General features: G+C 43.5%; 7 protein-coding genes across 12 annotated transcripts in view; all 7 read left to right on the top strand.

The window, feature by feature from the left end:
* Positions 1-1,947, top strand: part of CSF3R (colony stimulating factor 3 receptor) — a 36,276-nt gene extending 34,329 nt beyond the window's left edge. The window contains exon 16 of the mRNA XM_067460642.1: positions 1-1,947. This exon is cut by the window's left edge and continues 1,671 nt beyond it. The gene's annotated coding sequence lies outside the window, so the exon portion shown is untranslated.
* Positions 1,948-5,902: 3,955 nt separating this feature from the next.
* MRPS15 (mitochondrial ribosomal protein S15) lies at positions 5,903-16,812 on the top strand. The gene is made up of 8 exons (XM_060784041.2): positions 5,903-6,065; positions 8,911-8,973; positions 10,919-10,994; positions 11,345-11,393; positions 12,323-12,407; positions 13,202-13,260; positions 14,725-14,916; positions 16,615-16,812. The coding sequence occupies exons 1-8, from the start codon at positions 5,987-5,989 to the stop codon at positions 16,726-16,728; spliced, it is 717 nt and encodes a 238-aa protein (XP_060640024.2). The 5' UTR covers positions 5,903-5,986; the 3' UTR covers positions 16,729-16,812.
* A 1,735-nt stretch (positions 16,813-18,547) lies between these two features.
* On the top strand, positions 18,548-25,473 carry LOC132780378 (cornifelin homolog A-like). The gene is made up of 4 exons (XM_060784047.2): positions 18,548-19,208; positions 21,949-22,085; positions 22,733-22,853; positions 24,628-25,473. The coding sequence occupies exons 1-3, from the start codon at positions 19,097-19,099 to the stop codon at positions 22,826-22,828; spliced, it is 345 nt and encodes a 114-aa protein (XP_060640030.2). The 5' UTR covers positions 18,548-19,096; the 3' UTR covers positions 22,829-22,853; positions 24,628-25,473.
* Positions 25,474-30,301: 4,828 nt separating this feature from the next.
* OSCP1 (organic solute carrier partner 1) lies at positions 30,302-46,475 on the top strand. Of its 4 annotated transcripts, none has more exons than XM_060784042.2 (11): positions 30,302-30,561; positions 33,339-33,368; positions 36,530-36,684; positions 38,475-38,642; positions 39,075-39,155; positions 39,315-39,418; positions 40,733-40,861; positions 40,948-41,017; positions 43,380-43,519; positions 43,846-43,909; positions 45,865-46,475. In XM_060784042.2, exons 1-11 carry the CDS (start codon positions 30,450-30,452, stop codon positions 45,985-45,987), a joined length of 1,176 nt encoding a protein of 391 aa, XP_060640025.1. In that variant the 5' UTR covers positions 30,302-30,449; the 3' UTR covers positions 45,988-46,475. The 4 variants fall into 4 exon arrangements, with proteins under 4 accessions (XP_060640025.1, XP_060640027.1, XP_060640029.1 ...); XM_060784045.2 differs by lacking the exon at positions 30,302-30,561 and adding an exon at positions 33,008-33,085; XM_060784044.2 differs by lacking the exon at positions 33,339-33,368 and having other exon boundaries at positions 30,303-30,561.
* Positions 46,476-51,864: 5,389 nt separating this feature from the next.
* Positions 51,865-57,010, top strand: LSM10 (LSM10, U7 small nuclear RNA associated). Of its 3 annotated transcripts, none has more exons than XM_060784050.2 (3): positions 51,865-51,951; positions 53,122-53,243; positions 55,894-57,010. In XM_060784050.2, the coding sequence occupies exon 3, from the start codon at positions 55,904-55,906 to the stop codon at positions 56,273-56,275; it is 372 nt and encodes a 123-aa protein (XP_060640033.2). In that variant the 5' UTR covers positions 51,865-51,951; positions 53,122-53,243; positions 55,894-55,903; the 3' UTR covers positions 56,276-57,010. The 3 variants fall into 3 exon arrangements, with proteins under 3 accessions (XP_060640033.2, XP_060640031.2, XP_060640032.2); XM_060784048.2 differs by having other exon boundaries at positions 53,078-53,243; XM_060784049.2 differs by lacking the exon at positions 53,122-53,243.
* A 6,641-nt stretch (positions 57,011-63,651) lies between these two features.
* On the top strand, positions 63,652-104,737 carry STK40 (serine/threonine kinase 40). Its single transcript, XM_060784052.2, has 11 exons — positions 63,652-63,764; positions 77,686-77,805; positions 79,723-79,808; positions 82,964-83,107; positions 86,798-87,025; positions 89,226-89,278; positions 93,425-93,540; positions 94,828-94,972; positions 96,898-97,017; positions 99,536-99,620; positions 102,066-104,737. The coding sequence occupies exons 1-11, from the start codon at positions 63,761-63,763 to the stop codon at positions 102,288-102,290; spliced, it is 1,326 nt and encodes a 441-aa protein (XP_060640035.1). The 5' UTR covers positions 63,652-63,760; the 3' UTR covers positions 102,291-104,737.
* A 15,314-nt stretch (positions 104,738-120,051) lies between these two features.
* EVA1B (eva-1 homolog B) lies at positions 120,052-139,197 on the top strand. Its single transcript, XM_060784053.2, has 3 exons — positions 120,052-120,293; positions 134,569-134,658; positions 137,542-139,197. Exons 2-3 carry the CDS (start codon positions 134,592-134,594, stop codon positions 137,973-137,975), a joined length of 501 nt encoding a protein of 166 aa, XP_060640036.2. The 5' UTR covers positions 120,052-120,293; positions 134,569-134,591; the 3' UTR covers positions 137,976-139,197.
* Positions 139,198-142,738: the final 3,541 nt, after the last annotated feature.

Raw genomic sequence — 142,738 nt, 5'->3', positions numbered from 1 at the left:
CTCCTTTTCTCTCAAATCTGAATCATTTCTGCTGCTTACAATGGCCAGAAAACGGGTGCATCCACATTGTAGGATGAATGCCGTTTGACCCATTTGCACTGCCATGGCTCAATGCAGTTGAATCCTGGGAGATGTTGTTTGGTGAGGCACCAGAGCTCTTGGCCAGATAAGATCTTTCAAAACTATAACTCCCAGGGTTCTATTGAAGAGAGTGAAATTTTATAAGTGAATTTTATAAGATTTTATAAGAATGAAATTTTAGAAAAGTTCAAAAAGAAAGATTGAGACGGAAGGGAATTTGAGGAGTTGAAAAGAAAGCTGAAACTCTTTGCTAGTCAAAATAGCAGCACAACAGGGTTTTAGATACACAATTGAGAAGAGATCAAAGTGGGGAAAAGGATCAAGAGGAGGAGGGCGTGATGATCTGCAAGGATCACTGAACTTTGTGCATGTTCAAAAAGTTCTGATTATAAAAGGGCCAAGCTGCATCTCAACCTTGTGGAACTTCTTTGCTGGTCACTCTCAGTTTGGCTCTGATCAGAAATAAAGCAGTAGTCTAGATATTAATTTGGGGGGGGGGGGGAGGTATTAGGAACTCACCAAGCTCTAACACTATAGAATTGAGACATGGCAGTTAAATGGAAGTTAAAGGGGCCTCCAGTGGCAAAATGGGTTAGACCTTTGTGCTGGCAGGACTGCTGACTAAAAGGTTGGTGGTTCGAATCCGGTGAGCAGGGTGAGCTCCCATCTGTCAGCTCCAGCTTCTCATCTGGGGACATGAGAAAAGTCTCCCACAGGGTGGTAAAACATCCGGGTGTTCCCTGGGCAATGTCCTTGAAGATGGCCAATTTTCTCACACCAGGAGCAACTTGCAGGTTCTCAAGTCGCTCCTGACTCGAAAAACAAAAAAGTTAAAGTGGGGCCAAACTGCATTTTTTCTACAGTGCAGATGCAGCCCTGGTGGTATGTGATACCAGAGCGGGAACTCATAATGAATAGGGTTTAATGTGATGGAATCCTAGGAGTTGTGCTTTCTCAAGGTCTTTCATCTTCCCTACTCAAGAGCACTGGTGCCTTACCAAACTACAACTCCTAGGATGCCAAAGCATTGAGCCATGGCAATTAAAGTGTCAAAGTGTATTAATGCATTTGTGTCAACTTGCCCTTCCCAGTTGGCTCCAGCAAAAGCAAACTGCTACCGCTTGTTCAGGTTTTTGGGGTGTTTTGTGCGCTAAGATCTGCCGGGGAGGCCGTGCTCTCGGTCCCATTGCCTTCGCAGGCAAAACTGGTGGGGACAAGAGACAAGGCCTTCTCAATGGTGGCCCCTCAGCTGTGGAACTCCCTCCCTAACGATGTTAGTTCAGACCCCTCCCTCCTGGTGTTCAGGAAAAAAGTTAAGGCCTGGCTTTAGAACCAGGCATTTGGCAAATTGCATAAATCACAGTGCAATATAGAACCGACATAAATGAAAACAGCATGAATGCCAACTACCAGTCTAGGTGCTATGTTTTAATAGTTTTTAATTGCATTCATATTTTTTATTTTAATGTTTAATGTAGTTTTATATTTTGTGTTGCAATGCTGCATTGCCAAAAACCGTATAGCACTCTTGAGTCCCCTTTGGGGTGAGATAGAGCGGAATACAAATATCTTAAATAAATAATTTTCCACCCTCGTTAATAGCTTTTGCCATCCTAGCCATTCAGATCCCAGTGTTTAGCTTTGAAATGTCGGAGAGGATGGCAATGATGAGAAAATTGTAAATTGTCTTTATATTCCTATGGGAGGGGGAGTTTGATGTTCCATTGGACAAAGGGCAGCAAACACGTACAAAGAGAAATTGAGAACCGAGAAAGAGAAAATGAGTTTCCCTTCCTTTTCATTAATGCTGGAACCAAGGAAGGAGTGTTTAGAGTGAAAACCAAGTTTTTCCCAAAGTATTTTATCTTCACTCCCAATTACTGGTGGACAAGTGTCATGATCATTCATGTCATGCAACTATCAGCTCCCCAATACTAACATAGAGCACATGGGCAATGGCCTAAAGAAAAGACAGGATGTTGCTAGGACACATGAACTAGCCATAAAAGTCAATAGCCTTGAGGTGTGAGAAGGTGGGCTCTGTATGTGGGAAAGGGCAAGCACCAGGCACTAGAGATTTTGGGTGATTAATAACATTATAGTTAAGGCCCGATACAGATGGGCAGTAGCACTAGACTCTTGTATTCCGAACAATAAAGATGTATAGTATCTTCAGCCCCTGTGGATCTTGGCATATTCTTTCAAGAGAAGACTAAACCCATAGCATCACAGTTGGAGCAAAGAACCGTTACAATGAGACACAATGGCTGCCCCCTCTTCACTCTGTGACAACAGTGTGGCAGTTGGAGTAGGGATGTTATTATTATTATTATTATTATTATTATTATTATTATTACTACTACTACTATTACTATTAACACAACAAAATGAGTCCACAGCAGACAAAATCACTCTGCTGGCTGTTGTATTGGATCACATGTCGGACACTTATCGGAGAATAATGCATGCAGATCCCAGTAAGGTGGCCTTCTGCAGCTGGCAGATGGTGATTTTGTCAGCGCCGATTATGTTTAAGTGCAGGCCAAGGTCTTTAGGCACTGCACCCAGTGTGCCGATCACCACTGGGACCACCTTTACTGGCTTGTGCCAGAGTTTTTACAGTTCAATCTTTAAATCCTCATATTGTGTCAGCTTTTCCAGTTCTTTCTTTTCAGTCTTGCTGTCACCTGGGATTGCAACATCAACGATCCATACTTTGTTTTTTAACAGGAGTATTGTGCTCCAAAACTCTGTCTTTCTGAATTCAGAAGTCCCAGAGTAGCTTGACACGTTCATTCTCTGTAACTTTTTCTGGCTTGTGATCCCACCAGTTCTTTGTTGCGGGCAGATGGTATTTGTGGCACAATTTCCAATGAATCATCTGAGCAACGGTGTTATGCCTCTGCTTGTAGTCTGTCTGCGCGATCTTCTTGAGTAGTTGAGGATGTGACCTATTGTTTCATCTGCTTCCTTGCAGAATCTACATTTGGGATCTGTCGTTGACTTTTCAATTCTGGGTTTAATTTCATTGGTCTGAATGGCTTGTTCTTGGACTGCCAGAATCAGGCCCTCCATCTCCTTTTACAGAGTTCCATTTGTGAACCACAGCCATGTTTTTTCTTTGTCAATTTGGCTCTCAATTTTTCCCAGGAACTGTCCATGGAGGGCCTTCTTTCACCAGTTTTCTCTTCTGCTCTGGATTGTGTTTTTACAGTATTCATTGTCTTTTGCACTTTGAGCAGTTTACTACTATTGACTTCCATCAATGTTGGTTCTTGACTGCCTTTCACATAATCTGCCAGTGCATATTTCTCTTTTTCTACTGTTTGTTTCACTTGCAGAAGTCCTCTGCCTCCTGATTTTCTGGGCAGGTAAAGTCTGTCGACATCACTACGCGGGTATAACACGTAGTGGATTGTCATCAGTTTTCTTGTTTTTCTGTCCAGATCATCCAGCTCTGCTTGTATCCAGTTCATAATTCCAGCAGTGTATCGAATGATGGGGATGGTGTCAGGTGTTGATAGCCTTGGTTGCATTTCTGCCATTTAGTTTGCTCTTCAAAACCTTTCTGACTATTTGGGTATATTCTTTGCTGACCACATTTTTCACATGCCCATGCTTGACATTGTCTAGGCTTTATAGGCTTCAGGCTGATTGCATTTTATGGTTATTTTATGGATGTGGTTATTATGTATTTTTTATTATTATTTGAAACACAACAAGATGAGTACACAGCAGACACTCTGCTGGCTGTTGAACTGGATCACACGTTGGACAATTCCCAAGTGTCTAGGACTGTGTGATGTATCAGCGAATAATGCGTGCAGATCCCAGTAAGGTGGCCTTCTGCAACTGGCAGATGGTGATCTTGCCAGCACCGATTGTGTTTAAGTGCAGGCCAAGGTCTTTAGGCACTGCACCCAGTGTGCCGATCACCACTGGGACCACCTTTACTGTTTTTGTGCCAGAGTCTTTGCAGTTCGATTTTTAAATCCTCATATCGTTTCAGCTTTTCCAGTTGTTTCTCTGCAATCCTGCTGCCACCTGGGATTGCAACACCGATGATCCATATTATTATTATTATTATTATTATTATTATTATTTACATTGTAGAACAAATGCAAAACAAGTGTGATTGAGTTCAGTGTCCATTTCCTAGGATTTCAATTCAGAAACGTTAAAAAAAAATACAGCACACACAAAAATTAAAAACACATGCCTAAAAATAAACAGAGTGGTGGCATATTAAGTAAGTTTAGTGTCTATTTCCTAGGATTTCAAAGTAAGATGAATTCATAAACGTTCAAAAATATTAAAATATAACACACACACAAATTAACAATAAACAGAGTGATGGCATATTAAATAGTATTTAATTTAGTATTTAATAGCTATATAAACGCATGTGCAACAGGATAACAAAGCGGGGTTGATGCGGGGAATGCCGTGGATGTAGCGTACCTGGATTTCAGTAAGGCCTTCGACAAGGTCCCCCATGACCTTCTGGCAAGGAAACTAGTCCAATGTGGGCTAGGCAAAACTACGGTGAGGTGGATCTATAATTGGTTAAGTGGACGAACACAGAGAGTGCTCACTAATGCTTCCTCTTCATCTTGGAAAGAAGTGACGAGCGGAGTGCCGCAGGGTTCCGTCCTGGGCCCGGTCCTGTTCAACATCTTTATTAATGACTTAGATGAAGGGTTAGAAGGCAGGATCATCAAGTTTGCAGACGACACCAAATTGGGAGGGATAGCCAATACTCCAGAGGACAGGAGCAGGATTCAAAACGATCTTGACAGATTAGAGAGATGGGCCAAAACTAACAAAATGAAGTTCAACAAATGCAAGATACTCCACTTTGGCAGGAAAAACGAAATGCAAAGATACAGAATGGGGGACAATGCCTGGCTCGAGAGCAGTACGTCTGAAAAAGATCTTGGAGTCCTCGTGGACAACAAGTTAAACATGAGCCAACAATGTGATGTGGCAGCAAAAAAAGCCAATGGGATCAATAGGAGCATAGTGTCTAGATCTAGGGAAGTAATGCTACCCCTCTATTCCGCTTTGGTTAGACACCTGGAATATTGTGTCCAATTCTGGGCACCACAATTCAAGAGAGATATTGACAAGCTGGAATGTGTCCAGAGGAGGACGACTAAAATGATGAAGGGTCTGGAGAACAAGCCCTATGAGGAGCGGCTTAAGGAGCTGGGCATGTTTAGCCTGAAGAAGAGAAGGCTGAGAGGAGATATGATAGCCATGTATAAATATGGTGGAGGAAGCCACTGGGAGGAGGGAGCAAGCTTGTTTTCTGCTTCCTTGGAGACCAGGACGCGGAACAATGGCTTCAAACTACAAGAAAGGAGATTCCATCTGAACATGAGGAAAAATTTCCTGACTGTGAGAGCCGTTCAGCAGTGGAACTCTCTGCCCCGGAGTGTGGTGGAGGCTCCTTCTTTGGAAGTTTTTAAACAGAGGCTGGATGGCCATCTGCCAGGGGTGATTTAAATGCAATATTCCTGCTTCTTGGCAGAGGGTTGGACTGGATGGCCCATGAGGTCTCTTCCAACTCTTTGATTCTATGATTCTATGATTCTATGAAAGTTTATGGGGAAAACTCTGCTTCCTGGAGGGTTCTGAGAGTTTTGATTCCCTCCCCGAGACCACGCCCCCAGAGGTGCACAAGCCAATCAGTGGCTTCCCGAGGAGCGTGCGCACCCCCCGACGCGCTCATCCAAAGGAAAGGCAAACTAGAGGTCGCGCGCGCTGTCAATCATTCCAAGAAGGGCGGAGCCATGCCTCCTTTTGGCCGCTCCTACTGCTTACGGCATGACGTTGTCCTTTTGACGTTCCAATATGGCGGCTCCCAGGTTCTGAAGAGGAAAGCAGAGAAGCCGGAACCAAGATGTGGCTGCGAGGCGCCCGGGCCTTGATGGGGGCCGCTCTGAGAGGCCCCTGCGCCCCAAATGGGACACTATCTCAGAGTAAGGAAGGGGGAATGCGGTAGGAGACTGGGATTTGTAGTTTAAGGAGGTCTTTAACCTTCTTGGAGAAAGGGGATTGGGCCTTGGAAGAAACTACAACTGTTAGGATCCCACAGCAGTTCAAATGGGGGCAGGCTGCATCCCTTCCACCCAAAGGCTGTATCCACACTGCATTTATTTTTATTTTATTTCTCGTGTCAGGGCAGCCACTGCGGTGGCACAGTGGGTTAAACCCCTGTGTCGACAGGACTGAAGACCGACAGGTCGCAGGTTCAAATCTGGGGAGAGGCGGATGAGCTCCCTCTATCAGCTCCAGCTCCTCATGTGGGGACATGAGAGAAGCCTCCCACAAGGATGATAAAAACATCAAAAAATCATCCGGGCGTCCCCTGGGCAACGTCCTTGCAGACGGCCAATTCTCTCACAACAGGACGCTCCTGACACAACAAAAAAAAGCCAGTCAATTATATTACATTTCTAACAGAAACAAAGCAAACAAACAGAGAAAATACAAAATGTGTGAGTTTGGTAGTTGATTAAATGTCCTTTGACCAGTATCTGGCCACTTGGAGCGCCTCTGGTGTTGCTGCACGAAGGTCCTCCATTGTGCATGTGGCTGGGCTCAGGTTGCATTGCAGCAGGTGGTCAGTGGTTTGCTCCTCTCCGCACTCGCATGTCGAGGATTCCACTTTGTAGCCCCATTTCTGAAGGTTGGCTCTGCATCTCGTGGTGCCAGAGCGCAGTCTGTTCAGCGCCTTCCAAGTCGCCCAGTCTTCTGTGTGCCCAGAGTCTCATTTGGTATCAGCCATTGGTTGGTGTTCTGGGTTTGAGCCTGCCACTTTTGGTCTCTCGCTTGCTGAGGCGTTCCAGCGAGTGTCTCTGTAGATCTTAGAAAACTATGTCTGGATTTAAGTCATTGACGTGCTGGCTGATACCCATGCAACCAGCATGTTCACACTGCAGAAGTAATACTACTACTACTACTACTAATAATAATAATAATAATAATAATACATTTTATTTATACCCCGCCAAAATCTCCCCAGAGGAGACTCAGGGTGGCTTACATGAGGCCAAGCCCGGTAATACAATTACAGCATAATAAGTACAGAACAGCAAAAATAACATCACAATAAAATAAATAAAACATAAGAATACAATAAGCAGTGCTATCCCAACAGGTGTCGTTTTCATTAAATCCTACTTTTGAGTCTTCATTAAAGTGTTCTTTAGCCTGAATGTAGTGGAACCAGCCTATTTCCTCATCTATTTTCTTTAATTCTTCCATGGATCTTAGATGCCATTTATTATTATCTTTTATTAAGATATGTTTATAGGAAAGCCATCTCTCCCTGGGAATTTCCCTCTTGTGGAATGCCTCCGTCGGAGAGATCCACATGGGTGTTCTATTGTAGATATAATTCTTAAATTTGTTCCATACTTTTAGTAGTGTCTCGTAACGGTAGAGGGGACTCGGGGTAGCTTACATGAGGCCAAGCCCAGTAATACAATTACAGCATAATAAGTACAGAACAGCAAAAATAACATCACAATAAAAGAAATAAAACATAAGAATACAATAAGCAGTGCAAAATACAAAGTGAAAAATCAAACACAGTGGGCGGGCCAAATGTACGACATAAAATGATAAAATTCTGGAAGAGATAACAATGAAAAAGATGGATATGTAAGGGAGGAGCTCATAGGGGACGGAACAGTGGAGTCAGGCCTTAAGAAAGGTGAGGGATTAGGGGAAATGCAATATAAGGACAACATTGTGAGAGAAACAACAGGAAAGAAATATATGGTCAATCTCCAAAGGCACATCGGAAAAGCCATGTTTTTAGGTCCTTCTTGAAGGCTGCCAGGGCAGGGGCTTGCCTAATCTCACCAGGTAATGAGTTCCACAGCTGGGTGGCCACAGCAGGGAAGGCTCTCTCCCTCGTTCCCACAAGTCGAGTCTGTGATGGAGGAAGGGGCGAAAAGAGGGCCTCCCCCGAGGATCGAAGAGATTGTGTGGGTTTATGGAAGGAGATGCGGTCACTAAGGTAGGCGCGTCCCAAATCGTTTAGGTCATTATAGGTTAAAACTTGCATCTTGAATTGGGACCGCAAAATGAACGGCAGCCAATGGAGCTCCTTAAACAGGGCGATTGATCGCTCCCTGTAATTCCCTGTAATTCTAAAAAGTAGACCAGTTTGATCCCACTTTAAACAGCCTTTCAGTGGAATCCTGGAGTTTGTTGTTTCATGAGATATTTACACTTCTGTCAGAAAGCTATGGAGCCACAGTGAACTACAAATCCCAGAATTCCATCAGGAGTCGTGGCTGAGGAGAGATCGGAAAGACCCATGAACACATGGTTATTTACTTCATTTTTTACCCCACCTTTCTCACCCCAGGCAGTTTACAGCTCCAGCAAGAATTCAATGCCAGTAGAAATCAACAATAAACAATAAAAACATATCCCACAGTTAAAACACATTGTTAGTATTACATGCATTTATTATATCTGGCTATTATCTGGATTGAGATACAAACCATGAACTTCCAAACTTAGCCGTGTCAAGTCTCTTTGAAGAGAGAAAAAGTCAGGCTATAAATGACAACAACAGCAACATACACTTCATGGTTTCAGAAATGTTTCTCCCAGAATTTCCAAAGCAAGGGGAAGGTGCCTTTTTTTTTTGGACTGCCTCTCCCAGAATCCCCTTCCCTTCAGGTATTTTGCACCTGAAACCCTGAAGCTCTCTTAAAACACACTGAAAGTATCAAAGCAGACATTGGGCTGAAAACATCCCAGTGTTTCTCTGCACATTTTAAATGTCAGGCTTTTTTTTTCCAGGCAAGACTCCTCTCCTCCAAGTGGCCAGGGCTTACCCTCGTCCCGTCCGGAGGAAGAAGCCAGGTGAGTGGGTCGAGCCATTCTCTCCTAGCCCTTTACTGTGTCTCTCAGTTTGTCAGGTGAAAAAGGCCATCAGAAATGAGAGTGTTTTCTTGAAGAATCTCTTACAATTGCTCTCCAAAATTGATATGGGAGAATAATTGAAGAGTAGAATATCTAGTCATCTACCCAAAAGACAGCATCACAGTTTCACCAAGTTTGATTTAAATGTTTCTATATTCTAGGTTTTACATTGTGTTGTATTGGTTTTATTGTCAGCTACTTTGAGTCTCTTTTTTAAGAGAGAATGTGGGATGCAAATAAATAATAATACTATGTAACATGATTTCTGTTTCTGCGTTTATAAATGTCATTTCCTAATTGGTTCTATCATAAAAACATGGAAAAGGTTAATTAAACTGCAAACTTAGTTTTGCAAGACATCCTGCTATAGCACATCCTGCTATATTTTTTCAGTGAATCTTTCATAGAGTCTCAAACTATCCAACAGAATTTGTGGCAGCAACAAAAACAAAGTTTCTGGAGTAGAATAGACATTTTCATAGAATAGTAGAGTTGGAAGAGACCCCATGGACCATCTAGTCCAACCCCCTGCTATGCAGGAAAAACACAAAGTCTCCCTGACAGATGGCCATCCAGCCTCTGTTTAAAAGTTTCCAAGGAAGGAGCTTCCACCAAACTCTGAGGCAGAGAGTTCCAAATTGAACAGCTTGTATGGTCAGGAAGTTCTTCCTAATGTTCAGGTGGAATCTCCTTTCCTGTAATTTGAACCCATTTTTCCGAGTCCTGGTTTCAAGAACAGCAGAAAACAAACCTGTTCCCTCTTCCTTATGACACCCTTTCATATTTTTATACATGGCTATTATGTCTCCTCTCAACCTACTCTTCTGCAGGCTAAACATACCCAACTCTCTAAGAAGCTTCTCATAGGGCATTGTCTCCAGACCTTTGATCATTTTAGTTGCCCTCCTCTGGACACCTTCCAGCTTGTCAATATGTATTTTGAACTGTGGACCCCAGAATTGGATACAGTATTTCATGTGAAGAGGCCTGATTAAAGCAGAATAGAGAGGCACCATGACTTCCCTCGATCTAGACACTATACTCCTTTTGATACAGCTTTTTTAGTTGCTGAATCACACTGTTGTCTCATGTTCAACCTGTTGTCCACAAAGACTCCAAGATTACTTTCACATGGACTGTTGCTGAGCCATTATGTATCTTTGCATGTAATTATTCTGCAAATAATGAAATGTAGTATGTTACATTTGTCCTTATTGAAATTCATGTTGTTAGTTTAGACCCAGCTCTCTAATTTGAAAGTAGAACAACTAGACAATCAAACAGAAATAACACTTTCAAACTAGGAACAAACCTCCTAGGATCCCACAGCAGTGGGGCCAAGCCGCATCCCTTCCACCCAAAGGCTATGTCCACACTGCAGAAGCGGAACAGTTTGATCCCACTTTAAATAGCCATTGGATCCTTTCAGTTAAATCCTGGGATTTCTCATGTTGTGAGATATTTACACTTCTCTGTCAGAAAGCTAAGGACAGAGCTTAGTCACTTTGAGTGTTGTTTTAAGAGAGGAAAACAGGATTTAAATAAACATAATCATCATCATCATAATAGCCACTCATCCCAAGTCTGGATCTAACTGAGACGTGAAAATAAAGGCGGTTTCTAAGGCAATGCATGTTCTTTTCGCCAGGGAAATAACTTAAATTTCTCATGTCATTAAATCTTTCTTATCTGGAATCTTTTACTGTCTCCTTGCAATATAATTCCTTATACTCAGAGACAGGCAGAGAATTATGTTTTGCAATGACTCCAGCACCAGTTTGTGGCTTTCTCAAAATAACTATCTGGCCACCGCTGGAAACAGCGTGTCAGAAGATTTGGCACAATAACTGTCCTTTCAACAATCTCTTTGATTTTTTGTTTGCAGAAATCACCAGCCATTTGAATGACTTGCCTCCTACAATGTTGCAGTGGAAATATGCTAATGTCCCAGTTGTGAACCAGTAAGTGTTTCCAACAAAGGGGGTCGCCAGCTGTGCATTTAGAGAGCAAAGCTGGTCATGGCCTGTATACCACTTTGCCAGATTCTGAAATAGGAAGGAAAGAAGCCATCCTCCTGTTCCACAAGATACAGTTAAAGTTTTGTTTTATTGCCTGGCATCTTCAAACTGCAGTGAACCCATTTTAAAAAATCCATGTTTTCTATCTTCAATATAAATATGGGAGCAAATCATATTCTCAGGACTAAATTTAATTCCTTTAATTGTAACCTCTCTCAAGACTGGTCTTTAAAACCTAAGCTCATCAAGAGATAAATGAGCAATTCAAGGATCTGTCCTATGCTTTTTTACAGGGTTGATGACGTTGTGAGAAGGCTACTGTCTTTGGAAATGGCAAGCCAGGTCAGTTCTTTCTTAGCCTAGCAACTGGTCTTCATACAGGATCATTCCTTTTCCTGTCCTTTTGTACTTCATTTCTTAGGCCTTGCCTTAAAAAGCCATAAAGAATACAATTTCTGCCTTTGCTGTAGGCAGGCAGAAAAGTTGTCAACTCATGGTTTTGTTCAAGAAGGGGCCCATACAACCAACAAGCACTTGGCAGCCTTTTGTGGCTCTTTTATGGCCTGTGGCCAGGCTTTTCCCAAGCTCTGCAAAAGGGCCTAGAGCAGTGGTTCCCAACCTTTGGTCCTCCAGTTGTTTTGTACTTCACCTCCCAGGAACCTCAGCCAGCTTACCATCTGATAGGTATTGTAGGAGCTGAAGTCCAAAACACCTGGAAGACCAAAGATTGGGAACCACTGCCCTAGAGCAACCATTCTATTTCTTTTTTTAAGAGGACTAAAAGTGGCTTCAAGTTATATTTTCTGGCCACCCTTGCAGGTGAAAACGGTATGTTATGTGGCAAGAAACAAACCTTGCATCCCTAATTCACTTTACTCCTAACTGCCACCTCCACCTCTCTTTTTCATCCTCTTGCCACCTCCAGTGACAACCCTTGTAGTATGACACATTTGCCCCCCATTTGTATCCACTCTAGAAATTGCAGGTGTCACATAATGTAGCACCCCAGATAACTGTTGATATCACAAAGCCATAAGTTATAACAAACCATTTTTAAAGGATTTAAATCGGTGTTTCTCAACCTGTGGGTTCCCAGTTGTTTTGGCCTCCAATTCCCAGAAATCCCATCCAGTTTACCAGCTGTTAGGATTTCTAGGGGTTGAAGGCCAAAACATCTGGGGACCCAGAGGTTGAGAACCACTGGTTTAAATTAAATATGTAAATTACAGAAGTATACTTGCATTAATTCTGCCTTTTCCTTGGGCACACAGAAAGAAAAAGTGAAAATAAAGAAAGAGCAGCTGGCAGACAAAGTCCGGAAAGCTCCAAATGACAATGGCTCTTTCGAGGTTCAAAGTAAGTGTTTTTTGGAGGTCAAGGGAAACTGAAAGGTTATGAAATGGAAGATTTAAACTTTTAGCTGGTTTTAAAACTGTCTTGTCAAAGAGTTCCTTTAGTGCATTTCAAATATTTTCATGCTTGAAATTATTTTGTTGTTGTTGTTGGGTTTTTTTCGTGTCATTAAAGTTGTATAAATGCACTAAATGCATTAAAAAGTGGCATTTCTGCATTAAAATGCACAGAGAATGCCGTGAGATCATTCAAACACATATATTAAAAGGTGTGGGGTGCATATTCTACACTGCAGGATTTCATTGCACCTTTTTTTCGTGTCAGGAGCGACTTGAGAAACTGCAAGTCACTTCTGATGTGAGAGAATTGGCTGTCTTCAAGGATGTTGCCCAAAGGACGCCTGGATGTTTTGATGTTTTACCATTCCTGTGGGAGGCTTCTCTCATGTCCCCGCATGGGGAGAGGGAGCTCATCCGCGCTCTCCCCAGATTCAAACCTCTGACCTGTTGGTCTTCAGTCCTGCCGGCACAAGGGTTTAACCCAGTGCACCATTGGGATCTCTGTTGTTAAGTCAACCACTGACTTGTGGTGACCCTCTGAGTGGGAGACCTCCATTGTGGCTTCTTGATTGAGTCAGGTTAAATTGCCTTTTTTTAAAGATAGAATCTTGAGATCCCATAATGCAGAATAGGATATGTTCTATTAATTAAATACAAATTATTGAAACTGGGATGGGAAAATATCCAAGTTTCATCTTGTGGAAATAGCCTTCTCATAGTGGTTTTCTTTTGTTTCAGTTGCATATTTGACAGCCAAGATCCGCACACAACAAGAACATCTGCAGATGCACCCAAAGGTAACTTTCTCTGGAACAGGTTACATGTCTCGCATCCTATTGCAGAAAGTACTATAAAACCGATTCCAAAATCAGCAAAATCTTGTGATGCAAAGATGCAAAGAAGCACATGGATGAGCAGGTTGCTAGTATTTCATGCTGAACTAGCTGGGGAGTAAGGTTCAAGACGGAAATGACATTTTGCACAATATTGGTTGGCATGGAAGTTGCTTCATTTTTGAACTCACTTTGGGTCTTGTGATTTGCTGCAACAGGGTATGTTTCACATCCTCACATAAAATGATGAAAGCATTTCCTTCCCACCTTTGTTTTTATTAACTTAGACTTTGTAAGGAACTTTATGGATGGAAATACAGAGTTGATTGCACTGTAATTTTGTAATAAGTGAATCCAATTAATTTTAGTCATTAGATCAGGGGTCCCCAAACTTAGGCCCGTGGGCCAGATGCGGCCCTCCAAGGTCATTTATCTGGCCCCTGCCCTTAACTTTAGACTTAGGTTTTCCCTAAGTCTGAAATTATTTGAAGGCACACAACAACAATCCTAATTAACTTGACTATTTCGTCATCCAAAAGTAGGCCCACACTTCCCATTGGAAGATGGGTAAGTTTATGTTGGTGAAAATTGTTCTTCATTTTAAATATTGTTTTCTCTTTCATTGATTTTTTTTTTTTTTGCATTATAGATAAGATATGTGCAGTGTCTATAGGAATTTTTAACGTTAATTTTTAACTAAAAAAATTTAGTTATTTTTTTTCCAAACTATAGTTCAGCCCCCCAACAGTCTGAGGAACCGTGAACTGGCCCCTCACTTTAAAAGTTTGAAAACTCCTTCATTAGATTTATAACCAGAATCAGTGAAGGGCCTTTAAAAGTGGGTCGCAATGCAGGGGGAAAGTGAACCAAATGAAGGCGCGAATCCCTTCAAGACCCTCAGGACCAAAGACCAAACCAAGCAATGAATATGACATAAGTGCAATTGACAATGGGAATGGCTTCCGATTATGATTCTGGATTTTGCAATTTGAATGCTGTATTAAAATGTTTTAATTCTATATTTTAATTATAAATGTCTGTTTATGTTCTATGTTTATTATGATTTTAAGGTTTAATTTATAGTTTTATAGTTGTATTAGTTATTATGATTTGGTTTCGTAGATATGTTGGCATTGAATCTTGCCATTTCTTGTCATACACTGCTTTGAGTCACCTCGGGATAAGAAAAGCAGTATATACATGCAGTAAATAAATAAATAAAAAGTTTCCACAAACTTCAAATTTCACATTTCTCAAATATACCCAAAGTGGACAAAGTAAAAAACCAAAACCATGAATATGGTAGTGCAGCCTGTATGGAAGAGGGAAGCCAAAAGAGGAAAACTGTGCATGCGTACACCTCATGTAGTTTCCCACCTCTCGCACTGCATTTTTGTACAGTCGGTAGAGCTATGCCTTTCCCTCCAGGACAAGTTTAACCGTCGTCACATGCTGATGGCCATTGACCGGCGGAGGAAGCTTCTGAAGTACCTGCGCCGCAGCCGCTACGACGCCTTTGAGAAGACCTGCCAGCAGCTGGGCATTGAGTACGTGGCTCCTCCGCCTTTCTGCCGTCGGGTCACAAGGCGCTGGCTGGCCAAAAAGGCCCTGTGCCTCAAGGTGAGATGGTTGAGGCTCAGTATTCCCAAAACCCCTAGTATCTCTATTCCAATCAGACACTAGTAACGAGGAGATTTAAATCAATAGCTTTAATTTGCAAAGCAAAGCCACCAGGTGACAGGAAAGAGAAATGTGCTACACAGCTGAAATGTGTAGTGTTGCTTTATAGTCAGAACTTTCTGAGCTTACTTCTTAGGTGATCCCTCGTTGTCCGAGTAGGATAGCCTTCCAAGATAGGTGTACTGGTGGGTCTGTAGGTGACCGTGGAGCCCTATTCTTGCTCTGCATCTTCTCCAGCAGTGAGGGCATTGGTTTCCAAGTGGAAGGTGGTCTCGGATGGGGTTGGCTTGACGCGCCTTCCTCTTGGCACGTTTATCCCTTTCGCCCTCCATTCGTGCCTCTTCAAATTCTACAGCACTGCTGGTCACAGCTGACTTCTGGCTGGAGTGCTCAAGGGCCAGGGCTTCCCAGTTCTCGGTGTCTATGCCACAGTTTTTAAGGTTGGCTTTGAGCCCATCTTTAAATTTCTTTTCCTGTCCACCAACATTCCGTTTCTATTCTTGAGTTCAGAGTAGAGCAACTGCTTTGGGAGACGTGGTCGGGCATCCGGACAATGTGGCCGGTCCAGCGGAGTTAATGGCGGAGGACCATTGCTTCAGTGCTGGTGGTCTTTGCTTCTTCCAGCACACTGACATTTGCCTGCTTGTCTTCCCAAGAGATTCGCAGGATTTTTCGGAGGCAACGCTAATGGAATCTTTCCACTAGTTGCATGTGACATGTGTAGACTGTCCACGTCTCACAGGCATATAGCAGGGTTGGGAGGACAATAGCTTTATGAACAAGCACCTTGGTATCCCTACGGATGTCTCGATCCTCAAACCTCTGCTTCGTTTGGAAAAAAGCTGCACTCGCAGAGCTCAGGCATTGTTGTATTTCAGTGTCAATGTTGACTTTTGTGGAGAGGAGGCTGCCAAAGTAGTGGAAATTATCAACATTTTCTAATGTTACACCGTTAAGCTGTATTTCTGAGTATGCGCAAAGCTCAGTTGTTTTGTTCTCTCTTACCAGCTCTTGTGCCTGCTTGCATTCCTTCTCAGTAGCTTACATCCTCCTCCTTTCTCTCCCCTACCTGCTGAGCTCTCTGTTTTCCCTTCAAGGCCCTGTCTTTTTCTTTTCAGGTCATAAAGTCCTCTTGAAACCTTTCATCTACTTTTATATAACTCTCCTCTTTTATATAAACAACCCCTGAGATGTGGGTGAAACGTCAGGAGAGAGGGAGTCTAGAACAGGGCCATTCGGCCCAGAAAATTCACGGCAACCCAACTCTTCTCTTGTTGTGTTGACTAGCAGACTGGCAGAGTGAACTTTCTTTTTCAAGTCCTCCAATTCCTCCTCCCTCCTGTCTCAGTCTTTCCTTTTCCAACTTTCTTAAAACCTCATTCTTATATAATCTAGACAGGTGATGCTTAAGATGCAGTTCAGATAGAAGGAAGAACCTTGGTTAGGACAGGAAATGTTTATGCTGGAGACTACCAAGTGAATCTCAGAATATATTGGGGTCACATTCCTGGACTTATAAACCGATGCAAATGAAGGGAACCAGCTCCATAGGGAATCATTGGAGACCAGGCGAATAGTCTTGCTTAAATGTTGATGGATCCTTAATTGTCTTCTCTATTTTTCCTCTCGATCTTTTAGGTCTTCCAAGAGACACAGAAGCTAAAAGCTGAGGGGAAGCTGAAACCGAGAATCCCATGGAGACCCAGGTCAAGGAAAAAGAAGAAGAAGCAGAACAAAGGAACCCTAGTATAAGATGAAAGCATTCCTGTATCAGAGGGGCTCATATTGAGCAACCTGGAAGGGAACATGCCAATAAATTGTTTAATATACATGCCATCACTTTGCCATTTCTGTACGTGTGTTGTCTTCCTGCCTTAGATACATTTCACAAACTATTTCACGAGCCCCCCCCCCCCCCCCATGGTGCAGTGGGTTAAACTCTTGTGCCGGCAGGATTGAAGACCAACAGGTTGGAGGTTTGAACCCAGGGAGAGTGTGGATGAGCTCCCTCTGTCAGCTCCAGCTCTCGAGGGGACACGAGAGAAGTCTCCCACAAGGATGGTAAAATATCAAAACATCCAGGTGTCCCCTGGGCAACATCCTTGCAGATGGCCAGTTCTCTCACACCAGAAGCAATTTACAGTTTCTCAAGTTTCTCCTGACACACACACACACACACAAAATCGGGGGGGGGGGGGAGCCATGATCAGTGGAACTAGGGTTCAGCTCTTGTAATGTCTTCCAAACAGAGAGCTTGGAAGTGAGGAAGTGTCTCTCATTCCATGTTTGAATTGTTTTGTTGTTCATTCGTTCAGTCATTTCTAACTGTTCGTGACTTCATGGACCTGTCCACGCCAGAGCTCCCTGTTGATCATCACCACCCCCAGCTCCTTCAAGGTCAATCCAGTCACTTCACTTGCATTGTTAGTTAGCTCAAATATCATGTATACCTGTATTATCCAAGACTACCTGGGGTTGGTGGGAAAGTGGCCTCGCAACCAGTTTTCCCAAAAAAAGGAAGGTAGGATATTGGTCCATAGTTGTTTACGTCCGGAGAGGGTTTTAAAAAAATAAATAAAAAGGCACTCCCATCACTTAATGAACACTGAAAACTTCCCTCCCTCAGTGATAGACTAATAATAGCTACAGTTAACATTGTAGTTAATACTGTAACTTCTTGCAAAACATCAGTTGGTTGATCCTGCAACACTTGAGGTCACTAAGGCCAAGCTCATGTCACATGAGTGCTTCCTGTTTTAAGTAGGGCAAGGATGGCAGACTTTGGGCAGGAGAGGATAATGTTTGGACCACTTCCCATGGTATCATCCATTCCCTAGTTGACTCACTAGGTAGAGTTATCTCAACTGCTCCTTGGTCTTCCCTGGTAAGAAATGGGGAGCCTGGGGTGTCCATCAGATGCCCCAGTTAAAGTGTTCTGCCTCCCCCTTGGAAAGAATGTAAAGCAAGATGGTCATTTCGTAAGTGACTTGCTTTCCCAGATGGAGGGAAGGTAGTGAGCAAAAGAGAACCCTCACCTGTTATCCCCAGTCACTGATCAGTGATGACAGGAAGGTTTCCTTTACCTTCAAGCCTCTGAGGCAAGGAGTTTGACCAGGAGCATCCCTGGCCTAGTGACCCACAGTATAGTTTCCCCAGCTCTGTGCTTTGAAGACCTTCTGGAGAAGCTCAGGCTCCATTTTCTGGTCTGGGAGAGAAAAGAGCCGGATGAGTGCGGAAAAACCCTGGCTTCAGTACAATTATAAAACTAGGATTCTGCTTTAATTGCTATAGGAAACAATTTAATATGTCTCTGTTTGGGATTCAGCTTGAGATCCCATAGCTTTCATTTTGATGATGATGAAGATGATGATGATACAATTTATTTGTACCCGCCTCTACTAACAACAAACCCAGAAACATATCAACATAAAATACATACAATAAAATGCATATATCAAATACTTACTTCCTTACTTATTTAGGCAATCCCTCATTGTCCGAGTAGGATTGTCTTCCAAGATCGGTGTACTGATGGTAGGTGACTGTGGAGCCATATTCTTGATCTGCATCTTCTCCGGCAGTGAGGGCATTGGTTTCCAGGTGGAAGGCGGTCTCAGTCGGAGTTGGCTTGATGCGCCTTCCTCTTGGCACGTTTCTCTTTTTTGCCCTCCATTCGTGCCTCTTCAAATTCTACAGCACTGCTGGTCACAGCTGACCTCCAGCTGGAGCACTCAAGGGCCAGGGCTTCCCAGTTCTCAGTGTCTATGCCAGAGATTTTAAGGTTGGCTTTGAGCCCATCTTTATATCAAATAGCGGCATTATAAAATACATACACTAGAAGGTATCAGAGCTCTGGGGAAGAAAATTCCCAGCATCCCCAATCTCCAAATACTGGGATTCCACAGACTGTTGCCATGGCATTTAAACTTGAATCATAGCACTATAACTGGTTCAAAAGTTCCCCAGCACCCGCTCCAATGCCCACTTCCCGCATTGCTCAAACCCTGTGGCGTCATCCATCGGATACCACAAAGAACTGAAGCGTCAAGTTCACAGAGCCTCCAGAGTCCTCTTTGCAAAGGCATTGCAACTGCTACTCAGGCCTGCCTTCCCTGAGACCATGTCGAAACCTGTGGTCTGCCAGCCGCTGAGCACCATCTCCCCTGTGACCCAGTCCTCCGAAGGCAGCTGGACCTACGGGAGATATGACTGCTGTTCAGACTGCCCCTTGTGTAAGTAGACTTACCCCATGGGGAGCAAATGTACAAGTGGAAGACTAGCACCATTAAAAGCCTATTGTGGTTTATTGCTACTGGTCCTAATAACCTGCTATGAGCCCTATTTGAGAGAAGAACAGGCTAGAAATCAAATTGATCCTATCCAAAAGGTGTACTGATGTACTGACTGATGTACTGATGTATTGATGCTGATGTCTAATGATTTGTGATACTGTTGCTTTTAAATGCCTAATGATTTTATATTGTGTATACCAAAACTGTTGTAAACTGCTCTGAGTCGCCTAAGGGCTGAGAAGTTAGGTAAAGGTAGTCCCCTGACCTTAAGTCCAGTCATGTCTGACTCTGGGGTGTGGTGCTCATCTCCATTTCTAAGCCGAAGAGCCAGCGTTGTACGTAGACACCTCCAAGGTCATGTGGCCGGCATGACTGCATGGAGCGCCATTACCTTCCCGCCGGAGCGGTACCTATTGATCTACTCACATTTGCATGTTTTCGAACTGCTAGGTTGGCAGAAGCTGGGGCTGACAGCGGAAGCTCACACCGCTCCCCGGAATCGAACCTGCGACCTTTCGATCAACAAGCTCAGCAGCTCAGTGCTTTAACCCACTGCGCCACCGGGGGCTGAGAAAAGCGGTATACAAATAAAGTAAATAAATAAAAAATAAAAGGTGGCATTTTGTTCATTAGTCCCAACTCATTTTAATCTGCATTTTAACTCTGTATCTTTGACCATGGTATCCTTCTGGGTCATCTTGTTGGGATGGGATTGGAAGGCATTATCTTACAGCGACTCTGATCCTTCCTGGATGGCTGTACCCAGAAGGTGGTGCTGGGGGACTCCTATTTGAACCCCTGGCCATTGACCTGTGGCATTCCTTAGGGTTCCATTTTATCCCCCATGCTGTTTAACATATACATAAAACCGCTAGGATAGGTCATCAAGAGTTTTGGAGTACGGTGCCACCTGTATGTGGATGAAACCCAGCTCTACTATTCCTTTCCACCTAATGCCAAGGAAGCTGTCCTGGCCCTAAACCAGTGCCTGTCATCAGTAATGGACTAGATGAGAGCAAACAAGTTGAAACTTAATCCAGACAAGACAGAGGTACTCCTGGTCATTTGGAAGGCAGACCAGGGAACACAGGGATCCAGCCTGTGCTGGATGGGGTCACACTCCCCCTGAAGACACAGGTCCACAGTTTGGGGGTTCTCCTGGACTTGGCATTGAACCTGGAGGCCCTTGTATCGGTGGTGGCCAAGAAGGCCTTTGCACGATTAAAACTTGTGCACCAACTGTGCCCATTCCCTGAGAAGCCAGATCTGGCCAGGGGGATACATGCCTTAGTTACATCCTGTCTGGATTACTATAACATACTGCACATGGGGCTGCCTCTGAAGAGTGCTCAGAAACTTCATCTAGTCCAAAAAGCTGCAGGTTGCTCACTGGGGCTGCCTACAGGGAGTGGACACCCCCCTGTTGCAGCAGCTCCACTGGCTGCCAGTTTGTTACTGGGCACAATTCAAAGAGCTGGTTTTAAAGCTCTAGACCAGTAGTATTCAACCTGTGGGTCCCCAGATGTGTAATAATAATAATAATAATAATAATAATAATACTTTATTTGTACCCCGCCACCCTCTCCCCAAAGGGACTCTGGCAGTCTTCAACTCCCAGAAATCCTAACAGCTGATAAACTGGCTGGGATTTCTAGGAATGTAGGCCAAAACACCTGGAGACCTACAGGTTGAGAACCACTGCTCTAGACAGTTCAGGTCCAGACTATTTGGCCATCCGCATCCCCTTGTACGATCCTGCCCTGGAACTGAGATCTTCACGAGATGCCCTGCTTTCGGTCCCACCTCCTTCTCAAGCTCAATTGCTGGAAATGGGAGAGCAGGCCTTCCTTCTCAGTGGCTGCCCCTCGATTGGAACTCTTTGCCCAGGGAAGCTAGAATGACTCCCTCTCTGCTGTCCTTCAGGCGGCAGTTAAAACCTTTTTATTCAGGTAGGTTTTTAAGATAGTCAGGGGCTACAGTGATTTTTTATGCTTTTAATAATAATTAATATTGTTTTAATATTTGTATATTGTAAGTTATATTAACAATGCTTTTATTTGTGAGCCGCTTTGTAGCTCTGTATGGAGAGAAAAAGTAGGATGTAAATAAACATAATAATAAACATAATAATAATAATAATAATAATAATATCTTGTATTTTAATAGTGTTTTATTTCTGTTTTAATGATGTTGTACCCCATCTCTAGCCACAAGGAGAGGTAGAATCCTAGAGCTGGAAGATACCCCATGGGCCATCTAGTCCAATCCCCTGCCATGCAGGAAAAGCACAAAGTACCCCTGACAGATGGCCATCCAGCCTCTCTTTGAAAGCCTTCAAGAAGCTTCCACCACACGCTAAGGCAGAGAGTTCCACTGCCGAACAGCTCTTACAGTCAGGAAGTTCTTCTTAAAGTTCAGGTGGAATTTCTTTTCCTGTCATTTGAACCAATTGCTCAATTGAATCCTAGTCTCCAGAGCAGCAGAAAACAAGCCTCCTCCTTCTTCCTTATGACACCCTTTCACATATTTAAACATGGTATCATCAGAACGTGGTTAATACATTATTATTATTATTATTATTATTATTATTATTAGTCTACATACCTGCTCTCATCAGGACTAAAAGAGAATCTGACCTAACATCCATGTATGGCTCTGTGTATACATTTCCCCCTTGCAGGCTGTGTGGGGTGCTGCTGCCCATTCATCCTGAGCTGTTACGTGTCACACAAATATGGTGAGCACTTGTGCCTTGGGCTGGTGCCCGGGGGCATGACGGCGCTGAGGACCCAAATGCGGCACTCCTACGGCATTCCAGTAAGAAGATCCTGCTTCATTGGTTTCAGTGGGGTGGGGAGGTATCTAAACTTTTCGCTCATCTATGGGATCGCAACTTGCAGCTAGGATTGGGATGGAAAGAAACATTGCCAGGATGTGAACCGATTTCTAATAACCTCATTAAACTTCCGGGGGGGGGGGGGGCTTTAATAACTTATTGCACATAAAATAATACATAATCGCATAAAATCATGATGATGCTGCTGCTGCTGCTGATGATGATTTTGTTTGATAGATATGAACATGGTTTGGACTTTTAGGGGGACATAGTGATGATGATGATGATGATGATGATGATGATGATGATGATGATCGGCACACTGGGTGCAGTGCCTAAAGACCTTGGCCTGCACTTATACACAATCGGCGCTGACAAAGTTACCATTTGTCAGCTGCAAAAGGCCACCTTACTGGGATCTCCACACATTATTCGCCGATACAGCACATAGTCCTAGACACTTGGGAAGTGTCTGACCAAACACAGGACTAAATCCAGTTTGCTGTCCCTTATCATATTTCTAAATAGCACATTCTTATAAAGTTTTATGGGACTTGATATGTCTGCCAGTGCCACATGGATTCAGCTGAAAGGTCTCATTCCTTTCTGGTCTGCTTTGGCCCTTTAGGGCACGGTTTGCCGGGATGCCCTCTCCATGTGTCTCTGTGGATGGTGTGAGTTGTGCCGCATGGCAAGGGAAGTACACACTCGTTCCCGATCTTAGGAAAGCCGAGCAACAAGTTACAGAGGTGAGTCTTGAATGAAACCGTTCAGGCTGCATTTCTTACAAAATGCCCTTTTGAGAATGCAAGGGTCTCAGTGAGCATAACATTCAACCAGATACTATAAACATGTTATGTAATTTTCCATGTTTGCAATTGTCCATTATAGACCATCTTAATTCTCAGAGGAGGCTGAAGGAAGCATTTTGGGATTGCAACTAAAAGGACAATGACAGAAATTATGTACACTCTGTGACAAAATGAAAATCATGTGTAGTTCACATTTGACCAGTCCACACACTGTCTTGCCAGAGAAAATATATGCCATGCAGATGATCAATCTGAGGATGCTTGCCATAGATGCAGGCAAAACGTCAGGAGAGAATGCCTCTATAACATGGCCATATAGCCCGAAAAAACCTACAACAACCCAAAAAGTGTACTCTTTAAAACGCAGAGCAACATATATACAATTATGTGAACAATTGCATTGACTTACACAATGTCCTTTTTGTAGAAATTCAAAATGGTCCTTTCTGTGTCCATGAGAGAGGCCTTCTTTCAGCAGTGAAGAAGCAAATCAATCTCTCTCTCTGCAATCTCCTAGCTAGTTTACCTATCTGAATGTATTCTCCCCTATGAACCATCAAGGCTGTTAAGATCTTCTGAAGGGGCCCTGCTCTCAGTCCCACCACATCGCAATTGCATCTGGTGGGGATGAGAGACAGGGCCTTTTCTGTGGTGGCCCCCCGGCTATGGAACTCTCTCCTGATTGAGATCAGATCTGCCCCCTCCCTCCTCACCTTCAGGAAGCTAGTGAAATCCTGGCTATGGAACGAGGCATTCCCACAAAGATGGCGGAGACTGGCAATTGACTAAAGTTATCGACCACATATGTGGACTGAGTGGGACATGATTTTATCTTGACGAACTGGCTTTCATGTATTTTAGTCTATATGTATTTTAATTTATTGTTGATGTACGATGTTTTAGATTGTATTGTTAGCACTGAATCCCACTCATCTGTGAACTACCAGATTGTCAGCCTGAGGGCAGAACAACATTTTGTAAGTCGCCCTCAGTACCTTTGCGGCTGAAGAGCAGAGTAAAAAAAAAAAAAAACTAAATAATAATAAATAAGGAAGTGGAGAAGGGAGTGGTACCAAAGGTTTCATGTTTGTTGTATCTAAATCCTCCTTATTCTCATGAGTTCGAGGATGGCTTTTGTGGTTTTCCTTTGACTTACATTATCCTCACAACAACCTATAGAGGGGGCCAGGCTGTGAGGATTTGTAAAAAGGCACCATGATGTAATGGATTGACTGGAAAGACATGTGGTGGCAGCTGATTGGCTGAGCATGCCAGGAGCCAGAATTCTGATTGGCTACTGTCTCTAGCTTGCTGCTGGGAGGAACCGTTTTAACTGCTATTTTCATCTCCGAGAGTGAAGAGAGTGCTGACTGGAAATAGCCAGGAAGGAAATGGCTGCCAACTCTCTGAAGCCTGATCATTTCTAAGGCATGAAGCATATTTTTAAAGACTGTTTAAAAGGACTGTTTATTCCCTCTGTTCTCTGTAAGAAATCAGAGATACTGCCTGTGTATATTGGTGCTCTGTTTGTCCTTTTGAACTGAAGTAGTGTTACTGTTACTCATTACAAAAATCTGAGTGACACATTATTAGTATATTTTGGTTCAGAAACCATGGTAAAGCTTCTGTTTATTTACATTTACAACCTCCAACAAGGCAGACCAGTGTAAAAGGTATGAAATTAACAGATGTAATTCTATGTTTCCTGCAGGTGCCTTGGGACTTTGGAGCTGATTGCGGACCAAGAGAGCGATGCACACAGAAAGAAAAGAAGGGCGCAAGGCACTATGTAACATTTTTTTTAAAAAAAACCTGTTTGAAAGTGTTATTTCCTGTTTCATTTTGTGGCACTTACTTTGGAAGAATTTGTTGTGACTGCCACAAACTAGATTGAATTAGTTGAAACTCGGGTATGCCTGCCCCATCTGGCATAAATCTGCCCACGTGAAGCAGGTTAATGTAGCACTAAATGAGACATGTAGAATAATCACAGGATGTCTTAAACCTACATCTGTTGATAGAGTCTATAAGCTAGCTGGCATTGCCCCTCCTGATGTGTGACGGGAAGTTGCTGCCAACTATGAGAGAAATAAGGTTGAACACTGTGAAAGCCACCCACTGTATGGCTATCAGCCTCCTCCCAGTAGACTCAAATCAAGGAAAAGTTTCATGAGAACCAACACTCCTCTTAATGTTCCCCCAGCAACAGCAAGAATATCCCTTTGGGCAGCAAAATCAGGAAATCCGACTAAATGGCCCCCCATGAGGGTCTCCCTCCAGGGGGAAACCAAGAATGGGCAACTTGGAAGTCCCTGAACAGACTCAGAAGTGGAGTGGGCAGATCAAAAGACAACCTGGCAAAATGGTACTACCAAATTCTCCACTTTGTGTGTCTGCAGAGAAGAACAAACAATTCAGCAACTGTATGCTTGTCCACTATGCCCTGCCTCATGCACAGAGGAAGAATTTCTTTAAGCTACAGATAATGCAGTTGCTGTTGCCTGTTTTTTGTCTAAAACTATCACCTTGTGATCCCTTTATTTTATCAGTTTTAGATAAACTATTTTATGCAATGCTTTTGATATGAAATAAATAAGTTTAGCATAATGCCAAGTTTTTGACTTACTTTGTGAGCTTTTATACATTATAACCATATTCTCAATTTGCTTCTGACACAATAAATAAATAAATACCCAGGACTGTGATTTTACAAAAACTATCCTAGACCCTCCTAGAAAACCATTCAACTTTATGCGGCATTTTCCTATGTTGGATCGTGCCATAGGCTGTTGCATTATTATTATTACTACTACTACTAGCTTGGGTAGCCAGCGGTGCCCAGGTTATAAGAAAAATACATTGTTTGTTTTGGGGTGTAGATAATATCATTTAGTTAATTAGTAACACTATTTATTAGGAAAAAGCCAGAATGTGATTTCATTTTTTTTATTAATGCTCCCATTAGAAAATACATAACGATGTGGGTGAACTACAATTCCCAGAATCATGGGTCAGTCCTCCCCAAACCAGGCCTGTATGCACAGTTGGCCATGTTGGGTCTGTGCGCCAAGTTTGGCCCAGATCTGTCATCAACTGGACTCAGTGCTCTCTGGATATGGGTGAACTACAACTCCCAGATTCCCATGGTAATCACGCCCAAACCCAGCTAGTATTTACAGTTGGCCATGTTGAGTCTGTGTGCCAAGTGTAGTCCAGCTCTGTCGTCAGCTGGGTTGAGTGCTCTCAGGGTGCAAATAAGCTACATCTCCCAAGATCAAGGTCATTTCCAAACCCCTGCTGTATGTTCACTTGGTCATGGGGCTTCTCTGTGCCAAGTTTGGTCCAGGTCCATTGTCAGACCCCTCCAGTATGTTCAGTTGCTGATCAATTCCTCTGTGTTTGCTGTGTTCCATTGGAAAGGGTAGGAAAGAATTAAGTGAGAGGCAGTGGGTTCATGCAAATTTCACACAAGTAACCCTGGGATGCCTGCCTATGGTGGAAGGAATATGTCAAATCTAGGATGAAAATGTCCCCGAATGAAAGCATTCCAGACCTATACACATTTTTCAGTTTTATTATGTGTATAGAAGATTATGCGTATAGATGATGATGGTGGTGATGATGATGATGATTATTATTATTATTATTTGAAACACAACAAGATGAGTCCACAGCAAACAAGACCACTTTGCTGGCTGTTGTATTGGATCACACGTCTGACACTTCCCAAAGTGTCTAGGACTGTGTGATGTACTGGAGAATATTGCATGCAAATCCCAGTAAGGTAGCCTTCTGCAGCTGGCAGATGGTAATTTTGTCAGCACCAATTGTATTTAAGTGCAGGCCAAGGTCTTTAGGCACTGCACCCAGTGTGCTGATCACCGCTGAGACCACATTTACTTGTGCCAGAGTCTTTGCAGTTCGATCTTTAAAGCCTCATATCGTGTCAGCTATTATCATTATTATCATTATTATTATTAGAAACACAACAAGATTTGTATGCAGCAAGGTCACTGGCAAACAGAGGGAGAAAAGATGGAGGCCGTGACAGACTTTGTATTTCTAGGCGCAAAGATTACTGCAGACGAGACTGCAGCCAGGAAATCAGGAGATGCTTACTTCTTGTGAGGAGAGCAATGACCAATCTTGATAAAATAGTGAAGAGTAGAGAAATCACACTGGCAATGAAGATCCGCATAGTCAAAGCAATGGTATTCCCCATAGTCACCTATGGATGTGAGACCTGGACCATAGGGAAGATAGATGCTTTTGAACTGTGGTGCTGGAGGAAAGTGCTGAGAGTGCCTTGGACTGCGAGAAGATCCAACCAGTCCATCCTCCAGGAAATAAGCCCGACTGCTCATTGGAGGGAAGGATAGTAGAGGCCAAGATGAAGTACTTTGGCCACATCATGAGATGACAGGAAAGCTTAGAGACGGCAATTATGCTGGGGAAAATTAAAGAAAAAAGGAAGAGGGGCCAACCAAGGGCAAGATGGATGGATGGGATCCCTGAAGGGACTGGCTTGACCTTGAAGGAGCTGGGGGTCGTGACAGGGAGCTCTGGCATGGGCTGGTTCATGAGGTCACGAAGAGTCGGAAGTGGCTGAAACAACAAAATATTGAATGTGGAAGATTTTCTCAAGTATCCCATCTGCAAAGAGCCAAAGTGCCTTTTTGCATAAATCAATTTGAGACTGAATTTACACTGCCATTACCAATACATTGGTGGCACATAAAGTATTAAATGTCAATACAATCCACTTGGGAGGAACATGAGCCACCTATAACACTAAGTAACATGCTTTTTGTCCCTGGGTTATACATGTCATTTCCTAATTGGCTTGACCTTGAAGGAGCTGGGGGTCATGACAGCCGACAGGGAGCTCTGGCGTTGGATGGTCCATGAGGTCATGAAGAATCGGAAGTGACTAAACAAATGAACATTTAGGTGATCCCTCGTTGGACGAGTAGGATAGTCTTCCATGATCAGTATTCTTGTGGATCTGTAGGTGACTGTGGAGCTCTATTCTTGACCTGCATCTTCTCCCACAGTGAGGGCATTGATTTCCAGGTGGAAGGCGGTCTCAGTTGGGGTTGGCTTGACGCACCTTCCTCCTGGCACGTTTCTCTCTTTCACCCTCCATTCGTGCCTCTTCCAATTCTGCAGCACTGCTGGTCACAGCTGGAGCGCTCAAGGGCCAGGGCTTCCCAGTTCTCAGTGTCTATGCCAGAGATTTTAAGGTTGGCTTTGAGCCCATCTTTAAATCTCTTTTCCTGCCCACTAACATTCCGTTTTCCGTTCTTGAGTTCAGAGTAGAGCAACTGCTTTGGGAGACGGTGGTCGGGCATCCGGACAACGTGGCCGGTCCAGCGGAGTTGATGGCGGAGGACCATCGCTTCAATGCTGGTGTCTTTGCTTCTTCCAGTACGCTGACGTTTATCCGCTTGTCTTCCCAAGAGATTTGCAGGATTTTCAGGAGGCAGCGCAACAACAAGGTCACTGTGATGTCTCGGCCTGTTTATTTCCTTGTTGCCTGTTGGACTGTTCCATTTTGCCAAGTTTTAGAGTAGGAGCTTAGGCTCCCCCTATAGGCTGAGCTCTTTGGTTCAGCCCATTCTGCCTCAGAGCCTGGTGAAAGACTTTGGCTCTATTCCTTTTTATCATAGTTTATAGATAGTTGCCAGAAAAGTGTCTGGTCTGGCTTGCAGTCCGTACAGGCCATCCTTATCACATATTTGCCTATAGATAGATAGTTCATAGACAGTACATATATTTGCCAAAGCTTATAGATAGATAGTTATAGATAGATAGTTCATAGATAATATATATTTGCCTTAGAGTATTTGTAATAAAGAATTAGATAATATTTGCCATAGAATAGATAATATCTGCCTTAGAGTTTATAGTAGATGTTATAAAGAATAGATAATATTTACCTCATAGAATAGTTATAGTCATACATTCCCCATAGTTTATAGTTATATTTACCTCATAGAAATTATAGTAGTTTGTTACCTCAGAGTTTATATTTCACTGTTCTAACACCATCATAATCAAACTGTACTTTTATACCTTGATTGTTCAGTAAACAATTGTTGAATTTAATCTTGTTTTTAGAGTTTTATTTTTGGGGGCATTAAAGTAATTAGGGCATACCGATGGTCACTGGAAAAATAGCCAGACACATTTAGTTTTCTCCTTAATCTTCCCAGTGTGCCATCATAGTCACTCTGCTGGCTGTTGTATTGGATCACACGTTGGACACTTCCCAAAGTATCTAGGACTGTGTGATGTATCAGCGAATAATGTGTGCAGATCCAAGTAGGGTGGCCTTTTGCAGCTGGCACACGATAATTTTGTCAGCATGGATTGTTGTTAAGTGCAGGCCAAGGTCTTTAGGCACTGCACCCAGTGTACCAATTTTATTTATTTATTTATTTAATCTACTTATACCCCGCCCTTCTCACCCCGGGGGGGGGGGGGGGGACGGACTCAGGGCGGCTTACAGGGAAGGCACAATTAGATGCCCAAATCACACAACAAACAATACAAAATATAACAGTTCAACAATTAAAATAAAACATCAATACCTAATAAAATCATAAAACTATCTCATGTCAGAGTCTATATATCAGAGTCCATATATCCATTCCATTCCATTGTCCTTGTCTATCGACAGGTCCTTTAGTTAGTTGTCAGCATGGCCAAAAGCTTGGTCCCACATCCAGGTCTTTAGTTTTTTCCTAAACGCTAGAAGGGAAGTCGTCGATCTGATCTCCCCGGGGAGTGAGTTCCACAGGTGGGGGGCCACCACTGAGAAGGCCCTGCTCCTCGTCCCCGCCAGCCTCACTTGTGCCACTGGCGGGGTTGAGAGCAGGGCCTCCCCAGAAGATCTTAAACTTCGAGGTGGGACGTAGAGGGAGATGCGTTCGGACAAATACACTGGGCCGGAACCGTATAGGGTTTTGTAGGTCAAAACCAGCACTTTGAATTGTGCTCGGAATTGGATCGGCAGCCAGTGGAGCTGACGCAACAGGGGGGGGGGTGCTCCCTGTACGCCGCTCCGGTGAGCAATCTGGCTGCTTCTCGCTGGACTAGTTGAAGTTTCCGAGCAGTCTTCAAAGGCAACCCCACGTAGAGTGCGTTGCAGTAATCCAACCGGGACGTGACAAGAGCGTGGACCACCGTGGTCAATCACCACTGGGACCACCTTGACCGGTTTGTGCCACAGTATTATTATTATTATTATTATTATTATTATTATTGTGGGTGGGGGATATTTATTTATCGTGTCAGAAGCGAATTTGTGGGCGGGAAATGAGATATGACTATAAGCCCCGCCCTCGACGTTGACGACACCGGGCTTGAAAGAGGCAACAAGCTTCTTCCCCGTTGGTGCCTCCGTTGCCGTGGCAACGGGGCCTGCGCGTCCAGGCGTTGCCGTCTCCCTTCGCAGCAAGAGGCACCTTAGCGGCGGCGGCGGCGGCGGCCGGGCTCTGCTCTCCTTCCACCGGAGCTGAAGCCGGCGCCATGTCTCTGCGGACGCTGCCGCTGCTGGTGCTCAACCTGGGCGGGGAGATGCTTTACATCGTGGACCAGCGGCTCCGGGCCCAGAGCATCCCAGGAGACAAGGCCCGCCAAGGTCAGCCGAAGAAGGTCTCACCCCCCCCCCCCCCCACCCACCCCCTCAATCTCGACTTAGAAACCCCCAGAGTCGGACACAACTAGACTCAATGTCAGGGGAATCTACCTTTACTTATTTGAATATAACCAATTGGTTTCTTCTCCCGAAATCAAGCTCATTCAGTCACTTATTATTATTATTATTATTATTTCTTTTATTACTTAAAAATAGCAATTTGCTCTCTTCTCAAATCAAGCTAACCCATGCATTCCTTATTATTATTATTATTATTATTATTATTATTTAAATATAACTATTTGTTCTCTTCTCCCAAAACCAAGCTCAGTCACTTATTATTATTATTATTATTACTTAAAAATAGCCATTTGCTCTCTTTTCCTCAAATCAAGCTCATTCACGCACTCCTAATTATTATTTAAATACAACCATTTGCTCTCTTTTCCCAAAATCAAGCTTATTCACTCACTGTTATTACTTAAATAAAAGAAATAATAACAATTTGCTCATTTCTCCCCAAATCAAGTGCATTCACGCACTTCTAATTATTATTATTATTATTATTATTATTATTATTATTTCATACATAATAAGATTAGTGTGCAGCAAACAAGGTCATTATGCTGGCTGTTGTATTGGATCACACATCGGTCACTTCCCAAGTGTCTTGGGCTGTGTGATGTATCAGCAAATAATCTGACTAGGATGACCTTTTGCAGCCGACAGGTGGTAATTTATTATTATTGTTATTATTATTATTTAAATATAACCATTTGCTCTCTTTTCCCAAAATCAAGCTTATTCACTCACTGTTATTACTTAAATAAAAGAAATAATAACAATTTGCTCTTTTCTCCCCAAATCAAGTGCATTCACGCACTTCTAATTATTATTATTATTATTATTATTATTTCATACATAATAAGATTAGTGTGCAGCAAACAAGGTCATTATGCTGGCTGTTGTATTGGATCACACATCGGTCACTTCCCAAGTGTCTTGGGCTGTGTGATGTATCAGCAAATAATCTGACTAGGATGACCTTTTGCAGCCGACAGGTGGTAATTTATTATTATTGTTATTATTATTATTTAAATATAACCATTTGCTCTCTTTTCCCAAAATCAAGCTTATTCACTCACTGTTATTACTTAAATAAAAGAAATAATAACAATTTGCTCTTTTCTCCCCAAATCAAGTGCATTCACGCACTTCTAATTATTATTATTATTATTATTATTTCATACATAATAAGATTAGTGTGCAGCAAACAAGGTCATTATGCTGGCTGTTGTATTGGATCACACATCGGTCACTTCCCAAGTGTCTTGGGCTGTGTGATGTATCAGCAAATAATCTGACTAGGATGACCTTTTGCAGCCGACAGGTGGTAATTTATTATTATTGTTATTATTATTATTTAAATATAACCATTTGCTCTCTTTTCCCAAAATCAAGCTTATTCACTCACTGTTATTACTTAAATAAAAGAAATAATAACAATTTGCTCTTTTCTCCCCAAATCAAGTGCATTCACGCACTTCTAATTATTATTATTATTATTATTATTTCATACATAATAAGATTAGTGTGCAGCAAACAAGGTCATTATGCTGGCTGTTGTATTGGATCACACATCGGTCACTTCCCAAGTGTCTTGGGCTGTGTGATGTATCAGCAAATAATCCGACTAGGGTGGCCTTTTGCAGCTGACAGGTGGTAATATATTATTATTATTATTATTATTATTATTTAAATATAACCATTTGCTTCTCCCAAAACCAAGCTCAGTCACTTATTATTATTATTATATTTCTTTTATTACTTAAAAATAACCATTTGCTCTCTTCTCCCAAAATCAAGCTCATTCACACACTTCTATTTATTTATTTATTTACTTACTTACTTAAAATAATCATTTGCTCTCTTCTCCCCAAATCAAGCTCATACACACACTTATTATTATTATTATTACGATTACTATTACTTTTTTCTTACTTAAAAATAAGACAACCTGGCAAAATGGAACTACCTAAAATAATCCTCCACCTTGTGCGACTGTGGAGCAGAAAAAACAACTCCACACCTGTATGCTTGTGCACAATGCCCTGCCTCATGTGCAATGAAGAATTGTTTAAAGCTACAGACAATGCAGTCACTGTTGCCCGGTTTTGGTCAAAAATGGTTTAGCCACTTGTGCTAGTTCTATTTTTATCAGTTTTATACTTATGTATGCAAAGCTTTTGACATGAAATAAAATAAATTACTTTAACATAACCATATGCTCTCTTCTCCCCAAAATGAAGCTCATCCACATCCTTGTGACTTTCGTTTTGATTAATACTTGTATTACTTCATGATAATGATTTGCCCTCTTTGCAATACACTGAGATAGTGTTTGGGGGGGGGGGGGGAGTGGATTCTTTCCTTCAGGTGCATCCATACTATGGTATTAATGAACTTTAACTTGGATGACGTAATTCTATGGGAGCCTGTGAGTTGGGACACCAGTAGTCTTTGGCAGGTAAGGCATTATGAAACTGCATATCCCAGGATTCTGTAGCATTGAGTCAAGGAGAGTCAAGCTGCATTTATTCTCCAGTGTAGATGCACTCTTAGTAAAACTCGTCAGGATTCCATAGCAGTGAAAGTTTTGCCAAACTGCATTCATTCCACAGTGTAGATGTGCCCCCTATTCCCCTTTCTTCACCCTGGTTCACAGCGTGTTGTTCGTAGCCCTTGACCCGTCGCTCTTTTCTATTTTATGCTTCGTGTAGATGAATGGACTGATGGGGACAGGAGACGAGGTACTGTCATTTATTTAGCCCCCTCCTCACCTTTCATAAAGGCACCCCTTTTTATTGCACTTTTTATAAACCCCATCCTTTGCATACACAGAGAGATACCATTGGAAGATCCCTTACACATTTGCATTTTCATGTGTATGAAGTACAGGCCTAAAATGTACTGGTACAATGTTTCTCTTAAAACCATAATTTGATGCTTTGGACAATGCTAGCAGTTCTATTAAAGTGTTCTAACTTGAGTTTGGGAGGTTAATCAACACACAGCTCAGCTACTGTTGACAGGTGATGACTATCATATTATATTAAACGCGCAAACTACCAAATTGCACCTGTTAGTACATTGAAATGCAGGAGCTATTCTTTGTGATGCACCTGCTAGTTCATTGAAATGCAGGAGCTGTTCTGTGTGACGAAAGAGTCAATCCTGAACTGTCAGACATTATTCTGAACTGCGTGCAGGACCTCTTTCTGTGTCCTTGCACAAAAAGACACAAAGCATCCCCTGTTGCTTCACTGCTGTCTCACTGGCAACTGATGCGCTGCATGCAAAAGCAAACAGAAACGACACTTGCAGAAGTGCCATCGAAAGAGGCACTTTGAGAATTCAGTGCACCGAATTCTCTGTTGGCTCATTTGTCGTCTCCCTTCTATCTATGGGAGAAGCATTCATCTGCATGAGTCTCCTACCTGAGCATCGTTCATGGGCAAAACACAGTGAGGGGATGCGCATGCTGTTGCCGTGCCAGGCTCTTCCCAGCTCTCATCATCTTCCTATAATGCTACTAAAGTAATCACTGGTCTCTCAGTTATTGCAGCCGGCTGCCATGAGTTATCTTCTCCTAATGCTTTTTTTTCTTTTCTGGATTAAATCCCAAACTTTTGTCATTGTGTCTTCTGGCATTCTAGTATATGTTTGGGTGGCAATCCTTAATACAAATCTTTCTTGCTTCACTTTTAGTAGACATGGAGTGAGTGCTTATCACCCTAGAGCTGAAAGAGTAGGCATCTTATCTGAAATCATGTGGCTGCGTTCTGCAGAATTCTGGGACTTATAGTTTAGTGAGCTGAGCAATTCAAAGGCCCTTCCTTTCCCTAAACTACAAGCTCCAAGATTCTGCAGGAGGTAGCCACAAGTTTCAGATGGAAAGCATGCGTTTTGCCTACTCTTTAAACCAGGGGTCCTCAAACTAAGGCCTGGGGGCCGGATACGGCCCTCCAACGTCATTTACCCAGCCCTCGCTCAGGGTCAATCTAAGTCTGAAACGACTTGAAAGCACACAACAACAACAACAATCCTATCTAATCAGCTAAAAGCAGGCCCACCCTTTCCATTGAAATACTAATAAGTTTATATTTGTTAAAATTGTTCATTTTAATTATTGTATTGTTTTTAAGTGTTTTTTGCACTACAAATAAGGTATGTGCAGTGTGCATAGGAATTTGTTCTTTTTTTTCTTCAAATTATAATCCAGCCCTCCAACCGTTTGAGGGACTGTGACCTGGCCCTCTGTTTACAAAGTTTGAGGACCCCTGCTTTAAACTCTAGGGTGATACCATGGACAATTTAACAGGGAGAAGCCGGAAGAGTTTCTGAAGTCAACCCCACAAGTTTGGGCCAACCCATGCCTCCTTTTCTTTTTTTTCTTCATGTTGTACATTCTCTTGCAAATAAATAAGGATAGGGGAAAAGAGTATCTGCGGTTTTTCAAACCAAGCATTTGGTCTACCTGAGAATTCAGTTTGTGTGTCGTAGGGAAGTTTGAACAGTAGGTTCTTAACTGTCTGTGGGAAATGGCTACCTGCAAGGCTATGATCTGTGGCTGTAATTTGTAACTTTCACTGGTGGCTGCAGGACAGCTGTTTTGGGGGAGCCGATGGTAGGAACAAGGATCGGTTCTGGAGAATGGAACAATTCTGTGTGGGGAATACTTTGAGACTTTTCACTGTCACTGGGAAACAGCCAGTGCAACTTCAGATCTTAGGGATCTGCAGAAAGGCTTTTGGGTTCCACACTCAGCCGTGGAGTAGCCTTTGCCAAGCTCCTTGCCTTTGAAGTCTCAAAGAAAGCTGCTTCTCTTGTAACCTGTTGAGGTTTGTCTCTGAATCGGCATACCTGTCCCCAAGGGGTCTGCACTTAACAACTTGTTCTGAAAACTTTGCTGAAATAACTGCTATAGCCTGACAGAATGGTTTGGGAGGCCAGTGTTTACATCCTTTCAGCCATGGAAATCCACAAGGTCATGCCACATTCAAGGGAAGGCAATAGCAATAAATCCACCCAAAAAGAAGGCCGCCAGGGATTGGAGTCGGCTTGAAGGCCCATCCCAGCAGCAACCCATAGCAAGAGATGGTTCAAGTAGTAGAAGCTTCGTAATTGAAACAGTGACGCCAACAATGTGGTGGGAGTGTGATTTTAGCTTGGTCCACTTCCCACGGAAGAGGGAAGAAGAGGGGGAATGAGTGAGAAATAAAATTCGTAGTCATTATGATCAGTACTGACACTTTTTTAATTTGGTGACTCATCCTGAGTCTCCTCCAGAGTTCAGTCTCTGGGACCACCAACTCTCACAGCTGCATTGAATATCTGCTTTGCCAATGGAAGGTCTGTTAGCGGTAGAGGATATCTAATGCACTTCTTGATAGTGTCCCTTGTTAGCATCGATATCAGCTAAAGTGCTGAGATCAGTGCCTTTTTATCCTGGTTGCGGGAAGGAAAATTCCTATCATTTACAAATCCAGAAGAAGACTCAGAATCAGCTCCCTGCCCTTTGACTTTTGGGGCTGTAACACACTCTGCTTGGAGTGTGGAAGCATTTCCCCTCTTTCAGTCATGGCTTCTGGCTGGAGGAGCTGCTGAAGCCCCAGAGCCTTGGGGAAAATGGAGGGCAGTCTCAAGGACAACCTCTCTGAGATTCTTTGACACCAACAGCAGTGTCAAAAGTGCCGGCACCACAAGGCAAGTAAGACTTCCATGTAGATCTTTTCGAGAGAGATTCAGAAGGGAATGCACATCCTTTCAGGGGAACATCTATGGGGCATGGTGGTGTTCCATTTTCAGTTACTTTGCCCAATCATCTTCCCCATGGGCTGGTAGTCTGGGTCTGCAACCAAACTGGAGCCCACCAGTTCCTGATGGGGTTTGTTCTTTTTTGTCTTTTCAGTCATGAACGACATCATTGGGGGCATATTCAACAAAAAGTTTATGGATGAGCTGTTTAAGCCACAGGAGCTCTATTCCCGGAAGGCCCTGAGGACCGTCTTTGAGCGCCTGGTCCATGCCTCTATCATGAGACTGAACGCACCCAGCATGGACAAGGTGAGAGGTCAGACTCTTCCGCTTCACCAGGTAAACCAAGGGGAAACACTCCCTCTATCAGCAAACACTCTCAATCCAGTGACACCAAGAGACTCATGGGCTGAATTTGAACACACTGCTCAGTGGTGAAGCAGTTGAACCCCTATCTTGTGCCCAGCATATGTGTCTCATTGCATCAGCCTCACAGTCTAGAGCTTTTGCAATAACGTCATTAACCCTAAGCTGCTACAGTAAAGTGTCAAGACTTGCACATAGGAGGAAGGCATTGCACAAGTGACCAATCACACCCAGTTTTTTCTTTCTCACACAGACCTAATACACCAAATCATAACAATCCTCCCACACACCAATCCGAGTCATACACATCACTCATCTGCCCTTAATTCACTCACAGATGACTAAAACACAACATTCTCTCTCTGTTTTGGGGAAAAACAGCTACAAGCATTAAGCATAGATACGTGGATCACATGTAATTGTCTGCTTCCCATTTTGTTTCATTTTATCAGATGCCAAGAGAGCCTTTGATATTCCAAATCAATCTCCAAAAATGGTCAAATGGGCTAACAAGTTAATACTTAATCTATAAGCCAAAGGAATTCCAGATCAATTGAAGCAGCAGTCTTCCATGAAAAGGAACTTAGCCTATCCTGGACAGCATCTCCATCATGAGACCAGATTTTATCATTTAAGACCACATATTGGCTTCTGTGTGGCCAAAGAGAACTTGTGGCAGCCAGGAGTAGTTTCATGTTTTCATTCAGAAAGTCAGGCCCACCATCTACCTACTTCTTGGCTCAAATTATTGCAAGGGACTCTTCATGGAGAGGCCTTTGCGGAGTGAGGACACTCTGGAAACTGCTTGGTGAAGTTCCAAGGGCTGCATTGTCACACAGTTCATTTCCAGGCCCAATTCAGAGTGCTGGCAATTCCCTTTGAAGCTCTAAATGGATTGAGCTGAGTGGCTTTCAAGAGCCACTTCCTCCCTGAACAGACAGAGAGCTCCTTCAAAGTTGCCCAGGAGAGAACTTCTTGGTGGTAACACCTGAATTTTTTTTTAAAACGTCCCTGCCACTGAAATACATGTGGCCCATTTGTTATTCTCTGTCATTTCTCCTGCCAGATCCAAGCTTTGGGTAATTTGATCCCGTCCTTTCAGGCTCTCTTGCTCCTCTCTCTTAAAGAAAACTTGCTAATTTTTAAAATTCATTTGGCAACATTTTGTAAGCTGCCTTGAGTGGGATTGAAGTAAAGGTTTTCCCTTTACATTAAGTCTAGTCATGTCCGACTCTGCGGAGTGGTGCTTATCTCCTTTTCTAAGCCGAAGAGCTGGCATTGTCCGTAGACACCTCCAAGGTCATGTGGCCAGCATGACTTCGTGGAGCACCATTACCTTCCCGACAAAGCAGTACCTATTGATCTACTCACATTTGCATGCTTAGAACTGCTAGGTTGGTAGAAGCTCTGGCAAACAGTGGGAGCTCACCCCGCTCCCTGGATTCAAACCACCAAATTCATCAGCTCAGCAGTTTAACCCGCTGCGCCACCAGGGGTTCCCTGGGATTAAAGTACAGTCAAATAAATATGCTGCTGGGAACTCCTTGAGTGTGAATTGCCATATGTACTGCCTGCTTTCTGTCAGGCATTTAATGATGTATTGGAAAGTAGCAAAGGTCAGAGGGAAGTCCCTTTAGCCAGATGGGAAGTGTCTGCCAGCATGAGGAGTACCTGACAAGGCTGCAGCCTGGAAGGTTGTGGTGTAATTGGATTCCACTTGCCTTCCTTTTCAGCTCTACGACCTCATGACCATGGCGTTCAAGTACCAGGTCCTGCTCAGCCCTCGCCCCAAGGACCTTCTCCTCATCACCTTCAACCATCTGGACACCATCAAGGAGTTCATCTACGAGTCGCCCAAGACCCTCACCCAGGTGGACATCACCTTCCGAAGGCTCATCGATGTAAGGGCACTTCATATGGCTTGGCTGCTCCGTTCACACTTAGAGTCTGACTGCCCAGGATTTGAGTGCAATGGCAGAAAAAGTACTCAAGGGTGAAGCAAATTGGTACCCAGCTCTGGGGTTACTTTTTCTGCTTCTTGACTGCCCCACTGGTCACAGTGGGATTTGCATATTGTTCAACAAGATAATGTGTGCCATTTTCTAAGATGAGGAAGAAAAAGGATGTGGGAAAAGACAGGTTGTAATGACCGCAACTCCCATGATCCCTTATTGGAAGAGGCTGGTAGGAGATGTAAGTAGAGGATCAGAGGTTCGTTGTACATATTCAGTTGGTACTTAGTGACGTTGGATGAAGCATTTGCCTAACATCCATGTGAACATCAGTGGCTGTGGTCTAGAGGCAAAAACATCTGTTCTGAATCTGTTTTTCAGACGTATGGCTCTCTCTCTGCTGGGGAATTTCAGCTAATCCGGCAAACGTTGCTCATCTTCTTCCAGGACATACACATCCGGGTGAGCATGTTCTGTTGTCCTCCTCCCAGAGCATATGGCAGCAGAACAATAAAGCACAGTGAAGTGGCAGCATATGATAGGCTTGTTCAGAGGTGGCAGTGGTTACTGAGAATCTCTGCTTTACTGATGAGGGCTTTCTTGGCTGCCCCCACTCCCCAGGTTTCCATCCTCTTGAAAGATAAAGTGCAGAACTCCAATGGACATTTTGTGCTGCCAACCTCGGGCCCCGTTCCTTGGGGAACAGATGTCCCAGGAGTCATCAGGTGAGGATTCAATCCCTGCTTTTTTAGTATCCCCACCAGGTAGAGTTAGCCTTTTGTCCCAAACTGAGAAAGAAAGTATTTTTTAAAAATCCTTTTTATTGAATATTACTTTATACATTATAGTTGAAAGAGATGGGCTAAAAGTAGGTGAGATATGAATGGGGCAGCAGTTCTCAACCTGGGGTTTGGGACCCCTGGGGGGTGTTGCGAGGGGGTGTCAGAGGGGTCTCCAAAGACCATCAGAAAACACACTATTTCTGTTGGTCATGGGGGTTCTGTGTGGGAAGTTTGGCCCAGTACTATTGTTGATGAGGTTCAGAATGCTCTTTGATTGTAGGTGAACCATAAATCCCAGTAACTACAACTCCCAAATGTCAAGGTCTATTTCCCCCAAGCTCCACCAGTCTTCACATTTGGATATATTGAGTATTCATGCTGTACCAGTGGTATATAACTCCACAAAAACTAGGAAGGTTCTACAAAAATATGCAAATATGAAAACAGACGGCAAATCCTCCCACTAAAAGCCCTCCTCTGCTGCAATTGGCTGGCCTCTCAGCCAAGGGGAGGGCAGTTTCTGAGACAAGTTCTATGTGGCAGGTTTACTAGCTCCATCACCAGTTTGGTACACAGTGCCCTTGGAGGGTTGGTGAACTACAACTCCCAAAATTCAAAAAGAACTCCCCCCAACCCCAGCAGTATGCAATGTTGGCCATTGTGTGGGTGGTGTGCCAATTTTGGTGCAGATCCATTGTGGATTGAGTTCAGAATGCTCTTTGATTGTAGGTGAACTATAAATCCCAGCAACTACAACGCCCAAATGTCAAGGTCTATTTTCCCCAAACTCCACCAAGATTCACATTTAGGCATATTGAGTATTTGTGCCAAGTTTGGTCCAGATCCATCATTGTTTGAGTCTACATTGCTCTCTGAATGTAGGTGAACTAAGTAAGTATATGTGTATGATTTAAAAGTGTATGTGTATATGTGTATGATTTAAAATAAAATTGGTACAAAATCTGGAATTTGTGATTCCAGATGTATTCCCATTCTTCCAACTTTATTTGGCGACCTATATTGGTAGCCCATTTAATCATGCATTCATTTACCTGTTCCATTTCTATACTCCATTCTAACAGGTTCTTATAAATTTTCATAACTATTTTCTTATTTGAGAGAAAGTTTTTAAATGAGATCACCTTCCACAAACTCTCCATTCTCTCCTGCTAGAAAGAGTCTTTCCCCCTCTTTTTCTTAAGACCAAACTAGTGGTGCCCAGCCCAGAGCCAGTGTCTCTGTTTTCCCATCCCACAGGCTTTTCAACAGTAAAGGAGATGAAATCCAACGGACCGAGTTTCCTCAAGGTGGAAATTATGTCCTGCCTTACCGGGAAGGCTCCTTCGACCTCCACGGAGACAGGGTCATTAAATTGGGGACAAATATGTAAGCTGTGCCACGCCAACCTTAATTCTATTTGGGATCTTCTAGCTATTTTGTGGTATCTGAAACCTTTTGCCAATTTCCTCTAGATACAGCATCAGCCGCCCTGTAGAGACAGATACATCGGGGGCCGCCAAAAACTTGGTCTCCCGTGTAAAGGTCAGTACCTTTACTTGACCCTCTTTAAGTTTTGCTATGTATCGAGTTCCTCACTTGAGTCTTCTTTTTCTCTTTAATGTATTACTTATTCATGTATTTTAGTGTATGCTTATCACCTCTCAGCCTACAAGGGAGGCCAGGGCAATGTAAAAAGGAAACAAGTTTTTTAAAAACTGCTTAGAAACAGACTAAAATAAGTTTTGCATATATCTCTTTTTAAGTCAGGGAATGCTGTGGTTTTAGCTATGAATTGTTTTTAATCGGTTTTTGACTGTTTGTAATACTGTTCAAATGTAATTTCCATATTAATGTTTGTATATTTTTAGGTTTTAGTTGTATTGTATTTGTTTTTATTGTGAACTGCTTTGAGTCTTTTTTAAAGAGATAAATTGGGATACATATGATGATGATAATGTTTGTGTGCGATTTACAAACTGGGTTGCTGTGAGTTTTCCGGGCTTATGTCCATGTTCAGCAAGTGCTCTGCTGTGGCTGACTTCTTTTTTTAAAAAAATAATTTTTTTTATTAACCACAAAAGAAACGCTATATACATAAGAAGAGGTGGAACAATATAGTGAAAGAAAAGTAGGAAATAAAGATGTATAAGTCTTAACAAAAACTGCTTCATTCTTTTCTTTAAGCCAGATTCTTTACAGCAATTCAACTTGTTCTCCTCTTTTTTTTTTCTAAACACCTAATAATTTTATTACATTTATATTCCTTTCATTACAAAAACAATCTCTATAATTCATATAATTACTTTTTTCCCTTTCCCCATTTGTGCTACTCCTTGTGCTCCCCATCTCCGTAGTTCTTCTTTTTTTTATACTCCCACCATAACCTCATTTCTTCTGGTGGGGGTTGGTTCCCATCTTCTTTCCTTAATGTTTCCTCAATAAATATTTTCCATATATTTTCAAAATCATTATCCTTCCTTAGGCCTTTTTTAACCTTTAAATTGCATGTTAATTTGTCATTTATTGCTAATTTCCAAATTTCCTTGTACCATTCTTCTATCTTAATTTCCACCTCTCCTTTCCAGTATTTTGCTATTAGTAGCCTTGCAGCCGTTAACAACATTGTTATCAGATTCTTTTCATTTTCCTTCCATTCATCTGTGTTGTAAATAGATAACAGTATAGTCGCTGGATTTCTATTAATTTTTTTCTTCATAATACTTTCTATTTCTACTATAACTTTTCCCCAGAAACTCTGTACATATTTGCATTGCCACCACCTGTGGCTGACTTCTCTTGTTGACTTAGTCTGCAGTGCCTATCATGTTCCTTGATTTGTGTTTGGGCAGTGTTGCATTTGGTGGTCCCTATGTAGAGTTGTCCACAGCTGCATGGTATACGCTAGGGACCACCAAACACATCACTGCCCAAACACGAATCAAGGAACATGAAAGGCACTGCAGACTAAGTCAACCAGAGAAGTCAGCCATAGCAGAGCACTTGATGAACCAACCTGGACACAGCATATTATTTGAGAAAACAGTAATGCTGGACCACCACCTAACAACCACCATGTCAGACTACACAGAAAAGCCATTGAAATCCACAAGCATGTGGACAATTTCAACAGAAAGGAGGAAATCATTAAAATGAACAAAATGTGGCTACCAGTATTATAAAACTCTATAAAGTCAGGGCAGTAAATAAAGAAAAACACTCACAAAAACAGGGGAATTCCAGACAGGAAAAAATCAGGGCCAGCTTACAACTCCCAACAAAGGATTTTCTCAGGCAAGAATCAGCCAGGCTTTACAGCTACAACGCCATTTGATACTAATCAAGGTGACCAAATGCAACATTCACATTTGCCTCAAACAGAGAAGAGTTCTTTCTCCCACCTGCATATTCCACAGATATATAACCCCCCCCCCCTTGCCTAGCTTCCAACAGATCTCACAACCTCTATGGATGCCTGCCATTGATGTGGGCAAAACTACAGGAGAGGATGCTTCTGAAACTTGGTCGTACAGCCCAGAAAACTCACAGCAACCCAGTGATTCTGCCCATGAAAGCCTTCGATAACAATTTACAAGCTGTCAGAATTCTACCTTGGTTTTAAGGAACAAAGACTGGATAGAACAAGATAGTCATCAGGAGGGATGGAGCCTTCCTCAGGCTTTATTTGATATGGGTTTTCTGTTCCTAGCCTTCTGCTATGTTCCTAGCCTTCTGCTATGATCAATCTTGTCAACCATTACTTTGTATATGTTTTAATGTGTATTTGTTTGAATGGTATAAGCTGCCTTGAGTCCCAGTTTTGGGGGGAAGCTGGGACATGAGCAAAGAAGCACTTTGCTCGCTGTCTGTGTAACAGGCCTGTTCTCATCCTCTTCTCTTTTTGCAGGAGAACACGGCCCCCAACCCTCTGGCGAAGGAAGAACTAAACCTCTTGGCCCGGCTGATGGGGGGCCTGGAGGTCAAGAAGCCCCCTGGCAATGAGGCTGGCTTCCGGCTGAACCTCTTCACCACAGACGAGGAGGAAGAGTATGGCTGGGGCCCTTTGGGGTTTTGACAGGGACTGGGCCTTCTTTCCACACTTAAGTCAGGCCTGGGCAGCCACTTGGGACTGGAGGAAGCCCCCTCACATGCACCTCTTGCTATAAATAATTGAGGGTTGTGGAAAACACTTTTAAGATGTAATACTACACAGAACTCGGTGGTCAGTACGTGTATATTTAACTAAGGGAGGTGATTGTGAAGCAGCCAAAGAATGACCTAACCAAAACATAGGTTATTGTAACCTAACCAAAAAAGGGCCATTTCTGTGGCCTTCCAATGAGCAACTGTGGCTCTTTCTCCTTTCCCTGCAGACATGCTGCCTTAACTCGCCCAGAGGAATTGACGTACCAAGTTATTAACATCCAAGCAGACCAGGTAGGCCCTTGCTGTTTGTGGAGCCCAGTATTTTTTGTTAATTAGGCTTGCTTCCTTCACTTGTAAGTATGAGCAAGGGAGCGCTTGAGTTTCACAATACTTTTGATCATTTAAATAAATCTCAGTTTCATAAAGGATAGTATGGGGGTGTTAATGCAGAGACTGCATTATTTTGTGAATACAATTTAAAAATAATGTTGTTAAATCAGTACAAGGGCTTCTCTTCTCCAGCAGGTACAAAGGCCAAAGCCCTTTCCTTGGGTTTGTTCCTGACATCCAGAAACAGTCTGGCTGCTTTGAAAGATTGTTCAGAAACTTCAGGTTTCTTTTATTTACCAAATCCTTATTATTACTTTTGAATACAGTAGCAATCCTCCCTGATTTTTGTATACAATATTAACCCCACCCCTGAAGTGTATCCCCTGTTTAAGGAGCTCCACTGGCTGCTGTTTATAATCCGGTCCCAATTCAAGGTGCAGGTTTTGACCTACAAAGCCCTGAACAGTTTGGGACCCACCTACCAGCGCGACTGCATTTCCGTCTATGAACCCACACTATCTCTTCGATCTTCCGGAGAGGCCCTTCTCTCACTCCCGCCTCCATCGCAAGCATGACTTGTGGGGACGAGGGAAAGGGCCTTCTCTGTGGTGGCCCCCCAGCTCTGGAATTCGCTCCCCAGAGATATTAGGCAAGCCCCCACCCTGGCAATCTTCAGGAGGAGCCTGAAAACTTGGCTGTTCCAATGTGCCTTCAATGATTGAATGTATGATAATCCCTGACCAAACTCTGTATAAAATGCCCTCAGAAGCACCTTATTTTCTAGTTTGTACAATCAAATCCTACCTCATCCCCCAGATCCCCTTCCCGATATTTTACACTGCCCTATCTCCCAGTGTTTTAAATTTTAATCCTTGAATTTGCTCTGCCCACTGTGATCATTTTTAGTGTTTAATGTTTTGATTTTTTACTGTTGTATTGCTTATTTCATTGGTTCTGTATTTTATGTTATTTTATTTCTTGATTTTTGTTGTGTTTTGTGTTATATTGTGTTTACTGTATTGATGGGCATGGCCTCATGTAAGCCACCCTGAGTCCCCTTTGGGGAGATGGTGGCGGGGTATTAATAAAGATTATTATTATTATTGTTGTTGTTGTTGTTGTTGTTTCCCCACAATTTGCCTTATTCATGATAGAACTTCATCCCAGAATCTCTGTGTTTGGGGACATATATTAACCCCAATGGAGGGTGACCCACCCTCCTGTTTGCCACTGTTCCTTGCTTTCCATGCCACAACACAGTCAGACGTATAAAGACCTGAATCTCCCTGGATGCGGCCCCTTTTCACTTGAGACATTTCATGTGACCCTGAGTATATATACGTTTATATAATAGGCATAGAAGTCAAACATTAATTGATAACACATCCGCATTTATAAGGCTTGCAAAACAGGTTGATTTCCCTTTTTATGAAGAACGTACAACTGAAGCATCTTCTGTGGAGTAGATGTGTGTCATTGTCTCAATCAGTCACTTTTACTTTGAATGTGTATTTATTGATTTTAACTGTATTTTTGAATACCAATGATATTTAATTCTCTTTTAATGTTTATATATTTGTATATTTTAAATTGTACTGAAATGTTTTTAATATAAGCCACTTTGATTCTCTTTGTTGAGAGAAAAAGCAGGGTATAAATAGATATCATAATAATAGGTGGCATTCAGAAAACTTTCCCTGGCTGCCAGTTTTTTTTTTCAGGACCCCAACGTTGACCTCAGGGGACCCTGCTTGGGGTCAAGACCCACAGTTTAAGAAGCAGTGCTCTAAACCATATAAAGTCATGGATCTCGCTGGCTAAGCCTGTCTTCAGATCCTCTGGGCTGCCCTTCTCCTTCTGTACCTTAAAAAGACCACTTTCTTACAGTGAATTGGACTCTCTTTTTTTGACAATAGGACCAGCAGCGGAACGAGGAGTTGGCACGCATCATGGGGGAGTTTGAGGAGGAGAAAGAGGGGGAGCCCCAGCCACCTAGCAGCAAAGGGGCTGACCTGCTGGCCATGATGGATGAGCTGTGACCAACGACCGGGCTTTTCCTGCCATCTCCATGCGGACAGCAATGCTTCTCGCAGCGCTGGCCTTAGGTTGAAGAGAGTGACCCTCCAGCCCATTCATCCCTCCATCTGTGGGGGCCCATTTGAGGGGCTTAGATGTGTTTGAGTCACCCGCCTTTTCTCCGGCTGGAAGAGAGGAGGCCCAAGCGAAGGGGGGCAAGGCAATGACCGAAGCCCCAGAGGTTGCCTTAAGGGTCAAAAGAGGGAGCAGCCAAAGAAAGCAGGCGGCATTCCAGTTTTGTGTGTGTTAAACCCGTGAGCCTAAAAACACATCCCATACCTGGAGAGGCAGCCTCATTAGGAGGCAAGTGAAAAACAAAACCCCTACCGTGTTGTTAGCTAGTCTGTGCATGTTTGCTGACTGGTGCAGAACCAACAGCCCTTCTTCACTCTAGGTTTGAGGATCAGGTCTGCCATCATGCCTAACTGTGGCAATAAAACCTAGAAAAGAATCTCTTTTGTCTTTTTTACTCCTCATGCCAACTACACTATGTAACAAGTTTGAAAAATGTTCTGTTCCTAGTTTGAAAGTGTTAAAAAAGGTAAAGGTTTCCCCTTGACATTAAGTCTAGTCGTGTCTGACTCTAGGGGTGGTGCTCATCTCTATTTCTAAGCTGTAGAGCCAGCGTTGTCCATATACGCATCCAAGGTCATGTGGCTGGCATGACTGCATGGAGTGTCCTTACCTTCCCACAGAAGCGGTACCTATTCATCTATTCACATTTGCATGTTTTTGAACTGCTAGGTTGGCAGATGCTGGACCTAACAGCGGGAGCTCACCCCACTCCCCAAATTCGAACTGCCAACCTTTCAGTCGGCAAGTTCAGCAGCTCAGTGGTTAAACCTTCTGTGCCACCAGGGGCTCCTTTTTGAAAGTGTTATTTCCTGTTTACTTTGAAAGTAGTTATTCTACTCCAGAAATGTCATTTTTGTGGCTGCCACAAACTATGTTGAATTGGTTGATGAGATATTCATTGAAGAACTAGAGCAGGGTGTGTTGCAGGATGTCCAGCAAAAACAAAGTTTTTTTCAGTTTAATAAACTTTCCCATGTTTTTATGATAGAACTAATTAGGAAATGACATTCTGTAACCTAGGAAAATTGTGTTATATAGTGCTATTTAAAAAGCCCTCATGTGCTCTTAAATGAGAAAAGAGAAATTTCTGATTCTGACCCAAGCAGCAGTGTCATGGGTTTTTAGTTTATCTTTTCTATTACCATTTCTTCACTCAAAAGCAATTTGGAAAATAAGTATTCTTTATATTGAAGGTATCACACTGGCAACGAAGATCCGCATAGTTAAAGCAATGGTATTCCCTGTAGCAACCTATGGATGCGAGAGCTGGACCATAAGGATGGCTGAGCGAAGGAAGATAGACAATTTTGAACTGTGGTGCTAGAGAAAAATTCTGAAAGTGCCTTGGTCCGCAAGAAGATCCAACCAGTCCATACTCCAGGAAATAAAGCCCGACTGCTCACTGGAGGGAAGGATATTAGAGGCAAAGTTGAAGTACTTTGGCTACATAATGAGAAAACAGGAAAGCTTAGAGAAGACAAAATTCTGGGGGAAATGGAAGGAAAAAGGCAGCGGGGCCGACCAAGGACAAGATGGATCGATGGTACCCTTGAAGTGACTGCCTTGACCTTGAAGGAGCTGGGAGTGGCCATGGCTTACAGGGAGCTCCAGCATGGGCTGGTTCATGAGGTCACGAAGAGTCGGAAGCAACTGAACGAATAAACAACAAAATATTGAATGTGGAAGATTTTCTCAAGTATCCCATCTGCAAAGAGCCAAAGTGGCTTTTTGCATAAGTCAATCTGAGACTGAATTACACTCCCATTACCAATACATTGGTGGCACATAAAGCATTAAACGGTGATACAGTCCACTTGGGAGGAACATGAGCCACTTATAACACTAAGTAACATTCTTTTTGATCCTGGGTTATACATGTCATTTACTAATTGGGTGTATCAAAAACATGGAAAAATGGATTAAACTGCAAAAACTTTGTTTTTGCTGGGCATCCTGTAGCACATTTTGCTATAGTTTTTCAATGAATATCTCATCGATTCTCAACCAATTCAACAAAGTTTGCAGCAGCCACAAAAACAAAGCTTCTGGAGTAGAACAATGAACTTCCAAAATAAGGACTGCACAATTAAACAGAAAATAACACTTTCAGGAACTGATTTTTTTTTCAAATTTTGTTAGTGTACTGAATTCCAATGCCTTGATGAATCTATGTATGTGGTTCCAGAGATGCAAGGTGTAACAGACTGGCCTACCTTAAAGGGTTGATGTAAAAGGCAGAAATCAGGCCCGGGTTGCTAAGGCTAAGAAGAGCTGAGGGGAGGAGCAAACAGGCAGCCTCATGGCCAGGAGTGCAGTCTGGTTGATGTAGTTGGAGGGAAAAGCTCAGCAACTGGAGATGGGTGGAGCCAGAAAGGGGGCGAAAAAGCTGAGGCAGCCATTTTAGATCAGGAGTATGGTGAGGAAGAAGACAGAAGTTTTGAAAGGGAAAGGAAGGAAGATTTTGCAAACTGTTTGTGGTTTAAATATATCTTTGAAGATAATAGTTAATAGGCCTCTATAGTGTTTAGAGTGCTGGGGAGGAAGGGAGAGTCAAAAGGTTTTAAAGATCCTGTTTGAATTTCTGTGTGTGGAACTTTGTTTTAAGAAACTAAAGATAAAAGTACCATCCTCTGTAAGAAGTAAAGCCTGATAAGTTATTTGAAACCCTTATGCATATTGACTGTTCAAAATAAACAACATATTCCTGTTTCATTTTCACTGAAGTCTTCATGTGGCTTTTTGAACATTCCAGTTGAAGGAAGTGGCCTATTAAAATAGTAAATTGGTGGCAGCAATAGACACCTTTAATAAATAATAGGAGGCAGCAAAGGCAAAATATAGAATACAGTGGTAGCTTCCCACTGTCTGGCCTTGTGTGTCTGTGCTCTGAGTCCCTCACGGCCTTGCCTTGGGCCAGACCTTGTTGTTTGTCCTTTGCCCTCTATCTTGTGTGTGGTCTGCCTGTTGCAAATTCTGCCTTCCGACCTTCCATCTTTGTTGCTGTTTTGTTGCACAAGGTCACAGGGGAAATGGCCACTTTTCCATGGATCAGGGACTCCTTTTCCAGATGGGAGACAGGCAATATTCTATATTTTGCATGTAAAATGTTTTTGCTTCTCATCCTCAGCCATAAAGGCTCCTGTAGCCACTGGCTTACAGTCATTAAATATATAGCACCAGCTTCTTTTTTCAACCAGGATGCAAAGTGCATGGGGACCCAATGGTATGTTTGTGTGTATTTGTAAAAATACACCTATTATTGGCACCCAATAAAATTAGAGAAATGGGAAAAAATCTGGAACCAGAAGATTAAATACACATATGCGTACGAATTAAGAGAAAATTGGCTTAAAATTATTCATAGGTGATACATCACCCCCCACAAAATCTCTAAATGTTACAAAAATGCCTCAGACAAATGTTGGAAACGAGAACCTTTTCCACATCTGGTGGACTTGTCCTGAAGTAAGAAAGTATTGGACTGACATCCATTTGAAAATACAAAAAATAATGGATACGAAGCTTGAAAAGAAACCAGAATATTTTTTGCTGGGAATGTTAGAAATAGCGGAAGACAAAGATAAAGAAATTTTATTCAGTTATTTAGTGATTGCAGCGAGAATAGTGTTTGCGAAGACTTGGAGGAGGAAAGAAATCCCAAAAAGAGAGGACTGGCAAAAGAAAATTGTAGAGGTAATGAACATGGACCAACTAACATATTGGATTTCGCGAAACCAAGGCCTTCCGAAGAAGCAAGCAAATTGGGACCTGGTAAAGAACTACTTTAAGCAACTGAAGATCAATTTGATTATTTGAAATATGATACTCACAAGATGTCACATGAGACATGGGGAAGTAAAAAATAATTTCCTGCCATATCAATAGCTAAACTATCAACCACCGATGAATAGAAGGAAGTCAACCTGTTTTTTGGGAGTTTTTTTCCTTTCATTTCCTACTTTCCTATCCGGATATTGTTCCCACACTTTCAATGTACCGATCTCTTTCTATAGTTAAAGATACAACAAAAAAAACTTTAAATAGAAAGATGTTTTATCCCTTACCTTTTCTTTATTGCCTACTCCCCTCCCCTCTCCTTTTTTTTTTTGATGTTGTTTACCTTTCTTATAATTTATTTATTTATTTATTTATTTGTTTATCATGTCAGGAGCAACCAGACAGTTGTATTACATTTTTAACAAAACAAACAAACAAAACAAAACACAAAATTTGCAAGCTTGGTAGCTGATTAAATGTCCTTTGACCAGTATCTGGCCACTTGGAGTGCCTCTGGTGTTGCTGCAAGAAGGTCCTCCCTTGTGCATATAGCAGGGCTCAGGCTGCATTGCAGCAGATGGTCAGTGGTTTGCTCTTCTCCACACTCGCATGTCGTGGATTCCACTTTGTAGCCCCATTTCTTAAAATTGGCTCTGCATCTCGTGGTGCCAGAGCGCAGTCTGTTCAGCGCCTTCCAAGTCGCCTAGTCTTCTGTGTGCCCAGGGGGGAGTCTCTCATTTGGTATCAGCCATTGGTTGAGGTTCTGGGTTTGAGCCTGCCACTTTTGGACTCTTGCTTGCTGAGGTGTTCCAGCAAGTGTCTCTGTAGATCTTCGAAAACTATTTATTGATTTAAGTCATTGGCGTACTAGCTGATGCCCAAACAAGGGATGGGCTGGAGATGTCACGGCCTTGGTCCTTTCACTATTGGCTGCTACTTCCCAGCGGATGTCGGATGGTGCAATACCGGCTAAGCAGTGTAATTTCTCCAGTGGTGTAGGGCACAGACACCCCATGATGATGCGGCATGTATCATTAAGAGCCACATCTACTGTTTTAGTGTGGTGATGTGTGTTCCACACTGGGCATGCATACTCAGCAGCAGAGTAGCATAGCGCAAGTGCAGATGTCTTTGCTGTGTCTGGTTGTGATCCCCAGGTTGTGCCAGCTTTCGTATGATGTTGTTTCTAGCGCCCACTTTTTGCTTGATGTTCAGGCAGTGCTTCTTGTAGGTCAGAGCACGGTCCAAAGTGACTCCCAGGTATTTGGGTGCGTTGCAATGCTCCAGTGGGATTGCTTCCCAGTTAATCCTCAGAGCTCGGGATGCTTGTCTGTTGTTATGGTGAAAGGCGCATGTCTGTGTTTTAAATGGATTAGGGATCAGTTGGTTTTCCCTGTAATAGGCAGTAAGAGCACCTAGAGATTCAAAGAGCTTCTTTTCAACCATCTCAAAGCTCCCTGCTTGAGTGGTAATGGCACGATCATCAGCATAGATGAAACTCTCTGTCCCTTCTGGCAGTGGCTGGTCATTTGTGTAGATGTTGAACATGGATGGAGCGAGCACGCTCCCCTGAGGCAGGCCGTTCTTCTGTTTCCGCCATCTGCTTCTCTGGCCCTGGAACTCAACAAAGAAGCTCCTGTTTTGTAGCAGGTTTCCTATGAGGCGGGTGAGGTGGTAGTCCTTTGTGATATTATACATTTTTCTCAGGAGGAGGCGGTGGTTCACAGTATCATAGGCTGCTGACAAGCCTAAGACAACAAGTCGAAGACAACAGCAAAGTGGGGAAGGAGTTGTGGCTTCGAACATTACCTACTTCCAATCCTGGAAGCGGGGGGGGGGGGGAAGCAGCGAGCCAATCAAATGCCATCTTTCCGTGTCCGAGGACCGCCTTCCGGGCCAATGGAGTTGCTTCTCTGTTCCATCGGGGCGGGGGCAAGTCCAGGCGAATGGGAAAACGAGGCGCTCTGATCTAGCTCCGCCCACTTCAGAGCCTCTGAGTCGGGAATCTCCTATTACGCATGCGCTTTTTGGTGGTCTTTTCTGCTTTGCACGAGGAAGCAGGAAATCCTGGCCAGGTAGGCGATGGATTGCATGTCCCATTATCCCTCCCAGCGGCTGTGCTTTGGGTTTCTGTTGTTAGTTTGGCAGTAGCGTAGACCCATTGAATCCCATGGATTTACACCAATGTAGAGCTATTAAGCAGTTGCATTAGGCATAATTGAGCTATGCGTTTGGGACTAATAGGTTGCAGAAAAGCTTCCTGCTCTTTTTAAGGGTGGGGCTTAATGGAACCCAATCAAAAGTTTGGAAAAGTTACTTTTGACAGGAACTACAACTCCCAGAATTGTACCAATATTTTCCATTGTGTTCAAGACCAGGGCTTTGAATCATAGAATCATAGAATCAAAGAGTTGGAAGAGACCTCATGGGCCATCCAGTCCAACCCCATTCTGCCAAGAAGCAGGAATATTGCATTCAAATCACCCCTGACGGATGGCCATCCAGCCTCTGTTTAAAAGCTTCCAAAGAAGGAGCCTCCACCACGCTCCGGGGCAGAGAGTTCCACTGCTGAACGGCTCTCACAGTCAGGAAGTTCTTCCTCGTGTTCAGATGGAATCTCCTCTCTTGTAGTTTGAAGCCATTGTTCCTTGTCCTAATCTCCATGGAAGCAGAAAACAAGCTTGCTCCCTCCTCCCTGTGGCTTCCTCTCACATATTTATTCATGGCTATCATATCTCCTCTCAGCCTTCTCTTCTTCAGGCTAAACATGCCCAGCTCCTTAAGCCACTCCTCATAGGGCTTGTTCTCCAGACCTTTTATCATTTTAGTCGCTCTCCTCTGGACACATTCCAGCTTGTCAATATCTTTCTTGAATTGTGGTGCCCAGAATTGGTAATAAGAGGATGGATTCTGGGAGTTGCAGTCCTCCCAGTTCTTCCCAGGGGGCGTCTACAAATCCTGGGAGGCGCTGTCCTCTCAGCGAAGCCTCAAGACTTTTAAAACTACAACTCCCAGGATTCCATAACATTGAGTCAGTTAGTCATTCTACTGTTTCTCAGCTTGGGGGTTGGGACCCCAGACGGGGTCATGAGGGGGTGTCAAAGGGGTCTCAAAAGACCGTCAGAAAACACAGTATTTTCTGTTGGTCATGTGGATTCAGTGTGGGAAATTTGACCCAATTCTATTGTTGGTCGATTGTAGGTGAACTATACATCCCAGCAAATGTCAACGTCTATTTTCCCCAGACTCCACCAGTGTTCATATTTAGACATGTTGAGTAGTCGTGCCAAGTTTGGTCCAGATCTATCATTATGTGAATCCACAGTGCTCCTCTGGATATAGGTGAACTACAACTCCCAATCTCAAGGTCAGTGCCCACCAAACCCTTCCAGTGTTTTCTGTTGGTCATGGGATCTCTGTGTGCCAAGTTCAGCTCAAATCCATTGCTGGTGGAGTTCAGAATGCTCTTTGATTATAAGTGAACTATAAATCCCAGCAACTACAACTCCCAAATTACAAAATCAATTCTCCCCCAACCCCACTAGCATTCACATTTGGTAGTGTTGGGTATTTGTGCTCAATTTGGTCCAGTGAATGAAAATACATCCTGCATATCGGATATTTACGACTTATAACAGTAGTAAAATGACAGATATCAAGTAGCAACAGAAACAATATTATGGTAGGGGGTCACCATAACATGAGGAACTGTATTAAGGGGTCACGGCATTAGGAAGGTTGAGAACCACTGTTCTACTGTATAGAGTAAAGCAAGCATGGGCAAACTTCGGCCCTCCTGGTGTTTTGGACTCCAACTCCCACAATTCCTAACAGCCGGTAGGCTGTTAGGAATTGTGGGAGTTGGAATCCAAAACACCTGGAGGGTCGAAGTTTGCCCATGGCTGGACTAGAGGCACCCATAGTTCAAATACATAGATAAAACAAAAAGACCATTCAAACACATATTAGAAGGCAGAATTCCACAACACGAAGCCATGGTCATTAAAGCGGTATAAAACTGCATTCAAATGCACAAATGAGGCAGTGAGACCATTCAAACACATATATTAAAAGATGTGGGGTTGCATCTGAACTGCAGGATTCCATAACATAAAGCCATGGTCATTAAAGTGGTACAGAACTGCATTCAAATGCACAGATAAAGCCATGAGCCCATCCAAACACATATTAAAAGGCTTGGGGTTGCATCTACTGTAGGATTCCATAGCACTGAGTCATGGTCATGGTAGAAATGTACAACATGCATTAAAAATTGGCATTTCTGCATTAAAATGCACAGAGAAAGCCGTGTGACTATTCAAAGATATATATTAAAAGGTGTGGGGTGCATATTCTACACTGTAGAATTCCATAGCACCTTTTTTTCATATCAGGAGCAACTTGAGAAACTGCAAGTTGCTTCTGGTGTGGTAGAATTGGCCGCCTGCAAGCAAGGACGTTGCCCAGGGGACGCCTGGATGTTTTACCATCCTGTGGGAGGCTTCTTTCATGTCCCTGCATGGGGAGCTGGAGCTGACAGATGGGAGCTCACCCCACTCACCGGATTTGAACCGCCAACCTTTCGGTCAGCAGGCCTGCCGGCACAAGGGTTTAACCCATTGTGCCAACGGCGACTCCTTCCATAGCTCTGGGCCATGATCATTAAAGTGGTATATAACTATATTGAAATCCATAAATAAAACCATGAGATCATTCAAACACATATATTAAAAAGTGTGGGGTGCATATTCTACACTGTAGAATTCCATAGCACCTTTTTTTCCATGTCAGGAGCGACTAGAGAAACTGCAAGTTGCTCCTGGTGTGAGAGAATTGGCCGCCTGCAAGAAAGGACGTTGCCCAGGGGACGCCTGGATGTTTTACCATCCTGTGGGAGGCTTCTTTCATGTCCCTGCATGGGGAGCTGGAGCTGACAGATGGGAGCTCACCCCACTCACCGGATTTGAACCGCCAACCTTTCGGTCAGCAGGCCTGCCGGCACAAGGGTTTAACCCATTGCGCCACCGGGGACTCCTTCCATAGCAATGGGCCATGATCATTAAAGTGGTATAAAACTATATTGAAATCCATAAATAAAACCACGAGACCATTCAAACTCATATATTAAAAGGTGTGGGTGCATATTCTACACCAAGGGTCCTTAAACTAAGGCCCAGGGTCCAGATGCGGCCCTCCAAGGTCATTTACCCGGCTCTTGCTCAGGGTCAACCTAAGTCTGAAATGGCTTGAAAGAACACAACAACAACAACAATCCTATCTCATCAGCGAAAAGCAGGCCCACACTTCCCATTGAAATGCTAATCAATTTATATATTTTAATTGTTCTTCATTTTAATTATTGTACTGTTTTAAAGTGTTTATTTGCACTACAAATAAGATATGTGCAGTGTGCATAGAAATTCATACATGTTTTTTTTCACAAATTATAATCCGGGCCTCTAACAGTTTGAGGGACTGTGACCTGGCCCTATGTTTAAAAAGTTTGAGTACCCCTGTTCTACACTGTAGGATTCCATAGCCCCTTTTTTCCATGTCAGGAGCTACTTGAGAAACTGCAAGTTGCTTCTGGTGTGAGAGAATTGGCCGCCTGCAAGCAAGGACGTTGCCCAGGGGACGGCTGGATGTTTTACCATCCTGTGGGAGGCTTCTTTCATGTCCCTGCATGGGGAGGTGGAGCTAACAAATGGGAGCTCACCCCACTCACCAGATTCGAACCGCCGACCTTTCGGTCAGCAGTCCTGTCGGCACAAGGGTTTAACCCATTGTGCCACTGGCGACTCCTTCCAGAGCACTGGGCCATGGTCATTAAAGTGGTATAAAACTACACTGAAATGTATAAATAAAACCATGAGACCAAACACATCAATTAACCGGCTTGGGGTGCAACTACACTGTAGGATTCCTTAGCAGTTAAAGTGGTGCCAAACTGCCTTCCTTCTCCAAGTGCAGATGCAGCCCCCAATGCCTCCCCCCCTTCCCTCTTGCTGTTTTCCCAGACTGGTGGCCATGGAGATTAGCCACTCGGTGAAGGAGCGCACCATTTCGGAGAACACCCTGGTGCTGCTGCTGCAGAGCCTGACGGGCCGTGTGACCCAGGTGGAACTACGGGATGAGAGCCTGGCGGTGGGGCGCGTGACCAACGTGGATGCCTTCATGAACATCCGCCTGGGCCCCACTACCTTCACCGACCGGGCCGGGCGCACCTCCCAACTAGAGGGCCTCTTTGTTGCTGGGAGGAGCGTGCGCTACGTTCACATCCCGGATGATGTGGACATCCGGGCTGCCATTGAGGGCCAGCTCCAGCTCCTGCGACGTGTCCGGAGCTTCGGAGGAAGGGACAAGGGCAGGAAGGAGTTCCTTCATCAAAAGGACAAGTAAAAACAAGCCCAGGATGCGGAATCAAATCTCCCCCTTTTGAGATCAAGATACAGAATGACTTCAAAGCAAGCCTTTGGATTCTTCCACTGAGATTCACTTTTTGGACTGCTCCTTGAAAGAGAATAAAGTGGCACGGAAAGCCAAGAACAGAAAAACTGAATCATGTTTTTATCCTCTATTGCTCCTTCCCTATTTCTTTCTTTGGATCCATTTTTCTTAATGAGGCTTCCTCCAGTTCAAGAAATGAAAGGGACTGCAACCCTGGGCTACTTTTATTTAGCCAAATATTTATTTCTCTTGCAGCCGCAAGCCTCCTTTTTTGCTCAGGATTTGAAATGACCTCTTTCATATATTTTTCTCTCACTTGGATCCACTTTTCTAATTCACATGGAAAAAGCCATGTGGAAAGACAGGAACAACAAACTGAATTACTTTTATATTTTCTTTCTCCTTCCTTCTGGAACAATAAACTGAATTACCTTTATCCCCCCCGTTCCTTCTAGAACAATAAATTGAATTACTGTTTTGTTTTCTTTCCTCTTCCTTCCCTTTCATTTCCTTTCTTCCTAAAAGAAAAGTTACTCTTCTTTTGCAAAACCGATTAGGGCACTTTTATATCAGCAGGTGGAAAAACACGGGTTTTTCAAAAAAAAATTATGGAATTCTTCTAATTTGATAAATGTGACCTCCAAATGAATACACTTTCAATTCCCAAATAAACTTTTCCATCTTTAATACACTTCTCCCTTCTTTATGGTTGTGTGATAACCTTTTCAAAGGGTTTTCTTGGCCAGATTTGTTCAGAAAAGGTTGAGCATGAACTCCCTCTGAAGCTGAGAGCATGCAACTGGTTCAGTGAGTTTCCTTGGCTGAGAGCAGATTCACACCCTGATCTCCAGTCATCGGGTGCATCTACACTGTAGAATTAATGCAGTTTGACCCCACTTGAACTCCTATGGCTCAATACTATGCAATCCTGGGAGTTGTAATTTTGCAGTGGCTTTCACCTCTGCTGAAAAGTGCAAACGACAGCTCCCAGGGTTCTATAGTATTGAGCCATCGCAGTTTGAATGGTGCCAAACAGCATTCATTATTTTTATAGGTGATGAGAACATGAAGGTGGGTATGGATTTGGAAGATGCAATTTAAGCATGAGCTGGAAGCCTCTTGAAGCATGAGGTGCCCCAGGTGAGTCAGGGCTGTGGCTTCCAGGTGCATTTGAGGGCCCACCCAGATGGTGTTATGGCTGACGCATGACTTCTCAACATTATTAAGCTTGACTCATGGAAGCTCTCCTCCTTTGGAGGTTTCTAAGCTGGATGGCCATTTGTCAGGTGGGCTTTGATTGTGTCTCCCTGAATGGCAAATAGAGCTGGACAGCATGGCTGTTGGAGGTCCCTTCCAACTTTCTGTCTAAATCTTTCTTTACCTTAATGACAAATAATTGTTAGCCACCTTGAATACCTATGGGGAGAATGTGGTATATACATTTAATAATAAACAATTAATTATTGTTACCCATCTTGAATTCCTATGGGGAGAAAGGTAGAATATAAATTTAATAAATAAATAATTGTTAGTGTTCTGGAACAGCTGTTCCAGGAGCTCCAGATTTATTTGCTGTGTTTAAATGTTTGTGTGCAATCCCATGCTTGGGATTTTGCAGCAGGGGGTTTCCAGTTATAATTTGCATTTATAGGGTAAGCCACCTGCCAATTATAGTTAGGATTCCTGGTCCTGCCCCTTTTTTGCTTTTTGGAGGGAAGGGAGCCTTTTCCAGTCAGTCACAGCAAGGTTAACCACTGTATAGGATGTGTTTACTTCCCCTGTACAAAGGCTTCAACCTTTAAGAGCTCCAGGGAAAGAACGCCAGGGAAGCATTCCCACAGCTTTAAAGGTCTCCTAAGAACTCCTGGGATTCCTTCCTACAGCCTTGGGAGTTTCCAGGAAGACAGCCAACTCTACAGAATATCCATCGCCTGTCTGATAGATCCTCTCAGTGTTTTGAGAAGCAGTTCGGCCTGGCAGAGGAGTCCACACCAGTGAGGGTTGGATTTTTGTTAGCCTTGGGAGAAGTTAAAAGGGGGAATTTTCCTTTGAAGAAAGTTATTGAAGATAGTGCCTGTTCTCTGCGGACAAGTTTGAGAGAACTGATACTTTAAAGCTTTACAATTCCTGTTTGATTCATTAATAAAAGACTTTGTTGTGCCTTTTAAGCCATTTGAAGATTCCTTTTGTAAAGGAAGCCTCTGAAAACTTTTCCTAGGGCCCCTGGCTTCCCACTGGGTAAAGGTTACACATCCTATATCTAAAGTCAACTAACTATAGGCCCAGCGGTGACAGAACAGTTAGGCACCTTGAATTCCTTTAAGGAGAAAGGCAGGATATTATTATTATTATTATCATTATCATCATAATCTATATCAGAGGTCCTCAAACTTTTTAAACAGAAGGCCAGGCAACTGTCCCTCAAACTGCTGGAGGGCCGGATTATAATTTGAAGGAAAAAAAATGAATGAATTCCTATGCACACTGCACATATCTTATTTGTAATGCAAAAGGCACTTAAAAACAATACAATAATTAAAATGAAGAACAATTTTAACAAATATAAACTTAGTAGTATTTCAATGGGAAGTTTGGGCCTGCTTTTGGCTGATGAGATAGGATTGTTGTTGTTGTTGCTGTTGTTGTTGTTGTGTGCTTTCAAGTTGTTTTCGACCCTGAGCGAGGGCCGGGTAAATTACCTTGGAGGGCCGTATTCGGCCCTCGGGCCATAGTTTGAGGACCCCTGATCTATATAAATAAAATGTAATGTTCGTTTGTGGGATTAACATAACTAAAACCAACTGGACGAATTTGAACACAATACACCAGCAGGCCAGTGAGTGACCATCACTCATAAAAACAGTAAAAAAACACAGCAGTAGAGATTAAAAAAATACATTACAATGGATGTGCAAAACCACAAATATATACGCAAACATACATATATACTCACATACACAATATATATGTATACACACACACACAACACATATACACAGACTGGGCCACAGAAATGTGTGGCAGGGAAAGGCTAGTTAATGATAAATTGTTAGCCACCTTGAGTTCCTATGGGGAGAAAGGTGGGATATACATTTAATAATAATAATTTTAGCATTATCATTATTTATCATCATTTTCTGCCAATCTATATCATGAGAGCCCAAGGTGGCAGGCAAAGGCATGAAATCAATTTAAACAATAGAAACAGAATAACTTTATTGCCCTTGTACAGTGTAAAACAAAATGTTTTCCCCAGCACACATCAACAACAACACTCCCACCTCACCCTAACCGCCCCCCAATGGTACATCAATGGGAAGCCATGGAGTTCAATATAGTTACAGCTCTATGATAAAAGCTGTCTCTCAGGCTCCTTCCACACAGCTGAATAAAATCCCACATTATCTGCTTTGAACCAGGATATATGACAGTGCAAACTCAGATATTCCAGTTCAAAGCCGATATTGTGGGTTATTCTGCCTTGATATTCTGGGTTATATGGCTGTGTGGAAGGACCCTCAGTCTGTTTGTCTTTGCATACAGGACACCCATGACAATTAGATTCATCATAGTTTGTGGCAGCCACACAAACAAAGTATCTGGAGGAGAACAACTACATTCAAAGTAAGGGCCACACAATTAAACAGGAAATAACACTTTCTAGCCAGGAACAGATTTTTCTTCTCCAATTTGGTTTCAGAGTGTGATTCCAGGTGGGAAGTTCTGACCAAAGCAGGAGATCACAAGAGGGCTTTATTATGATTATTATGTTTATTATGTTTATTTATACACCACGTTTTGTCTCCACAAGGAGGCTGTGGGCCCTTCCAGACAGGCCCTATATCCCAGGATCTGATCCCAGGTTTTCTTCTTTAAACTGGATTATATAAATCTGCACTGCCAGATAATCTGGGATAAAGAGAAAACCTAGGATCAGATCCTGGGATATATGACCTGCCTTGAAGGGCCCTTCCAAACAGCCATATAACCCAGAATATCAAGGCAGATAATCCACAATATCTGCTTTGAACTGCATTATCAGAGTCCACACTGCCATATAAACCAGTTCAGTGTGGATTTTATACAGCTGTGTGGAAGGGGCCAAAGCAGCTTACATTTCAATAAAATTTCAAATCTACAAATAGATGAAACACTACAACAGAATTAAATATCATTGGTATTTCTTAAAGCAGGCATGGGCCAACTTGGGCCCTCCTTGTGTTTTGGACTTTAATTCCCACAACTCCTAACAGCCTACCTACGGGCTGTTTTCACAGCAGGAGCCTGGATTTGCTGAAGAGAAGCAGAGGACAAAGAAGGGAAGAAAAGCTCATTGAGCTGCGTTGAGGTAGAGGTGGAGGGAAGGAAGGAGGGCTGGATGCCGAGGGGAGGCTTCGGGGCTGCCTATTGGCAGCTGTGTCTTTTCTGGAAGAGTGGAGGCAAGGGATTCTCTTACCTCTGCTCTTCCAGGCAGCAGCCGCGCGCTCCCACCGCTGCCTTCACCTCCTCTGAGAAAGAAGAAGAAGTAAGGGAAGAAGAGGAGAAAGGGAGAGGAAAAAAAGAGGGAGAAAGAGAAGAGAGAAAGGAGGAGGGAGAAAGATAAAGATAAAGAGAGAGGAAAGGGGGAGAAACTGAAACGGGGAGAAGGAGAGAGAGCTTCAGGGGGAGACAGAAAGAACAAAAGGAGCTCTGCGTTAGCAGAGCCAAAACTGATTTCACTAAGACGCAGGCCTCCTCCTCGGCGGGCCGGATAAATTCCCTCGGGGGGCCGCATCCGGCCCCCGGGCCACAGTTTGGGGACCCCTGGTATAGAGCTATAGGATCAAAGCGTTGGAAGGGATTTGGGGCCCTTCCACATAGCCATATAACCTAGAATATCAAGGCAGAAAATCCCACAATATCTGTTTTGAACTGGAATATATGACCTTGAAGGAGCTGGGGGTGGTGACGGCCGACAGGGAGCTCTGGCGTGGGCTGGTCCATGAGGTCACGAAGAGTCGGAGACGACTGAACGAATGAACAACAACAATATGGTAGTATGGACTCTGTCTGATTGCCAGATAGAAAGACACAATCAAAGCCCTCCCAACAGATGGCCATCCAGCTTCTGCTCAAAGACAGTTGGAAGAGACAGGAATCCTAGAATGAGAATTATAGAACCCTCAAGTTGGAAGAGGCCCTAAGGGGTTGCCATAAAGGAAGACACCATGCAAGACCTCCCGACAGAAGACCACCCAAGCTCTGATGATAATAATAATAGAATCTAAAAGTTGGAAGAGATCCTTCTGCCAGGAAGGAAGACACAAAGCCTTCCCGACAGATGGCCATCCAGCCTTTGCCTTTAAAAAATACCCAGAAACAGGAGGCCTCCCATGTGTAGGGTCACCATGATTCAAGCTTAATGGCAGCTAGCAATAACACTGACAAGTCATGTGTCAGCAATAACCCCGCCTGGGGTACATTCACTCATGCACTTTTGACTGCCTTGGCTCCATGCTATGCCATTCCGGGATTTGTAGTTTGGTGATGCCCCGGCAGTCCCCTTTTGGCAGAGAAAGCTAAAGGCTTTGTAAGACTGTTTGTTTATTTAAAACATTTCTATTCCGCCCTTCTCACCCCAAAGGAGACTCGGGGCAGAGCACAGCATATATACGGCAAACATTCAATGCCGGGACAAGAATTTATATGCGCATACATAAACATTAAAAACATTTATCTCAATATTAAAACACACCATTTAAAACCGTCTTAGTCATCTCCGTTAAATCGGCCTGGTAATCTTTCCTATTGTTGCTTTATTGCCCTGTCCCGAAAGCTTGGTCCCACAGCCAAGTTTTTACCATCCTTCTGAAGGACAGGAGGGAGGGAGCCGATCTGATCTCACCAGGAAGGGAGTTCCATAGCTGGGGGGCAATCACTAAGAAGGCCCTGTCTCTCATCCCCACCCATCGCACCTGTGACAATGGCGGGACGGAAAGCAGGGCCTCCCTGGAGGAGCTTAATCTCCGTGATGGTTCATAGGAGGAGATGTGTTCGGACAGATAAATTGGGCCAAGTCTGTTTAGGGCTTTATAGGCTAAAGCCAGCATTTTGAATTGTGCCCAGTAGCAAACTGGCAGCCAGTGGAGCTGCCGTAACATGGGAGTTGTATGCTCCCTGTATGCCGCCCAGGGCCGTAGCCAGAAAAAAAATTCGGGGAGGGTTGACAATTTTGGGGGAGGGGTTAAAAATTTGGGGGGGGGGATTGAAAATTTCGGGGAGGGTTGACAAATTTTGGGGGGTGGGGGTGGGATTGAAACCTGCCTCCTAGCCCACGCTGAAGCAAAGAGCACAGCAGGGGGCGGAGCAGCCTTCCATAGCCTGCAGCTCCACCCCTGTCAACCACCTCCACCAAGTCTGGCCTCCTTAATGAGAGCATTCAACACACAAACCCCCAACTTGGTTGCTTCACTACATCGGCTATTGCTGCAAGTAATGACAGTGTGAATAAATTGTCAATATTTGCTTGAGATAGTGCTTACAGTTCTGGAGGGACTCTTGAGATAGTGCTTACAGTTCTGGAGGGGGGGGGTTGAACCCCTAAAACCACCCCCTCGCTACAGGCCTGATGCCGCCCGTTATTAACCTGGCTGCCTCTCGTTGGACTATTTGAAGCTTTCGAGCAGTCTTCAAAGGCAACCCCACGTAGAGTGCGTTGCAGTAGTCTATCCTGGATGTAGTGAGAGCGTGGACCACCGTGGCCAAGTCTGACTTCCCAAGGTACAGGCGTAGCTTGCGCACAAGTTTTAATGGAATCATGGAAGACTATAGCTTCCATGATTCCATAGCCTTGGGCCATGGCAGTTCCAGTGGGGTCAATTCAAATGTGTAGGTGCACCCTTTCTCTTGGACCAAGCATGGGCCAACTTGGGCCTTCCTCCAGGTGTTTTGGACTTCGATTCCCACCATTCCTCACAGCCTCAGGCCCTTTCCTTTTCCCCCTCAGCCACTTAAGCCTGAGACTGTTAGGAATGGTGGGAGCTGAAGTTCAAAACAGCTGGAGGAAGGCCCAAGTTGGCGCATACCTGGTCTAAGGCATTTCAGAGAACAAGGGATGCTCCATTGGTACCCAGTTCTATTTAGTGATGCAACCCACCTCCTGTCAATCATAGTCAGGATGGGCGGGCTCTGCCTACTCCTCTCGACCAATCGCAGACGCCCTAGAACCCCTCCTTTAGCCTTTCAGCCAATCAGAGGCAAGCCGCGAGGGCGAAGGGATCCCGGAAACAATATGGCGGCTGGTGGGAGTGAGAGGGAGGCGTGGCGGTGATGAGCGGCGGCGGCGGCGGCGCAGTGACGTCGGTGTGGCGTCACTTCCGTTGTCAGGTGGCGGAGTCGGTGCGGGACTGGCGAGACGTCGGACGGTGGCCGGCGGGGCCGGGCCCGGAGGCGGCGAAGATGGGTGAGAAGGAAAGGGAAGGCCATGGAAGAAGGCCCGGCTGGCAGGAGGGCTATCTGTCGGAAGGGCTTCCTGAAAGGGCTTGTTATTGGGTGGCCTTCGAGGCCCCTTGTCATTCCAACGGAAAAATCCAATGAGTCCCCTTCCTTCTCTGGGGGATTTAAAGCAGAGGCTGGATGGCCATCTGTCGGGAGGGATTAGATTGTGCCTTCCTATTTGGCAGAAGGGGGTTGGTTTGGATGGTTCTTGGGGTCTCTTCCAGCTCTAGCATTCTGTAATACCGTATATGTATTATATATCATGTATATCTATCTGTTATCTCTCTTTCCGACCGACAGGTCGCAGGTTCGAATCTGGGGAGAGGCGGATGGGCTCCCTCTATTAGCTCCAGCTCCTCATGCGGGGACATGAGAGAAGCCTCCCACAAGGATGATAAAAACATCAGAAATCATCCAGGCGTCCCCTGGGCAACGTCCTTGCAGACGGCCAATTCTCTCACAACAGGAGCGGTTGCTCCTGACGCAACAAAAAAATAAATCTCTTTCTCATGGCCATCTGTCGGGAGTGTTTTGATTGCGTCTTCTCACCTGATAGATGAGGGTTTAACAGTAGCCTTTGGGGTCCCTTCCAACTCAAGGATTCAGTGATAACAATATTTTTGGTGACCATGGAGTCTCCCTCTGTCTCTGGAGGTTTTAAAGCATAAGCTGGATGGAGGGATTGGATTGTGCCTTCTAATGGCACAAAGAAAAGGGTTGGACTGGATGGTCCTTGGAGTCCCTCCCAGCTCTAGGGGTTTATGTTTCTAAAGGAGAAGATGCCTCTTCGAAAGGGCCTGGCAGGTGAATGCCCTGGAGGACATAGCTGGCAGGATGGCCATCTGTGGGAAGGGCTTTGAGTGTGGAGTTGGGCTGGATGACCTTTACAGAGGGGACTGAGGTGGAGTCCTTTACGAAAGAACATGGCTGGCTAGGCGGTGGGCTGAAGTGGAGGAACAAGGTTGATTACTAGTTTAATGTTGACATGTTGCAGGTGTTTTAGATTGCAGTTTGTATTGTTTTTAGTGTTGCAAACTGCTCAAAAATAATAATAACACCATCTAACCCGGTGTTTGTCCCTGGGTTATAAATGGCATTTCCACATTGGTTCTCTCATCAACACATGTGGAAAGTTTAGTAAACTGCAAAAAATATTGTTTTTTACGGGACATTCTGCGGCACATTTTGCTATCGTTTTTCAATAAATATCTCACAGAGTCTCAACCAATTCAACCTAGTTGGGGCAGCCACAAAAACAATGTTTATGGAGTAGAACAACTGCTTTGAAAGGAAGTACCGCACAATTAAATAGGAAATAACACTTTCAAACCAGGAACTGAACATTTTTCAAATTTTGATAGCATGTGATAGCAGCAGCAGCCCAAGCTCAGTTTGAATACCAATTTTGCTGTGGTCTTAAATGAACCCAGGTGATTCTGAGTGTTCATCTGTGTGTGACCCCTTGGTTTCATTCTCCAGCACATTTGTCCTCTATATGGTCTAGTTTAGTAGCCTAAACAAAACCCCAGTTGCCAAAATAGACACCCAGCATCAGTAAAATGACCTCTAGGAAGCATGAATAGTCCTGGACTCGGGAAGATAGAAAAGGGATGAGAATATAATGGGAGGTCTTCCTACAGTGAGAGAGGGAGACCATCCATCCGCAATAAAGCCTCCTTTGTTTATTGGATCACCTTTTTGGGGAAAGAAGCACCTTCTCATTCCTCCCTAAATTGTATGTACACTTAGATTTGTAAACAAAGAAATACTGAGGCTTTCCTCGCCCCTTATACATTTACCCCTTTTGTAATGATAACACAATGTAACAAAATTTGGGGGGGGGAGTCTGTTCTTGGTTTGATGTTCTTTACAGATTAATTGTGCAGAACTTATTGGCTGCCACAAACTGAAAAATTCACTGAAAAACACTATTTGCAGTTTAATAAATATTTTCCATGTTTTTGTGACTGAACCAGTTAGAAAATAACATTTACAACCCGGGGACATAAATCGTGTTGTAAATCTCTCCCTAAAATGTGGCTGTGTCTCCCTCCCCCCCTTTAAATCAGTCTAAATCGTTTAGACCGAACAAGGTAAACAACCGGCTTTTTCTTCTTCTTCCTTTCTCTGCACTTTCTTCTTCCCAGCCACACCTCCCGTTCTTGTGTCTGCACTTCCTCCTCTTCCCCCACTTGCGCTTGCTTACTTAAAGTGTACATCCAGCCAAATATATATATAGCCCTCCCTACGCTATGCCTTCCAGAGATCATAGATAGATAGATAGATAGATAGATAGATAGATAGATAGATAGATAGATAGATAGATAGATAGATATCCGATCTCTGGAAGGCATAGGGCAGGGCTAACACTCCTGTGGAGTTTCCTTTGCTACCTGTGTCCTTGTTCAGAAGGTTTCACCTTGCTTTCTGGTCGTATAACAATTGGATTTTGAAAAATGTGGCTTGTTCTGGGAACAAGGTTTGGTGAGAAAACTTCAGTGGAGACCCCTTTTCCCCATGATAATAACTCTTCCAAGAGTGGATTTGCCTTCCTTCCAAGGGCTAGATTCCTCTCACTTCCTGTTGTCTCAGGCCTGTTCTTATCTAGGAGTTGTTTGTAAGTCAAATGTTTGTAACTCGGGGACTGCTTTTATATAGGTGCTTACAAACAGGATCAAGGAAATCCCAGGCTAAGGGACAATACATTGAAGTATAGTTTAACCATGTTATGTATTATTTTAATTCAATTTATTTAAAATTTCCATTGTATGTTTTTAAGTCACTATGGAGTGCTATATGTAAGCTGCCTTGAGTCCCCATTGGGGTAGAGAAAGGCGAGATATAAATAAGGTAAATAAATAAATAAGGGTTTTTCAGGTCTTATGCCAATGTTGGTGCATAGAAACTTCAGGTGCTGCCATTTCCCTTCAGATAAGACATTTAGGAACTGGCTGCAAGTGTGCTGATAATGTTGACTCATCTTTCAGTCATTGTTTTAAATGCTTTTGCTTCTATGCATAGTTTAATTGCAGCATATGGTTATCTTCCTGTCTTTGTATGTGCTTTTATACACATCGGGTTTCATTTTTGTGAACCTGCTGCCCAAGAGTCTGATGGAGATTGGATGGCCATTTGTAGGGAAAGCTTGGATAGTGCATTCCTATGTGACAGAATGGGATTGGACTAGATCAGGTCTCTCCCAACTCTAGGTTTCCCTTGTATTTACAGTGGCTGCTCCTCAGTGATGCCACGTGATGCTGATAGGAAGATGTGTGTGTGGGAGAGCATCTGATTTATGGGCATTATGAATATATTTGGCAAGTATATTTTCTGCTTGAGGTCTTTAATTATGGAGGAGTCAGTCAAGTTGTGAGCTAGCGATGATGGCGAAATCAGGGTGCTAAAACTCTGATTCTCATAGCCAATGGATGTGGCTTCTGATATCTCCCTGCAGTGCATGATAGAGGAGAGCATGGACAGAACAATGGGACATTGGTGCATTGGTTTGCAGGGTGATGTACCAGCAAACCCTACTGAATTATGTGACACGCCCATGTCATCAGGAATATTCCCATCCTGACCTTGGAGGTGTGCACCTGGAGAAGGGAAGGTACAGAGGAGCACAGTTTATATGCAAAAGTACATATAAAATTATATGTGCCGTGTATATGAGCAGAAACAAGCAGCAGCCCTCACTGGAGATTCTGAGCAACCTTAACCTCTCATGCCATGAGAAGTCACAGTATGATGCTAATTTTATTATTTTTTACTTTATTGAAATAATTACACTATGTAGCACAATTTTTGTTCCTGAGTTATAAATGTCATTTCCTAATTGGAAAAGGTGTATTAAACCTGGAAAAGGTGTATTAAACTCCAACATCCTTTTTTTTTTTTTTTTTGGGAAGGACATCCTGCAGCACATTTTAGGATAGTTTTTTAAAAATAAATATCTCATTGAGTCCTAACCAATTCCAACCTAGTTTTATAGCAGTCACAAAAACCAAGCTTCTGGAATAGTATAACAACTACTTTCAAAATAGGTGCCGCACAATTAAACAGAAAATAACATTTTCAAACCAAGAACAGATTCATAGAATAATAGAGTTGGAAGAGACCACATGGGCCATCTAGTCCAACCCCCTGCCATGCCATAGTATCCCTGACAGATGGCCATCCAGCTTCTGTTTAAAAGTTTCTAAGGAAGGAACTTCCACCACACTCCAATGCAGAGAGTTCCACTGCTGAACAGCTCTTACAGTTAGGAAGTTCTTCCTAATATTCAGGTGAAATCTCCTGTAATTTGAACCCATTGCTTCAAGTCCTAGTTTATAGGGAAGTATAAAACAAGCCTGTTCCCCATTCCTTATGACATACTTTCACATATTTATACATGGCTTTCGTGTCTCCTCTCAACCTTCTCTCCTAAAGGCTAAACATACCCAGCTCTCTAAGACACTCCTTATAGGACATGGTCTCCAAACCATTGATCATTTTAGGTGCCCTTCTCTGGACAGCTTCTAGTTTGTCAATCTCTTTTAAACTATGGTGGCCAGAATTGGGCACAGTATTCCAGGTGAGGTCTGACCAAACCAGAATAGAGGGGCACCATGACTTCCCTCAATCTAGACACTATACCCCTTTTGATGCAGCCTTAAATCCCATTATCTTTTTTAGCTATTGCATCACACTGTTGATTCATGTTCAACTTGTTTTCCACTAAGACTCCAAGATCTTTTTCACATGTACTATTGACGAGCCAGGCATCACCCATTCTGTATCTTTACATTTCATTTTTTTTCTGCCTAAGTGAATTATCTCTCATTTCCCCTTGTTGAAATTCATTTTGTTAGCTTTGGCCTAGCTCTCTAATCTGTTATAGTCATTTTGAATTCTAAAATAGCTTATACCCCTCCATTGCTTTTATTTATTTTGTATCAAAGGCCTTGCATAAATAAAAATGTTATAATGCAATGCTTCTGGGTTGGAAAGATTAGCTGTTTACAAGAAAGGTTGCCCAAGGGACACCCGACTGTATTTATTCAGTCTTCGAGGAGACTCTTTCTGTGGCCCCCACCCCACCCCATTGCTACATTCCAATTATAGGACTCATTCCACCAGGTTTCAGTTACGCGTATTACTTCATAACTGTTTTGCCATTCTAAGAGTTCCAACTCATCTTGTTTATTTCTGGACATTAGTGTAAAGACATTTAAGCCCTTGGGACACTTTCCAAATTTTGTGATATAGTGTTATATGCCACCCAATATCACCGGATTTCGGAGCTGCATGGGATAAAATCAATTGCATCAGTTAGCAACAGTTTAAATAATCCAGGCAAACTGTTTGACAGGTGGAATCCTAAAGCTGGAGGGTCCCCAAGGGCCATCCAGTCCAGCCCCCTTCTGCCAGACAGGAAGGTACAATCCATGACCAGGGAGAAACAAGGCAGTTCTGAAAAGCAGGCAGGCAAATTTGGCTGGAGCTCTAAAATAGCCTTCTCTGAGCAAAGTTGACCTGTTGTGCTTTAAGGCGCATCCGGAGCAGGATGAAACCTTCTTACAGAAGTAGTTGAGTTAGTTTCCTGGAAAGTTTTGAACAGGAATTCCTTTTCCCGCTGATCTTAGTCACCAGTAGCTGATTTAGCATGTTCTCAGTGGAGAAAACATTTAAAGATGCCCCCGGTTTGCTTTAAATGTCACTGTGGTCAAATCAATCTAACACTCTGTCAAAATTATTATTATCAGATCCTTGGAAGTATTTTAAGACTGTGCTGTTTAACTCTTTGCACATGGAATATGTCATCTGTATCACAGTGGTGTAATTCTGCACATGGAATCAAGTGCTACTGGGGCTTGTGTACCCCAGGAAATGTGTTTAGGGTTATGGCATAAGGCCAAACATGAAAGACATTGAAAACTACAAAGATATATTGACTTCTGCTTGATTTCCTCTCCCGACCAATTACAGCCTTGATATTGGATTTGTATCCATCTTGTTTGTCCAGCCTGGCTTGGATTGGGTTCATTCATTGTGTCACTGATTAACTTTATTAACCAATATATCATGAAAAGCCAAAACACATAGAAGGGGGAACACTTCCAACTTTTCTTTACTGCTGGCGAATAGCCTCTTTCATGCATCTTTAAGGAATGTGCCAGAGCACATGCATCTTTTTGCATTTCAAAATGAAGTCTTTAGGAGAAATAGGACTTGGAGGGGTCACTTCTTGTATTTTGGCTAACGTTATCAGTGAACTATCCAAAATCACCACTTTGTGAGCCGGGTTTCGTTACTATTCAATTGTAATTTGGATTGTACTATTCAATTGTAAATTGGATTGTAATTTGGAGCAAGGTAAACTGAGTCCTCTTCTTGCATGCTTTGGGAAATAGTTGGAATCCAGTCTTTTTGCTTCTGTCTGTATCTCTCTGTCCTTGTTTCCCTTTTTGATCGCTGTCCAGATTGCCAAACCTATGCATTCCTTGCATCTGCCTTGATACCGGAGGCACCAGGGTGGCAGAAAGTCAGAAGAAGTCCTTTGCTGACTAGATGCCCTTCATTAGAGTCCTGCAATGGAGACATCAACCTGACTCATACTATCTGACCCAAAGACAGGCCTTTTTCTTCAGGACCTATGAGTTGTCAGAGTCCTGACTACTTGGTTTTTTCTTTCTGGATGGTGCAAGGTTGCATCCTCCAGGATGTCAAAATAAAAGAGTATTTTCTGCCAGAGAAAACAGAGAAGCCATCCGCGTGAATCCCACCATTTAAGAGCAGCTTCCAAGAGGGCCTTTTCTATTATAAGGATGGTGGGACCAAGCAAAGGTAGATATCACTCAGGCAGTTCTTGGTGAGAAGGAATCTGCACTTGCCCAACAGATTGATGTACTTTGGACTCAGTCCTGCAGGCTGGAAGGAAGTCCAGTGCTCAGTCCCATATATCTCAGGGGGATGGCAGAGGGAAGAGCCATATTTGCCTGGAGACCCCAAAGGCTCTCATATGGTGGCTCAGGTCCATCAGTCATCCTTCGAGGCCAGAGATAGATGGGCCTTTTTATGCTATCCCACTCTTAAATGCCATGCCATTTCTCATGATCTGTTTCCTGCATGTCTTTGCTTCCTTCTCCTGCAGTAGCCTTTCCTCTTGCAACCTGCAGCTTCTCCTGCCATTGCTTAACCTGGAAAAAGATTGTAGTCTTGGCCAGGTTTCCTCCATCATTTCTGCCTTCTGCCCAAGTCACAATCTGTTCTAGATTTTTCCAGAAATCGTTTGAAGCAAGGTTTTAACCCAGCCTTCCAGAGCCTTCGCTTCCCACCCATTTCCGTGTTTTTAAATGTGGCCATTGCCCTCGTCCTGGGCACTCAGCCAGCTTCACACACAGATGCTTTTGTGTGTCTCTGCCCAACTCTGAAGTGGGGTTTTGTTGCTTGTAGTTCGCAGGACAGTTGGGTTTTTCAGGGGTCTTTGCAAATGGACTGGGAGCCATGAAGAGGAGGAGGCACCAAAGAAGGTGTGGGTTCAGGAACGGAAGGAAGGAAGGAGCTTGGCTTGGCTGGCTGGCTTTTCTTTGCAGGCCGCACAGAGTTGGAATAGAAGCAGGTGCTGATATTTGCTCCAGTTTTGCAGCCAGATCCAGAGTAAAGGGCTAACATCTGGCTTCCAGTTTGGGCCTGGCCCTCTCCTCAGCTGTGTTCTTGCCTGTACTTTGCACCAAAACATCTCTCCCGGCTGTGTAGGAGAACTACATGGAACAACCTAAAACGAATTTGTGGTCTGGATAGTGATGCACAAACCAAAGACCACTGATTCGTATGAAGCACTTTCTATTTTTATGGGAGTTTGTTGCCTCTCCATCGCTGTTTGCAGCTAGCTTCGCACTGCATTAAATTGTCAGTGTAGATGGGGTCACTGTGTTTCCAGCGGTTAAGGGATTAGAGTTGAACAGTCTTATCTTAAATTACAGTTTTATGTAAATATTCAATAACATTTAACCTATTGATACCTCAATTAATGTAATTTTATTGCTCTGTATTTTTATTTGGAAACTTACCAGTAGCTTTTGCATTTCCCACCATTTCCCACCCTTCCCACTCAGATCAATACATTTTCCCAGAGTTTTTTGTGGTAAAATTAGGTACCTTGGCTTATATTTGTGTCAGCTTATACTCGAGTATATACGGATATGTGAAAGGCTGTCTGAAGAGGGAGCAGGCCTTGTTTTCTGCTGCTCTGAAGACTAGGACTCATTTGAGCCATGGGTTCAAATTACAGGAAAGGAGATTCCATTGAACATTAGGAAGAACTTTCTTTCTGTAAGAAGAGCTGTTCAGCAGTGGAACTCTCTGCCTCAGAGTCTGGTGAAAGCTCTTTCTTTGGAGGCTTTTCAACAGACGCAGGATGGCCATCTTTCTGGGTGTTTTGAATGTGCTTTTCCTGCATGGCACAAGGGGTTGGACTAGATGCCCCGTGTGGTCTCTTCCAAATCTGCGATTTGCTCCCCTTGTGGGTTTGACTGTGATCAAATATCAAATATCCTTTTATTTATTTACGACATTTATATGCCGCCCTTCTCACCCTGAAGAGGACTCAGAGCAGCTTACAAGTAAAAAGTCAATACAATATATTATTATTATCACAGCACAATATTAATATTATATATTACATTGTACTATAACATTATACTGTAATATTATTAGTAATATTACATTTAATATAAAATATATAATTATAATATCATTTTATTATTATTAATAGTAGTATATTGTATTATAGAAGTGACATTGGAAAAGGACAGGCCTGGCAGTTTCCATGCACACCATATTGCATACGTGCTCATTGTAGGGGATACATGTAAACATACCCTGCAATAATGCTGATGGCAGCACATTGAATCTGGGCAGGGTGAATAACAGCGCCCAATCCGCCACGAAGCACTGCATCTGATGGTTTTAAATGGTGTATTTTAATATTTAGACGATTGGTTTTAATGTTTACTAGCTTTACCCGCCACACGTTGCTGTGGCCAACCTTCTCTCCCTCTTTGTCTCCTTCTTTCAGTCCTTCCTTCATTTCCTTTTCTTCTTTCCTTTCTTCCTTCTCTACCTGTTTACTTCCTTTCTTAGCTTTTTGCTCCCATCCTTCCTTCTGTTTATTTCTTTCCTTCCCTCCCTCTTTCTCTCCTTCTTTCTCTTCTTCCTTTGCTCCGTCTTTCCTCCCTTCCCTTTTTTCTTTCCTTCTCTCCTCCTTCCTTCTCTTCCTCTTCCCTTCCTCCTCCCTTTTATTTCCTTCCTCTTTCTCTCCTTTCTTCGCTCTCTATCTCTTTCCTTCCTTCCTTCGCTCTTGACTTCCAGACTCCCTTTTCTTTCTTTCTTTCTTTCTTTCTTTCTTTCTTTCTTTTCTTCCCTCCCTTTCTCTTTTTCCTTCGCTTTTTTCCCTCTCTTCCCCTTCCCAAATTCCCCTTCCTTCCTTCCTTCCTTCCTTCCTTCCTTCCTTCCTTCCTTCCTTTTGACACCTTCCCTTCCCTTTCTTCTTTTTTTCTATCTTTCTTTCCTTTCCTCCTTCCTTCCTTTCTCCCTTCTTTCCCATCCTCCTTCTCTCTCTGTATTCTTTCTTTCCTACCTTTCTTCTTTCATATACCTTCTCAACTTCTCCTTCCTTCCTTCATACACCTTCCCTCCCTCCCTTCCTTCATTCCTTCCTTTCTTTCCTTCCTTTCTCCGTTCTTTCCCATCCTCCTTCTCTCCCTTTCTTCTTTCTTTCCTTCCTTTCTTCTTTCATATACCTTCTGAACTTCTCCTTCCTTACTTCCTTCATACACCTTCCCTTCCCTCCTTTCTTCTTCCTCCCTTCCTTCCTTCCTTCCTTCCTTTCTCCCTTCTTTCCCATCCTCCTTCTCTCCCTTTCTTCTTTCTTTTCTTCCTTTCTTGTTTCATATACCTTCTCAACTTCTCCTTCCTTCCTTCCTTCTTTCCTACACCTTCCCATCCCCTTCCCACTTTGCTTCTTTCCTTCCTTCCTTCCTTCCTTCCTTCCTTCCTTCCTTCCTTCCTTCCTTCCTTGCTATTTACACCCCTTCCCCTCATTTCCGTCCTTCCTTCCCTCTCCCGCTTCCTTCCCTCCTTCCCCTTCTTCACCGATGGCGGAGCCAGACGGCTGTGTGCAGGGGTGGCCTGGGCTGGGCGTTGCGGTGGCCGATGGGCTGTCCTTGGCAGAGCCGGGCCGCGGCCTCTCCCGGCCGGGCCAGGAAGGCACGCAGCGGGGGCCTCCCAGGCAGCCTCCGCAGGTCACGCAGCATCCTGGCCCCCAGCGAGCGCAGCCGGCCGAGCTCCAACTCCCAGGCCAGGGCTTCAGCGTCAGCGGTTAGGCCGCGTTCTAGAACTACAGTTCCCAGAGTGCATTGCGTGTGTCCTTCCTCTCCTGGGCACTGCGCATGCTCAGTTGGTTTTTGTAATTGTGAGTTTGTTGAAATGTTGTTTGGAATTTTGATGAGTGTTGTGCATACCTTGTGGGTTGAGGTATGTGCACGGCAAATTTGGTGAGTTTTCGTCGGGGTTTTTTCGCGTTGTGCTGTCCCGTTGAACGCCCTTTCCCTTTTTATATATATAGATGTATGCATATAATGAATTCATGTCCTGGCATTGAATGTTTGCCGTATATATGCTGTGCTCCATCCTGAGTCCCTTTCGGGGTGAAAAGGGCGGAATATAAATGTTTTAAATAAATAAAATAAAATAAATCTGGGATGTAGACCTGCAAGAGCATCTGAAGGTAATGGGCATATGCCCAGAAATTAAAAACAGTGTGATGTTGTTCACTTCAGCGAGTTATTTCTCAAATATAGACATTCCCAAATTTAGGCGATCCTTCACCCTTTGGCCCATGTCGCCTGGACTGTCACTGCTTTTTCCTGCTCTGTTGCAAAACGCAGAGAGCAGTGGCTGACGTTTTGGGTTTGACAACAGGGAGCCTCTGGGGAAAGTAGTGATTCATAGACTCCTCCTCTGCCTCTCCGCCTGAGCAGCGTGGGAACGTCTCCTTGCTTACTTCCCTGTGTCGCCTCAGACATCTTCATCCACCTCAAAATCCCTTAGAGTTTCGAAAGCCTATTTCTGGTAAAGCGAGTCATTACCTTGTACTGTGTAATACAATTTTTGTTCCTGGGTTATAAATGTCATTTCCTAATTGGTTCTATCATTTAAAAAAACTGAAAAAGTTTATTACACTGCAAAAACTTTGGTTTTGTGGGAGGGACCTCCTGCAACACATTTTGCTCTAGTCTTTCAATGAATCGGGTCTCTATCAATTCAAAAGAGTTTGTGGCAGCCACAAAAACAAAGTTTCTGGAGTAGAACAACTACTTTCAAAATAAGGATGACAGAATTAAACACAAAATAAAACTTTCAAACCAGAAGCAATTTTTTTCAAGTTTTGTTACATAGTGTAATAGCATTGGAAGGTACCCCCAGGGGCCATCTAATCCACCCCTCTGACATGCCAGACTGAAGCGTATGTGAAGGGTAGTAAAGGTTTTCCCTTCACATTAAGTCCAGTCGTGTCCATTTCTGTGGGGTGGCTCTCATCTCCATTTCTAAGCCGAAGAACCGGCGTTGTCCATAGACACCTCCAAGGTTATGTGGCCAACATGACTGCATGGAGTGTCGTTAGCTTCCCGCCGGAGCGGTATCTATTGATCTACTCACATTTGCATGTTTTTGAACTGCTAGGTTGGCAGAAGCTGGGGCTGACAGCGGAAGCTCACGCCGCTCCCCGGATTCGAACCTGCGACCGTTCAGTCAACAAGCTCAGCAGCTCAGTGCTTTAACCCACTGTGCCAGCGGGGGCCCAAAAGTGAAGGGATTACTTGGAGTCATTTTTAGAATCATAGAGTTGGCCGATACCACATGGGCCATCTAGTCCAACCCCCTGCCATGCAGGTAAAGCACAATCAAATCAAAGGAAACTGTCCTGCTAAAGCAGGAGGTTGATAAGAGTGAGCCAAAGAGTGCTTTTGGATGTTGGAGTATTTTAGCTGTTTTCAAGCATTTTAAGGGATTTTAATTTATTTACATGTTTAATTCCATGTTGCGGATTTTAAATTGCATGGTCTTTTACTGCTGTGAGTCACTTTGTGTTTTATTCGAGAGATAAAAGTGGGACATTAATAATACTATGTAGCATGATTTTATCCTGGGTTATAAATGTCATTTCCTAATTGTTTCTATCATAAAAACTTGATTAAACCGCAAAAACTTTGTTTTTATGGTCTGCACAAAAGGTTAAGAATGGCACATTGAAAGGTGCACATTGAAATAGCAGCCAGAAAAAAATGAAGTTTCTAAAATATAGCAGCTATTTTCAAAGGAAGTACTGCACAATTTCACTTTCAATCCAGGAGCAGAACACTTTTCGAATTTTGTTACACTGTATTTATTGTGTCAGGAGTGAACCAAACAGTTGTATTGCATTAAAAACAAACAAACAAAACACAAAGTTTGCAAGCTTGGTAGTTGATTAAATGTCCTTTGACCAGTAGCTGGCCACTTGGAGAGCCTCTGGTGTTAATATAAGAAGGTCCTCTATTGTGCATGTAGCAGGGCTCAGGTTGCATTGTAGCAAGTGGTCCGTAGTTTGCTCTTCTCCACACTCGCATGTCATGGATTCCACTTTGTAGCCCCATTTCCTAAGGTTGGCTCTGCATCTCGTGGTGCCAGAGCGCAGTCTGTTCAGCGCCTTCCAAGTCGCCCAGTTTTCTGTGTGCCCAGGGGGGAATCTCTCATTTGGTATCAGCCATTGATTGAGGTTCTGGGTATTAGCCTGCTACTTTTGGACTCTCGCTTGCTGAGGTGTTCCAGAGAGTGTCTCTGTAGATCTTAGAAAACTATTTCTTGATTTAAGTCATTGACGGGCTGGCTGATACCCAAATAGGGGGTGGGCTGGAGATGTCACTGCCTTGTTCCTTTCACTATTGGTTGCTACTTCCCGGCGGATGTCAGGTGGTGCAATACCGGCTAAACAGTTTAATTTCTCCAGCAGTGTAGGGCGCAGTCACCCCGTGATAATGCGGCATGTCTCATTAAGAGCCACATCCACTATTTTAGTGTGGTGAGATGTGTTCCACACTGGGCATGCATACTCAGCAGCAGAGTAACATAGCGCAAGGGCAGATGTCTTCGCTGTGTCTGGTTGTGATCCCCAGGTTGTGCCAGTCAGCTTTCGTATGATATTATTTCTAGCACCCACTTTTTGCTTGATATTTAGGCAATGCTTCTTGTAGGTCAGAGCTTGGTCCAGAGTGACTCCCAGGTATTTGGGTGCGTTGCAATGCTCCAGTGGGATTCCTTCCCAGGTAATCCTCAGAGCTTGGGATGCTTGTCTGTTCTTAAGGTGAAAAACACATGTCTGTGTTTTAGATGTATTAGGGATCAGCTGATTTTCCCTATAATAATAATAATAATAATAATAATAATAATAATACCCTGGTCCAGAATAAGGTTGTCTGTGAAGGATTTAGTCCCAGGTTCCAGACAAAGCCACAGGGCACATGAGAACCCCTTCCCTGCTTTCCGTCTGTGTTTTCAATCCACCTCTTCTTTCTGGGTCCCCAAAATGGTCATAAGGGGAAGACTCTGGTTCAAATCTCAAGTGGTTTTTGGCTTTGTAGTCACTGCAAGTTTGTTTTTCCTGTTGGGACTGCCAGAGCTGGGATGAGAAGAAGCCTAGAAGCACTCTGGACACTGGTTTGTGCCAGGATCCCTTGCCCTGGTCACAGCTCACGGCCCCTGGCTCTCTTTAGGTGGTCACTGCCAATATCCCTATGAAGGCACAGATGCTCCATCTGGCTCTGACAAAGAGCTCTCTAACTCTTGTCTCTCTTTCTTCCTAGAACTCAGAATGAAACGGCGTGTGTCTGACCGAGGAGGAGGAGGGGAGACATCTGCCAAGGCACTCTGCCTGGGCATCTCCAGCAACAGCGCCGCCAAGCGGGCCGGGCCCTTCATCCTCGGTATGTTGGATTAAGAAAGGCTCCCATTTATATGGCTTCAACATGATCTCCAAGTCGTCTGTGGCCATCAGAAGTTGGTCACATTGAGAAGCTGGAGGGCATCTATTTATTTAATAGATGTTATGTTTAGGGCTTTGCATTATTACAGCTGAAGTATGCAAAACTGCTAAAAGTTCCTGCCCTTGGTAGCCCTGCTCAGATCTTGCAAACTCGGGGCAGCAGCCATGGCTCCACCTGCCATGTGGTGATATTATTACACTATGTCACAAGATTTGAAAAAAAAAGTCTGTTCCTGGTTCAAAAGATCTGGCCAGGGTGGTCCATGCCTTAGTCACCTCCAGATTGGACTACTGTAATGCATTCTACGTGGGGCTGCCCTTAAAAACGGCCCGGAAATTTCAATTGGTTCAACGAGCGGCGGCCAGGTTGTTAACTGGTGCTCCTCCTGTTTAAGGAGCTCCATTGGCTGCCGTTCATTTTCCAGTCCCAATTCAAGGTGCAGGTGCTTACCTACAAAGCCCTAAACGTTTTGGGACCCGCCTACCTGCGTGACCGCATCACTGTGTACGAACCCACATGATCTCTTTGATCATCTGGAGAGGCCCTGCTTGCGCTCCCGCCTCCATCGCAAGAGCGATTTGTGGGACGAGGGACAGGGCCTTCTCGGTGGTGGCCCCTCGACTCTGGAACTCACTCCCCAGGGACATCAGACATGTCCCAACGCTGGCAGTCTTTAGGAGGAGCCTGAAAACGTGGTTGTTCCAGTGTGCCTTCCCAGAATAAGGAAAATTCTTAGCAATATGTCCTCAAATGCACTTTAATATTGATTTAGGGTTGTCTGCGCGCCCTCATCTTTCTCTGAAAACCCTATTTTAATTTGTCTTACCTTGTTCGTGCCCAGCACTTTTTGATTTTAAATTTGAATTATTACATTTGGCCCGGCCATAGGTTTTTTAAATGCTGTATGTCGCGATATGTTATTGTTATTGCTTATTGTGTATTTTCTGTTTTGAGTTTTTTAAAACTGTTTTGTATTGATTATTGTTATTGCTTTTGTATTGTCGAAGGCTTTCATGGCCGGAATCACTGGGTTGTTGTAGGTTTTTCCGGGCTATATGGCCATGTTCTGGAGGCAATTTTTCTCCTGACGTTTCACCTGCATCTATGGCAAGCATCCTCAGAGGTAGTGAGGTCTGTTGGAAGTAGGAAAAATTATTAGGAAAACCCATTTTTCCTACTTCCAACAGACCTCACTACCTCTGAAGATGCTTGCCATAGATGCAGGCAAAACGTCAGGAGAAAAATTGCCTCCAGAACATGGCCCTATAGCCCGGAAAAACCTATAACAACCAAGTTATTGCTTTTGTTTATTGTATGTGTTGTGGGCTTGGCCTCATGTAAGCCGCACCGAGTCCCTTGGGGAGATGGTAGCGGGGTACAAATAAAGTTATTATTATTATTATTATTATTATTATTATTATTTCCTGTTTAATTGTGTGGTCATTACTTTGACAGTCTTTCTTCTACTCCAGAAATGCAGTTTTTGTGGCTGCCCCAAACTAGAGACTTGATGAGATATTCATTGAAAAACTAGAGCAAAATGTGCTGCAGGTTGTCCCTCCCACAGAATCAAAGCTTTTGTGGTTTAATAAACCTTTCCATGTGATAGAACCAATTAGGAAATGACATTTATAACCCAGGAACAAAAATCATGTTGCATGTTGTTGTTGTTTAATCCCTGGGCACATTCTTGAGCTGCCATTCCTCAAAAAGACCCTGCAGTGGCACCCAAAAACTATTTGGTTGAAAGACAATACCATAAACATCCTTTATATTTAAGCAACAATGTGAACACCCATGAAAAAAAATATACACTGTAAATCCATTCAATTCTGATGCTTTTGTGTGTGCTTCCAGGGCCTCGCTTGGGCAACTCTCCAGTGCCCAGCATCGTCCAGTGTTTGGCCAGGAAGGATGGGACAGATGACTTCTACCAGCTCAAGGTAAGCATCAGGCCTGTTGCCATGTTTTCGAACTACTCCGAAGAAAGGACATGTTGCAATTTGTATCTTGTCTACAAGGATAATGGGACAGAGTGGGAGAAAGTGAGGTGTAGAAATTTGGGGGATGGAACCTTTTGCAAAAAATTGGGCCAAGTTTCCTGCATCACTGAAGCAGCAAGACATGTATCCCGGGTCTCATAGTGGCAGAAACCCTAGTTTAAAATTGCAGATGCATGCAGAAAATCAATGGCACCATGGCAGTTTTGATGGCTGCACCAGTACAAACCCACTCATGTCAAGGCCTAATGAAACAAGGTAGTTCTCATTAATCTCATAAAAGCAAATGCCAACTTTTCTTGGCTTGCTTTGGCAAGACTCTGGGTAAAATGGTCACCCACAATTCATTTAAGGTCCTGGGTTGTTGTAGGTTTTTCGGGCTGTATGGCCATCTTCCAGAAGCATTCTCTCCTGACGTTACACCTGCATCTATGGCAGGCATCCTCAGAGGTTTTGAGGTCTGGAAACTAGGAAAATTTGATTTATATATCTGTGGAAAGTCCAGAGTGGGAGATAGAACTCTTGTCTCTTGAAGCCAGGTGTGAATATTTCAACTGGCCACATTGATTAGCATTTGATGACCTGACAATTAAAACTTGTGTGCCAGCTGCGCCCGTATCATGGGAAGTCGGATCTGGCCACGGTGGTCCACGCTCTTGTTACATCCCGGATAGATTACTGCAACGCACTCTACGTGGGGTTACCTTTGAAGACTGTTCGGAAACTTCAACTAGTCCAGCGGGAGGCAGCCAGATTGCTCACTGGAGCGTTATACAGGGAGCATACCACCCCCCCCCCCCCGTTATGTCAGCTCCACTGGCTGCCGATCCAGTTCCGAGCACAATTCAAAGTGCTGGTTTTGACTTACAAAACCCTATACGGTTCCGGCCCAGCGTATCTGTCCAAACGCATCTCCCTTTACGTCCCATCTCGGAGTCTGAGATCCTCTGGGGAGGCCCTGCTCTCGACCCCGCCTCTGTCACAAGTGAGATTGGCGGGGACAAGGAGCAGGACCTTCTCAGTGGTGGCCCCTCACCTATGGAATTCACTCCCCGGGGAGATCAGATCAGCAACATCCCTCCTTTCCTTCAGAAAGAAATTAAAAACATGGATGTGGGACCAGGCGTTTGGGCAATCTGGCAGATGAATAAGGGACTGTGACGATGGATAGGAACTGGACAAGGTGGAACGAAATATGAACTCTGGCGAACGCTGTGTCTGAGATTGGCTATTGATTGTGTGATATATTGTTGTTTTAATTGTTTTTAATTGTTGACCATTTAATTGCTGGTTTTATATGTATTTGTATTTGTGCAGGCACCAAGATGTGCCTGTTTGTAAGCCGCCCTGAGTTCCCCCCCCCCCCTCGGGGGTTGAGAAGGGCGGGGTAGAAGTATAGGAAATAAAAATAGGTGTGGCTTGTTACTGCCTGGGGGAATCCTTTGTTCAGAGGTGATTAGCTGTTCCTGATTGTTTCTTGTCTGGAGTTCCTATGTTTGAGTTTTATTCTTTATTTACTGTTATAATTTTACAGTTTTTAATACTGGTATTTATTTATTTATTTATTTATTTAAAACTTTTGTATCCCGATATTCTCTATCCCCATAGAGGGACTCAGACAGGGTAACAACAAGGATTCAATGCTAACAATACAATCTAAAACATCGTACATCAACAATAAATTAAAATCCATATAGACTAAAATACATAAAAGCCAGTTCGTCAAGATAAAATTATGTCCCATTCAGTCTGCATATGTGGTCGATAACTTTAGTCAATTGCCAGTCTCTGCTATCATTCTGGGAATGCCTCGTTCCATAGCTTCCTGAAGGTCAGGAGGGAGGGGGCAGATCTGATCTCAATCGGGAGAGAGTTCCATAGCTGGGGGGCCACCACAGAATATTTATTTATTTATATGTTTGTTTGTTTACAGCATTTCTGCCCTGCTCTTCTCACCTCCGCAGGGGGACTCAGAGCGGCTAACAGTGGCAACGATTGGATGCTGCAATAATTACAATTATAAAAGCAAAATAAAATCATACAATATAATAAATTAAAACAACATTAGTTATCCAATCATAAAGGCATTTCCATTATAACAACCGTCTGGTCCAATTCACTGTTCAGGTGCCGTTATATCCATTAACCAAAAGCCTGGTTCCACAACCACGTCTTCAGTTTTCTTCTGAAAGAAAGGAGGGAGGACACCAATCTAATTTCACTGGGGAGCAAATTCCACAGGCGAGGGGTCACCATCGAGAAGGCCCTGTCCCTCATCCCCACAAGCCGCGTTTGCAAAGCTGGTGGGACTGAGAGCAGGGGCCTCCACGGCAGATCTTAGACTATGAGGCGGAATGTAGAGGGAAATACGTTCAGACAAGTAAGCTGGGCCGGAGTCGTATAGGGCTTTATAGACCAAGACCAGCACTTTGAATTGTGCTCGGAAATGGACCGGCAGCCAGTGGAGTTGACGTAACGGGGGTGGTATGCTCCCTGTACGATGCTCCAGTGAGCAATCTGGCTGCTGCCCGTTGGACTAGTTGAAGTTTCCGAACAGTCTTCAAAGGCAACCCCACGTAGAGTGCGTTGTAGTAATCTATTCAGGATGTAACCAGAGCGTGGACCACTGTGTCTCTTGTTCCCACCAGACGCGATTGTGAGGGTGGTGGGACCGAGAGCAGGGCCCCTCCAGAAGATCTTAACAACCTTGATGGTTCACAGGGGAGAATACATTCAGATAGGTAAACTGGGCTGGTAGCCAGATTTTGTTCATTTTCATGATTTCTTCCTTTCCGTTGAAATTGTCCACATGCTTGAGGATTTCAATGGCTTTAAGGTCCAGCATTCCTTTCTGTCCATCAGTGCTTTAGACTCTGGATCGCAAAGTCAGGATGAAGTCTTGAAGGAAAATCTCATCCTTCCTCTTCGCTCTACACCTTCTAGACCTGGATATAGAGCAACCCTTTTCACAATCCATAATGTAAAACTAGCCATAATATTCCAGAAAGGCCTAGTTTTGAAGCTTGGGCCTCTGGATTCCTTGAGGAAAGAGGCCACTCTTTTCTACCCACTTGACCTTGCTACTTCCTTTCCCAAAGATCCTCACCTTGGAAGACAAGAGCGACAAAGGCACAGAGACCCAGGAGGAGCGCCAGGGGAAGATGCTGCTCCACACCGAATATTCCCTCCTGTCCCTTCTGCACAACCAGGATGGTGTGGTCCACCATCATGGCCTTTTCCAGGTAAGTTCTTCCTGGTCCTGACAGGGCTCTGAAGTTGGCAGCAACAGCTCGCCTTCAGAGAATATTGCATGGGCCACTGATCCTCAAAAGTCTTGTCTAATTCCAACATCTTCTCATCATGAGGGACTATAGCTCCCTTCATCCCAGTAGCCTCGCTGGTGAGTGATTGCAAATGCAGATTAGTACATCTGCCAAGTTATCAGGCTGGGAAAGGCTCAGCCAGCAAATTGTTTACATCTTTGTCTCTAAAACCGTCCTAATTGTTTCCACATGCTTTGGTCTCCTGAGACCAGAACCTCCTCATGATTTCCTTGTTGTTTTCTGACACTTAAAGGTCACTTGGACTTAGCTTGTGACCCACATCTGGCCCAAGCGAGATCCATGACCTTTTCAGTCTCTGCTTCTAGCAGGTGCTTGGCGAATTGTCGGTGGAGAGGGATTACACGATGTAACATGATTTTTGTTCCTGGGCTGTAAATGTCATATCCTAATTAGTTCTAACATAAAAATATGGAAATCCTGCAGCACATTTTGATCTAGTTTTTTAATGAATATGTCATCATAGTTTGTGGCAGCCACAAAAACGAAGTTTCTGGAGTACAACAACTACTTTCAAAGTAAATAACACTTTCAAACCAGGAACAGATTTATTTATTTTTTTTGAAATTTTGTTACATAATGTTACGTGCATCCAGTACGTTTCGGGGGAAAATTGCATTCGTAATCTTTTTGAAAAGAAAAATGATGTCATAACCTTTTGGCAAATGTGAATCTCCATGAACATCTGGAGACCACGTTTCGAAAATCACTAGTCAAGGAAAAGCATGATCTTGTTAGAAGTCAGCCCTTTTAAAAAGTGATATTCACAAGCATTCATGTAATAATAATGATCATCATCATATTTATTTATACTCCGCCACCATCTCCCTGAAGGGACTCGAAGTGGCTAACATGAGGCCAAGCCCAAAAATTACAGTAAGGCAAAATAAATACATACAACAAACAGCAACATCAAATAAAATAAAATAAAACTTCAAATGAAATGCTAAACAATAACAAAATAATATAGTAAAATGGCACACAGGTAACTCAGCTGTTAAACTGATAAGCCATGTCTTTGAACTGCCAGGGACAAAGACATGCCACTGCACTTAACTAGCAGAGTTTTAAAAACGTTTCTTTAAATTTGTGGTTGAAATTGCAGTTGCCCAAAACATATACTCTCCCTTGAAATCTCTTACTTTAAAATATGCACTCAGAGACAAAAAAACAAAGTCTTCTTTAAAAAGTAACAAATCTTGTTTACTCATGAACATCTTGTATTAATTCAGCATACAGCCATATTTCTTATTGATCTAATTACAGATGGGACGTAGTTTCTCTGTGTTGAGAACACAGGGAATCATTCTTAATCAATAGTCCATATTTATGTATTTACAGTATTTATATTCCGCCCTTCTCACCCCGCAGGGGACTCAAGGCTGATTACAATGTACATATACATGGCAAACATTCAATGCCATAGACACACAACATATATAGACAGACACTCAGAGGCTATTTAACATGAGGGTATTCTGGCCACCAGGGGAGCTGTCGCTTCACCGTCCATTTGTGACACTGATTAAGTACTTCCTCATTCCCCGTATGCTTGCTGGAGATTTTTTTATGGCCTCGTAAATTAGTTAAATTAGCCTCCCCACATAAGTGGTACCTAAATTTCCTACTTGACAGATGCAACTGTCTTTTGGGCTGCAAAGGTCGACAACAAGTTGCACAAAGACTCAGGGTCGGAGTGAGCTCCGACCCGGGCTGGCTTCGAACTCATGACCTTTCAGTCAGTAGTGATGCAGCTGACTCCCAGCCAGCTGTGCCACAGTCCCATAGTCCAAAGTCTTTAAGTATACAACTTATGAAAGTTGAAACTGTATAACTTTACTCTTTTTTTTCTTTTTAAACTTTTTTTACACTTTTAATTTTTGTAAAAATATTTTTACCAAAAAAAAACTTTACTCACTGCTTCTCAAAGAAAACATATAGTAAACTGTTACTGCATAAGTCCAAAAACATCTCCTTCCATTGAATAATAATAATAATAATAATAATAATAATTTAAAAACCTTATTTCTAGACCGCACCTTTCTCCTGAAAGGGACTCAGGCGGTTGAAGTCCAAAAGCATACTGTATCCACCTCCACTGAGGTCTAAAGGGAACTGCTAACATTGAAGTCCAAAAGCATATTGATAACAAAATTGAGTCTTGAGTCTGAACACGCTCAGTACAGTCACATGACTGTAGTCCCCCCCCCCCCCCAAAAAAAAAAAAAACCAAAGAGGTAGAGCCAAACATGGCTCTCTTCTCCTTCCACTGCAGCAGCACTGTTCTCATTGGTCTGGCAGAAAGTACAGCACAGACAGCCACAGCAAGTTATTCTAAAAATTACAAGATCTATAGCATCTACATTCAAACACTTCAGGTGCATTAACCTCATTGGTCCAAAGGCCCTTTCTTGTTACACTTTTCCCGATCTTTTCCCTCATTGGACAAGCAATCAAAAAGATCTCATTTCTCCATTCTGAGAATGGCCTTGGGTAGCAAGTTGTTCTCAAAGCAAATCTGCAACTCCTTCTGCCCCTTATCAGCAGGTGTCTAGATAACAAATATGCATGAGATTGAATGCACAGGATTCCAATCAAGGCTCTAGCTGACTTTTTCATGGTCATGTTGAGCTGGTGAGAGTGAATGCTGCAAAAGGCATCTGGTGCATGGTGGCTTATACAAATAGTGAATGTGTGGCTGGTGCTAGCCACTAACTATAGAATCCTAAAGATAGAAAGGACCCCAGAAGTCCAACCAGGCCAACCCCCTTCTTTCAGGCAGGAATACACCATCAGATCCCTCCTGACAGATGGCCATCAAGCCTGTCATTGAATCATAGAGTTGGAAGAGACCTCGTGGGCCATCCAGTCCAACCCCCTGCTAAGAAGCAGGAAAATCACATTCAAAGCACCCCCGACAGATGGCCATCTAGCCTCTGTTTAAAAGCCTTCAATGCCAAACAATCCTAGAGTTGGAAGAGATGTGATTGTGGTTTTCCTGCCTGGCAGACTGGTTGGACTCGATGGCTCATGTGATCTCTTCCAATTCTATTATTCTGTAAGACCATAGCCCAACCCCATTCTGTCCTAAAGGAAGACACCATCCATACCCTCCCAATAGGTGGCCACCCAGCCTCATAAACATTAGCAGGCTCATGGAGAAATAGGGCTATAGAATCAAAGACTCCTCAAGTTGTAAGGGACCCCAAGGGTCATTTAGTCAAGGAAGAAAGACACACACAATCATAGCCCTTCCAACTGATGGCCCTCCAGCCTCAGCTGATAAACCTCCAGAGAAGGAGGCTACTTTGGAATCCCACAGCCATCCAGCCTGTCACAGAATAACAGAATCTCAGTATCCTAGAGTTGGAAGGGACTCCCAAAGGACATCCAGCTCAGCCCCCTTCTGCCATGTTGGCAGAGCACAATTAAAGCCCTCTCGACAGGCTGAAACATCCAGCCTGTTTCAAAGCCTCCAAAGAAGGAGCCTCCACCGGAGTTCCTCTGTTGGGAAGTTCTTCCTCATGTTCAGGCATAGGCAGTTGTGCTCTTGCTTCCCTTGACGCTTCTGCCGCCCCTTGGTGTCTTCAGGACCGGGCCTGTGAGCAGGTGGAGGACTTGGAATCCAGCCGCCTGGTGCGGAAGGTAAAGAAGCGCATTTGCCTGGTGCTGGACTGCCTCTGCGCCCACGACTTCAGCGACAAGACGGCCGACCTCATCAACCTCCAGCACTATGTCATCAAGGAGAAGCGCCTCAGCGAGAGGGAGACTGTGGTCATCTTCTACGACGTGGTGCGCGTGGTGGAGGCTCTGCACAAGGTACCCATTCTCTGTCCTCAAAGGGGGAAGGATTGAAGTGGAGAAGAGGGACGTTGGTGGCAGGGGCCCTGATGGGAGTGCCTCTTGTGCTAGGAGGGCCTCATCATTGCCCTCTGTGGCTCCAGTTGACTTGTTCTTTGTTCATTTTGGCATTGAATGTTTGCCACTCTATTACTTTTGTTGTAAACCACCCTGAGTCCCTTTGGGGATATAGGGCAGTATATAAATAAAGTACCCATATATTCTGGCATATAAGACTACTTTTTAACCCAAGAAAATCTTCTCAAAAGTTAGGTGTCATCCTATACACGGGAGTCATCTTATATGCAGGAGTAGTCTTATACGCCGGGAGTCATCTTATAGAACGGGTGCTGAAACTTCCAATCCAGATTGGAGAATCTGTGGTTGCTGCGTATTGTGGGGGGGAGCTCAAAAATGGCAGTACAAGTACGGTAGAAGAAAATCCATTCATCAAGATTCGTGGACTTAATGCGGTCCCGATGGTGAGGTGAAGGGGTGCCTCACTGGAAAGGTGTAAGTGAAGGGCGGAGCAAGATGCAGCCGTCCGGGGTGGCCGGGTTATAGAAAAAAGCTATAGAGTGGCTTTGGGCCTAGAAAAACACAACTCTTTTACCTGTCTGGCCTGCCCTTGTATCCTATTACCGTACCTCCTCCTCTACCTCTCAGATCTCGCTCCTGAAGACTGCAATGAAGTGGTGCAGGTGCAAGATCTGAGAGGCAGAGGAGGTACAGTAATAGGAAAATTACTGTATTGAAATCAAATCTGATGCTTTTAAAAATTTTATTTGGTGTGTGTTGCAAGAGGGGTAGTCTTATACGGCGAGTATATCCCAAATTCTGTATTTTAACTGGAAAAGTTGGGGGTCGTCTTATACACTCAGTTGTCTTATATGCCGGAATATACGGTATATTATTATTATTATTATTATTATTATTATTATTATTCACTGCTAAGCCATGTCTCATGATGTAAAGCCCTGAATAGATTAGAATAGAATAACTTTATTGTCATTGTACATTGTGCAATGAAATTAAATGCCACCCCCAATATGCATTATATATGTAGAATTACGAAACAAAGCACCAATCCTTTCACATTCTAATCACTATTGCATAACCCCTAATGCCACATCAGTGTAAAACCAAAGAGTTCAATATAGTCACAGCTCTAGGGAAAAACGATCAACCTATTTGTCCTTGTGTTTATCATCCTATACCATCTGCCAGATGGTAATCATTCAAAACAGAAAAATATCCAAGGTGAGATGGATCCTTAAGAATATTTATTTATTTATTTGCTGCATTATTTATTTGCTGCATTTCTCCCCCAAGGGAACTCAAAGCGGTTTCAGACATAATAAAGGCAAAATTCAATGCCGTACATACATGTGAAAACCAAAACATAATAGCTAGATAATAAGATGTAACTATAAATTTAAAACCTAACCATTTTAAAACATAAAATAATGTTTAGGCATAAAACATAAAAATCATAACATCAATAATATAATAGCATTTATATTAAAACCCACCCATAAACAACACAATTTAAAAACAGAATATTCTGAGCCTTCTTAAGGCATCAAAAATGGTGAAGTTCTCCCAAAGAGGGGAGAGGACAACCGATAATTCTCTGGAACACCTTCCTATCTGCCTCTGTACAATTAGCAAACCATGCTCAGATGTAGTAGGTTAGAACACTCTCTATAGCACAGTGGTAGAAAGTCACCTGTAGTTTTTCACTCCGTTGTTGGTTCCTTTAAAGTCTTAGATAATACAATTTCTCCTGGGTCCTCTTAACCAACACAGCTGCAGTATGAACACAGCCCAAGGTCAAGTTCTCCGAAACATCGCATCCAGAAACTTAAAACTGGCCACCCACTCCACTCGATTTCCATTTATAATCAAATGCTGAATTTCTGGTCCATTCCTTCTGTAATTACTTTAAAACCCTTGGTCTTATTGATGTTAACCAAATTATTGTCCCTGCACCATGAGAACAGCCGATCTACCTCAACAGAGCCAGCCAAGGGACCTTTAGTTCATTCCATTTCTTGGAAACGCCATTGTGGGAGAAGATCAGGGGAAAGGGGTTGAGTCACATTCTTCTCTTTTGCCATTCTCTATCTTCTGGCATTCCTTTGCTCTTAACAATTAAACTGCTCCCTTGTCATTGCAGAAGAACATCGTCCACAGAGACCTGAAGCTGGGAAACATGGTGCTGAACAAAAGGTGAGACCCTCTTGAAATTCCTGCAGGTTGTTACTGTGGCTGTCCGTCATGATCCTAGGATTAGGGTCTGCCAGGATTCACATATTTACATATATTCTAGAAGCAGAGAATTGTTCTCAAAAGAAATCTGCTCTCATCCTGTCTAGCTATCTACATGGGCCTAGGTAATGAGATACTGAAAATTAACCTCAACTTGTAGCTTCTAGAATATACTTGAATCCCCATTAGCACTTTGTACCTTTGTTAAACAACATTAAGTAATAGTATACTACCACAGGATGAATATATCCTAATCATAGGATCCTGGCAGATGACGACCTTAACAAATGGTAGCAGAAATATCCTGCAGAGATTCCAAACATATCAGCGCAGAGCAGTATGGCTATCAGTGGACAATAACATACTGTACAACCTATAAACTATATGTCAGGCTTAAAATAACAATATACTATAACACTATTTTTATTCCCATGTTATAAATATCATTTCCAAATTGTTTCTATCATAAAATATGGAAAAAAGTTTATTAAACTGGAAAAACTTTGTTTTTGCGGGAGGGCCATCCTGCAGAACATTTTGATCTAGTTTTTCAATGAATATCATCATAGAGTCTTAACCAATTCAACAGAGTTTGTGGCAGCCACAAAAATGGAGTTTCTGGAGTAGAACAACTACTTTCAAAGTAAGGACCACACAGTTAAACAGGAATAACACTTTCAAATCAGGAACAGAACATTTTTCAAATTATTATTGTTGTTATTATGATTATTTATATTCCGCTTTTCCTCTCCATACAGAGACTCAAATTGGCTCACTACAAAAAGTGTTGCAATACAACTTAAAATATACAAATATGCTAGCATTAAACACGATGAAAAGCTTATAGAATCACAGTAGCCCCTGGCGATCTTAAAAAACTTCTTCTTTAAAAGCCTGCCTGAATAAAAAGGTTTTAACCTGCCACCTGAAGAACAACAAGGAGGGGGGCATTCCCTGGGCAGGGAGTTCCAGAGTCGAGGGGCAGCCACCGAAAAGGAAGGCCGTGTTCTCTTGTTCCCACCAATTGAGCTTGAGGTGGAGGTAGGACCGAGAGAAGGGCTACTCCTGAAGATCTCAGGGCCCTGGCAGGATTGTACAAGGGGATGCAGTCGGCCGAATAGCCTGGACTTGAACCGTCTAGGGCTTTAAAGGTCATGACCAGCACTTTGAATTGTGCCCGGAAACAGCCTGGCATCCACTGGGGCTGCAGCAACAGGGGGGTTGGCCGCTCCCTGTAGCCAGCCCCAGTGAGCAACCTAGCTGCAGCTCTTTGGACCAGCTAAGAGTTTCCAAGCACTCTTCAGAGGCAGCCCCATGTAGAGCATGTTACAGTAATCCAGACAGGATGTAACTAAGGTATGTATTCCTGTGGCCAGATCTGGCTTCTCAAGGAATGGGCACAGTTGGCACACAATAGCCTCCAGGTTCAATGTGGAGTCCAGGAGAACCCCCAAACTGTGAACCTATGTCTTCAGGGGGAGTGTGACCCCATCCAGCACAGGCTGGATCCCTATTCCCTGGTCTGCTTTCTGACTGACCAGGGGTACCTCTGTCTTGTACCCTCATCCAGTCCATTACTGACTATAGGCAGGACAACTTCCTTGGCATTAGGTGGAAAGGAGTAGTAGAGTTGCGCGTCATTTGCATATAGGTAGCACTGTACTCCAAATCTCCAGATGGCCTTTCCCAGTGGTTTCATGTATATGTTAAATAGCATTGGGGACAAAATGGAACCCTAAGGAACCATTTTGTTACATAGTGTAATAACATGAACGTATGAAGCCAGGCAGATCCTATTTATGGGATCCTGACACTGGCTCCAGAGGGGAGCAATGCTATGTGCACAGACCACGGGTCCAAAACATTCTACAATGCATCAGTTCATCCCTATGCAAGACAGGCAAGGACCTTAGAAGTTCCTGGTGCTGCCTGTTTCCTTTTCTTGTGTCTACATTTCAAGGAGGATGGAGAAAGAAGCGCTTGGGGGCAGAACAGGTGTGGGTCAGACACTTGCCCCTGGCGGCTACACCATTCCTGCCTTGGGGAGACAGCCACCCAGTCCCCACTTCAAGCTTCATGCCCAGTAGCAATGTGATATAATGAATTTTAGGATAACAGAATCCTAGAGTTGGAAGAGACCCTGAAGGACATCCAGTTCAGCCCTGAGGCCCTTCCCCTCTCCATTGGCTACGGTTCATTTGCTGCTCCTTCCGCCCCCCTCCCAATTGCAGAAGGGAGTCAGGCTTTGGCTGACGGCAAAAGGCCCTTCATCCGCTCTGCAGCTGGGCGCCTTGGACATCATGCGTTCCTGTGGGTCTCTGAGGGGAGAGGGGAGGAAGAAGGAAAAGAAGAAGAGAGACACATGCTGCTGCCAGCAAAGGAAGTAGAGGATATTTATGCCTCGAGGCTTCACAAGGGAGCCATTGTGTGCCGGCTATTTGCAGGGCTGAGGACCTTTCCGTTCTTTCAAACTTTTGGGAAAGGATCGGGGACACTCTGGGATCCCTTAAGGCCATTCTGCCTGGTTTTCAGCTCTTCTGGAAGGCAGCAGAGTGTCATGGCAATGTCATTTTTGGAGGAGTCGAAGTTCCAATGCAACACTCCTGGTCACCTATTTTAATATTCACCATGGATTCCAATTACACTGTAACAAAATTTGGAAAAAATCCATTCCTGGTTTGAAAGTGTTGTTTCCTGTTTAATTCTGTGGGTACTTACTTTGAGACTTCGTTTTTATGGTTGCCACAAACTGTTGAATTGGTTGCGACTCCATAAAAGATTCATTGAAAAACCATAGCAAAATGTTCTGCCGGACGTCATGCAGAAACAAGGTTTTGGCATTTTAATAAACTTTCGCCATGTTTATATGATAGAATCAATTAGGAAATGACAGGAACAAAAATCGTGTTACATAGTGTTGTCGCAACATTAGGAAAAACTTATTTGTTGTACAAGCACTTCCAAGAAACTGATGGACTCAGGGTTGGGTTGGACTAGATGGCTCTTGGGGTTCCCTTCCAGCTCTAAGTTCCTGTGATGCTGTTATTTCAAGTTATTTTTGTGGAAGTTTCTGCTGATTTACTTCTGGTACTCTTGCTTTATTTATGGTGGAATCACCCCAACTGAGGGTTATTTTTGAGCCTAACAGCTCAGATTCCCCAACACATAGAATCATTGGAACTGGAAGGAACCCTAAAGGAAAAGAGAATCCATGCTCCTGTTGTCAGGAAATTCTCTAGTAAGCAAATAAAGCCAACATGCAAAGGATGAAGTGCCTCTCGAACTGCATCATGTTTACTGCAGAGCAGGGGCGGCTCAACCATTACACAAAGTAAGCCTTTGCAGTATAGTTGATTTTGCCCAGGGGTGCTCTTGAGGCGCTCTTGGGGGAAAATAGAACTTGACATATGCAAGTTGTAGTTACTGGGATATATAGTTCACCTAAAATCAAAGAGCATTCTGAACTCCACCAATGATGGAATTGAAACAAATATGGCACACAGAACTTCCATGACGAACAGAACATATATATCAGTGATTGGTTGGGGTGGGGTGGGGGGCAAAATATTTTATTTATTTATTTATTTACTTTGCTTATATACCGCTGTATCTCAAGCCCGAAGGCGACTCACGGCGGTTCACAAACAGTAAAAACAGTAGAAACAGCAGTGGTTCCATACAACATATAACAATTGACTTAACACATTATCCATAAATTACCAATAAGCAATTACAATGCACAATTATTACAAAAAACAACCGTACCCAATCTTCTCATCATCCAAGCGTAGTCCAGGTTCGTCGTCCATTGTTCCATTCCTATGTTCCATTACCAGATTGCACTAAATGACTCAAACGCCTGCACAAACATCCAGGTCTTCACCTTTTTGCGGAATACCATTAGAGATGGTGCTAGTCTAATGTCCGTAGGAAGGGCGTTCCACAGCCGAGGAGCCACCACCGAGAAGGCCCTATCTCTCTGTTAAATACTGTTAGCTTACCATTGAAAATTACCTAGGGCCGCCTCTGCTGCAGAGGATGCCCTTTGGTGTTGATACCCCCATCTTTCCCCTTCTCTTACTCCTCCTGTCCTTCCCTTCATTGCAGAACCCACAGGATCACCATCACCAACTTCTGCCTGGGGAAGCACTTGGTGAGCGAAGACGACCTGCTGAAGGACCAGCGTGGGAGCCCGGCCTACATCAGCCCCGACGTCCTGAGTGGTAGGCAGGGACAGATGCCCTCCCTTCCAAGACCTTAGCTAGGCTTTGGGAGGTGACAATTGAGCTGCAGGAAACAGAGGCCTCCAGGGAGGGTTGGGGAAAAGGGTCCAGCCTAGAACCGTAGGAAGGCCCGCTGCTCCCAGCAGTTGCTGGTGCTCTTGGTGTCATGAACACTTTTTGAACCTTAAAAATGTTCTTTCATCTGTTTTCAATGGGACAGAGTATCGGGCACTTTCAGAGAAAGACATAGGTGCACACCCCAGTCCTGGTTTCATAATAGCTGCATTGGTTACACAGACAAAGAGGAAACATCACATTTACTCAGCATTCACTAACATACATTCATAATTCATACTCACCATCCCATCAAGCCTGCTGCCGAAGAAGAGAGGTCGGTAGATAGATGAAATCCTTACAGATCTGCCACACAGTCAAAAAGGAAAAAAGGGTCTCCTTATGTAGTGGTGCTGCAGTGGTACAGCGGTTTAAACCACTGAGCTGCTGGACTTGCTGGCTAAAATGCCAGCAGTTCAAATCCGGAGAGTGGGTGAGCTCCTGCTGTTAGCTTAGCTTCTGCCAACCTAGCAGTTCAAAAACATTCAAATGTGAGTAGATCAATAGGTACCGCTCCAGCGGGAAGGTAACGGTGCTCCATGCAGTCATGCCGGCCACATGACCTAGGAGGAGTCTACGGACAAGTCCGGCTCTCCAGCTTAGAAATGGAGATGAGCACCACCCCTCAGAATCGAGCACAACTAGACTTAATATCAAGGGGAAACCTTTACCTTATGTAGCGATTTTTGGTTATCCACTACTTGGTTGTTTAGATAACCTCTGTAATTCAACTCAGATCTCCTGGAGGCTTATCAATCCCGAAACAGATAGGTTGTTCCTTCTTTTGTCTTAAAGTATAATTGTCTTTGACTATGTAAACGGGTGTTGTTTACACCAAAAATTCTCAGGTCAGTTCTGGATTTCTCATTAGCACTTTTCATGCCACAGTTAATCAAATTCTTCACCTCCTTTGTTTCTCCATAATGCAGTTTTCCAGGTTCCATTTTTTCTTTTGGGTGGCATCTTCAGTCCACCCAAAAGGCTTCAGCCAGACCCCAATCATGCAATTTCATTCAATCCACTCATCACACTGGCCTAAACAGACAAAGACCCCAAGAGCAGGCAGTCCACTCCCAGTGTGCGCCCCTTGAGTGTCTCCTTTAGCCCCAGCCATGAGGGTGCAACGTTGGTGTCCCATTTATCCACTCTGTCACCATCCTTCCTCTACTGCAGGCCGGCCATATCGGGGGAAGCCCAGCGACATGTGGGCCTTGGGGGTGGTGCTCTTCACCAAGCTCTACGGACAGTTCCCCTTCTACGACAGCATCCCCCAGGAGCTCTTCCGCAAGATCAAGGCCGCTGAGTACACCATCCCTGAGTGAGTATTTATAATTTTTACAGTATACACTCAAATATAAGCTGACCCACATATAAGCTGAGGCACCTAATTTTACCACAAAAAACTGTGAAAATGTATTGACTTGAGTATAAGTCAAGGGTGGGAAATACAGCAGCTACTGGTAAATTTCAAAATTAAAATAAATACCAATAGAATTATATTGAGGCAGCAGTAGGTTAAATGTTTTTGAATATTTACATCAAACTGTAATTTAAGATAAGACTGTCCAACTCTAATTAAAACATTATTCTAACCTTCTTCAATGTAAATGTGCATAAACATCCATCCAATAATAGAGTAAAATAATAAATATAATAAAAATAATAATAATAGAGTACAATAATGGAAATGTAATAACAGTAATAGAGTAAACGAATGTAGTAATAATAATAGAGTAAAACAATAAATGTAATAACAACAATAATAAATAGAGAAAAATAATACATGTAATAATAATATAATAGTAAAATATTAGTAATAATAATAATAACAACAACAGAGTAACTGGCACAAGACTGTTAAGGTGATCCCAGTGCTGATTGGCACACTGGATGCAGTGCTCAAAGACCTTGGCCTGCAATTAAACACAATCGGCACTGACAAAATTACCATCTGCCTGCTGCAGAAGGCCACCTTACTGAGATCTGCACACATTATTCGCCGATACATCACACAGTCCTAGACACTTGGGAAGTGTCCAACATGTGATCCAATACAACAGTGAGCAGAGTGATCTTGTCTGCTGTGGACTCATTTTGTTGTGTTTCAAATAATAATAATAACAGAGTAAAATAATAAATAACTTTTGACTCAAGTATAAGTCAAGGGGGGCTTTTTAGCCTTAAAAGGGCTGGAAAACCCAGCTTATACTTAAGTATATATGGTAAATCTAGGCATCTTGGGCTCCAGTTGCCTAATGGATGCTGCAAAGGCATAGTTGGGCATGTCTTTGGAAATTATAAATGTGCCATATAGGTATAATTATATATAGAGAGAGGGAGAGCATTAATAAAATGTGGATATATACCATTACTGTATATGTAGTATGATACAGGGTGAACATGAAATGCTGGGCAAGAGTGAATTGGCATACAGATGGCAGGAGTAACAATGGAAGGTGCTTTGGGGATATTGATAATCAATAATAATAGATTTTATTAGGCTCTTGTGGGTTTTTTCGGGCTATAGGGCCATGTTCTAGAGGCATTTCTTCTGACATTTCGCCTGCATCTATGGCAAGCATCCTCAGAGGTAGTGAGGTCTGTTGGAATTAGGACAATGGGTTTATATATCTGTGGAATGGCTGGGGTGGGGAAAAGAGCTCTTCTCTGCTGGAGCTAGGTGTGAATGTTTCAACTGACCACCTTCATTAGCATTTGAAGGCCTGGCTGAGCCTGGGAAAATCCCCTGTTGAGAGGTGTTAAGCTGTGCCTGGTTGTTTCCTCTCTGCTGTTTTGCTGTTGTAATTTTAGAGTTTTTTAATACTGGTAGTCAGATTTTGTTCATTTTCATGGTCTCTTCCTTTCTGTTGAAATTGTCCACATGCTTGTGGATTTCAATGGCTTCTCTGTGTAGTCTGACATGGTGGTTGTTGGTGTGGTCCTGCATTTCTGTGTTCTCAATATGCTGGATAAACCCATTGTCCTAATTCCAACCACACCAACAACCACCATGATGAGGTTATGATCATTAGTGTCCATTCCAAGGAGAATAGGGGTTCATGCAGCCCCTCCAATGTGGCTAGGTGCATCTCCCAGCATCCTCCCTGGGGTGTACTGCCTAGGACTGCTGGAGACTGCAGGCCACAAGGCACTCTTGGGGAAGGGCATGGGACAGTGGGTCCCCTCGTGAGGAGAGAGGGAGGGAGGGTCCTTGGCCCCACTGAACCTTCTTTTTCCTTGCAGAGACGGCCGAGTATCGGACAACACTGTCTGCTTGATCCGGAAGCTGTTGGTCCTGGACCCACAGCAGCGCCTGACTGCCTCGGAAGTCCTGGACTCCCTCAGCTCCATCATTGCTTCCTGGTGAGTTTGGGGGGCTTTGAGGAGGCAGATGATGCCCCCAACTAATCCACCCCTCCTCTTGTCTGTTATCAGAAGGTAACCCATTAATCATTCAGCTGGCAACTTCTAGAATACCCTTATGTTCCCATTAGCAATTGATTTTAAAGTGCATAGCAGTGCAACTCGTGGTGAACAACATGACTTTCTATATCAAACTAGACGTTATCCATAAATTATGATGCAACAATATGATATTACTGGGTTGCTGTGAGTTTTCTGAGCTGTATTGTCATGTTCCAGAAGCATTCTCTCCTGCCGGTTCACCCACATCTATGAGAGGCATCCTCAGAGCTTGAGGGGTCAGTTGGAACTAGGCAAGGGAGGTTTATATATCTGTGGAACGTCCAGAGTAGGAGAAAGAACTTTTGTCTGCTTGAGGCAAGTGTGAGTGTTGCAATTGGTTGCCTTGATTAGCATTGAATGGCATTACAGCTTCAAAGCCTGGCTGATTTCTATCTGGGGGGATCCTTTGTTTGAAAGAGTTCCTTTGTTTGCTGCCCTGGGCAGCAATCAGCCAGGCTTTGAATCTGTAAGGACATTATTTTTTTATTTTTTTATTTTCTTTGTATTTTAACTTGTTATTCGGGCTTGGCCCCATGTAAGCCGCTTCAAGTTCCCGCTGAGGGAGATGGTGGCGGGGTATAAATAAAGTTTATTATTATTATTATTATTATTAAATGCTAATCAAGGTGGCCAATTGCAACATTCACACTTTCCCCAAGCAGACAAGAGTTCTTTCTCCCACCCATTCCACAGATATATAAACATAACTTGCCTAGTTTCCAAAAGACCTCACAATCTCTGAGGAGGCCTACTATACACGTGAGCAAAATGTCAGGAGAAAATGCTTCTGGAACATGGCTATACAGCCCGGAAAAGTCACAACAACCCAGTGATTCTGGTCATGAAAGCCTTCGACAACAAATATGATATTATTACACTTTGTAACACAATATTTTTCCTGTGTTATAACGGTCACTTCCTCATTGGTTCTCTCATAAAAACATGGGGAAAGTTTATTAAACTGCAGAAACGTTGTCTTTTTGGATGGGACCAAACCATGGTTTTTCAATGAATATCCCATTGAGTCTTAACCAATTCAACATAATTTGTGGCAGCCACAAAAATCAAGTTTGTGGAGTAGAACAACTAGTTTCAAAGTCAGGACCACACAATTAAACAGGAAATAACACTTTTAAACCAGGAACCGATTTTTTTTTCAAATTCTTCTACATAGTATTGTTATTATTATTATTTCTTCTGTGTGTGCCTCTCCTTGAGGCTATAACAGCATGAATCGACAGAACATGGCAGACCCTGGCAATAGAACTTAACTTAGTCATAGAGAATGGTCTCTGGGAGCAAGCAGGTTGTTCAGGAGCAGAAATGGAAATAACAATTTGAATATGTTTATATAGAAAACTAGCCATCCCCTGCCATGCGTTGCTGTGGTGCTGTCTGGTGATCTGGAAAATAAAGTAATGAGAAAGTGATGGTTTCTAATATATGCTTTATATATTCTAATATATTCTAATTTTTATGCTTGTGGGTAAACAGTATTTCTTGCTGTTTCTTTGTCAGTGTTGATGTGGAAATTGTCCAGTTTGCCTACTCTGGAACATGCAACATATAATTGTCCTTCTTTGGGGGGGTCCCTTTCAAATCTATAATACTATATGTGTGTGTGAATCATATCTATCTATCTCTGGCTGTATGGCTCTTTGTCAGGAGGGCTTTGATTATGTTTTCTTGCCTTGATGAAGGGAGTCGGACTGGATGGCCTTAAATGTTTTCTGTTGATCATGGGGGTTCTGTATGGGAAGTTTTCCCCAATTCTGTCGTTGGTGGGGTTCAAAATGCTCTTTTATTGTAAATGAACTATAAATCCCAGTAACTACAACACCCAAATGTCAAGGTCTATTACCCCAAAATCCATCTGTGTTCATATTTGTGCATATGGAGTATTCATACCAAGTTTGGTCTAGATCCTTCATTGATTTGAGTCCACAGTGCTCTCTGGATGTAGGTGAACTACAACTCCCAAGCTCAAGGTCAATGCCCACCAAACCTTTCTAGTGTTTTCTGCTTCTGGGAGTCCTATGTACTAAGTTTATTTCAATTCCATCATTGGTGGAGTTCAGAATGGTCTTGAATTGTAAGTGAACTATAAATCCCAGCAACGACAACTCCCTAATGACAAAATTGTGTTTTTTATATAGTGATGGTCACTCCTTGGGTTAGTAGGTGGCTTGTGGCCAAATTTGGTGGCAATTCATCCAGTGGTTTTTGAGTTATGCTAATCACACAAACGAACATTACATTTTTATTTATATAGATGGCGTGGAGAAAAGGATACTGGAGGGATGGCAGTCTTTGCAGTCGGGGACTTGTTCTGCATAAAGAAATCCCCTTCCTGCAAACCAAGCAGGCCTGTGGATGGGCAGCTCTGACTTGCGTGTCTGGCTCTTTTCTCCCTCAGGCAGTCCCTGTCTTCGCTGAGTGGGCCTTTGCAGGTGGTGCCCGACATAGATGACCAGGTGGCCAATCCGGAGAGTGCGCATGAGGTGAGTCCAGTCAGAGGACAGGGAGAAAGAAGAGCAAGTGGGGGGGGGGCACAGAGGAGGCCCTGTCTCTTGTACTCTCACTAGATTGACAGATTATCTTCCCCAGAAGACCCCAAAACATGAGCAGGTTCATAGGGCCAATAGGGCCCTTTCAATTAAAGGTAAAGATTTCCCCTGACATTAAGTCCAGTCATGTCCTCCTCTGGGGCTTGGTGCTCATCTCCATTTCTAAGCCGAAGAGCCGGCGTTGTCTGTAGACACCTCCACGGTCATGTGGCTGGCATGACTGCATGGAGCACCATTATCTTCCCGCTAGAGAGGTAACTATTGTTCTACTCACATTTGCATGTTTTCGAACTGCTAGGTCGGCAGAAGCTAGGACTGACAGTTGGGAGCTCTCACTCCGACTCGCGGCTTCGAACATAGATAAATCTATAAAATATAGTTAAAAGGCAACCATCACAGCCTAGATTCATCATCATCATCATGTGGGCCAAGTTTGGCCTGTATGTGGGCCTTCCGATGTCTACGACCCGAAAGCTTCGTATTGTCCAGAATGCGGCAGCCAGATTACTCACAAGAACGCCCATGAAATGCCATATAACACCAGTGCTGCAACATTTACATTGGCTTCCAACTGAGTACCGTGGCCTGTATAAGATGCTAGTTCTGACCTTTAAAACTCTTTACGGCCAGGGTCCATCGTACCTTAGGGACCGCCTCTCCTTCTCCCATCATTGGAGGTCGCAACGACCAGCCCAACGTGACTTACTCCATATACCGGGTCCTAGAGAAGTGCACTTGGAAAGGACCAGGCGCAGGGCCTTTTCTATTTCTGCCCCTGCCTTGTGGAATTCCTTGCCGCCCTACATGAGAGTCATGTGTGACTTAGGGCCTTTTACTCTCGCACTTAAGACCTGGCTTTTTACTAGAGCATTCGATCTCTGTTGATTTTTAATTTTTGTATGTATGTATTTTATCTTTTGTAATTTAGCTGTAAATCGCCTGGAGCATTCTCGGATGGAGGACAATTAATAAGTTATTAAATGATGATGATGATGATGATCATAGTTATTATTATCATTATGAAAAGCAGACAGGTTAATTCCCTGATGAGATATAAAGGTTGAAGCAGGCATCCTCCAACATGAAAACTAACATTTTGAACATGCATATGTTCAAATTTATTTATTTATTATTTAGAGTTTTTATAACCCGGTCTTCTCGACCTCCGAGGAGGGACTCAGGCCGGCTAACAACATAAGATTCAATGGAATAAGAAAAGCATTATAAATCATCAATATAAAATACATTAAAATACAATTCATACAAATTACAGCAAAAATCAGTTCATCAGAATGAATCACAAATTCATCGCCATCCGCCAGAAAGGTCAGCAGCTATTGACTCCGTCATCATTCTGCAAATGCAGTATCCCAAAGCCATGTTTTTACCTACTTTCTAAACATCAGGAGGGAAGAGGCAGATCTAATCTCCATCGGGAGGGAGTTCCAAAGCCGAGGGGTCACCACCGAAAAGGCCCTGTCCCTCGTCCCCACCAAACACGATTGCGAAGGCGGTGGGACCAAGAGCAGGGCCCCTCCAGAAAATCTTAACAACCTTGATGGTTCATAGGGGAGAATCCGTTCGGACAGATAATAGGGCCAGAGCCGTTTAGGGATTTATAGGTCAACACCAGCACTTTGAATTGTAATTCTCTTTCTCTTCTCAAGGTAGATTTTATCCTTAAATGAAAAATATGCAGGGATTCTAACTCAGATCCAATACAGCATAACAATTCCTTGGGTTTTGCAATGTGACCACCTTTGCTTTCAATCATTGTAGCGCTCACCATAGTTAATACCTTCTTGTGGTTTTTTCTTATGTGAGCAGTAAAGAGAATATCTATTTTGCCATGTTTTCTATGGGTTTAATTTGTTAATTATGCTATTTTTTGTCTGCTTCTTCAGTATCATTTTTCTTTCTTGTATTTTGTGTTATTGTTATAAATCATGGAGGGCAATTAATAAGTTATTAAATGATGATGATGATGAAAGGCAGTAAGTAAATGTCTATAAATAAACGCTTAAATCCAAATAAATTAAAATAATAAAAAAGAAATTAAGATTAAAAAAGAAGAAGCATATATTAAAACATGTACATTCTAAAACGCCTGAGACAACAATTACAACACAATAAACATGGAATGCTATTTCAAAATTCATAACTAAAACTGACTCGATCATCCTGTTGGAAGAGATAGGTCTTCAAATGTGCTTCAAGTTCTGAGAGAAAAGTGTCGCTAAGGTTGATATCCAGGGGATTCTGGGAGTTGTTGTCCCAGAAGGAAACTCCATGAGACAGGGAGGGAGGGAGGGAGGAGAATCTGGATCCAACCCTGGCTCTTCTTGGTCTGTCTCTGAGGCTCCCCTTCTTTTTCCCCAGGCTAAAGTGGTGGAGGACTGCTCTCAGTACGAGTTTGAGAACTACATGCGGCAGCAGCTGCTCCTGGCAGAGGAAAAGAGCACTCTGCACGAGGCCAAGGGCTTCTTCCTCCAGAAGCAGCGGCAGTTTGGGAACGTGCCTCCGGTCCGGCGCTTGGGGCATGACGCGCAGCCCATGAACCCCCTGGATGCCGCCATCCTAGCCCAGCGCTACCTCCGGAAGTAGCTCTCAGTGGAAGACGACACCGGCAGCCCCCCATCCGCCTGATTGCCTCCCGGGACCCCTGAGAATGTAGCCGGCCTTCCCTGCAGCCGAGACCCCTGCGGCCCGCGCACGAGGAGAGGCCGTTCTCTGAGGCTGGGAAGGAACAATGGCCGGTGTCGGACTCTTCACTCTCCCTTCAGACGGCCAGCCCACTCTTCTTCATCCTGACTCCGAAATCTACCTCTCTGTCGTTTTTTTTAACCACACTGTTCTCTGGACTGGGACACCCAGCACTTTGGGCGGAAATGTTTTTTGTCCCCAAGAAGCCGCCTCCAGATGACACCAAGGGTTGACCGGCAGGCGCACACACGCAAAGCCTGTGTTTGGCTCCCCTACGGTTTGAATAAGCTTCCCCTTCTCCCCACTTTAAACCTCTGGGTTTCGCAAAAGTCTGTTTCTCAAACCCATTCAATACACTTTTTCCTCCCCCCCCCCCCCCAAAAGCCTTCCTCTGTTGGTTCCCATTTTAATTTAACGCCTAGTTTTGATATCGTTTGCACGAAGTCCTAGTGCAACCGGAGACTCGGACGAATGGAATCGTCTTCGCTATATTGAGCTTATTGCAGTGAGATGCGGGAAGAGTTTGAAATGTAGCTTTTTTTTTCCTCTTTGATTTTTGGGAGGGTTTTCTTTCTCTTCAATTCCAATCACTTCATTGTTTTGGATTTCTGTTTTGTTTGCAGTCGATCGTTCGCAAGAGATGTGGTAGCGCTGCGTACTTTGTGTTGATGTCTGTCTTGCTGTACAGCAGTTCGACTGAAAAGATAATTAATGTGAAGGGTATTTTGCCCTTGCCCTCTCCCTTCCGATCCTGAGCTTGCCCTTCTTTCCCAATGTAACCTCCCTGTTGCCACTGGTTCAGGTTCAGGGGGGCTTCTTGTGGGGCCTTTGGACACTCCTCCCTGCATTGTCTTGCCACGGTCCAGAAACAGCACTTCGGGCGAAGGATCCTTTCTGAGCCACGTTCCGCAAACTGGATGCCTCTCTTGCCAGACAAAGCCGACGCTCAAGCGGCCCTTTCTGGGGATCCTCTTCTCCCAGCCAATTCTCTTGCCCTCCATTACTCCCCAGCGATTGGACCAGGACAGGTTTGGGTTTCTCTTTCTCTTGGCCAAGAACATTGAGGTGAAGTCTCAAGACGGAGCTGTTGGATCCTGCCTTGAAAGGTATGCATTTGGGGCCTGGTTGACGTTCTTGCACAGGGTTCAGCTCCTCAAACCTTGGCTCCATCTGAGAAGTTTTTAATAGGAGACAATAGAAGGATTCTGGGATTTCAAACACCTGTATCTTTCTTGTGGCCAATGTACAAACAATTCTTAAAAGCGTCCATGGAACTTGCATCATCTTAACTTGGGAAACATCAGGCCAGGAAGAAAGTGGGATGGAAGATCTGCTGTGTCTCTTAGCCACTGTTTCTGGCCTTCCATGTGATCTCATGGCCTTCTCCATCAATGATCATCCTCGGATGGTCCTTCTCAAGCCGCATCCTCGACTACTTGGCTTCCCAGGAAGAACCTGGACCGACGGATTGGAAAGACTCCTGGAAAGGCGTGAGGTCGAGACAGTGGGGCGTTTGCTATGGGCCCCCCTTAAGCCATCTCCAAGGGGCTAGAAGTTGGAGGTCCCCTTGATCTTGCTTCCTCAGGGCCCATCTTTCGGGGCGACAGGGATAGAAAGAACCCATTGAGCAGAGAGGGGAACATTTCCATCACCCCAGAAGTTAATGGCTGCGTTTGTCGTTGGCCATGGGAGCATCCCCTGAAAGCAACCCCATGAATTGGACACATCTGCGGTCTGACCACGAAGCGATGCCTTCTGTTGGGCCCCAAAGTTTTGATCCATGTACAAGAACAGGAGCAGAAAAACAGCTCTGTTCAATGACCTCCCTTCAAAGCAGAGGCTTCCAGGTGCCTTCTCTCGGACGCCAGGGTTTGGCTGCTTTTGTTCCATGGCTTTTCTTTCCATTTGAATGGAAGTGGGAGATGGCCAGCAGGAAGCCGAGCGGAGCTTCCTGCCTAAATATATCCCCAGGAAGAATGACATGTTTCCTCTGGTTTCCTCACCAAAGAGCCGTCTTCTTCAGGGCTCAAGCTTTTCTCCACTCCTTCAAGGAAACAAGAGGATCCTCCGTTACCTTTCTCCGTATTTTCACCCCTGCTTTCGAATCCAGATAGCAATACGCCACTGGCAAAGTGTGTGTTCCAGTCCCGTCTGTTGCGAAGAATTGGGAGGAGGCGGAAAGGAAATGGGGCGGTTCAAGGGACAAGCGTCTTGGTTTTTGGGGAGACTGCAGGCCGAGACAAAGATCCTGTTGTAAAAAAAAATTGCAAAGAGAATTTGTATAGAGACCTATTTTTGTATTACATCCAACTATTCCTGCATGTCAGCAATAAAAGTTTCGTAACGTAGGAACAGAGTCGGACGTCTCTCTCTGCAATTGGGGGGGGGGGGTTCCGGGTTCTGGGGTTCGCTTGTCCTGTGTCAAAGGGATCTGTGTCTCATGTGTTTCCCTGTATTTAATAGGGAGGTTTCTAGTCCTCATGCCCAGGAATATGAATATTGGGGGCTTCCCAAGATCCTTTGGAGAATCCTCCTCCCCAAAAAGGAGTACAACGGATGTCCGCAAATGGCACCGTTGAGCACCAGGGGGCGCTGATGCTCCAATCCAATGCTCAGCCACACTTTAGGGAAGGTACTTTGCTGAACTACAACTCCCGATACCTTGTGCCCTTTGAGAGCCTTATAGATCTCCCCTTCTGCTCTCTGCAGTGTTTGGGGCTTTCAGGACTTTCACCTTCATCAGTGGTTTATTTGTCCTTCAATTACATCTATATCTGCACTTACATTTTTGTGAACCCAGGTTGCTTTTGAGTATGTTGCAAGCTGCTTGAATCCTGTCTCTGGGGAAAAGGTGGGATATAAATCAACAATGTCATAAGTTATAATCGCCCAGCCATCTACTTATCTCTCTGGTCTATCTAACATCTACTTATCTGCGATCTGTCTACTATCCATCTATTGTGTATGTGTATCATCTATTCATCCAACTATCTATCTATCTATCTATCTATCTATCTATCTATCTATCTATCTATCTATTTTCTGCCTAGTTTATCTATAGCACTACGTAACATGATTTTTGTTCCTGGGTTATAAATGTCATTTCCTAATAAGTTCTATCATAAAAATATGGCAGAAGTTTAGTAAACTGCAAAAACTTTTGTCTTTGCGGAAGGGACACCCTCAGCACATTTTGCCCCAGTTTTTCAATTAATACCGACTCTCAACCAGTTCAGCATAGTTTGTGACAGCCACAAAACCCATGTTTCTGGAGCATGACAACTACTTTCAAAATAAGGACCACAGAATTAAACAGGAAAGAACACTTTCAAACCAGATACAGATTTTTCCCCCCTATATAGGAGCCCCCAGTGGCACAATGGGTTGAACCCTTGTGCTGGCAGGACTGTTGACCAAGCTGGCTGAGCTCCTTCTTTCAGCTCCAGCTCCCCATGCGGGGACATGAGAGAAACCTCCCACAAGGATGGTAAAACATCAAACATTTGGGTGTCCCCTAGTCAGCATCCTTGCAGATGGCCAATTCTCTCACACCAGAAGCAACTTGTCGTTTCTCAAGTCATTCCTGACACAAAATATTATATATAATATAGATACTTATGTTGTGTATCTATATTGTCTATCCATCTCATCATCTAGTTACCCCTATATCTTGCTTTTTATCATCTATCATTTATCTGTATCTACTATCATATAGATATATTGTTTGTTTTTCTTTCTAAAATTTATTTGCTACCTATCTCCCTCCCTCCCCCTCTCTAGATATATATCACTAGCTATACCCGCCACGAGTTACTGTAACCAGCCTTTCCTTCCTCTTTCTCTCCTTCCTTCCTTCCTTCCTTCCTTCCTTCTCTTCCTCTTCCCTTCCTTCTCTTTTCTTTCCCTTCTTCTTTCTCCCCTTTCTTCCTTCTCTACCTATTCTTAGACTGCAACTCCCAGCAGTCCTCCTGATCAGTCTACCTATCTACCTATCTATCTATCTATCTATCTATCTATCTATCTATTATCTATCTATCTATCTATCTATCTATCTATCTATCTATCTATCTTATCTATCTGGAGGATTGTTGGGAGTTGCAGTCCAGGAATAGGAAATTGGAAATCTGCAGGGATTGGGATGCTCTCAAAGAAATCCAAGGAGAAAAAAGTTTGAATCTTGGAAGCAGCGCATTTGGATCATCCTCCTCTCCTAAAGGGCCTGGTCTAGGGGATGCTGGGAGCTGTATTCCGAAAGATAGTGTGTATATGCTATTGTGTGTTTTGTTTGCTGGGGGAGTTGTTTTTGCACATGTGCTGTAGTGTCTTTTTGCCTTGTTGGTCTTTTAAGTCCCTTCTGTTGTGTTTTTCGGTGTTTTTGTGAGTGATGGTCACTTGTTGGCCTGATAGATGTGTTGTGTCCAGATTTCATGTCAATTCATCCAGTGGTTTTTGAGTTATGTTAATCCCACAAACAAACATTACATTTTTATTTATATAGATTTGTATGTACCTTCCCATACAGCAAAGAGGGCCATGAAAACAGACATGATGGGCACCCATTTTTGTGGAAAAAGAGCCCATCGTCCCTTCTCTCTCTACCTCTGAAGGCCATTGCCAGGATCCTTGCAGCCCTCTTGGTAAACAAAGACCTGGGCCAGACAGCACGAAGACATGGAGTATTGCCCTATGTTGTTGTTGTTCATTCGTTCAGTCGTCTCCGACTCTTCGTGACCTCATGGACCAGCCCACGCCAGAGCTCCCTGTCGGCCGTCACCACCCCCAGCTCCCTCAAGGTCAGTCCAGTCCAGTCACTTCAAGGATGCCATCCATCCATCTTGCCCTTGGTCGGCCCCTCTTCCTTTTGCCTTCCACTTTCCCCAGCATAATTGTCTTCTCTAGGCTTTCCTGTCTCCTCATGATGTGGCCAAAGTACTTCAACTTTGTCTCTAGTATCTTTCCCTCCAGTGAGCAGTCGGGCTTTATTTCCTGGAGGATGGAATGGTTGGATCTTCTCGCAGTCCAAGGCACTCTCAGAACTTTCCTCCAACACCACAGCTCAAAAGCATCTATCTTCCTTCGCTCAGCCTTCCCTAAGGTCCAGCTCTCACATCCGTAGGTTACTACAGGGAATACCATGGCTTTGACTAGGCGGATCTTTGTTGCCAGTCTGATGTCTCTACTCTTTACTATTTTGTCGAGACTGGACATTGCTCTCCTCCCAAGAAGTAAGCGTCTTCTGATTTCCTGGCCACAGTCTGCATCTGCAGTAATCTTTGCACCTAGAAATACAAAGTCTGTCACGGCCTCCACGGTTTCTCCCTCTATTTTCCAGTTGTCAATAATTCTTGTTGCCATAATCTTGGTTTTTTTGACGTTTAGCTGCAACCCGGCTTTTGCGCTTTCTTCTTTCACCTTGATTAGAAGGCTCCCTATATTACACAATTTAATATAGACTTTTATATATAATATAATATATTATATATATATTATATATATATATTATATATATATATTATATATTATTTTATATATATATACATTTTAATATAGACAATTTAATATATATGTAATATAGGTTGCCCTATATTACACAATTTTTGTTCCTGGGGAAAAAAATCAAGAGAAGAAACTCCCATCAACATCATCAAACATGATGATGGTGGGAGTTCCTTCTCTGATTTTTCCACAGGAACAAATATGATGATGATGATGATGATGATTATGATGATGATGATGATCAGTTAGAAAAGACTACAAGGGCCATCCACATCAACCCTATTCTGCCATGCAGCAAAACCCAATCCAAGCTCTCCCAACAGATGGTCATACAGCCTCTGCTTTAAAACTTCTGGAGTAGGAATTCCATTATCATAATCAAAGATGATGATGGTGATGACGACTGAATCCTAGAGTTGGAAGAGATTGTAAGTGCCATTCAGGCCAACCCCATTCTGCTATTTAGGAAAACCCAATCAAAGCTCTCCCGACAGATGGCCATCCAGCCTCTGCTTTAAAACCTCTGGAGAACGAATTCCATCATTATCATAATCAAAGATTGTGATGGTGATGATGACTGAATCCTAGAGTTGGAAGAGATTGTAAGGGCCATTCAGGCCAACCCCATTCTGCTATTTAGGAAAACCCAATCAAAGCTTTCCCGGCAGATGGCCATCCAGCCTCTGCTTTAAAACCTCTGGAGAACGAATTCCATCATTATCATAATCAAAGATTATGATGGTGATGATAACTGAATCCTAGAGTTGGAAGAGACTGCAAGTGTCATTCAGACCAGTCCCATTCTGCCATGCAGGAAAACCCAATCCAAGCCCTCCTGACAGATAGCCATCCAGCCTCTGGAGAAGGAATTCCATCATCATCACCATCAAGTATGATGGTGGTGATAATGATTGAATCCTAGAGTTGGAAGGGACTGCAAGTGCCATCCAGGCCAACCCCATTCTGTCATGCAGGAAAACCCAATCCAAGCTCTCCCGACAGATGGCCATCCAGACTCTGTTTTACAACTTCCAAAGAAGGAGGCTCCAATGGTCTCCCAGGCAGCAGGACTTTCCATTCTCAGTCAACCCACTAAATCAATGTGCAAAAAATAAGTCAACGTCAAGGATCATCCCATTGGTTTAATGGTTTGTTTTTTTTTTTGGTCAAGATGACCACTAACTGAACAAAGATACAGAGATATATAACTTTACAGGAACTTGGTTTATTTTCTACTAGCTGTCCCCTGCCATGCATTGCTGTGGCCCAGTCTGGTGATCTGGAAAATAAAGTAATGAGAAAGTGTTGGTTTCTAATATATGCAATGCCTTTATGCTTGTGGGAAAACATTATTTCTTGTTGTTTTTTGTCAGTGTTGATGTGGAGATTGTCTGGTTTGTCTACTCTGGAACATGCAACATATAATTGTCCTTTTTTAGGGGTCCCTTTCAAATCTATGATACTATATCTCTGTGTATGTGAATCATATCTATCTATTTCTATGCCTGGATGGCACTTTGTCAGGAGGGCTTTGATTACGTTTTCTTGCCCTGGTGAAGGGACTTGGACTGGATGGCCTTGAGTATGGGGGTTCTGTGTAGGAAGTTTGCCCCAATTCTGTCGTTGGGGGAGTTCAGCATGCTCTTTTATTGTAGGTGAACTATAAATCCCAGTAACTATGACTCCCAAATGTCATGGTCTATTTCCACCCAAACTCAATCTGTGTTCATATTTGGTCATATGGAATATTCGTGCCAAGTTTGGTCCAGATCCATCATTGTTTGAGTCCAAAGTGCTCTCTGGATGTAGGTGAACTACAACTCCAAAACTCAAGGTTAATGCCCACTAAACCCTTCTGTTGGTCATGGGAGTCCTGTGTGCCACATTTGGTTCAATTCCATCATTGGTGGAGTTCAGAATGCTCTTTGATTGTAAGTAAACTATAAATCCCAGCAACTACAACTCCCAGCAACTACAATCCAGGAGCCCTCAGTGGCGCAGTGGGTTAAAGCACTGAGCTGCTGAGCTTGTTGATCGAAAGGTCACAGGTTCGATTCCGGGGAGAGGCGTGAGCTTCCGCTGTCAGCCCTAGCTTCTGCCAACCTAGCAGTTCGAAAACATGCAAATGTGAATAGATCAATAGGTACCGCTCCGGCGGGAAGGTAACAGCGCTCCATGCAGTCATGCTGGCCACATGACCTTGGAGGTGTCTACGGACAACGCTGGCTCTTCGGCTTAGAAATGGAGATGAGCACCACACCCGAGTCAGACATGACTGGACTTAATGTCAGGGGACTACCTTTACCTACAACTCCCAAATGACAAATCAATTTTTTGAGTGATGGTCACTCCTTGGGTTTGTAGGTGTCTTGTGGCCAAATTTCATGTCGATTCATGATCTGGTTTTTGAGTTATATTGATCTCACAAAGGGACATTACATTTTAATTATATATAGATAGTAACGATAGCAAAATTCGAACAAAAAGTTCTTTTTCCTTTTTGAAAGTGTTAGGCTGGGCTAGTTCGTTTCAAATGCAACAACACACCAATCATTTTGGTTAAAAGCTAAGCTACACCTTGATACTTATGCTATCCGGTGCATGTGAGTAGAATATGTTGTTGTTCATTCGTTCAGCCGTCTCCGACTCTTTGTGACCTCATGTACCAGCCCACGCCAGAGCTCCCTGTCGGCCGTCACCACCCCCAGCTCCTTCAAGGTCAGTCCAGTCACTTCAAGGATGCCATCCATCCATCTTGCGCTTGGTCGGCCCCTCTTCCTTTTACCTTCCACTTTCCCCAGCATAATTGTCTTCTCTAGGCTTTGCTGTCTCCTCATGATGTGGCCAAAGTACTTCAACATTGTCTCTAGTATCCTTCCCTCCAGTGAGCAGTCGGGCTTTATTTCCTGGAGGATGGACTGGTTGGATCTTCTCGCAGTCCAAGGCACTCTCAGAACTTTCCTCCAACACCACAGCTCAAAAGCATCGATCTTCCTTCGCTCAGCCTTCCCTAAGGTCCAGCTCTCACATCCGTAGGTGACTACAGGGAATACCATGGCTTTGACTAGGCGGATCTTTGTTGCCAGTCTGATGTCTCTACTCTTTACTATTTTGTCGAGACTGGACATTGCTCTCCTCCCAAGAAGTAAGCGTCTTCTGATTTCCTGGCCACAGTCTGCATCTGCAGTAATCTTTGCACCTAGAAATACAAAGTCTGTCACAGTCTTCACATTTTCTCCCTCTATTTTCCAGTTGTCAATCATTCTTGTTGCCATAATCTTGGTTTTTTTTTTTATGTTTAGCTGCAACCCAGCTTTTGCGCTTTCTTCTTTCACTTTGATTAGAAGGCTCCTCAGCTCCTCCTCGCTTTCGGCCATCAGAGTGGTGTCATCTGCATATCTGAGGTTGTTAATGTTTCTTCCAGCAATTTTCACCCCAGCTTTGCATTCATCCAGCCCCGCACATCGCATGATGTGTTCTGCATACACCTTAAAAAGGTTGGGTGAGAGGATGCAGCCTTGCCGTACGCCTTTCCCAATCCTGAACCAGTCTGTTGTTCCGTGGTCAGTTCTTACTGTTGCTACTTGGTCTTTGTACAGATTCCTCAGGAGAGAGAGAAGGTTATTTGAAAGTGTTATTTCCCGTGGGGGAAATAACCCTAAATAACACACCCTACGGGAAGTGTTATTTCCCGTAGGGTGGCCAGCTGACAGATGGTAATTGTGCAGTCCTTACTTTGAAAGTAGTTGTTCTACTCCAGTAAACTTTGTTTTTGTGCCTGCTGCAAACTAGGTTGAATTGGTGGAGACTCTGTGATGAAATATTCATTGGAAAACTATAGCAAAATGTGACGTAAGATCTCCCTCCCACAGGAACAAAACTCTTTGCAGTTTAATAAAAAAAATCCCATGTATTTATGATAGAACCCATTAGGAAATGACATCTATAACCCAAGAACAAAAATTGTTTTACATAGTGTTATTATTATAAGCCCCTTGTCGTGGAGATTAGTCTGGCGGCTGTGGAGGGTGCTGCTGGGGCCCCATGAGGCCATTCAGTCCCTCCAAATAACAAAGGGAGAGGGGCCTCCCTGATTCTGATCTGACTCCCTCCATCTGGGTGCCTTTTCGCTGGGAGAGGGAGCTTCCTGACCCAAAGCTCATCCCTGCTGAGCCATCACATTGTTGGCATTTCTTTCGGCTGGAAGGGATCTCTCTCTGGACAAGGGTCAGGTGGGTCTCACTTGGCTGTCAGGACAACATCCAGACACCGTTTCTGCAACAGGATTGAGATTGCAAGAAATCCAAGCAGATCCCTGGAAGGCCATTGAGGGGAATTTCAGGACCAGAAAGGGAATCCAGGGAGCATTCCTGGCTTCTTCCCAGATCACGGACTGCAGCCCCCATCATCCTGTGGAATAGAGGTCAGTGTCCACATGGGAGTGGCAAAGGGGAAATTGAGCTCACTATCGATGGCAAGGTCTCCTGTTTATGTGTGTTGTTGTTGTTGTTTGTATCCAGCTTTATCTCTCTAAAAGAAGACACCCAAAACAGCTCCCAACCATGTATTATTATTATTAATAATAATAATATATTTTACTGACACAAAAACACAGTATGACACAGCAAACGAGATATATATGTTGGATTTCGTATCACAAAATCACAAGTCGAACACTTCCCAAGCATTTAGGACGCTGTGCTGTTTGAACAGGCATTCGACTAAGCAGTGTGATTGATTGACTGATTATCGGAACACGGAATAATGGATAACGAGTTTGGATTCTGATTTCATTGATTAGACCTGATGGATTTGTTATATTGATGTTATATTGATGTATTGATGTATTGATGCTGATGTTTAATGACTTGTGATGCTATTGCTTTTAAATGCTTAATGATTTTGATATCTAAACTGTTGTAAACTGCTCTGAGTCGCCTAAGGGCTGAGAAGAGTGGTATACAAATAAAGTAAATAAAATAAATAAATAAATTATTATTATTATTATTATTATTATTATTCTGACACAAAAACACAGTATGACACAGCAAACGAGATATATATGCTGAATTTCATATCTAAAAATCACAAGTTGAACAATTCCCAAGCATCTAGGACTGTGATTTTTTAAATAATAATAATAATGCCCCTGGTGGCACAGTAGGTTAAACTGCAGAGTGGTTGAACTTGCTGACCGAAAAGTCGCAAGTTTGAATCTGGGGAGAGGCATGAGTTCCCACTATTAGCCCCAGCTTCTGACAACCAAGCAGTTTGAAAATATGCAAATGTGAGTAGATCAATAGATACCGCTCCGGCGGGAAAGTAATGGCACTCCATGCACTCACGTTGGCCACATGAACTTGGAGGTGTCTATGGACAATGCCGGTTCTTCGGCTTAGAAATGGAGGAGAGCACCAACTTCCAGAATTGGACACGGCTGTACTTAATGTCAGGGGAAAACTTTTACCTTTACGTATGATGATGATGATGATGATTATTATTATTATTGTTATTATTTGATACACAACAAGATTGGTACACAGCAAACAAGATCACAATGCTGGCTTTTGCATTCAATCACACGGATACTTCCCAAGTGTCTAGGACTGTGTGATGTATCAATAAATAACGTGCAGATCTGAGTAGGGTGGCCAACTGACAGATGGTAATTTTGTCAGCACTATTTGTTTTTAAGTGCAGGCCAAGGTTTTTAGGCACTGCACCCAGTGTGCCAATCAGCACTGGGACCACCATGACTGGCTTGTGCTAGAGTCTTTGCAGTTCAATCATCAATTCTGCTGTCACTTGGAATTGCAATATCGATGATCCATACTTTGGTTTTTTTCCACGATCGTGAGGTCAAGAGTATTATTCTCCAAAACTCTGTCAGTCTGAATTTGGAAGAGTAGTTTGAAGGGTTCTTTTTCTGTAACTTTTCAGGTTTGTGATCACACTATTTCTTTGTCACAGGCAGATGGTATTTGTGGAGCAAGTTCCAATGGATCATCTGAGCAACGGTATTATGCCTCTGTTTGCATTATTATTATTATTATTATTATTATTATTTGTATCTCACTTTATCTCTCTAAAAACGACACCCAAAGCAACTTAAGACCCCAAAGCAGCTCCCAAGCATTTATTATTATTATTATTATTATTATTATTATTAGCCGTCCTCTGTCATGCGTTGCTGTGGCCCAGTCTGGAGATCTGGAAAATAAAGTAATGAGAAAGTGTTGGTTTCTAATATATGTAATTTCTTTCTGCTTGTGGATAAACAGTATTTGATTACATTTTCTTGCCCTGGTGAAGGGAGTTGGACTGGATGGCCTTAAGTATTTTCTATTGGTCATAGGGGTTCTGTGTGGGAAGTTTGCCCCAATTCTATTGTTCAAGTGTTTCAGAATGCTCTTTGATTGTAGGTGAACTATAAATCCCAGCAACTACAACTCCCAAATGTCAAGGTCTGTTTCCCCCAACCTCCATCTGTGTTCCTAGTACGGCATATGGAATATTCGTGCCAAGTTTGGTCGAGATCCATCATTGATTGAGTCCACAGTGCTCTCTGGATGTAGGTGTACTACAACTCCCAAACTCAAGGTTAACGCCCACCAAACCCTTCTAGTGTTTTCTGTTGGCCATGGGAGTCCTGTATGCCACGTTTGGTTCAATGCCATAATTGGTGGAGTTCAGAATGCTCTTTGATTGTAGGTGAACTATAAATCCCAGCAACTACAACTCCCAAATGTCAAGGTCTGTTTCCCCCAACCTCCATCTGTGTTCCTAGTACGGCATATGGAATATTCGTGCCAAGTTTGGTTGAGATCCATCATTGTTTGAGTCCACAGTGCTCTCTGGATGTAGGTGTACTACAACTCCCAAACTCAAGGTTAATGCCCACCAAACCCTTCTAGTGTTTTCTGTTGGCCATGGGAGTCCTGTACGCCACATTTGGTTCAATGCCATAATTGGTGGAGTTCAGAATGCTCTTTGATTGTAGATGAACTATAAATCCCGGCAACTACAACTCCCAAATGACAAAATCAATTTTTTTTGAGTGAAGGACATACATTGGGTTGTTAGGTGTAGGCTGTCCAAATTTGGTGTCAATTGGCCCACTGGTTTTTGAGTTCTGTTAATCCCACAAACGAACATTACATTTTTATTTATATAGATGATGATGATGATTATTATTATTGTTATTATTATTATTATTATTATTATTATTATTAAAAGACATCTAGAGCAGCTCACAATAAAATCAACACAATATAATCTAAAACCTAAGATATTAAACCAGTTGTTGCCAAAAGCTTTCATGGCCGGAATCACTGGGTTGCTGTGAGTTTTCCGGGCTGTATGACCATGTTCCAGAAGCATTCTTTCCTGATGTAGATTCAGGCAAAACGCCAGGAGAGAATGCTTCTGGAACATGGCCATACAGCCCGGAAAACTCAAAGCAACCTGGTGTTGTTGTTGTGATACTTACTTGTATGCTTCCTCTCTGGATCCAGACCCAGGCGGATGGCATTGACGTACTTCCTGCGAATGGAAGCTAAAGATAGATTTATTTTAAAAACCAATTGAGTTTCTAAAAGAAAAACCAAACTGAAAAGAAAACAAGGCAACGGCAGCCAGGAAAAGTTAATTGGTGACCAAAGAAAAACAAAACCCAAAATGCCCCTTTGACCGAACTAAACTCAGATCGCAAAAGTGACTCTTGCATGGGGATCTGTGCTGCTAACTGGATTGTGGAGCAGAAGTTATGTGTGTTTTTGGACTGGCTGGGGGATGCTGGGAGTGCAAAATGAAGGGATGTTTTCCTTCCAAACGCACCCAATGCCTCTCTATGCGCTTTTTCCCTGCTTGCTCTGTGTGCATGGAAAGGGGTAGAAATATCATTACGCGATGTGAAATAGAAAGGCCTTTCTGTGCTGGGCCTCCTTTGAAGCCAGGGATGGGCCTCCTGGACAAACAACCGCAAGGGACGCCTCTACAAACAAGGCCCCCGTTTTCCTTTCCAGGCAGGATTTGCCCAGAGGCCTTTCTTTTTCCTATGACAGCACTTGGCCATCCAGTCTCACCCCCTTTTACCGATCAGGGAGGCACAATCTGATCCCTCTCGACAGAGGGCCATCCAGCCTCCATTTAAAAATCTCTAGAGACGGAAATTACACCACATTCCCAGAACTGGGAGGGAGTCCAAAGGTCATGCAGTCCAAGCCCATTCTGCTAGGCAGGGAGACACAATCCGATCCTTCCCAACAGAGGGTCATCCAGTCTCCATTTAAAAATCTCTAGAGAAGGAGATTCCATCACATTCCCAGATTTGGAAGGGAGTCCAAAGGCCATGCAGTCCAACCCCATTCCTCTAGGCAGGAAGACACAATCTGATCCCTCTCGACAGAGGGCCATCCGGCCTCCATTTAAAAATCTCTACAGAAGGAGATTCCACCACATTCCTAGAACTGGGAGGGAGTCCAAAGGTCATGCAGTCCAAGCCCATTCTGCTAGGCAGGGAGACACAATCTGATCCCTCTCGAAAGAGGGCCATCCGGCCTCCATTTAAAAATCTCTAGAGAAGGAGATTCCACCGCATTCCCAGAATTAGGAGAGAGTCCAAAGGCCATGCAGTCCAAGCCCATTCTGCTAGGCAGGGAGACACAATCCGATCCTTCCTGACAGATGGCCACCCCGCTTCCATTTAAAAATCTCTAGAGAAGGAGATTCCACCACGTTCCCAGAATTGGGAGGGAGTTCAAAGGCCATGCAGTCCAAGCCCATTCTGCTACGCAGAGAGACACAATCTGATCCTTCCCGACAGAGGGTCATCCAGCCTCCATTTAAAAATCTCTAGAGAAGCAGATACCACAACATTCCCAGAGTTTGGAGGGAGTTCAAAGGCAATGCTGTCCAATCCCATTCTGGTAGGCAGGGAGACACAATCCGATCCCTCTCGACAGAGTGCCATCCAGCCTCCATTTAAAAATCTCTAGAGACAGAGATTATACCACATTCCCAGAATTGGGAGTCCAAAGACCATGCAGTCCAGCTCCATCCTGCTAGGCAGGGAGACACAATCCGATCCCTCCCGATAGAGGGCCATCTACCTCTGCTTAGAAACCTCCAGAGAAGGATAGACACCCCAATGGACTCTGAGGTTGGGGCATCTTCCATCATCAAGCCACTGCTCTAATAATCAGGTAGGGAATATGCATGGTCTCCTTTCCAATAATAATAATAATAATAATAATAATAATAATAATAATAATAATAACAATAATTTTACTCTAGTCTCAGGAGTAGTAGAAGGCTTGTTGTTATTGTTGTTATTTCACTCTAGTCTCTGGAGTAACAGAAGGGAAGTCTGCTGTGAGCTGGAGCCCAAAAAAGGGAGTATGTATGGTCTCTTTCCAATTATTATTATTATTAGTAGTAGTAGTAGTAGTAGTAGTAGTAGTATTTAATTCTAGCCTCTAGAGTTGCTGAAGGCAAGCCTGCTGTGAGCTGGAGCCCAAAAGGGGAATGTGTATGGTCTAATCCCTATTATTATTATTATTATTATTATTATTATTATTATTAGAAACACAACAAGATGAGTACACAGCAAACAAGATCACTCTGCTGGCTTTTGTATTGGATCACACGTCGGACACTTCCCAAGTGTCTAGGGCTGTGTGATGTATTGGCGAATAATGTGTGCAGATCTGAGTAGGGTGGCCTTTTGCAGCTGACAGATGGTATTTTTTTCAGCACTGATTGTTTTTAAGTGCAGGCCAAGGTGTTTAGGTACTGCACCCAGTGTGCCAGTCACCACTGGGACCACTTTTACTGGCTTGTGCCAGAGTCTTTGCAGTTCAATCTTTAAATCCTCATATTGTGTAATAATAATAATAGTATTTATTATTATTATTATTATTATTATTATTTCACTCTAGTCTCTAGAGGTACAGAAGGCAAGCCTGCTGTGACCTAGAGCCCAAAAAAAGGGAATATGCATGATCTCCTTTCCAATAATGATAACAGGAACGGAAACCATACATCATTATTATTATTTGAAACACAACAAGATGAGTCCACATCAGACATTCGGCTGGCTGTTATATTGGATCACACGTCGGACACTTCCCAAGTGTCTAGGGCTGTGTGATGTATCGGCGAATAATGTGTGCAGATCAAAGTAGAGTGGCCTTTTGCAGCTGACAGATGGTAATTTGGTCAGCGCCAATTGTTTTTAAGTGCAGGCCAAGGTCTTTAGGCATTGTACCCAGTGTGCCAATCACCACTGGGACCACCTGGACTGGCTTGTGCCAGAGTCTTTGCAATTCTGTCTTTAAATCCTCATATTGTGGTGTTGTTGTTGTTGTTATTATTATTATTATTATTATTATTATTATTATTATTATTAGAAACATCACAAGATGAATCCACAGCAGATACTCTGCTGGCTGTTGTATTAGATCACACGTCGGACACTTCCCAAGTGTCTAAAACTGTGTGATGTCTCGGCAAATAATGAGTGCAGATCCGAATAGGGTGGCCTTTTGCAGGTGACAAATGGTAATTTGGTCAGCGCTAATTTTTAAGTGCAGGCCAAGGTCTTTAGGCACTGAACCCAGTGTGCCAATCACCACTGGGACCACCTTGACTGGCTAGTACCAGAGTCTTTGCAATTCTGTCTTTAAATTCTTATATTGTGTTGTTGTTATTATTATTATTATTATTATTATTATTATTATTTGAAACACCACAAGATGAATCCACAACAGACACTCTGCTGGCTGTTGTATTGGATCACATGTCGGACACTTTCCAAGTGTCTAAAACTGTGTGATGTATCAGCTAATAATGTGTGCAGATCAAAGTAGAGTGGCCTTTTGCAGCTGACAGATGGTAATTTGGCCAGCGCCAATTGTTTTTAAGTGCAGGCCAAGGTCTTTAGGCACTGCACCCAGTGTACTGATCACCCCTGGGGCCACCTTGACTGGCTTGTGCCAGAGTCTTTGCAGTTCGATCTTTAAATCCTCTTATTATTATTATTATTATTATTATTATTATTATTATTTCACTCTAGTCTCTAGAGTTGCAGAAGGTAAGTGTGCTGGAAGCTGGAGCCCAAAAAAGGGAATATGTATGATCTCCTTTCCAATAATGATAATAGGAAAGGAGACCATACATCATTATTATTATTTGAAACACAACAAGGTGAGTCCACTTCCTAAGTGTCTAGGACTGTGTGATGTATCAGCAAATAATGTATGCAGATCCGAGTAGGGTGGCCTTTTGCAGCTGACAAATGGTAATTTGGTCGGCGCTAATTGTTTTTAAGTGCAGGCCGTGGTCTTTAGGCACTGTACCCAGTGTGCCAATAAACACTGGGACCACCTTGATTGGCTTGTACCAGAGTCTTTGCAGTTCTGTCTTTAAGTCCTCATATTGTGTTGTTGTTGTTGTTATGTATTGTCAAAGGCTTTCATGGCCAGAATCCATGGGTTGTTGTAGGTTTTTCCGGGCTATATGGCCATGTTCTGGAGGCAATTTTTCTCCTGACGTTTCGCCTGCATCTATGGCAAGCATCCTCAGAGGTAATGAGGTCTGTTGGAACTGGGAAAAATGGGTTTATATATCTGTGGAATGACCAGGGTGAGACAAAGGACTTTTGTTTGCTGGGGCTAGCTGTGAATGTTTCAGCTGATCACCTTGATTAGCATTCAATGGCTTGGAAGCGCCTGGGGGGAATCTTTTGTTGAGAGTGTTATTATTATTATTATTATTATTATTATTAAACTGTAGTCTCTAGAGTTGCAGAAGGTAAGTCTGCTGGAGGCTGGAGCCCCAAAAAAGGGAATATGTGTGATCTCCTTTCCAATAATAATAACAATAATAATAATGGGAAAGGAGACCATGCATTATTATTATTATTAATAATAATAATAATAATAATTTACTTTAGTCTCTGGAGCAGCCTAAAGCAAGCCTGCTCCATCTGACCCACTTCCCAATATTGAAATGTGGCTGAACGTTGGAAAGGGGTAGGTTGCTTTAGCCATGCCTTGAGCAAAGGGGGTGGGACTAGATGCCCTTTGGGGGACCCTCTCAACTCCGAATCGGTCATCCGCTGGGACTTTGCGCCCTCTTTGCATGGACTTTGCAGAAGCCAGAGTGCCTCCCCCCCCCCTTCCCTCCTTCCCTCTCTCCTCCTCTCCATCCCTCCTTCCTTCCTCTCCTCCCTCTTTCCCTCCTTCCCTCCTTCCTGCTTCTGGGAAGCCAGGGAGGGAGCGGCCGGAGAGGGTCCCGCCTGCCGGCCATCGGGACTGGAAGAGAGAAAGAAAGAGAAAGAAAGAAAGAGAGGGAAAGAAAGAAAGAGAAGGAAAGAAAGGCTCCCTTTCCCCGGTCCAACTGGGACAGGTAAGACCCGGATTTGGGGAGGAACTCCCTTTGCCGACCCTAAGGATGGCTCTCTCCCAAAAGCATTCCTTCGCCTTCAGGCTAGGTCCATCTTCCTCTTGATTTGTGTGGTCCCCTTTCCAGTTGTTATTGTTGTTGTTGTTGTTGTTTCACTGTAGTCTCTGGAGCAGCAGAAGTCAAGCTTGCTGCAAACTGGAGCCGGAAAAGGGGAAGATTTATGGTCTCATTTTCAATAATAATGACAATAATAATAATAATAATAATAATAATAATAATAATACAATAATCAAAAGCCATCACAGTGATCTTGTTTGCTGTGTACTAATATTGTTGTGTATCCATGATGATGATGACCGAGGCTGAGCCTCCATCCAGCATCACAGAAGTGAGAAAGAAAGAGGAAGGAGGGAGGGAGGGAGGGAGGGAGGAAGGAAGGAAGGAAGGAAGGAAGGAAGGAAGGAAGGAAGGAAGGAAGGAAGGAAGGAAGGAAGGAAGATGGCTGGAAGGTGCCCACTTTGGAGAGTGGTTTCCCAGAAAGAGGGAAGAAGGGAGGGAGGGAGGGAGGGAGGGGAAGGAAGGAAGGAAGGAAGGAAGGAAGGAAGGAAGGAAGGAAGGAAGGAAAGAGAGAAGAGGGCTGGGAAGGTATCCACTTTGGAGAGTGGTTTCCAAGAAAGAGAAAGGGAGGAAGAAAGAGAAAGAAGGAAACAAGGAAAGAAGGAAAGAAAGAAGGAAACAAGGAAGGAAAAATAGAAGAAAATGAAGAGGGAGGGAGGAAGGAAAAAAGAAAAGCAAAAAAAGAGGAAGGAAGGAAAGAAAGAAAGCAAGAAAAGGACTGGAAGGTACCCACTTTGGAGAGTGGTTTCCAAGAAAGAGGAAGGAAGGAAAGAAGGAGGAAAAGAAAGAAGGCAGAAAGGAAGGAAAGTGAGAAGAGGGCTGGAAGGTGCGCACTTTGGAGAGTGGTTTCCAAGAAAGAAGAAGGAAGGAAGGAAGGAAGGAAGGAAGGAAGGAAGGGAAGAGAGAAGAGGGCTGGAAGATGCCCACTTTGGAAAGTGGTTTCCAAGAAAGAGGGAGGGAGGAAGGAAAGAAGAAAGGAGAGAAAGAGGGAAAGAAGGAAGGAAGGAAGGAAAAAGGAAAGACAGAAGAAGGATGGAGGATGCCCACTTTGGAGAGTAGTTTCCAAGAAAGCGGAAGGGAGGAAGGAGAGAAAGAAGGAAAGAAAGAAGAAAGAAAGGAAAGAAGGAATGGAAGAAGGAAGCAAGAAAGCAAGGAAGGAAAGATAGAAGAAGGATGGAGGGTGTCCATTTTGGAGAGTGGTTTCCAAGAAAGAGAGAGAGGGGGGGGAGGAAGGAAGGAAGGAAGGAAAGACAGAAGAAGGATGGAGGGTGCTCACTTTGGAGAGTAGTTTCCAAGAAAGAGGGAGGGAGGGAGGAGAGAAGGAAGGAAGGAAGGAAAGAAAGACAGAAGGAAAGACAGAAGAAGGATGGAGAGTCCCCACTTTAGAGAGTAGTTTCCGAGAAAGAGGGAAGGAGGGAGGGAGGGAGAAGACTGGAAGGTGCCCACTTTGGAAAGTGGTTTCCAAGGCAAGGAGACTTTGGGGCTCAACTCTGGAGATGAAAGCAGAGGATGATGATGAGGATGATGAAGCCCCATCTGCCTGAGCCCAACGAGAGGCCACATCTCCTTAAAGAGGAAGCACATTCATCCATGTATCTATTGAGAACGTGAAGCCCAGGCAGCATGGGACTCCGGCTCCTGAAATTCCTGGCTCTTAGGGCTTCTCTGGGAGTTGAAGTCCAAAACCCAAAATAGGCCCAAGGATCCATCCACAACTGTTGCATTCATCCTGGGAGTTATAGTTTGGGAAGGCACCTGTATGCTTGCCCTGATCATAGAATCAAAGAGTTGGAAGAGACCTCATGGGCCATCCAGTCCAACCCCCTGCCAAGAAGCAGGAATATTGCATTCAAATCACCCCTGACAGATGGCCATCCAGCCTCTGTTTAAAAGCTTCCAAAGAAGGAGCCTCCACCACACTCCGGGGCAGAGAGTTCCACTGCTGAACGGCTCTCACAGTCAGGAAGTTCTTCCTCATGTTCAGATGGAATCTCCTCTCTTGTAGTTTGAAGCCATTGTTCCTTGTCCTAATCTCCATGGAAGCAGAAAACAAGCTTGCTCCCTCCTCCCTGTGGCTTCCTCTCACATATTTATTCATGGCTATCATATCTCCTCTCAGCCTTCTCTTCTTCAGGCTAAACATGCCCAGCTCCTTAAGCCGCTCCTCATAGGGCTTGTTCTCCAGACCCTTGATCATTTTAGTCACCCTCCTCTGGACACATTCTAGCTTGTCAATATCTCTCTTGAATTGTGGTGCCCAGAATTGGACACAATATTCCAGGTGTGGTCTAACCAAAGCAGAATAGAGGGGCAGCATTACTTCCCTAGATCTAGACACTATGCTCCTATTGATGCAGGCCAAAATCCCATTGGCTTTTTTTGCCGCCACATCACATTGTTGGCTCATGTTGATCCCATGGTATTGAGTCCTGACAGTTCCAAGTGGACACCCAACTTCACCCATTCTCTAGTGCGGATGCATCTCAGCGATCTGTTGGTGCCCAGATTTGGGTTGCTGCTAAGAGAGGGTCAGCATCAGACCCTTCCACTGCCCTTTAACCCCTGACCTGCCTCCAGTTGGAACCCTTGACCCGTCCCATCACAGCCTCCTTAGGGGTCAGCTCCTGGCATTTATTAATTCATCCAAACCAGAAGATTGCCCTGACAAATTGTATTTCTAGCCCCCAAAGAACCAGGAGCAAAGACTCCCTCGTGGGTAAGAGCCCTCTGTGCATGCCCAGAAGCACTTAGCAGGGGAGAATTTGGGCAGCGAGCTCCAGCCAAAGACAGAGAGATCCATGACATTCCCTTGAGCCATGTGAAAGGCTATGTCCGAACCACCATCGAGACTTCCTTGCCCAAGAAAACCTACAAAATCCACGGGGTCCCCATTTGAAAGCACATAGGGACAAGTCTCTTTCTCGGTTCCTTCCTGCTTTCTATTCTTCATCCTCACTTTTCTGCCACATTGCATTGCAGAGTCCTCCAGGAAGCCCTGGGGTTGCAGGGGATTTGCTTCTGATTAGAGAGAAACATTCCTGGAGGTTTTCCTGTGTCTCTCTTTGTAAACAGTGAAAACAGAAAAAAGGGGGGAAAGAGGTCCATGGATGTGTTGGGCGCCTGCATTTTTGTCCTTTTGCACACTTTGCAAGATAGAAGAAGAAGGCCACCTCATTCTCAAAATACCTCCTCCTTACATTTTCGCAAAACTATGGCTGTGTCCACACCTTTGGATTGATACAGTTTGGCACTGCTTTTAATAATAATAATAATAATAATAATAATATCACTTTTAATGGCTCGCTGCTATGAAGTCTTTGGAGTTGGAGCATTCTTAGGCAGAGAAGGGAAAAGACATTATAGAACTACAGTTCCTGGTTTCCATAGCATTAAGCCATGACAAATTATATTATTATTATTATTATTATTATTATTATTATGGTGTCAAACTGCATTCATTCTACAGTGTGATTATTATTATTATTAAAAGGGTGCCAAATTGCATTAATTTAACAATGTGGGTATTATTATTATTATTATTATTATGGTGTCAAACTGCATTAATTCTACAGTATATATTATTATTATTATTATTACTAAAAGTGGTTTCAAACTTCATTAATTCTATAGTGTGGATTTTATTATTACTATTATTGTTAAAATGGTTTTCCAACTGCAATAATTCCAAAGTGTAGATATTATTATTATTATTATTATTATTATTGGTGTCAAACTGCATTAATGCTACAGTGTGATTATTATTATTATTATTATTATTATTATTATTAAAAGGGGTGCCAAATTGCATGAATTTAACAATGTGGGTATTATTATTATTATTATTATTATGGTGTCAAACTGCATTAATTCTACAGTATATATTATTATTATTGTTATTATTACTAAAAGTGGTTTCAAGCTTCATTAATTCTCTAGTGTGGATTTTATTATTACTATTATTATTATTAAAATGGTTTTCAAACTGCAATAATTCCAAAGTGTAGATATTATTATTATTATTATTATTGGTGTCAAACTGCATTAATTCTACAATGTGATTATTATTATTATTATTATTATTATTATTATTATTATAAGGGGTGCCAAATTGAATTAATTCTATAGTGTGGATATTCTATAGTGTGGATACTATTATTATTAAAATGGTTTCAAACTGCAGTAATTCCAAAGTGTAGATATTATTATTATTATTATTATTGGTGTCAAACTGCATTAATTCTACAATGTGATTATTATTATTATTATTATTATTATTATAAGGGGTGCCAAATTGAATTAATTCTATAGTGTGGATATTCTATAGTGTGGATACTATTATTATTAAAATGGTTTCAAACTGCAGTAATTCCAAAGTGTAGATATTATTATTATTATTATTATTAAAAGTTGTGTCAAACTGCATTAATTCCAAAGTGTGGTTGTTGTTGTTGTTGTTGTTATTATTATTATTATTATTATTATTATTTAAAGTGGTGTCAAAATTGCATTCATGCGACAGCGTAGATGATGTTGTTGTTGTTATTATTATTATTATTATTATTATTATATGTCGCTGTGCATCTGTTGAACTGTGGCTTGAATAGTGTTCCCAGGTTTTCAAAGCAACAATAACTTAAAATTTGTGGCATGAAGTAGAGGAATGGTTTTAAATATAGCAATGCAGTTCGTATTATTCTTGAAAGGAGTAGCATAATAAGTGGTAAAAATCACATTTGTAGAATAGTTTATTCTTTTATTTGTTTCTGTATAGACTATGAAAATCTGCTTGTGATCAAGAGAGAATAGCAGGGGATAAATTATTATTATTAATTTATTAGGTATTATGAATTATTATTTATTAATAATAATTACATATTTTTTTGCAAAAGAAAGCAAGACAAGACAAAAGACAACCAACAGGACAGGTTGCAACGCAGCCAAGAAATGCAAATGCTAATCCCAAAGCCAGCCACATGCATAAAGTACCCTTAGTAACATAACACAAAATATATTATTCAATGGCGAAAGGATTGCTGATGAGAAAGTGGAAACTCACACATCCTGAAATGTGGCAAATGCATCTTTTTTTTTTTAATTTCCCCTTTCGCCATTCTGATGTGACAGGACATTTTTCCCCAATATGTCATCTTGCCAGTGTCAAAATGAAAGATTTTCCAGATTCTGTCACTTATTTTATTTATTTCGGTTTCTTCTGCCCCGCCCTTCTCACCCCGAAGGGGACTCAGGGCGGCTTACAAAGGCACAATTCGATGCCATCATCACATAACAGTAGTAAACAAAATAACATCAATTAAACAGTTGAACAGTTAAGACAACAATTCCTGCATTACAACCCTAAAACCAGTAAAACCAATAAAACAATACAAACCTAATTACTCCTCATAGACGGTCAGCGTTCGCTATCTCATAGACCAAATTCTAATTCCACATTTGTCAGTCCTGTCAGTCCTAGTCGATTGATTGTCCTTATCTAGTTGTCAGATTGCCCAAAGGCCTGGTCCCACAACCACGTCTTTACTTTCCTCCTGAAGGAGAGGAGGGATGTTGATGCCCTAATTTCTCCCAGGAGTGAGTTCCACAGGTGAGGGGCCACCACCGAGAAGGCCCTGCTCCTCGTCCCCACCAACCTCACTTGTGATAGCAGTGGGGTCGAGAGCAGGGCCTCCCCAGATGATCTCAGACTCCGGGGTGGGACATAGAGGGAGATACGTTCGGATAGATAAACTGGACCAGAACCGTATAGGGTTTTGTAGGTCAAAACCAGCACCTTGAATTGTGCTCGGAACTGAACTGGCAGCCAGTGGAGCTGACACAGCAGGGGGGTGGTGTGCTCCCTGTATGACAGTCCGGTGACTAATCTGGCTGCCGCTCGCTGGACCAGTTGAAGTTTCCGAACAGTCTTCAAGGGCAACCCCACGTAGAGTGCGTTGCAGTAGTCTATTTGGGATGTAACAAGAGTGTGGACCACTGTTTGCACCTTCTAATTGGGCAGACACCGACAATAGAGAAAGGAGAAGATCTGTATGCTGGGAGCATTCATGATGATGATAATAAGGATAATATTAATGCTCTACCAGGATGTCATTACAGCCAGTGTTGGGATGGTTTAAGTCTCTGCCTGTGCATGCCTCTACACTGTAGAATTAATGCAGTTTGACTGCCACGGCTCAATACTAAGTAATCTTGGGACTTATAGATTTGCAAAGTCCATAGAATTATAGTTTGCAAGGTTTTTTATCCTTCTCAGTTTGGCCCCCCTTTAACTGCTATGATCCACTGCTTTGGAATCATGGAAGCTGTAGTTTTGCAAGGCCGATAGCCTTCTCCAAGTGCATCTACACAGTACAATTAATGCAGTTGGACACCACTTTGAGTGCCATGGCTCATTGCTAAGGAATCCAGGGAGTTGGGTGTGGATTTTAGGCAAAAAGAGGTCATAAATGGGGAAGGCGTGATGGTCACAGGGTGCCCTGGATTCAATTCTCCTGCCTCTCAATGAGCCCCATGACAAGCCCCCAGGGAAGGAAGGGCCCAGAAGAGCTATGCATTTCTTGACTTTTAAGTTGCAAGGACTATGCAACTTCAATGTTATGCTGGCTTTAGCTCAGGGGCCAGGCTTTGACACAGGGACTGGGCTTTAGCACAGCAGTTAACCGTCAGTTGCAGTAAATCTTTCCAATTGAAAGGTTGACAGTTTGAAGTCTGAGTCAGGGTGAACTCCTGGCTTTTAGCCCAGCTTCTGCCTACCTAGCAGTTCAAAAGCAAATGTGAGTAGATAAATAGGTCCTGCTTTAAAGCGGGGAGGTATTTAAGGCACCCATAAGGAAATGCCAGAAAAATGCCAGTGATTTGATCAAGGAGAACGTTTACGAAAAAAGCTCGGTGGGGGGGGGGGGGGAGATGAAGCAACAGCACCCGCCCCTCCCCCATAGCTGGGACCGAGCACAAGCCTCCAAGATACCGAAGATGGAAAAGCCTATATATACCTCTATCTATTTACAGTTGTCTGTCTTATCAGTGTGTAACGGCATTGAATGTTTGCCATATGTGTGTTCTGTGATCTGCCCTGCATCCCCTTTGGAGTGAGAAGGACAGTGTTCTGTCTTCCAGGAGCATAGTTTGCATTACCTTTTAGTTGCATGGGATCAGGGGTGGCTCGTCCATTACGCGAAGTAAGTGGTCGCAGAACACTTTTTTTGCCAGGGGCGCAGAGGCGCCTCTGTAAATGCCCCTTGACCGTCACTTGAGGAGCGCCCCCTCAGCTCACAACAGCCCTAGCAGTCCGGGGGGGGGGGGGGGGGCTTGGCTTTCTTGCCTCGCCCCTCTCGTTCCTGCTCCACCTGGCCACCGGGTGCGCGAGCAGAGCCGGCACTCAATCATTCTCTGTGTTCGATCCCTTCCCCATGACCAGCTCCCTTTCCCGATCCCCCTGCGCTCCACCCGCCTCCTCTCCTCTCCCCAATCCGCAGGTGGGCCAAGGGGCGGAGCCACCACGCCTGGTCCACTTCGGGTCTGGAGGCGTGTCAGAAGACCCCAGCGTGTGCACCAAAAGTCACCTCTTCTCCTGACTTTCTCTTCAGAGAGAGAGAGAGAGCGCCCCTCCGGCTGGAGGTATCTCCCACCTCCGCTCCCTCCTTTGTTTTTGTGCCTACCTTCAGGAAAGGTGGGCATCTCCACCTCTGTCTCTCTCTCTCTCTCTCTCTCTTGGTCCCAATGGCTGAGGAGAAAGTCAGGAGAAGAGGTGACTTTTGGTGCACACGCTGGGGTCTTCAGGCACGCCTCCGGACCCAAAGCAGGCCAGGCAAGGGAGCAAATGCGGCAAGTGTAGTTACTGGGATGTATAGTTCACCTACAATCAAAGAGCATTCTGAACTCCACTAATAATGGAATTGAACCAAATATGGCACACAGAACTCCCACGACAAACAGAAAATATATATCAGTGATTGGTTGGGGGGGGGGGGGGGTCGTGCCAAAATACTGTTTGCTTACCATTGAAAATTACCTAGGGCCGCCTCTGCATGGGATAGTGTTCTTTTGCGTTTCCCCAGGGCTGCTACAGACCCATCAGCACCCTGGAAGTTAAACAGTAGCAGAGTCTACAAAGCCAGCCTGCAGGCCCTTTTGCAGCTATTGGTTTAGGAAAGTATCTCTTTGGGTTTAGAGACCGCCCTTTTTCCTAGGTTTGAGGTCTCCATTTTGGCATCTTCCCTGCCTCCTTCAGTAGAGAAAGAAAGCTTCAGATGTGCTGTTGGTCAGGCAGGTAGCTCTGAAAAAAATCATTGTAAGTACAATTGAGGATTGAGTTATATAGATAATAAGCTAATTGAGATAGATAGAATAGCAATTGAGATTTAATTGAGTTATAGATAGCAACTGAGATATAGAAAAGTTAATTGAGTAACTAAGTCATATAGACAGAAAGAAAGATAGAGAAGCTTATTGAGTCATAGATAGATATTGAGTTATTGAATATTATAGAGCATTACTTCATCTCCAAAGCTAACCTTGAGCTATAGATAGGGGAAAAACCTGTTTTTTCTAACCATACTAGCTCAGGGTTAGGGTGAAAGGATCCCAGGATATTTTCTACCATTTGGGGAAGAGTTACCTCAATAACTGAAGGAAAAAGAAAGAAAGATCATCTCTATGGTTTCACCAATTGACTGTTTTGTTTGTAACTTTGACAAGCTGTGCCAAGTCTGCAAGGACTTTCAGAAATAAATATTCTGTTTTGATGTTCCAAACCTGAAGTGGCCTCAGTTGCTGAGATTTTTTGAGCTTCTAAAGAAAGACCCCCCCCCCCCCCCGCGGTCCGCCCAGACAAAGAGAGAAACACATCTTAGTTTTAATTTTATAGGATCTGGGTGTGACGGCACAGACAGAATATAAATACTGTAAATAAATAGTTCATTCCTTGAAACTGAAGTTGCACAAGCTATGCGTTTCTTGACGTTGAAGTCGCATTGAAGTTGTAAGAGCTGTGCAGTTTTTTGAGACTGAAGTTGCCAAGGAACAAATTTCCAACTTCTTTTCTCCAACTGTCAGTAGGAAAACAGAGCTGGGTTTGTAGCAGAGTTCCAAGGCTCACATGGATCTCCAAATCATAAGGGCTGCTGTTGTTATGCTGGTCAGCACATTTTGGTGTCTCAAATGTTAGCCCTGTTTCTGGGTCTATTTGACCTGCTGGTTCTCAAAATTGCACCAGTTATCCCCTTTAAAAGGTAAAGGGTTCCCCTTGACATTAATTCTAGTCGTGTCCAACTCTGGGGGTTGGTGCTCATCTCCACTTCTAAACTGAAAAGCCGGCGTTGTCCATAGACGCCTCCAAGGTCATGTGGCCAGTTTCGGATTGTCAGAGGTCTTTTAACTCCCGCCACTGCAGGCGGGAGCCCTGACAATTCGGTCGCGCGCTGTGAAGCATTTGCTCGGTTCTTTGCAGACAAAGTCGCCTTGATCCGTTCTGGGTTGGACGCCGCGTTAAATGCAGTCTCTGTGGATGTAACAAGAGCACCTGCTTGTCCCATTTTGATGGATTCTTTTCAGTTTGTGAAACCCGAGGATGTGGACAAGATACTTGGAGGAATGAGGCCCACCACGTCCATCCTAGACCCCTGCCCATCCTGGCTTCTGAGGGAGGCCAGAGGGGGATTGGCTGAGTGGGTAACAGTGGTGGTGAATGCCTCCCTTCGGGAAGGCAAGATTCCAGCGAGCCTAAAACAGGCTATCATAAAGCCGCTGTTGAAGAAACCATCACTGGACCCCACTAATTTGGACAACTTTCGGCCTGTTTCCAATCTCCCCTTCTTGGGCAAAGTCATGGAAAGCGTGGTGGCCTCACAACTCCAGGTATTCTTGAGAGACACGGATTATCTGGATCCGGCACAGTCTGGTTTCAGACCGGGACATGGTACCGAGACGGTCTTGGTCGCCTTAGTGGATGATCTGCGCCGGGAGCTAGACAGGGGGAGTGTGTCCCTGTTGGTGCTCCTGGACCTCTCAGCGGCCTTCGATACCGTCGACCACGGTATCCTCCTGGGGCGCCTTGCGGACATGGGTCTTGGAAGCATTGCTCTGCAGTGGCTCCGGTCATTCCTGGAGGGTCGCACCCAGAAGGTGTCATTGGGGGACTCCTGTTCCGCACCACAGCCTTTGACTTGTGGGGTGCCACAGGGTTCCATACTGTCCCCCATGCTGTTTAATATCTACATGAAGCCGCTGGGTGAGATCATCCGGAGTTTCGGGGTGCGGTGTCATCTGTACGCAGATGATGTCCAACTCTGTCACTCCTTCCCACCTGCTACTAAGGAGGCTGTCCAGGTCCTGAACCGGTGCCTGGCCGCTGTGACGGTCTGGATGAGGGCGAACAAACTGAAATTAAATCCAGACAAGACAGAGGTACTCCTGGTCAGTCGCAAGGCCGAACGGGGTATAGGGTTACAGCCTGTGCTGGACGGGGTCGCACTCCCCTTGAAGGCGCAGGTTCGCAGCTTGGGTGTGACCCTGGACTCATCGTTGAGCCTGGATCCCCAGGTTTCAGCAGTGACCAGGGGAGCATTTGCACAGCTCAGGCTCGTGCGCCAGCTGCGCCCGTATCTCGGGAAGTCTGACTTGGCCACGGTGGTACACGCTCTGGTCACATCCCGCCTTGACTACTGCAACGCTCTCTACGTGGGGCTGCCCCTGAAGACGGCCCGGAAGCTTCAGCTGGTTCAGCGCGCGGCAGCCATGTTACTAACTGGAGCGGGTAGCAGGGAGCATACAACGCCCTTGCTGTCCCAGCTCCACTGGCTGCCGATTTGCTACCGGACCCAATTCAAGGTGCTGGTCTTGGCCTATAAAGCCCTAAACGGTTCCGGCCCAAAATACCTTTCAGACCGCATCTCGGCCTACGAGCCCACGAGGACCTTGAGATCGCCTGGGGAGGCCCTTCTCTCGATCCCGCCTGCCTCACAGGCACGGCTGGCGGGGACGAGGGAGAGGGCCTTCTCGGTGGTGGCCCCCCGGTTGTGGAACACTCTCCCTGCGGACATCAGACAGGCGCCCTCCCTCATGTCCTTTCGAAAAAGCCTTAAGACATGGCTGTTCGAGAGAGCATTTGATTGAGTGCTATTACAATGAGGTAAGAAGATCGGAATGGAACAAGGAATATGAGACTGGTTATGATTCTACTAAGAGACGAAGCGGATTTTTAGTGTTGTCTGTAATTGTTGTATAGTCTATATGTGGTTGTAACGGGTTCTCTTTGTAAATTGTCTTCTATATGTATTTGTACACCGCCATGAGTCGCCCTGTGGGCTGAGAATGGCGGTTAATAAGTGCATCAAATAAATAAATAAATAAATAAATAAATGGCTGCATGGAGTGCCATTACCCTCCTGCCGAAGCGGTATCTACTTTTTTTTTAATTGATAATGTTTATTGTGAGATTTTTTCGTGACAATGAAAGAGGGGGAACAATCAGAGTGATAGTAAAGTGGGAAATTAAAAGAGTGATAACGTATGGGGAGGGTAAAAATAGAGAGATGGAGGTAGGGAGGGTTGGAACACCGGGGTGGAGGGATAAATAATAAAAAAAGAAAGTTGCTGACTTCCGGTTCAGTCCGCAGAAGTGCAATCTACTCACATTTGCTTGTTTTTTATTTATTTCTTTATTTATTTATTTATTTATTTCGGTTGCTTCTACCCCGCCCTTCTCACCCCAGGGGGGACTCAGGGTGGCTTACACAAGCAAGGCACAATTCGATGCCCGCATTACATGACAGCAAAAAAAACAAAGCATCAGTTAACGACAGCAATTTTAGCATTAATAACAATTAACAGAACAGTAATTATAATCGGCAGAAAACAACCCTAAAACCAATAAAAGCAGGTAAAAACAGTAAGAGCAATACAAACCTCATTGCTGGTCTACATTTCACAGTCTCATAGTTTAAATTCCAATTTCCATACCTTGTCGATCCTATCCATCTGGTTTCCATATTTAATTGTCAGGATGCCCAAAGGCCTGGTCCCATAGCCACGTCTTTACCTTCCTCCTGAAGGCAAGGAGGGATGTTGATGCCCTGATTTCCCCCGGGAGTGAGTTCCACAGGTGGGGGGCCACCACCGAGAAGGCCCTGCTCCTTGTCCCCACCAACCTCACTTGTGATAGCGGTGGGGTCGAAAGCAGGGCCTCCCCGGATGATCTCAAATTCTGGGATGGGACGTAGAGGGAGATACGTTCGGACAGATACGCTGGACCGGAACCGTAAAGGGTTTTGTAGGTCAAAACCAGCACCTTGAATTGTGCTCAGAACTGAATCAGCAGCAAGTGGAGCTGACACAGCAAGGGGGTGGTGTGTTCCCTGTATGTCGCCCCGGTTAGCAATCTGGCTGCCGCTCGCTGGACCAGTTGAAGTTTCCGAACAGTCTTCAAGGGCAACCCCACGTAGAGTGCGTTGCAGTAGTCTATACGGGATGTAACAAGAGCGTGGACCACTGTGGCCAGATCAGACTTCCCGAGGTATGGGCGCAACTGGTGCACAAGTTTTAATTGCGCAAAAGCTCTCCCGGCCACCGCTAGGTTGGCAGAAGCTGGGATTAACAACAGGAGCTCATCCCACTCCCTGAATTTGAACCGCCAATCAATCAGCAAGTTCAGCAGCTCAGAGGTTTAACCTGGGGTTCCCCTGTAAGCTGTAGTTTTTGAGATTCAGGACATGTGCCAGCTTCCAGTCTCCATAGAAAACCAGGATAATCCTATCTAAGAAACTATCTGATGTGATCCATCCAATGCAATTGTCTGAATCAGGCCTAACACCCAAAGACACCAAAAACTCTTTTTTTTTTTTGTTGGGCTGTGTTGTTGCTATTTTTATATGACCCCTGTCCTCGGACCATTTCAGGCTCAGGAGAAGCCTGTTGGTGAGCAAGAAGAAAAACTTCTGAGGCTAAAGAGATTGCAAGTGAGGAGACTAAAAACATGGCTAAATGACCCTCTGTGATCCAAAGACTGCATTTTCAGACCTTTTTGCCCATCCAAAAATCCTGAAAATCCAGGTAAAAGATTTAAGTCTGAGAAAACGAGGAGTAAAATAGGATTTCCTCTCTTTTGGGGAAACAAAAAAAGAGAGATCCCATGCTGTTAGATGGAGCATATGCGCCATGGAGAAGGGGGAATGCAAATATTTATTTGTCGTGTCAGAGCAACCAGTCCATTATATTACATTTCTAACAGAACAAAGCAAACAAACAGACAAATACAAAACTTGTGAGTTTGGTAGTTGGTTAAATGTCCTTTGACCAGTATCTGGCCATTTGGAGTGCTTCTGGTGTTGCTGCAAGAAGGTCCTCCATTGTGCATGTGGCAGGGCTCAGTTTGCATTGCAGCAGGTGGTCTGTGGTTTGCTCTTCTCCACACTCGCATGTCGAGGATTCCACTTTGTAGCCCCATTTCTCAAGGTTGGCTCTGCATCTCGTGGTGCCAGCGCGCAGTCTGTTCAGTGCCTTCCAAGTCGCCCAGTCTTCTGTGTGCCCAGGAGGGAGTCTCTCATTTGGTATCAGCCATTGGTTGAGGTGCTGGGTTTGAGCCTGCCACTTTTGGACTCTCGCTTGCTGAGGTGTTCCAGCGAGTGTCTCTGTAGATCTTAGAAAACTATGTCTAGATTTAAGTCGTTGACGTGCTGGCTGATACCCAAACAGGGGATGAGCTGGAGATGTCTCTGCCTTGGTACTTTCACTATTGGCTGCTACTTCCCGGCGGATGTCAGGTGGTGCAATACCGGCTAGACAGTGTAATTTCTCCAGTGGTGTAGGGTGCAGACACCCTGTGATAATGCGGCATGTCTCATTCAGAGCCACATCTACTGTTTTAGTGTGGTGAGATGTGTTCCACCAAATGGAGAATGCAAATGGGAATCAGGGTCATAAACACAGACAGGGAGAAGTATGGCAAGTTGTTCATTCTCCAACATAGTGATCCCCAAACCCTAGTCCTGCAGGTGTTTTGGGCTTCAGTTCCTGGCTGCCTTGGGTAATGATCAAGGGATTTGGGGAAACAAACTCCAAGACACTTGGAAGAATTTGAGAAAGTGTGGTTTGGGAGACCTTGGATGTTGGAGTGATGGAGGTGGTTATGATGGTTCCTTCCTTCTTGCAGGTGCCTCGGAAGGGAGCCACAGGATGGAGACGCAACCACGGGAGATGGAACTTCTCAGCAACAGCATTGCCGCCTATGCGCATATTCGAGGTGGGTGCTCATCTGGGAAGAGCGACAACCGAGCACACAATGCACAAGGCCTTATCCATTTGGGTACCAAGCTTGAGTCCATTCGTCCTCCTGGTGTCATACCCTATTTACTCTAATGCTCACCTTTCTTTGGGCGAAATTACCTTGCAAAAATTAGGATGCACATTAGATTCGCAGAATACAGTAATCGTATTGAGGTGTGCATTAGATTCAATGGCGCATGAGACTTGAGTCAATGCTGTACTCTGCATTCTGGCACCTGAAATCCAAGCAAAAGCCACCATTCCTCTCCTATGACTCCTTTCCTTATTTTGTGTATATTTCCTTCTCGCATCCCCAAAATATCAGATTTAAGCATTTTCACAGCTGGTCAGCAGCAATTCTCCTTCTGCAGTAGATGGAATATTTGTTTTTCCAGACTTGGATGCCATCTGAGCCCTATTGAAAGGCCTCCAAAGGAGGAGTTTTCCTGCGCTCTCCTTGGCATCTAGAGTGGGAAGGGTCTCCCAAAGGGCATCTAGTCCAGTCCATTTCTGCCAGAGAAGAATACTTACTCATGGAAGATGCCCATCCAAAGGAGGTGTGTCCAACAGCAAATTGGAAGCGTCCCTCAAAGGGCATCGAGCCCAGCCCATTTCTCCCAGAAAGGAATACTTACTCCTAGAAGATGTCCATCCAAAGGAGGCGGGTCCAAGAGTGATTGGAAGGGTCTCCCAGAGGGCATCTAGCCCAGCCCATTTCTCCCAGGGAGGAATACTTACTCCTAGAAGTGCCCATCCAAAGGAGGTGGGTCCAAGAGTAATTGGAAGGGTCTCCCAAAGGGCATCGAGCCCAGCCCATTTCTCCCAGGGAGGAATACTTACTCCTAGAAGATGCCCATCCAAAGGAGGCGGGTCCAAGAGTGATTGGAAGGGTCTCCCAAAGGGCATCTAGCCCAGCCCATTTCTCCCAGGGAGGAATACTTACTCCTAGAAGATGCCCATCCAAAGGAGGTGGGTCCAAGAGTGATTGGAAGGGTCCCCCAAAGGGCATCTAGCCCAGCCCATTTCTCCCAGGGAGGAATACTTACTCCTAGAAGATGCCCTTCCAAAGGAGGTGTGTCCAAGAGCAAAGTGGAAGGGTCCCCCAAAGAGCATCTAGTCCAGACCCATTCTGCCAGGCCAGGCAGGAATTCACACTCCTGGAAGATGCCCATCCAACCTTCGTAGAAAGGCATTGAAAGGTGGGGTCCACCACTTTCTAAGAGTGTCCATTCCCTGCCCCTTCCTTCAGCCACGATCTGCCTCCTGGCTCCATTTCTGGCCATCTCAGGGAATTTTAGCCTGCATTTTAATTCTGCATTGGCGCCCCCGGTAACACAATGGGTTAAACCCTTGTGCCAGCAGGACTGAAGGCTGACAGGTCGGAGGTTGGAATCTGGGGGAGAGCGAGGATGAGCTCCCTCTGTCAACTTTAGCTTCTCATGCGGGGACATGAGAGAAGCCTCCCACACAGATGGTAAAATATCAAAAACATCTGGGCATCCGCTGGGCAACGTCCTTGAAGACGGCCAATTCTCTCACACCAGAAGCGACTTGGAGTTCCTCGAGTCACTTCTGACACGAAAAAGAATTCTGTGTTAGCCATTTCATATGCAACTCATGTCTAACTGTTTCTAATAATATATGTTTAATGTCTACACACCCAAGTTTATTGTCTAATAGGTTTATTCCCCATCTCAACTTTCAATTCTTTCCAAAGAATATACAATAATAGCAATAAACTTGTATTGCTTTATTGTATATTCTTTTGTATTATTTCTGATGTTGCCTGTTACTTTGTAAGGCATTGAATGTTTACCTGTTTTTGTGCTGTAAACCGTCCTAAGTCCCTTTGGGGAGAGATGTGCGATCTAGAAACAAAGTTTTATTATTATATTATTATTTTAACAGAGTTTTATCTCTTTGTTTTAATGATGTTGTACCCTGTCTCAAGTCACAAGGAGGGGGGTGAATAATTACATTATTATTATTATTATTATTATTATTATTATTATTATTATTATTTTACTGCCACAAAAACACAGTATGCCACAGCAAACGAGATCTATATGCTGGATTCTGTATTTGATTACATCATCATCATCATCATTATTATTATTATTATTATTATTATTATTATTATTATTTGATACACAACAAGATTAGTACACAGCAAACAAGATCACAATGCTGGATTTTGTATTTGATTACACGTCGGACACTTCCCAAGTGTCTAGCACTGTGTAAAGTGTCCGACATGTGGTCAAATACAAAAGTCAGCATAGTGATCTTGTTTGCTATGTACTAATCTTGTTGTTGTTGTTGTTGTTGTTGTTACAATGTTACACTCTGTAACAAAATTTTAAAAAATCTGTTCCTGGTTTGAAAGTGTTATTTCCTGTTTAATTTTACACTCCTTACTTTGAAAGTAGTTGTTCTACTCCAGAAACTTTGTTTTTGTGGCTGCAACAAACTAGGTTGAATTGGTTGAGACTCTATAGCAGTGGTTCTCAACCTGGGGTTCCCAAATGTTTTTGGCCTTCAACTCCCAGAAACCCTAACAGCTGGTAAACTGGCTGGGATTTCTGGGAGTTGTAGGCCAAAAACATCTGGGGACCCCAGGTTGAGAACTACTGCTCTATGGGATAGTCATTGAAAAACTACAGCAAAATGTTCTGCAGGATATCCCTCCTGCAAAAACAAAGTTTTGATAGTTTAATCAACTTTCCCCATGTTTTTATGATAGATCCAATTGGGAAATGACATTGATTATCCAGGAACAAAAATCATGCCATATAGTGTTATTTATTTATTTACTTATTTATTATCACCATCATCATCAGCTTCCTCTCTGTCCCCGTAGACCACCCCGAAAGCTTTGGCCTCTACTTCGTCCTGGGCGTCTGTTTTGGTCTGGTCTTGACCCTTTGCCTGCTGGTCATCCACATCTCCTGGCAGCCCCAGGCCCTTCCTCCCAGGCCCAGGAAGAAGCAGCTGCAGGACTTAAGTGAGGAAGACGATGAAGAAGACGATGAGGAGGAGGAAGAGGAAGAGGAGGAGGACACCGTTGACGCTGAGTCGTCCCAACCGGTGCTAGCCTTGACGGAGCTTCCCTCAGAGCCTCAGGCAACCCCTCCAGACGGGACGACCGTCAATGTTTTCGCTTCTGCCGAGGAACTGGAAAGGGCTCAGCGGCTGGAGGAGCGGGAGCGGATCCTGAGGGAGATCTGGCGCAATGGACAGCCAGACATCTTGGGCTCTGGCACTGGGACCCTTGGGAGGGTCCACTACTATTGACCTCCAATAGACAAATGGATGGGTGGGCTCGTGTCTGCACAGCATCCCTCTCTTCGTTTTGGTTTTGGGGGGCGGTTTTGTACCCACGTCCCAAATATTAGCCAGATAGCAACTCAAGGGTTGCTGATTTTATGAAAAGTCAAAGGCAAAGTGATCGGTTTACATATTTGAAAGGCTGTCCTAAAGAAGAGGGAGTAGGCTTGTTTTCTGCTGCCCTGGAGACTAGGACTCAGTGATTCCATGGGTTCAAATGACAGAGAAGGAGATCCCACCTGAAAATTAGAAAGAACTTCTTAGAGCTGTTCAACAGTGGAACTCTCTGCCTCAGTGTCCATTGGGGGCTTCTTCCTTGGAGGCTTTTAAAAGAGGCTGGTGGTCATCTTTTGGGGGTACTTTGATTATACTTTTCCTGCATAGAAGAAGCAGGTTGGACTGGATGGCCCTTGGGGTCTCTTCCAACTCTAGAAGCCTTTGATTCTACAGCCTTATTTCTTCACAAACCCGTGAATATCTACGTATGAAGCTGGATGGACCCCTTTTGGGAGGGCTTGGATGGTGCTTTTCCTGCCTGGCAAAAAGGGGTTGGAGTGGTTGACCTCTTGGGGTCTCTTCCAACTCTATTATTCAATGATTCAGTTGTTCTACTTGCCACAATAGACGCAAGCAGCAAAAAGCTCAACGATATTCGAACTCATTAAGTGACCAGCGCCTAGTTAAAACTCTCAAAGTGTTGTTATTTTGCGGAGAAAGCAGAAAAGTTTGTTTGCAACAATGGACACAATGCTCAAGTGGCCAAAGGACCCACAATATTCAAACTCATTAAGTGACCAGCACCCAGTTAAAACTCTTGGAGAGCGGGTAGCCAATGCTAAAGCGGTGCCAAGCGGTGCCTCATCCGTGGAGAGCAAACCTTGCAAGGAAATGGTGCTATGACCCCAACTGCTTTGTGGACCACAAAATACATTGGGATCCTGGGCAAAGCAAGTGGGCAGTTGGCAGAATTGACCCATAGCTTCTTTTACTCCAATTTGTCCCTTAAGTGGGTTTCTTTCTGTGCCCAGATGCCACCCATTTGGAGAAGGGATTTTTGGAGGGGGGGGGGCTTTATATTTTCTCATTGCCTTCAGGTATCTTGTGGTTTACACCAGGAAAATAATAATCCATCGTGTATAAGTGTGCCTTATTCTTTTTATACATGCATATAAAAACAAGAGTCATTCCAGTTTGTTATGTTTTGCCGTTTGGCCTTTCAGCTGACTTTCCGCACAAACTCTTCAAACAGGGAAGGAGCCAAGGGGCATCCCCAGATAACTATGCTCTCCAACCCTCCTGATTTGACCAAAATAATCCTTTGGCTATGCAACGTTTGCAGCTGCTTTGAAAAAGTCCCAGTTGCTCTCTTTCCAGTTCCCTGCTTTATCCCCAGCTGACCCCAGTGGCCGCAAACCGGGTTCAAAGGAGTTGTGAATGGGGAGAGTTTGTTTTTGTTTGAGTCCTTTTTCCATTGGAGTCAAGCAAAAGCAAACTGCTGTATGCTCTCTTTGCTGGTTTGTTCTTCCTCATTGGTCCCTTCTGGCCTTCTTGACTGCGACAGAGCTACCTGACCAATGCAAAATGTTCGAGAACATGAACTATGAGTGGATTTTTTGAGAGAGAGACTTGCAATGGAATGCATGTCAAGGATATATTTGCATTCTTCCACATCCAAGTCTCCCCTTCCTGCTCCATACAACCCCCCTCCCCAAAAAAACTGAGATTTTTCTTCCATATTTCCTTCAATATTTCTTTTAATATTTTCTTTAATATTTATTTTAATATTTTCTTTAATATTTACTTTAATATTTCCTCTAATATTTCTTTTAATATTTTCTTTAATATTTCCTTCAAATCTTTGTTTAACATTTCTTTTAATGTTTTCTTTAATATTTCCTCTAAGATTTCTTTTAAGATTTCCTCTAGTGTTTCCTCTTAATATTTCCTTTACTATTTCTTTTAATATTTCCTTTAATATTTTCTTCAATATTGCTTTCAATTTTTTATTGTTATTTAATATTTCTTTTAATATTTTCTTTAACTTTTTCTTTAATATTTTCCTCTAATATTTTCTTTTAAGATTTCCTCTAATGTTTCCTTTCATATTTCTTTTGATATTTCCTTTAATATTTTCTTTAATATTGCTCCCAATTTTTTCTTTAATATTTCCTCTAATATTTTCTTTTAAAATTTCCTCTAATGTTTCCTTTCATATTTCCTTTAATATTTCTTTTGATATTTCCTTTAATATTGCTTTTAATTTTTTTCTTTCATATTTCCTCTAATATTTTCTTTTAGGATTTCCTCTAATGTTTCCACTTAATATTTCTTTTAATACTTCCTTTAATATTTTCTTGAATATTGCCTTTAATTTTTTTTCTTTAATTTTTGTTTAACATTTCTTTTAATATTTTTTTGAATATTTCTTTTAATATATTCTTTTAAAATTTCCTCTGTTTCCTCTTAACATTTCTTTTACTATTTTCTTTAATTTTTTCTTTAATATTTCTCTAATATTTTCTTTTAGTATTTCCTTTAACATTTTCTTTAATATTGCCTTTAATTTTTCTTTGGTTTTTTTGTTTCACATTTATTTTACTATTTTCTTTAAATTTTTTCTAATATTTTCTTTTAAGATTTCCTCTAATGTTTCCTTTCATATTTCCTTTAACATTTCTTTTGATATTTCCTTTAATATTTTCTTTAATATTGCTTTTCATTTTTTCTTTCATATTTCCTCTAATATTTTCTTTTAGGATTTCCTCTAATGTTTCCACTTAATATTTCTTTTAATACTTCCTTTAATATTTTCTTGAACATTGCCTTTAATTTTTTTCTTTAATTTTTGTTTAACATTTCTTTTAATATTTTTTGAATATTTCTTTTAATATTTTCTTTTAAAATTTCCTCTTAACATTTCCTTTAATATTTCTTTTACTATTTTCTTTAATTTTTTTTATTTAATATTTCTCTAATATTTTCTTTTAGTATTTCCTTTAACATTTTCTTTAATTTTTCTTTGGTTTTTTTGTTTAACATTTATTTTACTATTTCCTTTAAAAAAAATTCTAATATTTTCTTTTAAGATTTCCTCTAACATTTCCTCTTAATATTTCTTTTAATATTTCATTTAATGTTTTCTCTTATATTTACTTTAATATTTATTTTAATATTTCATTTAATGTTTTCTCTTATATTTCCTTTAATATTTATTTTAATATTTCCCCTAATATTTTCTTCAATATTGCCTTCAATGTTTCCTTTAATATTTCCTTTGCTGTGGTTATTGGGGGGGGGGGTGCCTCGGTTCACCCCATTCATAGCCCTTTGTTTCTGGGAACCCTCCTCACCCTTCTGTGGGAAAATAAGGCCTTTCCCAGGCCCTCCTTCTCTCTCTTTCTCCAAATTCCCTCGGACTTAATCTTGCAAAGGCGGGAGGTCACAAAAGGAAGCCAAAAGAGAGAGAAAAGCTTGGCTTCCTGCCTTCCCCAAAATCACTTTCCCTGGAGAACCTATTTGCAGAGAGTGTTGCTCAAGGTGGGAATGATGGGTGTCCTTTTTGCTAGGGAAGAGAGGCCAAAAGTAAAGAGAAATACTAGAAAAACATATTCCTTCCTCCCCTGAAATCTTCCTGGAGCTTTGCATCAAATGCTTAAGAGTCTGCTTTGCAATTAAGGGAAGGAATTAACTCCCTTTCTTCAAGGCGGAAGCATCTTGAAGGGGGGAGGATAGTATTTCTGAAGGCTTTTGAGCCCCTCTTCTCCAATGCCAAAGGGTCTTGGACCAAAGCTTTTTCATTAAGTACAATCCTAATTTTTACTGGAAGGTTTTTTCTTCTTTTTCAGAGCTGCAAACACAATTGCTCTTGTTGTTGTTGTTGTTGGGTGCTTTCTAGTCATTTCCAGGTTATGGCGACTCGAAGGCGAATGCATGGCAGGGATTTCTTGGCAAGGTTTGCCTCGGCCTCTGTCTGAGGCTGAGAGAGTGTGGCTTGCCTTTGCACTCATGGATAGCATCATTTAGCTTACCAGGAAAAAATATTGGCAGGAAAATCTAGTAGTAAGCTGGAATTGTGAGGGGGGGGGAGAGAGGAAGGGAAGGAAGGAAAGAGGGATGGGGAAGGAAGGGGGAAAGAGAAGAAGGGAAGAAGGGGAAGGAAGGAAAGAGGGAGGGAAAGAAGGAGGAAAGAGAAAGGAAGAGAAGAGGAAAGGAGGAGAGGAAGGAAAGAGGGAAGGGAAAGGAAGGAAAGGGATGGAAGGAAGGGACGAGGAAAGAAGGGAATAGAGAAAGGAAGGGAAGAGAAAAGGAGAGAAGGAAGGAAAGGGATGGAAGTAGGGGAAGAGGAAAGGAGAGAAGGAAGGAAGGAAAGAGAAAAGGAAGGAAAGGGGAAAGAGGAAGGGAAGAGGGAAGAAAGAGGAAAGAAAGGGAAGGGGAAGGAAGGAAAGAGGGAGGGAAAGAAGGAGGAAAGAGAGGAAGGGAAGAGGAAAGGAGGAGAGGAAGGAAAGAGGGAAGGGAAAGGAAGGAAAGGGATGGAAGGAAGGGACAAGGAAAGGAGGGAAGGAAAGAAGGGGATAGAGAAAGGAAGGGAAGAGAAAAGGAGAGAAGGAAGGAAAGGGAAAGGAAGGAAAGGGATGGAAGGAAGGAAAGAGAAAAGGAAAAGAAAGGAAGGGGGAAAGAGGAAGGGAAGAGGAAAGGAGGGAAGGAAGAAAGGGTAATAAAAGGAGAGAAGG

Source organism: Anolis sagrei, chromosome X (assembly GCF_037176765.1).
Source record: "Anolis sagrei isolate rAnoSag1 chromosome X, rAnoSag1.mat, whole genome shotgun sequence".
NCBI lineage: Eukaryota > Metazoa > Chordata > Lepidosauria > Squamata > Dactyloidae > Anolis > Anolis sagrei.
The sequence above is the reverse complement of the archived record's forward strand: the minus strand, read 5'-3'. Positions and strand labels throughout refer to the sequence as shown.

Bases quoted from the DNA above. Each gene is read 5' to 3' on its own strand.
- STK40 (XM_060784052.2), top strand. The intron at 89,279-93,424 runs GTGAGACCCTCT...CCTTCATTGCAG, and splicing joins AACATGGTGCTGAACAAAAG to AACCCACAGGATCACCATCA. The intron at 94,973-96,897 runs GTGAGTATTTAT...TTTTCCTTGCAG, and splicing joins GCTGAGTACACCATCCCTGA to AGACGGCCGAGTATCGGACA.
- MRPS15 (XM_060784041.2), top strand. From the start codon at position 5,987: ATGTGGCTGCGAGGCGCCCGGGCCTTGATGGGGGCCGCTCTGAGAGGC. The intron at 6,066-8,910 runs GTAAGGAAGGGG...TTTTTTTTCCAG, and splicing joins AAATGGGACACTATCTCAGA to GCAAGACTCCTCTCCTCCAA. The intron at 10,995-11,344 runs GTAAGTGTTTCC...GCTTTTTTACAG, and splicing joins AATGTCCCAGTTGTGAACCA to GGTTGATGACGTTGTGAGAA.
- LSM10 (XM_060784049.2), top strand. From the start codon at position 55,904: ATGGAGATTAGCCACTCGGTGAAGGAGCGCACCATTTCGGAGAACACC.
- EVA1B (XM_060784053.2), top strand. From the start codon at position 134,592: ATGGAGACGCAACCACGGGAGATGGAACTTCTCAGCAACAGCATTGCC. The intron at 134,659-137,541 runs GTGGGTGCTCAT...CTGTCCCCGTAG, and splicing joins CGCCTATGCGCATATTCGAG to ACCACCCCGAAAGCTTTGGC.
- LOC132780378 (XM_060784047.2), top strand. From the start codon at position 19,097: ATGTCGAAACCTGTGGTCTGCCAGCCGCTGAGCACCATCTCCCCTGTG. The intron at 19,209-21,948 runs GTAAGTAGACTT...TCCCCCTTGCAG, and splicing joins CTGTTCAGACTGCCCCTTGT to GCTGTGTGGGGTGCTGCTGC. The intron at 22,086-22,732 runs GTAAGAAGATCC...TTGGCCCTTTAG, and splicing joins GGCACTCCTACGGCATTCCA to GGCACGGTTTGCCGGGATGC.
- OSCP1 (XM_060784042.2), top strand. From the start codon at position 30,450: ATGTCTCTGCGGACGCTGCCGCTGCTGGTGCTCAACCTGGGCGGGGAG. The intron at 36,685-38,474 runs GTGAGAGGTCAG...CTTCCTTTTCAG, and splicing joins ACGCACCCAGCATGGACAAG to CTCTACGACCTCATGACCAT. The intron at 40,862-40,947 runs GTAAGCTGTGCC...AATTTCCTCTAG, and splicing joins ATTAAATTGGGGACAAATAT to ATACAGCATCAGCCGCCCTG.